We start from the raw sequence: 144,179 nt of genomic DNA on the forward strand, positions 1-144,179 counted from the left end.
CTAACAATACTGTTAATCAACCTACGAGCACCACCACGGCCACTGTTAATACACCTCCGCCGGACACTAATGTAGCCCCGGGTGTTACTACCCTGGTGAATACTGATAATGTCATAAATAATAATAACACTCTCCCAACTATGAATGTCACTGGGAACCCAGAACCTGTTGTGCACCCTGATAATATCCCGAACCCTGTATCGGTTGTTAACACAACTAACAATAATAATAACCGAGAACCCCCGCGTCAGGAGTATTCATACAAACAATTTACATCATGTAAATCGATTGAGTTTAAGGGTATTGAAGGACCTGGCGGACTGGTCGAATGGATAGAAAAGACCGAATTAGTAATTAATATCAGTAAGTGTCCACCGAACCGCGTGGTCAAATTTGTTACCAGTATGTTTCTAGACCAAGCGCTGATATGGTGGAACACGGTAGTCCAAATAAGGGGACAAGATGCCATTAATCGTATGTCATGGACTGAATTAAAAACCCTCATGTTAGAACAATTTAGCCCAAGAGATGAGATCCTGAAATTAGAACACGAACTTTGGAATTTGGAAATGAGAGGCACTGATCAACGAAGTTACACAAATCGTTTCATTGAATTGACTCGTTTGGTACCATGGTCAATTATTCCGGAATTCAAGCGCATTGAGCGTTATATTTGGGGACTGACCCCAGCTGTGAGAAGTATAGTCTATTCCGCAGCCCACCCAACTTTAGAGAGTGCCGTGTTACAAGCCAGCGTCGTTACTTTTGACCTTACAAGAAATGGTGTATTAAGAGTTCCAGGAGAATCATCCAGTTTGAAACGAACTAGTTATACCCCTAGAACACAAGTGAAATCTCAGAATAAACGAATATGCCCTACAACTCAGGACTATGCTATGACCAGTTTCGACATGAAACATGATACATACAAGGGGTCATTTCCGAAGTGTGGAAAGTGTAATTTTCATCATACTGGAAATTGTCGAACAATCATATGTCAGAGAAGCGGAAATATTGGGCATAATGCCCCAAGTGGTAGAACAATAATGAATACTTCAAACCGACAGTTTCAAACAACCCAACCTCGTCGTTCACAAACACCTAGTCACCAACCAATCCGACAACAATCTAATCAGCAAACTCCATCTACAATGAACCCTCATACATGTTATAAATGTGGCAGTACGGAACATTTTCGGAGATACTGCCCTAATTTGAACCCTAGTACAGTGAGAAGGCAGAACCAAGCACAAGCATCAACCTCCAATGCAGCTAAGGGACGCGCGTTTGTATTAGGACCGGGTGAAGAGCGTCATGATCCGAATGTGGTGACAGGTACATTCTTAGTTTCGGGTCAGTATGCTTCAGTTTTGTTTGATACGGGCACCGATAGAAGTTTCGTATCTGTTAATTTCTTACCTTTAGAAAATATGCCGGTTAGTGAACTAACAAAACCATATACTATAGAACTCGCTAACGGCAAGTCTATACTTGTTAACCGAATAGTCCGAGACTGTTCCCTTATCCTAAACGACCACCCATTTCTTATTGATTTACTCCCAGTGGAATTGGGAAGTTTCGATGTTATAGTCGGTATGGACTGGCTATCTAAGTATAAAGCTGAAATTGTCTGTAAGGATAAGACCGTTAGGATACCTCTTTCGAATGATGAAGCTATGATTGTTCAAGGTGAGAAATCTGGTACGGTACTGCCCCTCATATCTCAACTTAAGGCATTGAGATATTTACGCCAAGGTTGTACTTTATACTTGGCGAGTGTAACGGTTAAGGAACCCGAGGAAAAACGAATGGAAGACATCCCAGTGGTACACGAGTATTCAGATGTATTCCCTGATGAGTTGCCTGGTTTACCACCGACCCGACAAGTTGAATTCCATATTGACTTGATACCGGGAGCAGCACCCATTGCTAAGGCACCTTATAGACTTGCGCCTTCTGAAATGCAAGAACTGTCCAACCAGTTACAAGAATTACTGGACAGGGGTTTTATTCGCCCTAGTTACTCACCGTGGGGAGCACCAGTGTTGTTTGTAAAGAAGAAAGACGGGAGTTTTCGAATGTGTATTGATTACTGGGAATTGAATAAAGTGACTATAAAGAATAGATACCCCTTACCTCGAATTGATGACTTGTTTGATCAACTTCAAGGTGCGAAGTATTTTTCAAAAATTGATCTTAGATCTGGTTATCATCAAGTAAGAATTCAGGAAGAAGACGTACCAAAAACAGCCTTCCGAACTCGGTATGGTCACTATGAACTTTTGGTTATGCCGTTTGGGTTGACAAATGCACCCGCAGTGTTTATGGACCTCATGAACCGAATTTGCAAACCTTACCTTGAGAAGTTTGTGATAGTGTTTATCGATGACATTTTGATATATTCAAGAAGTAAGGAGGAACACGAACAACATTTGCGGGAAATCTTAAAATTTTTGAGGCAAGAGAAGTTATACGCAAAGTTGTCTAAATGTGAGTTTTGGCTACAAGAAGTACAGTTTTTGGGACACATTGTGAACCATCAAGGAATCCAAGTAGACCCAAGTAAAATTGAGGCTATTAAGAATTGGCAAGTGCTTAAGTCACCAAGAGAAATTCGTCAATTCTTAGGGCTAGCCGGGTATTATAGAAGATTCATTGAAAACTTTTCAAGTATTGCACAACCTCTAACCCTCCTAACTCAAAAAGATCGAGCATATGAATGGGGAGAAGAACAAGAAATGGCCTTCCAAACGTTAAAACAGAAGTTATGTGAGGCTCCAATATTAAGCCTTACAGATGGAACTGATGAATTGGTGGTATACTGTGACGCATCTCGTAAAGGTTTAGGATGCGTACTGATGCAAAGAAAGAAAGTAATAGCATATGCTTCCCGACAATTAAAAGTACATGAAAAGAATTATACGACCCATGATTTGGAATTGGGAGCAGTTATCTTTGCATTGAAGATTTGGAGACATTACTTGTATGGCACTAAATGTACCATCTATACTGATCACAAAAGCCTACAACACATATTCGATCAGAAAGAGCTAAACATGAGACAAAGGAGATGGGTAGAACTGTTAAATGATTATGACTGTGAGATTAAATACCATCCGGGTAAGGCTAACGTAGTAGCTGATGCTTTAAGCCGAAAAGACAGAATCAGACCATTAAGGGTACGAGCACTCGGAATGATTGTTCAAAGTAGCCTAACCGAACAAGTTCGCGTTGCACAAGATAAGGCCTTGAAGGCAGACCAGCTAGAAAAAGAAGAACTACATGGAAATGAAAGGAATTTTGAGAAGAAAATTGATGAAGTATATTATTACAAAAACCGGGTCTGGATTCCAACACTTCATAAACTCCGAAAGCTGATTCTTGATGAAGCACACAAATCCAAATATTCTATTCATCCAGGTGCTGATAAGATGTATAAGGATGTTAAAGAATTTTACTGGTGGCCTAGTATGAAAAAGGATATAGCCGTGTATGTAAGTAAATGTGCAACATGTGCAAGGGTAAAGGTGGAATATCAAAAACCTTCGGGAATGTTACAACAACCCGAAATCCCACAATGGAAATGGGAACAAATTACCATGGACTTTGTGACACACCTTCCTAAAACTTCTCGAGGACACAACGCAATTTGGGTAATTGTGGACCGATTAACCAAATCCGCACACTTTATTCCCATCCGTAACAACTACACCACCGAAAAACTCGCTCAAATTTACATTGATGAAATAGTATCTCGACACGGAGTACCTCTTTCGATTATTTCCGATCGAGACAGTCACTTTACTTCACATTTCTGGCAAGCAGTACAAGAAGCCTTGGGAACCCGAATCGACCTAAGTACAGCTTACCATCCCCAAACCGATGGTCAATCTGAACGAACCATCCAAACCTTAGAAGATTTACTTCGTGCTTGTGTACTGGACTTCAAAGAGAATTGGGATCAACACCTCCCGCTCATCGAATTCTCTTACAATAACAGTTATCACAGTAGTATACAAGCAGCACCTTATGAAACTCTATACGGGCGAAAATGTAGATCACCACTATGTTGGACAGAAGTGGGTGATACTCAAATTTCAAGATCCGATTTAATTCAGGAAACCACCGATAAGATTCACCAAGTTAAACAAAAATTGAAAGCTTCCCGTGACCGACAAAAGAGTTATGCCGATGTTCGCAGAAAACCGTTATCTTTTGAAATAGGTGATAAGGTATTTTTAAAAGTATCGCCATGGAAGGGTGTTATAAGATTTGGAAAGACCGGTAAACTAGCCCCGAGATACATCGGACCTTTTGAGATTGTCGCAAAAATTGGTCCCGTAGCTTACCGATTAAAACTACCCTTAGAACTGAGCACTATTCACGACGTGTTTCATGTATCGAATCTGAAAAAGTGTTTGACTGATGAAACGACAATAGTACCACTGGAAGATGTTCAGATCAACGAAAAGCTCAACTTCGTAGAGGAACCGGTAGAAATTGTAGACGGGAAAACCAAACAGTTATGACACAACAAAATTTCATTGGTAAAAGTTCGGTGGAATTCAAAACAAGGACCCGAATATACTTGGGAACGAAAGGACGAATTCCGAAAGAAATACCCACACCTGTTCCCTAGAAAACCGATGACACATTAAATTTCGGGGACGAAATTTCTTAACGGGGGGAGAATGTGACATTCATGATAAAACGAGGTACACTATATTTATTACGTAACAAGTAAACGATAAATCGGTTAATTCGTAGTGCTTAAACGAGTAACCGACCGATACTAATTATGACTCGTATACATACTGAGGGGTCATATACGAGTTATATATATGTTATAGAGGCTAACATATTGATATTTAGGCCCCAGTACGTTTAAAACTCTTTAAACGAAAAAGGTTTCGTTTATCGATACGCTATAAGCTTAAACGCAATCGTTAATATCAAAACAAGCATTGTAGCATCCGTTAAGCCGAAAAAGATTTATAAAACACTTATATAACATGTTCTAAGCAATCCGTGAAAATATTTTGGAATTTTACAACGAGTCAGTACGTTTTTCTTATTTTACAAAAATAAGCTGAAAAACACTCGTTTTTGCGCTATTTCTCATACCCGAATTAATTTTCTTGCGAAAAACCGAACCCGAACTAAACTTGAAGTGGGCTTTTCATGCTTGGTCTTGTGTGATTGGAGTAATGGGCCAAAACAGCCCATTAAGGGGCTTCCAAGGATTTCCGATCGGAACATTTACCAAACATCACATTATTGTTATAAACATAACTTCATCCTTAAGTTTTTTTTTCATTCATTCTAATTTACAAAACATTTGAAGTCCAGCAGCTCTAACCTCTGTTCTCTCAACTCCCTTTCAAAAACCCTAAGGTAAGATCAAAGTTTATAAAGATTTAACCAAGTTTGATTTATATAATTAACATATAAACATGTTTTAGTTAGTTTTAAACATGTTTAACCATCCAAAAACCCTAAAAATCAAGTAAAATTATGTTTTGATGTTAAACATGTTTACAAACCAGGAACATATACTTTTTTGGTCAAAAACGCGGATTAGAACATGAATACAACGTTTTTACGGTTAGAAAGTTCGGTTTGAACCCAAAACCGAAACCCTAATTATCAAGGCTGTTACATGGATGATTTATGCTTGTTTTGATGTTATATGATATGTAGATATACTGAGTTTGCAACCCGAGACCCGGAAAGTCGTTTAAGCTAGCAAAATTCATCGAAAACCGACAAGGTAAACCCGTAATACTCGTTTAGGGGCTGTTTAGTATTAGGTTGTGACGTGCTTGTTGTTAGCTTATGAAAATTTGCAGGGACATTAGGGATCATATAAATGAGTCCCTGTTCAAATTTGGTAATTTTTCGATAAACGGAGAATATTTGGTGAATTTATTCCCGTTTATGAGCGTTTATTTGGGAAAAATAGCTAAACATATTTAAAAATTATGAAACTTGGTTTTGGAGTTTAATATGTGATGGTAAGATCACTGGTAAAGTTTGGGAATCATTGGAAATGTCTAAGTATGGTTTGTGCAATCATGGCTTAACCGAATTTTAACAGCCGAAAAACGCACAAAACGGCATTTTGTCAAAAGAGTTAGGTTCTGGAAATTTTGCAGGGGCTATTTAATGACATTGAGGCCATTGGTAAAAATTATAGGATTTTTCGGAGGTCGTTTGATATAAACGGGCCATTTATTACACGATTATAACCTATTAAATGAATTTTTATAAATAAATAATTAATCATAAAATTTCTGAAAATATTTTTATAAAATTCTCCATGTCTTAATGTATTTTTACAAAAATTTTCATAATTTATATATAAGTACATATTTAGTTATGATTAATCAAAGATTTAAATTATAATTGTTTTAACGAAACCGGCAGTTTTGTGTTTAACGGACTGACTGGTATGTCAAAATGTCAAAAGTGGTCAAATATCATATTTTTGAATGATATTGATAAAAACGAACTTTTTACGAGAATTCCGGACAATTCGGGTGGATTGTACGCGTTTTGTATAATCAAACCCGTGTGAAAACGGAAACGAACCCTGCAATCAAACCAGACACCGAAACCTTAAAATTCTTTCATAAATCAAATTATTTTATTAATCAATACATTTACTTAAGTTTTATGTGATCTTACCTAATCCCGAAACGTATAAACGATCAACTGAGCTAGGCTCGGAAAACGGTGAAACTGAGCCAAATCCAGTTTTAAACATTTCATAGTATACAACGTCACAATCTAAGACTATGGTCATGTTCTGGGCCTAACAGCTATACCCAGATTATCTATACAGCCCGACTTAGCTTGAACACTGTACTAGTAATAACGATACGATACCGTTTATAGGAATCAGGCTATAAACGAGACATTTGACTTATTGATACGTGATTCTGTGCGAACTACGATAAGGTGAGTTTCACGACCCCCACTTTCTAAACTGTGTTACGAACTTTTGGGGTGAAAAGCATGTTTACATAAACTGTTATACTTGAAAACGTGTGATGATGTGGATTATCTAAGTACTAACACTTGACAAGTCCCCACAAACACAAGTGATTAACTTCGTGCCGGTGACGTGTGGATAGTACTATCGGTTTGACAAACCCAACTGTGACAGAGCCGGTGGGGTAAGCCGGAACATATGTAAAAACCAGTTGCACATTGTCATTATATATTTACATACTGCTATGTGGTGTTAGACATAGTACATACATGGGGCAAATTGGCTGTTAAATGCCAACAGGAGTGCATGGGCAGGAGAGGCCATGCAGTATAGCTCGTTTCGGTTTCACTTGTGGCTTAGTATAATGCATCATACACAGACATTTATACATACACACTGTAAACTTTACAAACTCATGAACTGATTTCATTGATACTCGTGAAACTTGAAACTCACCAACTAGACGTAGTTGACCCGTTTTAACATGCTTTTCAGGTAAAGCAAAAGTGGAATGATTTGCTTATATGCTTGGTGTTAGGAAGAAAGTTGAATAGCTGTGAATAGACGCAAATGTAATACTGTATAAGAAGCTCGTAAACCGGTTATGTGTTTTTTTTCACATCTAGTTTGTAAACTTAGTACCAACCCATGTATTATGATGTAAATTAGTTATGAATTTCCTTATAAACAATGTTATTGATACCAGTGTTATCTGTTACATTCCCGTATTACGCTTCCGCAACTACTTAGTCGGGGTGTGACATTTTGTGATTTGGATCTGATTGTGGCCGAAACAGAGTTGTGTTTTTGGTTAAATTGGATTTGGTTTTGAGTGAATTGGTGTACTATTGGTTGCGATTTGGTTTCACAATGAGTTTCCGAGTAGTTTGATAGGTTATTTGAGCGATTTGGTGTGGGATTGAAAGTGTATTAAGGATTTGGTTTTGGTTGTGTGTGTTCTTCATATTCCATATTTCTGGAAAAATGACGATGAAGATTTGAAGATCTTCATCATCTTTTGAAGATTCATCTTCTTTAAGCAAATCGTTATCGTGTTTCGTTAACTTTAATCAATTTGTTATCTAATTCGTTACTCAATTCGGCATCTTTTAATTCGTGATTATCTGATTCGTCAGACACGTGGTCTGATTCGTTAATCTCATATCAAACAAACTTTTGCCACATGGCAAAAGTTGTTAGAGTTTGTTATAACCGTTATAATAACCTGATTCGTTATAGTTGATTCGCTATCAACTGTAGCTAATTCGTTATCTTAATTAGTTACCTTGAATCAGAGTTTCGTTACCTGATTCGTTAAGTTGACTTTGTGATTCGTTACTTGATTCGTTAAGTGAACTCACAAATTCGTTATCTTGGTTTGTTATATTGAATTTGGATTCGTTAATCTGATTCGTTAACATATTTCGTCAAACTGATTCGTCAATTTGAACTAATTTGTTGACTCAGTTTGTTTGATAGTTCGTTATAATCTAATTCGTGTGACACTGTTCCTGGTTCGTTACTCAGATAACTTTCAATTCGTTATAATTGATTCGTTATTTTAGTTCATTACAAACACTGTTCACGGTTCGTTATACTTACTGTTCTAAGTTTGTTAATATATTTTCAAGTTTAGTCCTTGGAGTTTGATTGTGTGTTACTTATAAAGATGGCTGGTTTGTATGCATTAGCCTCTCAAAACGTACTCATGCAGCATATGTTACAATTGGACACTGGAATTGGATCCCATTTGAAGTGTCCTCGATTGATGAAATTTAGTGACTTTGCTAAATGGGAACCTCGTTTTCATGCTCATCTGGGTTCTGTTCACCCTGATTGTTCTTATTGTTTGGATGAAGTGTATAATGTCCCAATGATTGGAGATTAAACAATTGGATTCACACCTAAAGCAATCTCACAATACTCTTAGGAAGAAAAGAAGGCTTTGGAGATTGAAACGAAAGCATACTCAACTCTTACAATGTCATTACCTGAAATCATTTTTCATCAAGTTGGTAGCATCACTATTTGTGATTCGTTGTTTCAACACATTCGTATGAGGAGTATGGGTAATACTGCAGAAAAAAAAAAAGAAGGTGATGTTAAAGTTTCAATTTAGAAATTTTAACTTACATAAAGGTGAGACTATCGAAGAGATGACAACACGGTTTAACCATCTGACAGACGTAATGGACAAGATGAAAATGGAGCCTTCCGAAAGTGATAAGTTAGATACAATCAAAAGTGCTTTACCGAGTTCTTACTCGACTTTCTTAATGGTGTTGAAAGATAATAATTATTTCAGTAATGAAGATCTGATAGCGTCTGAGTTCATGCAAAAGATCGAAGCTCGTGAATATGAACTTAGGTGTTAAAAGTCTTCTAAGGATAACCAAGATCCAGCTTTTTATGGTGGGAGTATGCCCTTGAGTTCAACAATCTCTCCTATCACCGCATTTCATACACAAAATGCAAGTGATAATGCTACAACTATCTATAGTGATCCACATGCATGTTTCTACACAGCTTGAAGTTCGGGGTCATTTGTTGCTTCTGGTTCTTCTGGAGGGTCTGGAAATTCAACTTCGGTAAATCTTTTTTCACCACCACCGACTGTGAACATGAAAGAAGCTGAACAAAATGTTGCCTTCTTGAGTGCTTTCATGTGTTCTTATGAAAATCTGGTTGGTAGTAAAATTGCCACTAGTGATTTAACTAATGAAGATTATAACCAAATCGATCCTGATGATTTGGAACTCATGTATTTGAAATGGAATATGGCAATGATTGTCAGAAAGGTGAAAAGGTTCATGCAAAGAACTGGCAAAGATCTTCCATCATTAAACAAGAAACATGGGTTTGATAAATTGAAAGTTAAGTGTTATAATTTCCAAGAGTTTGGACACTTTGCCAAAGAGTGTTATAAACCAAAGAAGGAGTATACTGGTTCTAGAAATCATGATCAAAGTTCATATGGGAAAAATGGAAATGATGCTGTTAAGTCTTCTGGAACCAAACCATCTTCTTCTGGGTCACAAGCTATGCTTTCCAACATGGATGGAACTGATTACTCACAAATATTGCTATGCAATGAAAATCATGCAAATTTAGCCATGTTTGAATTCTGTGAAAATTTTCAAGATGCAAGTGGGAGTAAGCTATCTTCTGATAATGATACTGAGTCTGATTCTGACGACTCGTGTGAAAAGCTTCCAACTACTTTTGCTTGCATGGCCAAAATTAATGAGGTTAGTACTTCTGTTCCTATCTCTGTTAATGTGTCTGCTAATGTGTCTTGTGTTGAATGTGAGAAAAATAAGCCTAAGTTAGAATCTTTGAAAAATCACAATGACTGTTTAGTGAGAGAAATTGCTTCACTTAAAGATACTTATAGACAATCTTTAGATTCTCAAATGAGATCTAGGGAGAAAATCGAAGCATTGTCAACAAGTAATCATGATCTCAAAGCTGAGTTGTCTGTCAAAATGACAATCAACGATCAAAAATTTCAAGAAATATTGAAACATCGTTTTAAGATAACTGAGCTTGAAATGAAGTTCTTGAATTGAAAAATAAGTTGGGCAAATTTAGAAACTCATCCTTTTTGCGAAATGAAATAATCGAAGTATCTGGTAAGCAAAAAGATTCTAAAAAGGGATAGGTTTTGTTGAAATACCACCACCATTTCAAAATGATTATCGAGCAAATCCTTTTGCTAGAAAAGAAGAAGAAGTGTATGTGAAAGAACCCATTGTCTTTGAAAAACCTAAACCAATAAAATATGAAAATGTTAAAGCCCAACAACCAACTCAAAAACATCATGTTGAAAGCAATAAAGTGTTTGTAGAAAATGTTGAGAAGTTGATCATTGAGGATGTGTTTGAACCAGAAGTGATACACAAAAACCAGAACATTCCAAGTTCTAATCACATTTTATGTGAACCTCATGAATTCGAGGAGGCTGTGTATGGGTCACACACAACTGAAGTGAAAAAGGAGGAACAAGTTAAGGTTAAACCGGTGAAGACTAAGAAATCAGAAAAACCTAAAATTTCTAATGAACATTTGATGTGTTTTATCAATCCTACTGTTTCCAAGCCATCAACCGGTCGTGTGTTTAAATTAAAAGGGATAGACACAATGTTCACTGAGAAACACATTCCTGTTAGCATTATCTAACTAGAATTGATTGAAAGTGTCTTTCACAATGAAACTTCCAAGATACAACATCTTGAACGTCAGTCTGCTTGTGCCAAAACATCAAACACATCAGACTCATTGATTAAAGCTAAACAAGTATTAACAAATTCTAAGAAAGTTTAGCTTGTGAAATCTACTGGAACTGACACATTGCAAAGTTTTTCAAACTGCTCTAATCTTGATTTCTATCTGAAAAAGAAATCGGTGTCGTCTAATGATTTGGCCAAGAGCTTTACTAAGAATGTGATTCATCAATCTTCTGTGGCATCTGTTTTTGCTAAACCTCAAAATGATCATGTATACATGCGAAGTTGTTTTCTTTGTGGTCAACAAGGTCAAGTTGTGAGAAACTGTGGAAAGAAGAAATCTCAGAATCTTCATCTGTTTGTCAAGGACCAATCAAAACCGGTTCCCGTGATAAAGGAGATTCTAAAACGACCTTTGTCGTGTGATGATGATACTCACATCATGTTTTCATATGTGGATCCACGTAAGGTGATTCATGTGAATGAAGCTTATAGTCAAGTAAAACCGAAGTTTTTTCCAACTGAGCCAATATGCAAGAACGTGAACTCAAATGTCGTTCAGGAGGCCTATCTGAGACAAAATTCTAAGAGGCCTGTAACTTATTATCATGCTTCAATCGCCATTTTTCTCTTTGATTTTGAACAAACCATTCAATTTCTCTGAGATGATCTTATATCATCTCAAGGAAAATTGCCTAGTCAAGAATTGAAGAGGCAAATTCCTTATGTATCCACGATTCATACAACTGATCATTCAGGATCTTATTCCATATATGGTGATTGATCCAGCGTTGGATAATGATGTGTTGAAGAGAGCACATGACTGCTGACACGGTGAAGAGGATGAACTCGTACATGCAGGACGCGCCGAGGACCAAACGATTAATTGGTCATTTATCTAATCCGGCATATGAATGTCCTTCTAATAATCGTTGGATCCACGATAACCTGGATTCCGAATGTGAAGAAGGTCCAGGTGGGAACGAAGGTGGTTATGATGGAGATAATTGTGATGATGGTGGTCAGGGAGGTGACCAACGACGTGTTGACATTGTGGCAACAAGTTCTTATGTTGCACAACGTAAACGTAAGGGCAAGGAACTTGCATCTGATCAGCTGCCTAAACCTCTTGTGGTTCATGGATCTAAGGTTGAAATAGGTCCACGTGAGCCTAGGTCGTCTGCTCCTCAAAGCCCGGCGGTGTCGCTTACTACTTGCACCTCAAAATTAACTTTGACGACTACGCTTACATCAGATCCAAGGCTTTGCATGATTCCTCAATTGATTCTATCCTCGTTGCCAAGGCCTACTGCTGGTACTTCGGTGATTTCTCCGACACCGACGATGATGCCAACTCCATCCTATGGACGTCTCCTTTATGAGACTCAGGCTTCCTCAGGGTCCAGTGCAATTGGTGCCTCTGTCTTTTCATTCGTTATTCCCAACCAATCAGATGGACATGCTCGTGAGCTTGGTTCATCTTTATGAAAATCAAATCGCAGCTGATCGCCAAGCTCAAGAGCAATTGATGCAGAACCAGCGTCGTCCGATGGGCTATGTCTCTTATTTTTGAAAGGGGAATAAGAAACTTTGTGCGATTGTCACGGCTCAGGGGTGAATATTAAGGAACAAAAGGATCTCATTCTTCAGCTTACGTGTAAAGATCATGAATTGAGAAAGCTGAAGAACAATGATGAAGATCTTGATGCTTAGGGTGCTGGAGGTAGTGAGGCAAAACAATCTCACGGTTCATCCTCTGGTGGTGGAACGAGCGGTGGTAGTGACATGGATAAACAGTTGATTGTTTATCAAGACTCGACAAACGTCAAACCAATCGAGTAGATCAAAGGCAACATTGTGTTGTTTATGGATAACAAGCGGATGGTGAGAAGTATGGTAAATGATGATAAAATCGAAGTAGGTCAGTTTGTTGATCGTCCCTAACACGTGAGCAGATTTGGTTATTGTTGGGACTGAATGATGAAGAACTTGACACTTTGGAAGCCAAGGATGATGTGGAGGTAGTGAACGAAGAGGAAATGTTACAGGATACGACGATTTCTCATATGAATACGTCGTTTATTTATGAAGATGAGGAGATCGAGGTTGAAGATGTGACAATATAGGAATACCCCGATCTATATCAACGTTCTAATGTTGACAGGGTGTTCCTACTTTTATAGAAGAAAATGTCAAAGTTGCTGAAGATCATTTGGAAAAGATATCAAAGAATAAAGGCAAGATGTTTGAATGGAATCTTGATCCGTCAGTAGCTGATATCAGAGTTGGTTTGCGAATGGATGCAAGAAGACTCGTAAGATTATTGAGGTGTGTATGTTGATCGAGAACAAGAACTAGACGCTATCGCACGAGCCAAAGCCAATCAGAAAACCACATTTAAAGTCGTTCCGGCAGTAAAAGGTGACATTGTATCTTGGTCATATGATTCTGATTTGAAGGTTTGTATTGTAAAGTGGGAGAATGGTCTTCCATACTATGAAAATAAAACTGACGTTCTCTCATTACCGCGTTGGGATGTTCATACCCTCGCGAGTCGACCTTTTATTAATCGAGGTTTCATCAACATTTGCTCTTCAAAGTAAACCGTGGTTTCAAGTTCTTTAAGCCACAAGTTCCAATCCATAAACGTATTGAGGAGATTGATCCTCGTACGGGTTGGAGGAAACTCGTGCTTAAGGTAAAATCGTCGAAGATAATGAAACACGTACTGGTGAAGATGTTCCCACAGAATCTTCACCTATCATTTAATCGATTGTACTATGATAATCGTACCAGTGAGGCCGTCATTGTGCTGGGCAAAGGCTTGAAGACAAACTTTATTAGAGTTATCGACCCGATGTGGCTCGTTAACTTATCCGAAACATACAATGACGTGCTGTTCGTGAACAAGATTTTGATTGAGCGCCAGGAAGACTATAACCGAGTTATGCAGTTCCAACGTGTTGTACGTTTATGTCACGAGTAAGGAATTCATAGTTGTCGTGATTGGTAGACAAGCACTTCAAGTAATTAAAGACAAAGAGCTCAAGACGAGGGGGTGTTTGTTAATGCACGGTTTTATCGTCTCGAGTCTTTGTAACTTATCGGTTGTAATTTCTTATTATTATTGTTAAGGGTATTTATGGAATAATAGTTAGTTCATTATGTATCGGCTAATTCGTTAAGGATGTTTACTGAATTAGCCAGTTCGTTATATGTAAAGTCCATTCGTTAAGGATGTTTAACGAATGGACTGTAATTCGTTATATTTATTCCCATTCGTCATGGAATGTTGACGAATGGGGGCCTAACGAATCACTGATTCGTTATGCTGTCTTTCTTTGTTTTGTAAGTTTACGAACTAGGAGCCAATTCGTTATGGGATGTGTAACGAATTGGTCTCCAGCGTTTATTTAAGGGTTGTTCATGCCCTCATAATTTTTGTTTTGAGTTAATTGTTATTGAACCTCTGTCCATATTCTCTCTGGCTAAATTCTTCCTTAAAGTATTACTAATATACCTATTACAATTACTATTATATTATATCTATAATTAAGAACATATCATAAACTAGATCCTAAGTTATTAGATCTAATCTGATTATCGATATTGATTAGATTTGGACGATTAATACGTATTTACAGTTTTGATATTCAATTAGATCCATTTATGTTCGCCACGTTTTTAACTAAATAAGACATCAAAACATAGTCAAATCATATATAGTGAGTATCATTGAACTCGATTTTACCTTCTAATCACATTCTAATACTCAACTAAGTATAAAACTGATGTTTGGATATTCGAAATTTATTTACAAGGCCTTCTCGCTGTATACGTGTGTATCGAGGAGAATAATGATGTGCAAGTGAGTGTCCATTCATTCACTTAGGGTTTATATACTCCGTACATGTTGACACATAACCCAAGGTAACGAATGGACTCATTCGTTATAACAATGCAACGAATGATCTCTCATACGCTAAAATTCAAACGAATAACCAGTCATTCGTCATTATTGAACATTTAACGAATAACCCTCTATACGTTAGAGATAATGAATAACCCTCTATACGTTATTCATTCGTTAAAACAGTTAACGAATAAACACTCATTAGTTATCAGTGAGCGGAAGCGAATGTGATGTAATAAAGAATGTAACACATTCGTTATTATCTTTAACGAATGAATGCTCATTCGTTACTAATGCTCATTCGTTACACTGTAGTAACGAATGGTCTATTAATTTTTAAGAATGAAAATGTTATCATTTCAAACCCTTAAGTGAACCATCAAAACCAAACATTTTAATGTATTTACCTTAAAATTACTTTAAAAATACCCAAAGGTAAAAATTTACATTAAAGGGTCTTACTTTAACCAAATTAACTTAAAATCGTGGGAAAATTCTTTTTCTTTTAAAACTTTTATTCACTTAGCTCGGTAATCGTAAAAAATTAGAATATAAAATATTTTTGAATTTTTACGAATTGAAAAATCAAATAAAAAATAAAATCTAAAAGATTAAAAAACATTGAAATGCAAACTACGAAAGTAGTGCATATTTTTGTGAGTTGAGCAAGGAATCATAGTGACCAAGAAATCCGTCCATCACAATTTTATATTTCGGTTTTATTATGACTGGTGTTATGTCAGTCATTGGTATTGTTGTCCACTTAAATCTTATAACAAATATTTTAGAAATTTCTTTGATATGATTTAAAGTTCAATTAGGGCACAAGATATTAGAACTATCAGCCTTTAATCTCGATTGAGGCTTAATTTTATTTTTACCATGTCACCCCAACTTGACTTAAACCTTAAAATCAGTTGATCAAAGTATATTGATTTTCAGTTTTAGCAATCAAGAAAATAATCCCCACTACAAGATATACCTCATTATCAAGCAATATTTCGAGTTCCTTTCCCATGGATGAGTATGCACGTTTCCATCTGCATGGCTTACATAAATAGTGTCCCTTGGTCCATTTCTTAATGGTAATAAGACACAAACAAGGTCACAACATATGACTCACAACGTGGTTTGATCAAGTCAGTAGTGAATTTGTACAATGTATCATTGATCAAGTTTAATGACTTATAGTGGAAAATAAACTGCATAAAAACCCAATGAAGTCCAGAACTTTTTAAGCATCCTATCAATATAGTATTTAAGGTCATAAGACCATACATCGTTAAAGTGTTAACCATTAACTAGATGCTTTATCCATTTAAAATTTGTAATTTTTTTTTTGGTGATCAAAAAGATTTAAGGTTTGAGTATGACATAGCTATTACATTTCTGCATTTATCAACAAGACTTTGTAAGAGACTAACACCTCTTTCAATTTGACAATTTTTATGTTTATATCACATACTCTTTCTTACTCGTTTGTTTAAGAGCTACCAGTGCACTAATACAATTAAGCACATAGCCTTTTATGGCTGTTTTCTTTTATTGAATTTAGGATATAAATGCTCAATGTACTATCATTTTCCTTTTTTGCTTCAAAAACTCATTTTGAGGAGCAATTTTTCAATGTTTTTTTTAATATTAAAATATTTGAATGTTTTTGAATTTTATCTGTATAAACAGAAAGCAAAATATTTTGTAGTTTCCCATTTTTCTCTCCCTAAAAATAAAATATTAATGAAAGTATAAAATATATAAAAACAGACTATACATAAACAATAAAAATTTATTACTCTAGCTTAGGAATATTAACAAATGATTTTAACCATTTAAACCTAGCAAAACTTTAAATCTTTTTTAATCAAATTCTTGGGTAAAAAGGTCTGATTTTTGATGATCTGTGTGTACATTTTCAATGTCAATGAGTTTTTTTTCGTAACAATCACGGATAAAATGGTAACGAACTTCGATATCTTTTGTTTTAGAGTGGTGCACGGGGTTTTTCATGATACATATGGCAGCAGAGTTAACAATAAAACTTGGAGTAGTAAGGAATTTCAAACCGTAATCCAGCAAATATTGCTAGATCCATAGAACTTGTGAACATCAACTCGAGGTTGCCACATAATCAGCTTCAGCGGTTGAAGTGGAGACCGTTGTCTGCTTCTTAGACTACTAGGATCGAAGTCGGTTTCCTAAAAACCGGCAACCCGTCGTTGTAGACTTGAAGTTGGTCTTGCATCCTCCATAGTGGGAATTTGAGAAAGCAATAAGATCAAAACTAACATCCTTGGGATACTATAACCCAATGTCAGGATTACCCATCAGATAGTAAAAAATACGTTTCATAACCGCTAGATGAGTCATTTGGGGACTCGCTTGATACCTGGTACAAAGACAAACAACAAACATTATATCAGGAAGCGATGCAGTTAAATACATTCAAGAACCAAAAATCGCTCGTTAGAGGGTAGAATCAACAGTATCCTCCAATTCTTGCGGAGACATATTGTGACCCACTTGAAGAGGAGTAGATGGGACTTTTCCGGAAGGTATCTTGAATGGGCTTAAGACATGGTTCACATACTTCGTCTGATGGATAAAAATCCCATCGGCAGACTGATGAACCTGCAACCATAAGAAGAAAATCATCTCTATAACGAGATCATCTCGAACTTTGTTTGCATAGACTTCTCGAATTCCTTGTATAACTTGTCGTTTGTGAGCCCTAAATAATATCACCGGCATAGATCTGGACAAGGAGCAAATCTTCTTCGACCGTCTTGTAAAAGAGAGTACAATCGACAGTCCCTCGTTTGAAGCCACTATCAATCAAATGGTCAGCAAGTGTGCTATACCAAGCTCTTGGGGCTTGATGAAGACCATATTGAGCCTTGTTTAAATGGTAAACACGCTTAGGATAGTCCGGATCTTCAAAACCAGGATGCTGCTTCACATACACATCTTCATGAAACTTCATGTTAAGAAATGCCCTCGTAACATCCATCTGATATACCTTGAAGTTCTTAAAGGCATCATATGCTAAGAAAATATGTATATCCTCCGGTTTCACAACCGGAGCATATACTTCAGTCTAATCCATGCTCTCTTGTTGATTAAAACCTTGCACAACTAATCATGCTTTGTTGCAAACAATGACCCTAGGATCATCTTTCTTGCATTTAAATATCCATTTTCTCAGGATAGCCTTTTTAACCCGATCTGGTTTATCGATAAGATCCCAAACACCCAGTCTAACAAACTGCTGCAACTCATCTTGCATTGCTTCCACCCAAGATGAATCTTAAGGTGCCATAGGGACACTTGTCTGTTCAATCTAATATAAAGAGCAGATGTATATACTGATACTCATGATTCCAAAAGCATGCACAATCACATATGCACACATTGCATTATCGTCTCATACGTTAGCAACCTATCATCGCACGCGAACACTGCCATTCACATCACTAATTATAAGGATGATACAAATTAATCCGAAAGATCGGATTTTCAGGAACTACAATGTTATTTTGAAGATTGGTGACATTTTTTTAGCCAATTGATCAATCAAAGGATGTGAAGATTCTTCGACATGTAACTCTGGAAAATCTTGAGTTTCAACCAACGAAGCGGAGGAAGAATCTTCAAAGTCTGCATTGTATGAAGAATCAGAAACATCATCTGTTGTCTCAGGTTGAATATGTACAACATTGTCCTCATAATTAGATGATCTTGGTATGGAAAACAAGTGTTCTTCCAAATACGCACAAACCAAGTCTTCAATTTGTATCTCAACCATAGGAATGAATGATTTAAGTAATCCTACATAATCGAACATCTAGTCAGGTCCTTTGCCAACATGTGGTGTAGTGTATCTTTGACAATCAACATGATACCATTCCTCTACACACCTAGAAGAGAAGTTAATGACATGTTTCTTGGGTGACGCTTACCCAAGAAATTAGCCCTCAATCTCATTCTCTTCAAATTAGCTACCTCACATTTATGCATGGTGCAAGGACATCCAAATGGTTTGAGAAACTGAAGGTTCGGCTTATGATTATTAAGTAGCTCATAACTTGTTATCCTGAGCTTTTTAACTGTTAGAACACAACTCCATTTATAACAAGAAGTATTCACATCCTCGTTCCATAATTGGACACGAAGCTTAGAATCCGCCAACATTGTAACAGCCATCTCTATCAATGTTCTGTTCTTTCTTTCTGCTACACCATTCTATCCTGGCTCATATGGAGCACTGTATTTTTTATGAATTCCATTTTGAATACAGAAAATTCGAACACACTATTCTTAAACTCCGTGCCATTATCACTTCGAATACGTCTTACTTTATGTTTGTAAAGTGCATCGAGCTTGGTGTTTAAATTCTGTATGAGAACTGGTGTATGATCCTTGGTACTCATAATTAACACCCACGAGAATCTTGAGTAGTCTTCGGTAACGACTAGGAAATACAAATCTCCAGTAGTACTTGAATGATTCACTTGACCAAACAAATACACATGAAGACGTTCAAAGGAATATCAACGAAATGGATCTACTTCAACGGGTGTAACTTCTTCTGTTTTTCCCTACTTGCATGAAACAAGGTGATCGATCAATTTGAAGTTCTTCAATGAGACACCATCCACCAAATTATTCGCCATTAATTTATTCATATTGCAAATATGGATATGACCCATACGCTTGTGCCACTAGATTGTATCCCTCTCAGTTTCTCTCGATACAAAACACGTTGCAGTAGAAAAAGAAGATACTTTAGAACCCATATCGAGCACATAAATGTCATTCGATCAAGGGGATCGCATAATTACCATATCCTCGGGAATAACAAATCTCGGCTTGAGAATAAGACACTCTTTATAAGTAAACAAAGTGGTATACTGGTTATCACAAATCTGTGACACGCTTAACAGATTGTGATCCACTTTGTCACAATAATTTAACCGCTCAAATGTAATACGACCATTTGGAACTTCTCCATCTTTTGTTATCATTCCACATTGATTACCAGCAAACACTACATATCCCCCTTGAACTTCTTTAACATTTGAAATAATATTAAGGTTTTCGGTTGTTAGGGCATAGAATTTTTGCTGAGGATCCTCTATCCTTGAGTAACTTATGGATCAATTATCCTTGTGATATGTTCTAGGTTGTGAAGGATCAAGGAACACCGGTATTATTTGTTTACTAATGATTGTGTTTGAGTGGTGTTGTGTTTGATAGGTACAACGACTCTATGACTAAGTCCACCTCATAATTCGTTATTGAAGACTCCTAGCACGTGGTCAAAGGATGTTGAAGGGGTTAGTGGAAGGGTGGCGGATTTGTAGGAATAGTTATTAGTTGTAATTTTTATTTAGATCGAGATTTTGATCAACTAGGTCTTCACTTGTTATCTCACGTTCATAAACATCACTGAGAATTCTCTCTAAACAGTACACACACACTTAGCTTTATTGTAATCGTTGATCATAATCTCCACCATTTGTAACCCGATTTTTACATTAATAAAGTGGTGATAGATGATTTGTCATCACCCGGGGTATTTACGCCGGCGATCCAAACACGATCAAGGGCTTTTCCTCGTAACAAATCCTTGTGTTCGCGTTTGCAACTGATTTATTATCGTTCATATCAAATTAGCACTAATCCTCACCAAACGAATATGGTTACATTATCCTTAGTAGATTTTTAACCAAAACAATTTGGCGCCCACCGTGGGGAAATTGGTGCTATAATCCAGAAAATACCCTATCAATATTCAACCTTTCATACCCATATTACCATCAATGGCCTCCCAACAATCTTCTGCTTCATCAACCATGCCTTATTCAGTTTCACTCACGCCGAGATCGTCGCTACCATTGCCTCCTCCAATTGCGGGAGGACCAAGGGCTACTGTTGCTGGAAATAAGACGCAACTACAAGTCTTCCAAAGCTCGAAAACCATTGCTGCCACTTTGGTGGTTAATTCTAACAATGATGTTTCTGCAATGTTTTCGCAGGTTAAAGCATACATGGAGCAGCAAAACAAGACTAACCAGAGGATCCTTCGGGAGATAGAAGACCTGAAGAAGACTAAGAGGCCAACGGAGGATCAAACTCCACTAATGCCTAGGATGTTGTTGTTTACCACTCCGGGATCCTTGGCTCAACTTACTCAAGGATCATCTATCCCTCAACCGGGACCCATGAGTCAGCAGATTCAGGGTTCCTCAGTTTTCCTACAAGGATCATCCACCCTTAATCCAGGGTCTATGGATCAGCAGGTTCAAGGATCCTCGATCTTTCAGCAAGGATCATCCATCCTTAATCCAGGGTCTATGGGTCAGCAGGCTCAAGGATCCTTGATCTTTCAGCAAGGATCATCTATCCTTAATCCAGGGTCGATGGGTCAGTAGGCTCAAGGATCCTTGATCTTTCAGCGGGGATATTCATCCTTAATCCAGGGTCGATGGGTCAGCAGGCTCAAGGATCCTCGATCTTCCAGCAAGGATCATCAATCCTTCAACCAGGATCCTCTGGGTTGTATCATCAATGATCTACAACTCCCAGCCTCAAGGATCCTTCTTCCAGAATCAAGGATCCTTATAAGTTCAACATCAACGTTCCTCAGAGGTCCATGAAGGAGATATCATCCCCATGCAGACCATTGCTTTTGGTGGGCCAACTCCCATAGCAAACGCTTCCTACCTCAACTATTCTTCTGGGGTGCCAACATTCACGCAACAAAGAGGTAACACCTATAATCATATATCCTTAGATGCGAATCTTGGTTCTATACAGGGTGCAGGTATCAACCAAGCTATGGGTAGGGAACTTCAGAAGCTTAAGGATATGATATCCAGCGTACCAGGGGTGGTCCGACCAATACCAGAAATACCAGAAAGGAGCCACAAGTTGTCCAGATTTGCTCCACCTATTTGTGATGCTTAAATCCCAAAACAATTTCAGACCCCCAACATGAAGGTGTATGATGGAACAACTGATCCCGAAGAGCATGTGACTCAATACAGGGAGAGGATGGAGATTAATCCAATTCATTAAAAACTCAAAGAGGCTTGTCTATGTAAATGTTTCGGATCCACATTAACAGGATCTGCACTTAAATGGCTGCCAAGTCTTCCTCTTTATTTTGTTACTTCTTTTTCGCATTTAGTAAACTTGTTCAACAACTAGTTTTCTTGTAATAGGAAATTTGAAAAGTAACCTAGTGATTTGTATAGAGTTGTCCAGCCTTATGATGAATCCCTTGGGGATTTCGTTACAAGGTTTGGCAGGGAAGCCCTAGAAATCCCTAATCTTGATATGGCTACGGCTGTTGATGCATTCAAGATGGGACTTCAAAGGGGCTCCCCCTTTTATGATGATTTTGTCATGACTCTATGCAGGACTCTAGATGAAGTTTGAAACAGGGCGCTCAGATTCATACGGCAAGAGGATCACAAGAGGATCTAGAACGAAGCAAGAATCCCCCGACTAGAAACTAGGAACCTCTTTCAAGAACAACAACTCGAAGCCCTATTCCAAATTCAACAATCAAAATGTCCGAGCTGTTGAAGAAGGAGATGATTATAATGAAGATTACCTGAGCCTTTCCGAATATTGCTTCTCAGTGGATACTCATGGTTTAATTTCAGCCATGAAGGATCTAGGAGAGAAGGCAAGTTGGCCTAGGAGAAATGAGAAAACAACATCCTTCAAAGACAAATCTAAATGGTGTGCATTCCATGAGGATTTCGGCCATCAGACTGACGATTGTATTGGTTAAAGGAGGGAAATCGGGTGCCTCTTAAGCAAGGGCCATTTCAAGGAGCTCTTGGGAAAAAAGAAATACAGGATCCAGGATCCTGAAGAGGTCCCACAAAAAGAAACTCTGCCCCCACCAGATGCACAAGTAATCAACTTCATCTTCGGTGGCTCATATATATATGGTACTTCATTCTCCACGGCAAAAAGACACGCCAAATAACCAAGTTGGAGAACGGGGCACGACCAGTCATATCCACTACTTTGACGATTGACAAAAGAATATTCTTTGATGAAGAAGATAAGACAAGCAACCAGGATCCTCACAATGACGGTTTGATTGTAACTTTATTTATTGCTAACCACTATGTGCGCAGGATTCTAGTTGATGGTGGAAGCTCGGTCAACATCATCCAGCATAACGTACTGCAGAAAAGGAATATCCTAGAATTGGTAATCATCCCGAGAACGTCGGTGCTAGTGGGGTTCAGTGGTGAAACCAAGAAAACATTGGGGGACATCAAACTCCCAATATACATTAAAGGGTTAAATTCTTACCAAATATTTTGTGTTACTGGCAATCTTTCTTTGTTTCAATGTTATTCTTGGTAGGCCTTGGCTACATGGGATGAAGGCTGTAGCCTCTACTTACCATCAGTGCATCAAACTACTGAGTCCTTGGGGAGTAGTAAGGATAGATGGTAACCAGGTGGAAGCCAAGAATTATTGTTCTTCATCTATGAAGCCGACAGCTAAAGAGATGATAGCATAACAACCACAGCAGCATCCTAGGGACGTGCTGGAGGCTTGAGAGCGAGACATAAAAGAAGTATCCTTGGATCCCGAGGACCCAGACGTGAAAGTGTTCCTAGGATCCAATATCCCTAATGAGATCGAGGAGGATATAGTATCCTTCCAAAAGCGAAGAAAATCCACATTTGCCTTCAGACATTCAGACATGACAGGTATTTCCAAGGAGTTAATTACTCACAAGTTGGGCCTTGATTATTTTATTAAACCCGTCCATCAAAAGCGAAGAAAATTTGCTCCTGAGAGGAACGCGATCATACAAGAAGAGGTTGAAAAACTTCTTAAGGCCGGTATGATCAGAGAGGTTAAGTATCCTCGGTGGTTGGCTAATATGGTTGTTGTTTCTAAAAAGAATGGAAAGTGGAGGGTGTGTGTCAATTTTACCGATTTAAACAAGGCATGCCCCAAGGATCCTTTCCCATTGCCACATATAGACTCCATGGTGGATGCAACGGCAGGACATGAGATGCTTACCTTTATGGGTGCTTCTTCTGGATTTCAACAAATTCAGATGGAACCATCTGATCAGGAGGATACAACATTCATGACTTGTACCGACATATATTGTTATATTGTTATGCCGTTCGGACTAAGAAATGAAAAGGCAACATATTAAAGACTGGTCAACATGATGCTCAAGGATTAGTTAAGCAAGATGATGGAAGTCTACGTAGATGACATGGTAGTGAAGTCGAAGAGAGCTGAGGATCACCTCAGAGATCTTGAAGAAGCATTCAATATCCTAGATCAGTACAATATGAAACTGAACCCATCAAAATGCCATTTTTGTGTTAAGGCTGGAATATTTCTAGGATACATGGTGACCAAGAGATGATTAGAAGCGAGCCCCGAGCAGATAGAAGCCATCATCAACTTAAAGTCTCCTGTGAATGCTAATGATGATCAGAGGGGGAAGAATAGCTGCTCTCAAAAGATTCATTTCAAGATCCTTAGAGAAGTACAAAGACTTCTATGATATCTTGAGGAAAAATAAAAAGTTTGAATGGACTCAAAAGCATGAAGATGCACTAAAGGCTCTTAAGGATTATCTATCCTCAGCGCCCGCTTTGATGAAGCCAATAGATGGTAAGCCACTTTCCCTGTATTTAAATGTGTCAAGTAATGCAGTCAGTGCTGTTCTAGCCAAGGATGATGAAGGACAATAGCACCCGGTATATTATGTAAGTAAAAGCCTCTTAGATGTAGAGGTCATGTATTCTCACCTTGAAAAATTAATTCTTGCTTTGATTATGGCCTCAACCAATTTGAGACACTATTTTGAAACACATACTATTATTCTAAGATGTTTAGTCAAAGATTTGACCTAAAAGAAGTATAGGGAAGACTGGAATCTTCTCAAACCTCCTCAGAAATCGCTAAGTATGGAACCGAACACACTTGAACATCCGAGCAGGGTTTTTTACCTGGTCGGGCATGATATTTTGCCTATCGGGCAGAGTTATCTTCATGAAATCTTCTTTGTATATATCCGAGCAGGGTTCACTATGTCTAGCAAGGTTGTTATTCATGGCCGAACACAGTTTTCTTACTAGCAAACCCTTGGTCACACCAAGCTTGTGAAGCCAATTACTTGGAAGATCTAGCAAGGTATTCATTAATAAAAAGTGGTCCGAGCATTCTTGATGGAAGTTAATGAATTATCCTAAGGACTCATCGGGCAAGGTTCAACTCCGAGCAAGCAACAGTATCACCAAGGACACATTGCTTTGCTAATAAGTTATTCACTAGCAAAGAATTTAAAGGACCTCAGAAGAACAAGTTTGCTCGTAGGACCATATCGAGCAAAGTTTGCTATGGTCAAGAAGATTGAACTCCTCTAGGTGAGTATTTTCATAGAAAATTACTCTAAGTAAAGTCTACCCGGAGAACTGTTCCCGAGCAAACTTCAAGGTTACCAGGTCTACTCGTAAAGGACAACATGGCACAAAGCCTACTCGGAGAAGACAAATGTTACAAAGTCTACTCGGAAGACCTGTTTTTACACTTAGTATAGTTTTCAATATGTAATTTAAATATGTATCAATCATTAGAGTTTCTAGAAGGAATGAAAGCTGTCATGAGGTGGCAGGCCTATAAAAAGGAATAATTTAGGGCATTCCTCCATACGGAAAAAAGGACGATTCGCTGCTTTACACTTTTCAGATAAGATTGAATATTCCTGATTGAGTGTGACAGCCGTCCTAGGTTATGATTGACAATATATTCCTTACAAAATCCTAATCGATTAACATTTGTATGAATCAGTTTATATAAATGGAAATCTTTTGAGTTAATGTTTGTGTCTGTTACCTTTATTAACCAATTTATCAACAAGCTTGATTGTTTCTGGTTCCGCCTTTAACAATCAAGAATCTTTCATAATTTAGCAATCCTCCATTAACCCTTTTGTCGACACATTTAATGTGTGGGTTATAAAATTGTTGTGAGTATTGAGTGACAAATCGGGACCGAAAAGTGGTATCAGAGCTTGTTGATTGCTGATTCGGGTTAATATTTTTTTGCTGACTGAAGATCTGAAGAAGAAAAATAACGTAAGCAGAACACTGTTCCATTGAAGAGTGACGTTAGTTGCTCTGTTCTTCATTTCTGTCCAGATCTACAACTATCTGGTGTTTTCTTTTCCTTATTGTAGTTAAAGTTTACATCTTTATTACTATTTCTTGTTCCAGTCGGATCAAATTCATCAGATCTGAGGGTTTGATACTCAGATCTGATTATTTTTATTCTAAAATTTGATTTTTACTCTGAGTTTCCTGTGTTTCTGTTTTTCAAATCATCAAAATGTATGGTTTTGAAGAACAACAAGTTTCTACTAATAAGATTCCGAGATTGTATGGACAGGAAAACTTCACCAAATGGAAGGTCTTATTTGAAGCGGTTGTGTGCTACAACGATGTAGACATGTGGAGTTCAATCAAAAATGGTCCACAAGCAGCTGATGGTGCAGGTACTAACGCTACTATCCGTGATAGAATGAAGAAAGCAGATGACAAAGCCTTAGCGAGGCTTAAGCTAGGACTGTCTTGGGAAATCCTTACCAAGGTTGCACATCATCCTGCCGCAAAGGCAATGTATGATGCAATCCTTGAAATGTTCGAAGGAAACACTGAGCTCAAGAACATAAATAAATAACGTCTCAAGTAGCAGCTTGGGAGGTTCTGATACAAGGATGGTGAAATATTGAAGTCTATCCTAGACAGATTTTTGGCAATAGTGAATGACCTACGAACAACTGACTATGTTATGACTGATTTTGACCTGAATACCAAGCTGCTGAATTCAATGTCGAAGGAATGGTACACTGCCTGTAAGTTCATCCTTCAAAAGCCCAACTTTGATCAATTAAAGGCGGATAATGTAGTGTTCTTCCTTCAGGCTGCTAAGATAGAGATGATCGAGAATAAAATGATCAAAGAAGAGAAGCCATGTTTCCAGGTGACCAATGCTCTTATTGCACCTATGGGAAACTTGTCTACCAAGAACCAACAACAAATTTCCATCATAGAGGAACCAACCGAACATGGTGTGGACACACCTAAATCATTTATTGGTGGTAGCTCATGTCACCAAGGGAATCAGTCAAGGTTCAATGTCCAATTAATAGATGATAATGACTCTGCATCAATGGCAAGTGGACATATGCCTTACTCTGGTGAAAACAATGGTCAAGGGAACGAGACAGAAGCACTGTTCTCCATGTTTACTAAGTGCTATAATTAATTCGTTCCCAAAAACTTAATCCATACAAGTGTCATCCAAGATGATTTGGAACAAATAGATGCTGATAACCTTGAAGACATGGATTTAAAGTGGCAAGCTGCAATGCTAGCACTGAGAAACATGAGGCTACTCAATAGGACTGGGAGATCATTAGTCTCTGGCCCAAATGAAAGGATTGGGTTTGACAAGTCCAAGGCAATATGTTTGAACTGCCAACAGCCTGGACATTTTGCTAGAGAATGTAATCAGCATAGAAATTTTCAAGCTAATCAATTTCAAAATAAACAACCAAGAAATCAACTGCAATACCAACAGAATTACCAGCAGAATCAGAACAGAAAGAACAATTACAACAATACCAACTTCAACAACAAATTTCAACAGTCTCAAATGAATAATCAACAACACTGCCTCAAAATCAAAACTACGAAAGAAACCAATACCCTCAAATTGCTCCACACAATCCCAATAATGCCAACAGAGGAAATCAAAATCAATCAAGGAATCAAGGGAATGTGGCTCTTGCAACACAACAAGAAGGAGATTTTGATTGCAGTGATCATGCTGATGACATCCAGAATGCTAATGTAGCACTGATGGCAAAGATTGATATTGAAGCTGGTGCATCATCTTCTCAGGTACATTCAGACCTTACACCTGATTTACATGAAAAAATTAATGCTTTAAACATGAAAGTAGGCAAGCTAGAGGGTGAGTGTTTTAGAAAACAAAGTATCATTAATAGATATGAGGATAGTGGTATTCTCAATGAAGAGAAAATTAGAAGTTTGGAAGATGATTGTGTAAGTAGCTACAGAGCTCAACAAATATACATTACAGAGATAGATGGGTTAAAGAAGATGATTATTGAAGAGAAGTTGAAGAACACCAAATTGATAGCTCAAAACGAGTTTTTAAAGAACTCGGTTTCCACAGGAAACATTTGTGGCATCTTGAATCAACTGAAGGAGAAGAATAAGTACAAGACTGTTCCACCACCATTCAATAACAACTTTTTCCCCAAAGCTGATAAAGAGAAAATGGATGCATATCTTCAACAGTTTAGAGAGGTGTTTCAAGACAAAGAAGAATTAGTTGATCTCTACAAGAAAGTTGAAGTTAATGAAGAGGGAGAATTTGTGGTAAAGGAGGAAGTTAAAGATGACAAGTCAATTGGAGTACAAGTCTCTAAAGATGACGTTGATTCTGATGATCTGAATGAAGATGATTTAAGTGACTTAAGTGATCAAATTGCTGATGAAGAGATACACACTGCTGAAAGACATAGAAAACTTTAGAAACCAGAACCATTTGATGAACTTCCCCTATTGCCACCAATGACACCTAAGATGAAGAAACAAAATGAAAGAATGAGAAAGGAACATGTAAGGTTTGATATTTGTGAAAGATCCAAAGTGAACTATAATGCAGTCAGACCACCAAGCAAGGTTGTGTTAGACAACAACAAGAAGAAAGTGACTGAAACAGTTGTTGGTGACAACTTCATTCCAGTTTACCTAGTATTTTCAAGTCATGAAGTATTTGATATCGGGGAAGTTGAAACCATGAAAGAATATGAAAAGAGGCAGTAAAGGCATAAGAGAAGCCTAGGTGAAGAGCCTATGAGTATGAAGAAAATCATCTTTATAAAAGGCAAGATATCAAGATAGATGAATTTGTTCCTTTTTCAATTGACTTTGATGGTCTGAAGACTCAGAAGACACTTGGGGTTGATCCACCAAGACCAAGTAAAAGGTTTAAGAAAGAGAAAGATCATGAAATATTCAAAGGAAAAGTATGGTGCAAGAAATGTGATGAATATGGACACCACACTGATACTTGCTTTGAAAGACAAAATTTTAAGCCATTCCATGTTCTCAATAAGACAAAGTTTGGTCAGAACTTTGTGCTTTATAAACAAAAGTATGAGGAATACTTGGGAAAGTTAAAGGTGTGTGGAAAGGAGACTATGAGTGAAAATGATAAGAAAGATGCAGAAAAGATCAACAAAGAAAAGAAAGTTGATTTGAAACCTAGGAAACCTGTAGTTGAACAAGGTAGAAGAAGCAAATCTCCTAAGAAATCAGAGTCTGTTATGAAGAAGAACTTTCAACCTTTGAGAATCATCCCCAATCATGACACGGAGTCAGTTGAGTCTAAATAGGATCACCAAATAGTGAAAAGAAGAGAAACAAAGGTGTCTTTCCTAGAAAGAAACCAACTGAACTAACTAGTGATGAAAAGATTCTGTTGAAACATGGTTATGAACCTCAAGGATTTCTTTGAAAACCTAAAGTTGAAGTTAAGGAGGAGATGAATATGGATGTGAGAGACTACTCAAACAAGAAAGATTATCTTGTCCAATAGTGTAACAGTGAAGTGACAGATTGTCATAGCACAACTTCATTTGTGAAAACTCCAAGGGAGTGTAGATGTGAAACTGACAACTCAGATTACATTGAAGTTACCCATGTAGATCCTGAACCCCTAACACTCACACCCAATGCTGCTACTAAAAATGAATATGATGATTTGCAAGTTGAGATAGCTTGCACTTCATCATCTAACTAATAACTTTCTCTTTGATTGTGCAGGAACAGTCCACTCATTTAAATGAAGTATGATATATGGATAGTGGATGTTCTAGGCACATGACTTGTGACAAGAGGTCACTTGTCAACTATGAAGAGAAGTTTGAGGGTCCAGTGGCATTTGGCAGTGATGAGAATGGAGGAAAATTGTTGGTAAAGGTATCTTGACAAATGGTAAAGTCACATTTGACAATGTTTTCTATGTTGAAGGACTTTAATATAATCTTTTGAGCATATCCTAGATGTGTGATAAGGGTTATAAAGTTAGTTTTGATGATTCTCACTGTTTCATCTTAAGACCTGAATATGTTATTCCACTTGAGGTGATCATGATGATGGCCCCAAGAAATGGCAATTTGTATCTAAAGCCACTGAAAATGAGTCAAAATTGTGGCATAGAAAGTTGTGTCATGTCAATATGAAGAATATGAACAAACTAGTCAAAGGTGGGCATGTCATTGGGCTACCTACCAGAGAATTCAAATTGGATGACAATTTAATCTCATGTCAGAAATGAAAGCAGCACAATTCTTCTCATAAGACTAAACTCATCAACTCAATTGATCAAGTGCTTGAATTGCTTCACATGGATCTCTTTGGTCCTGTGAGTGTGCCAAGCATTGGAAAGAAAAGATATTGTCTTGTGATCATTGATGATTTCTCAAGATATACTTGGGTTTATTCCTAAGTACAAAGGATGAGGCTGCTGAGTTAATTATGAACAGTGTAAACAGGATTGAGAATAAACTGGATAAAAGGGTTAAAGTGATGAGAAGTGACAATGGTACTGAGTTCAAAAATGGAGTTATTGAAGAATTCTGCAACATCAAAGGAATACTTCAGCAATTTTCAGCTCCTAGAACTCCTGAGCAAAATGGTGTTGCTAAAAGGATAAACAGAACACTCATAGAAGCAGCAAGAACCATGCTAGCTGATGCTAATCTACCTGTCACTTTTTGGGCAGAAGCTATTAACACAACTTGCTATGTCCAAAACAGGATACTGACTAACAAAAGTCACAACAAGACACCTGTTTGAACACGGCTTAATCCTAACACACTCAGATCACAAATCTGATATGTATATAAATATGATTAACCTAAGGATCTAGTTCTTTGTTACTCTTGATCAACTGTTATATATGTATATATTAGTTGTATGTATGTGACTGATAATATTAATATGAAGATGAAGATTGAGAGAGAATTGGATAGAAATTCGTTAATGTAATCTCAAAACTTAAATTAAATAGTGGACAACCCACTATATATAAAAGACAGGTCTAGTTCGTTACACATTCCGTAACAAACTAGACACCTGATTCGTTAAATTACATAAAATAAAATAATCTTAACGAATCACCTCCTGATTCGTTAAACATCCTTAACGAATCAGGAAGGATATTAACTTAGATCTAGTTTTTTAAACATCCTTAACAAACTATATTAATAACTTAATTGTTTATTACATAAATAAAACAACTACATAATTGATAAATACAAAGACTCGAGACGCAAAACCGTGCACTAACAGACGTCCCTCGTCTTGAGCTCTTTGTCTTTACTTTACTTGAAGCGCTTGGACTGCCAATCTCTGCAACTATGAATTCCGTTCTCATAACATACACGCACAACGCGTTGGAATTGCATAGCCAGATCATAGTCTTCATTGCGCTCGAACAGAATCTTGTTCTTGTGTAGCACGTCATTTTCTGACCCTGTTAAATTAACCAGCCACATTGGATCAATGATCTTGATCAGCTCGGTCTTCAAACCTTTTCCCAGAACAATGACGGCCTCGCCAGTTCGGTTATCATAATACCAGCAGTTGAAAGATAAGTGCATGTGTTGATTCAAAGTCTTTACCGGCACCCGCTTCAAGGTCTTTGGCGGCTTAACCTTGAGAATCAACTTTCTCCAACCCGTTTTCGGATCAATTTCATCTATATGTTTTCGGGTTGGCCCCTGGGGCTTGAGAAACTTAAATCCATGGTTGACTTCAAATAACAGAAGTTGATGGAACCAATCAGCTATCCGATCACCCCCACGGTTGATAAATGGACGACACGCGAGGGTACGAACATCCCAACGCGGTAAAGTGAGAACATCCATTATCTTCTCATAATATTGAACCCCCTTTTCCCATTTCACAATGCATACTTTAAGATCGGAATCATATAACCAAGAAATAATGTTACCTTGAACCTTTGACACGGTTTTGAATGAAGTCATTTGGTTGGCTTTAGCACGAGCAACAGCTTCATCCTTCTGTTCTTGAGCCACATATCTATAAGCCTCAATAATCTTACGAGTTTTCTTACTTCGATACCCAAACCATCTTGCAATATCAACATCAGTCGGGTTTTCAAGTGAATCAAATCTGGTATCAACCACCTTCTTACCCTTGGATACCTTCTCCATATTATCCTTAGCTGCTTTAAACATTTGCTCATTAAATACTGGAGCACCTTGATCAACATTGGTGTGTTAAAACAAGTCAGGATACTCCTCAGCTGTGACGTCTTCAACCTCGACCTCCTCATCTTCATAAATAATATCCGTATTCATTTGAATAGACGGATCATTCAAAATCTCCTCATCATTCACTACTTCCACATCAGGCTCTGCCTCTAACACGGTCAAGTGTTTATCATTCAGACCAAGCAGTATGGAAATCTGCTCTCGTGTTAGGGACTTCTCAACAAACTGTCCTTCCTCAATCTCATTCTGATTCACCACACTCCTAATCACCCCCGATCCATCCACAAATATAACTGTATCAGCTTCAATCATCTCAATCGGCTTAGCAGCAGTCGTATCATGATAAACAATGATCTGCTTATTCGAATCACCAGCTCCACTCGTGTGTGCACCTGAGGAAGAACCGTGAGATTCTTTCGGCTCATTTCCCCCAGCACCTGAAGCATCAGGGTCCTCCTCCTCATCATTCTTAAACTTTTTCAACACATCATCTTTACACGTGAGTTGTAGAATGAGATCTTCTTGTTCTTTCAATTTCACCCCCTGAGACGTAACAATCTCACGAAGGGCTTTCGTTTCCTTCTGACAAAAGGAGACGTAGCTCATCAGTTTCTTTTGATTTTCCATGAGGAGTTCTTGATTCAAATGGTCAACAGACATTTGGTTTTCATACAAATGAAGAAGGCTTAACAACATGTTTGTCTGCTGAGTTGGAGGCATGGCATGAAATGAAGCAGGAATAGGTTGCACAGGACCCTGTGGTCTACTCAATCTCAAGAATGAGATATCCATTGGTGGTGGAGGCAACAACAACGGTGTTGGAGAAACCACCGAGCTTGCAAAAGAAGGCATTGGCAGGGTAGATAGACTCGATTGTGAAATCATGCCGAGCCTTGGATCTGATGTGAGCGTGGTCGTCAAGGTAGGCTCCAGAGTGCTAGTAGTAAGAGGCACCGCCGGGCGTAGAGGAGTGGACGACCTTGGAGGTTGAACTCCAAACGAGACACCAGCACCAGCTAACACTCGACACTTAGTTGACTCCTCAGTGGCCAACTCTTTGCCTTTCCTCTTTCGTTGAGCTGCAACGGTAGCAGCTAACGCATCTACAACTGCAGCTTGTTGTTCTAAAATAGCTGCATCTCCATCATCACCACCATCGTTCCCACCTTCTCCCCCCTCACGCTCGGAGTTCGAATCATCATGGATCCAGTGATCCTCGGGAGGACAAACATAATCAGGATTCACAATATGACCAATCAAACATTGGGTCTTTGGTCTCTCCTTCCGATAGATCTTCATTCGGCGTACGGTATCGGCCATCATGTGATCTAGTTCCAGATCAATGACCAAATTTGGAATCAGATCTTGAATAATTAGTTGAAGGAACCTTGGATACATCAGGAACTTCTTCTTCTGGACCATTTGCAGACACTGTTCTTTAAAGTGATAGAAAATCATCTCCGAGAAATTAAACGGTTTGTTAAGAACAAGTGCCACAAACGCCGACTGCAACATTATACGGCACTCATCAAATCCACCCTTACGACCTTCCAAACAATGAATCAACACATGTAGTAGATACTTGTAGGTCGGGCACAATCCATTCTTGTTGTACTGTGAATCTCCGATGTCACCACCATAAAAGACACGACGGAATAGACCCTTGATCAACTTATTGTCAAACTCACATGGATTGTCAATATTATCCGCAAAATGAAGAACACGTCTAATCACATCAGTATCTATAGTGATAAGGGTTTGATTGATTGTAGCTTCGATGTGGTCCTCAGCTTCAACATATCTCGTCGTATTCCAAAATTGACGAATAATACTGAGACGGACTTCAGGATCAGCAGTGATAGAGTAGTGAATACGCAAACGACATGGAAACTCTAATAGTCCTCCAAAGAGATTTTCATCTGCAAAATTTGTACCAACGAAGGCACAAATATTGTGTTTCTTGTTATACGGTAGTAAAGGCAAATTTTGTTGCTGTTGTTGTTGTTGTTGCTCTTGTTGCTCAGCGACTGGTGGGTCTTGGTCCATTTGATTAGCCATACTACTCTATAAATAAGGTCGAGAATAAGTGACCATCAACATGATAAAATAATGTTGTATATAATTTAAAAACTATTATAAACATATTTAAAATGTCATTCGTTAAAGAATTAGCCTGATTCGTTACAAACTTTATAACGAATCAACTAATTTGCTATCAAGTAAATTATTAACGAATTAGAATTAGCGAAGTACTATTGAAAGAGAACGAATTAACAACTAATTCGTTATAATTTAACGAATACCCATCTGATTCATTAATAAATTGGATTCGCTAATCTAGTTCGTGCGAATTACTTAACGAATTGGACACTAATGAGTTCCAATTTGCTAAGTATAACGAATGGTCAAAAATGACTTTCTTGGTCAAGGTCAAAATTGACAAGAACACTAAAAGTCAAAATTGCAAATCAGAAATCGATTACTCCATAATTATCGATGAGTAGCCGAACAAATGACCATAAAGGTCTCGGAAACTCACAGCGATCCAAATGGTATTGATTTGAGGTACCAAAACATGAAATAGATTAAGTAAGTTAAGGTTTGAACGAAGCGTCAAAACCCGATAATAAGCATTATTAAAGTATCCCATCAATCAGTAATTACAACATAATCAAAGAGCACCATTAAACTCGGAAACCCGTTCCTATGATAAAGGTAACCGATTCATGGTCCATTACTGTGTATAAATCAAGTTTCAAAGAAACCTCAAACACCCGATAACAAAACCTTATAATTAACCCATCAAACCCTTATAAGATTTGACGAAAATGATTACGTTGTGATCAGCATTACCTTACGAGCACTAATATATGATCAAAACACGGAAAATTGACAATCAAATATTCTAAAAAATTTGAGCAGAGTAACTTTGCCAATAAGGAAGATGAAGATGAATAGTGACACGAACTACCCTCACATTTCCCTATATAGTCTGAAACGACACGCTTTCCAATGTAACGAATAAGATAATTCGTTTGAAATTTGAATTAACGAATCAAGTGATTCGTTAAATTAAATAAGCCTGTGTCATAACAAATCAGATTCATTTTAATGTTTAATTCGTTAATATACGGATAACGAATTGAAGTCGTTCGTTACAGAGTGCGGAAGCGAATTGGAGCAACGAACTAAAAGATAGTTCATTAAAACAACCTAATTCGTTATTCATAATTAACGAATCACCTTTTATTTAATTTTAAAATGAATAAACAAATTAAATAAAAATTAAATTTTTATAAAAATTAAAGAATTTAAATAAGTAATGAATTAAATAAAAGAATTCATTACGTGACCCTTGTGAAATTAAGAGGATTACGTAGATCCCATACCTCGATAATCAAATACCTTAAAAAATTTTACGTTTTTGAAACTGATAACTTAAATGAATTAAATAATATGTAAAATGAAAATGAAATATATTCTTGGTATTTTGTAATATTTAAAGAATGTATTTACATGAAAATATCCGAAACATGAAATATACAATCTTTTTGTGTTTTATATGATTTTCCAAAAGCAGTACATATTTTTGTATTTTGTTGAGTTTGAGCAGAGAATCATATTGACCAAAATGCCCTTCCATCACAGTTTTATATTTCAGCGATATTATGACTGGCGTTAAGTCGGTCATTGATATTGTTGTCCACTTAAATCTTATAACAAGTCTTCTAGCCTTTTTGTGATATGATTAATGGTTCAATTAGCGCACAGAATATCCGAAATTATCAGTCTCTAATCTCGGTTCAAGCTTAATTTGATTTTTGCCAAATCACCCCAACTTGACTTAAACCATTTATAGTGTTGATCAAAATTTTGAAGAATTTAGAATATTAAGCAATGCACCAAGTTTCCTTTACTGTGAGTGAGTATGCACGAAACCATCTGTCGGCTTACATACATTGTATCCCCTGGGTCCGTTTTTTATTGGTATTGAGACGCACGCAAGGGAGGAACAATTATATGACTAATAGCGGATTTTGATCAAGTCAGTAATTTGGATTGTACGAAGTACAGTAGTGATCAAGTTTAAGGACTTTGGGTTTGCTCTAAAAGCGAGTGAAATATTCATGCATATGAATACCCAGATGATTAAGCCGCATAAAGACTCACAGTGTCCAGAAGCCTAACGCTTGTTATTTGCTTTATTATATTTTTGGTTGATCAACAACTATATGGCTTGAGTATGACTGGTTATTACAATTCTGCCATCCTCACCGAGACTTTTCTAGAGACTAACACCTCTTTCAATTTGACTTTTCTTTAAATTTATATCCCACACTTTACTCTTACAACTTGTTTAAGACCTATCAATTAAGATGGGAGTAGTAAGAAACTTCAAACCGTAGTCGTGAAGATGTTGTATCCACAAAACCTGGGAACAACAACTTGAGGCTGCAAGATACTCAGCATCGGTGGTTGAAGCGGAGACCGTCGCCTGCTTCTTACACTGCCAGGAAACAAGCCGGCTTCCTAAGAATTGACATCCCACTGTGGTATACTTGAAATTAATCTTGCATCCTCCATAGCCAGAGTCGGAATAATTAGTAAAATCAAAAGTATTGTCTTTGGGATACCATAACCCGGTGTCAGGATTACCCCTCAGATATTGAAGAATACGCTTGACCGCTGCCAGGTGAGTCACTCGGGGACTAGCTTGGTACCTAGCACATAAAAAAACAGCAAACATTATGTAGGGTTGAGAAGTAGTAAGATACATCAAAGAACCAATCATAGATCGATATAGGGTAGGATCGATTGTATCCTCCAATTCATCCGGAGATAAATTGTGACCCACAGAGAGAGGAGTAGAAGGGGTTTTTCCGGCAGTAATCTTGAATCGGCTCAAGACGTCGTTCACATATTTCGTTTGATGAATGAATATTCCTTTCGCAGATTAATGAACCTGTAACCCTAAGAAGAAATTCATCTATCCCATCGAACTCATCTCGAACTTGGTTTGCATTGATTTCTCGAACTCCTTACACAACGTGTCGGTTGTTGACACAAAGATTATGTCATCTACATAAATCTGGACGAGGAGAAGATCATCACAAATATTTTATAAAACAAAGTGCAGTTAACAGTCCCCCGTTTGAAACCATTATCCGTCAGATGGTCGGCGAGCATGCCATACCAAGCTCTCGAGGCTTCATGGAGACCATATAATGCCTTGTTTAAACGGTAAACACGGTCAGGATAATCAGGGTCTTCAAAACCCAAAGGCTGTAATACAAACACTTCCTCGTGAAGTTCACCATTGAGAAAAACACTTTTAACATCCATCTGGTATAATTTAATATTCTTATAAGCTGCATAGGCTAAAAAGATTCATATGACTCCAATCTTGCAACTGGAGCATACACTTCAGTGTAGTCAATATCCTCTTGCTGATGAAAACCTTGCACCACTAAATGTGCCTTGTTCCTCACGATCACCCCACTATCGTCTTTCTTACACTTATATACCAACTTAGTCGGAATCTCCTTCTTGACTCTAGCAGGTTTGTCGATAAGATCCCAAACACCCAGACGTGCAAATTGCTGTAATTCTTCTTGCAGGGCTTCTACCCAAGAAGGTTCTTGAAGTGCCATACGAAGAGTCGTTGGCTCAACTTGGGATAGAAAGCAAGTGAATTTAGCAAGATTTACAATTCCAGACGAATGTAAATCTGTATAAGCACATAATACATTATTTTCACTTGATGAAGCAACTTGATGACGTGTTTGAACTCCCACATCAAGTTCTCCAATAATGTTTTCTTTCGGGTGATAATTATGAATCCTAAGAGTGGGATTCTCAAGAACTTCAACATTTTCAAATAAATTAGTGTAATTTTCACCCAGCTCGTGAGATAAACATCACTATCAAGTTCAATAACTTGATCAACAACTGGAGTATCATTAGACGAAGTAGAAGCATTATCAAAAAGAACTGGAGAATCATTATCAGGATCTTCAGTTGGAGTAACCATTTGGACTTCAATATCATTAGAACTTGAAAATCGTGGAATATCCAATTGATTCTCAAAATATGCTCGAACAAGGTCTTCATCTGGTTGCTCAGTTGATGGTGTAAACGAATTAAATAAGCCATCATAATCAAACATCCAGTCGGGACCTTTCCCTTGAGGAGGAGTAGTGTACTTTTGACAGTCCACATGATACCATTTCAACACAAGCAGACGTGAACTTAAATACCCGTTTCTTAGGAGAAGCATATCCAAGAAATACCCTTCAATGGCTTTTTCATCAAACTTTCCCACGTCCTTTTTTAACATTGTACAAGGACACCCAAACGGTTCCAAGTACTTTAAATTAGGTTTACGATTATTCAACAGCTCATAACTTGTCTTCTTGAGTCTCTTAACAGTTAGAACTCGATTGAGTGTATAACAAGCCGTATTTACCGCCTTATTCCAAAAATGGATAGGAAGCTTTGAATCAGCAAGCATCATTCTAGCAGCTTCAATGAACATTCTATTCTTTCGTTCAGCAACACCGTTTTGTTGTGGTACGTATGGGGCACTGTATTCACAATGAATTCCCTTTTGTAAACAAAAGAAATCCAATACAGTATTTTTAAATTCAGTACCGTTGTCACTTCGAATTCTTCTCACTTTCTGTTTGTATAGTGATTCAATCTTAGTGATTAAATTTTGAACGAGAACCGGTGTTTGATCTTTTGAGATCATAAACAAGAACCATGAGTATCGTGAATAATCATCAATAACTACCAAGCAATACCAATCTCCAGAAATACTCGCACGATTCACTGGACCGAACAAATCCATATGAAGTCGCTCAAGAGGAGTATCAATGGAATTTAGTAATTTAGAAGGATTCACCTTTTTCTTCTGTTTGCCCTTTTTACAAGAAATACAGTGATCAGATAACTTAAAGTTCTTCAAAGACACACCTTCAACTAGGTCATTAGCCATTAGATAGTTCATCTTACGAACACGAATGTGACCCATTCTACGATGCCATAGAATAGAATCTTTCTCGGTTGCTTTCAAGAAAAACACGTTTCGATAGATGTTGATACTTTAGAATTCATATTTAAGACATAAATATCATTTGATTGAGGTGATCGCATGACAACCATGTCCTCGGGAATCACATACCCCGGTTTCAAAATCAGACACTCTTTATCTGTAACTACTGTATTGTATTGCTTGTCACAGATTTACGACACACTCAATAAATTATGGTCTACCTTGTCACAATAGTTAACCTTCTCAAAAGTAATATGCCCATTCAACATCACCTTCTTGTGTAATCATACCCCCAGAATTCCCAGCAAACGCTACATAACCCCCTTGAATATTTCTCACGTTTTGTAAGACGAGAACATCCACTATCCATAATCCAGTTTTCACCTGAAATGGTCTTGGAAGTACCCTACACACAAACGAAAATGATTAGTTCAAAAAAGCAGCCCAGGCCTCAGTCTTGGGCACCTTTTGGTTTTCTTGGGAAAGGTTAAACTTAGTTGAATTCAACTATTGCTCAGCAACTTGAGAATAAATTACAGGTTTCTTAGACTTTTGTCTTAGATAAGCAGCTTGAACAACATTTGAGTTCACATTTTTGCATAACGGTTTAGTTGGAATGAACTTTGGTTTAACAGAACCATGAGTTTCATTCATATGAACAACTTTTCGAGGATTCACATTTGAGAACATAATATGAGTATCATCATCATGCGACACAGGTCGTTTCAGAATCTCTTTTATCAAAGGAACCGGTTTGGAATGGTCTTTGACAAAAGGGTGAAGATTTTGAAATTTCTGTTGTCCACAATTTCTCACTACATGACCATGTTGACTGCAAAGAAAACAGCTTCGCATGTCAACCCGATCCTGTTGAGGTTTAGCATTAACATATGAAATGATGGTTGATGATAACTCACATTCTTAGTCAAGATCTTAGAAAATTCATCAGATAACTCATATTTCTTTGTCAAATAAAAATCTAAGTTAGAACAGTTTGAGAAACTTTTCAAAGTATCTGTTCCAGTTGACTATACAAATTGAATTTTCTTAGCCTGTTTTAAAAGTTTCCTTGCTTTAGTCAATGGATAAGATGAATCTGATGTTTTAGCTTGAACATACCGACGTTCAAGATCTTGAATCTTGGAAGTTTCATTGTGAAATACACTCTCAATAAGTTCTGGTTTAATGATACTTATTGGAAAATATTTCTCAGTGAACATCGTGTTTATCCCCTTTAATTTAAATACTCTACCAGTAGATGACTTGGAAACAATTGGATTTATGAAACACAACAAATCCTCATCGGAAATTTTGGGTTTTTCTGGTTTCTTAGCCCTCACTGGTTTGATATTAATCTGAGCATTTTGCTTCACCTTAGTTGTGTACGAACCATACACAGCCTCCTCAAATTCATGAGGTTCACACAGTATGTGATTAGAACTTGGAATGTCCTTGTTCTTGTGTATGATTTCAGGTTCGAACACATCCTCAATGATAACTTTGTCAGCATTTTCAATAAAGACTTTGTTACTTTGAACATGAGGTTTTTGAATTGAAGATTTGATGAAAGCCCAAGTGTTGACGAACATGCCATGTTATATTTGGAGGCTCATGATCGTGTGTCCAAAGGTGGCCCACGAAAACGGGCATAACTTGGCCCACGAAGCTCCGTTTCAGGCCTATTGCCAGTCAAATCGAAGCTTGAGACGAGGAGCCCATTGTGGTAAATTGCCCAAGGAGGTTTGGCCCCTGTCCAAAGCCCAAAAACGCCTCCTAAATAAAGTTTTGGGCATTTTTATCTTTTTTTAGCACATTTTATCTTTTTGTTTTTGGGTTTGTGTTTGGCCCATGGCCCATTTTAGGCTCATTTCGTATTTGGAAGTATTTTTATATGCTTGTAATGTAATTCCAAAAGTTAGACTTGAATTTTAATAATTATCAATTTTCTCTTCATTTTCCCTAGAACCTTTGGGTGGGATTTGGGAGTTTCGAAGTTCATCACGGGTATTCACCGAATCAACGTGATTCGATCTTCAAGATTGGACTTTAAAAGTTTCAGGTTTAAATGGTTTTGCTTTTTCAGAAATCACAAATTCTTTAACAATCACATCCTCTTCTTGTCTAGCAAAAGGATTTGGTTTGTAATCATTTTGAAAAGGTGGTGGAATTTCAACAAAACCTATTCCTTTCTTTGAATCTTTTTGCTTACCATATACTTCAATTATTTCATTTAGCAAAAAGGAAGAGTTTCTGAATTTGCCCAATTTGTTCTTTAAATCAAGAACCTCATTTTCAAGCTCGGTTATCTTTGATCTATGCTTCAAAATTTCTTGAAACTTTTGATCATTGATAGTCATTTTAACCGATAACTCAGCCTTAAGATCATTGTTACTTATAGTCAAGGCTTCAATCTTCTCTCTTGATTTCATTTGAGAGGTTTAAGATTGCCTATAAGTATCTTTCAAAGAAGCAATCTCCTTAACTAAATTATCATTATGGGCTTTCACTGCATCTAACATAGGTTTGATGGTTTCAAAATCAACACATGAAATGTTAATACCTACGTTAGAAGATGAATTACTAACCTCATTTTGCTTAGCCATGTACGCTGAAGTAGTTGAATCACTGATTTTAGCTATACAAGCAAAAGTAGTTGAAAGTTTTTCACTTGAATTATCAGAATCAGACTCAGTATCAGCATCCGAAGATTGTTCGCTTCCACTTGCATCTTGAATATTCTCAGGAAATCCAAACATTGCCAGATTTGCTTGATTGTTACCACATAGCAATCTTTGTGACCAGTCATCTCCATCTACGTTGGACAACATTGCTTGAGATCCCGAAGACGACGATTTAACTCCAGAAGAATTTCCTACATCACTTCCACTTTTACCCGATGAGTTCAGATCTTGCTTTCTAGGACCGGTATACTCCTTTTTAGGCTTATCACATTCTTTTGCAAAATGCCCAAATTCTTGAAAATTGTAGCACTTGACCTTTATCTTATTAAAACCGAATTTCTTGTTCAAAGATGGAAGATCTTTACCCGTTCTCTGCAAAAAATTTTTCACTTTCCTAACTATCATAGCCATATTCCACTTTAAGTCCATCAATTCTAAATCATTAGGATCAATCTGATCATAATCTTCATCAGTCAGATCGCTCGTTGCAATCTTACTACTGACCAAATTCTCATATGAAGTCATGAAGGCAGACAAAAACGCAAAGTTTTGTTCGGCCTTCCTCATGTTTACATTTGTTTGAGACGAGAATTGGTTTGTGGGTGATGAAGTTCCAGATCCTCCAGATGAACCAGAAACACCAGAGAAACTAGTATTTCCAGCTGTATAGAAACAAGCACGTGGATCGCTATACATAGTTTTTGCATTATCACTTGCATTTTGAGTGAGAAATGCAGTGATAGGAGAAATTGTTGAACTTAATGGCATACTTCCCCCATAAAATGCAGGATCTTGATTTTCCTTTGAAGACTTTTGACATTTAAGATTGTATTCTCATGCTTCGATCTTTTGCATAAATTCTGATGCAGTCAAATCTTCATTACAAAAATAATTATTCCCTTTCAAAACCATCAGGAATGTTGAATAAGAACTTGGCAAAGCACTTTTAATAGTATCAATCTTATCCACTTCAGATGTTTCCAACTTCATTTTATCCAGCTCTACTATCAGATGATTAAACCTTGTAGTCATTTCTTCAACCGTCTCACCCTTTAGCAGATTAAATTTCTGAATTGAAACTTAAGCATAACCTTCTTACTTTCAGTGGTATTGCCCATGCTTCTCATGAGAATATGATGAAATAGTGAAGCACAAAGTTTTATACTCCCTACTTGTGAAAGATGTTTTCAGGCAAAGCCATTGTAAGATTAGAATAAGCCTTTGTTTCAATTTTTATGCTTTCTTCTCTTCAACCGAATATTGTGAGATAGCTTTAGGTGTAAAACCAATAGTCTCATCCCCAATCATTGGAACAGTGTAAACTTCATCTAAGCAATAGGAAAAGTCAGGGTGAACTAACCCTAGATGAGCTTAGAAACGGGGTTCCCATTTAGCAAAATCGCTAAATTTCATCAAACGTGGACATTTCGAATGTGAATCAATCTCGGTGTCCAGTTGTAACATTTGTTGCACCAACATGTTTGGGGAAGCTAATGCATACATACCAGATATTTTTGACAAATTTCAAACTTTAATGGATTAAAATAAGAAAAATGACAAAGATTTCAAACTCTAGGGGTTAAAGTTGAAAATTTTAATTAATGAGCTGTGAACAGTAGTAACAAATTGATCACCTTAATGAATCACACCTTAACGAAGTTAAGACTGATCAGGTAACGAAGTGGTTAACGAATTGGAAACAGTAACTTTGGCGAACTAAGTCAAATAACGAATCAAGTTGTCAACGAATTAGATGATTGTCTTAAACGAATCACTAAGTGTTGCCTAAGCGAATTAAGTAACGAATCGGCTACAGTTGATAACGAATCAAACTGATAGCAATGAGGTAGTTACAACGGTTGTAACAAATCTTTGACAACAAATGCCACGTGACAAAAGTTATAATAAAACAGTTAACGAGGTGAGACACGTGTCACACGAATCAGTGGACACGAATTAGAAAGTATAACGAATTGATTAACGAATCAATCAATACCCATAACGAATGAGCTTAAAATATTAACGAAATAAGCTAAAAAATTAACGAATCAGACCTAAATGTTAACGAATTGATTTGAATCTTCAAATCTTCAAAACCTTCAAACTTAATTTTCTAGATTTCTAGAAATCTCAAGAACACAAACCCAGAAAACAAATCTGTAATACTTAACCAATACTCAACCAAATCGCACACTTAAACTATCAAATTACTCGTAACCACATCGCGAATTCACTACCATTCATCCCGTTATCAATAAACTCTTAATTCGTATCCGATTTGACCAAAACCAAAACTCTATTTTTGGCTAACCAGATCTAAACCAATACACACTCCAATTAACACTAAAACTCAATTCCTGTACATAACAACTTCCCAATACTTTACCATTCTCAAATCCAAACAAAACCATCCATAATTCATCCAATTAAACCTCATCTTGATCCAAATTCAAACTGAACCAAAACTTAAAACAAAGCTATAAATTATTAATCCAATAACATCAATTAATATCCAAATCAAGCATAAATGAGCACCGAATGCTCTAATACCACTTGTTTGAACACGGCTTAATCCTAACACACACAGATCACAGATCTGATATGTATATAAATATGATTAACCTGAGGATCTAGTTCTTTGTTACTCTTGATCAACTGTTATATATGTATATATAGTTGTATGTGTGTGACTGATAATATTAATATGAAGATGAAGATTGAGAGAGAATTGGACATCAATTCGTTAATGTATTCTCAAAACATAAATTAAACAGTAGACAACCCACTATATATCGAAGAAAGGTCTAATTCGTTACACATTCCGTAATGAACTAGAGACTTGCTTCGTTACATTACACAAAATAAAATAATCTTAACGAATCAGGAAGGATATTAACTTAGATCTAGTTCGTTAAACATCCTTAACGAACTAGACTATTACATTAGTGAACTACTTTAATAACATAATTGTTTATTACATAAATAAAACGACAACTACATAATTGATAAATACAAACACACGAGACGCAAAACCGTGCACTAACAACTCCATATGAAATTTTCTTTAATAGAAAGCCCTACATCAAGCATTGGATTTGGAAAAGTTGTGGGAAAAGGTTGCAAGTAAAGAAAGGAAATATACATTCATAAATGACTCCTCAAGGACAGATGTTGATCAAGTTCAAGATGACAATAAAGAGAACAGTGAAAGTCCAGTTCAAGATCAAGCAGATGATAATCAAGACAATCAAGAAGTGCAAGATGATCAAGTTAAAAATAAGGAGGATCCAAGCAATCAAACTGAAGAAGAAGCAACTGCTACAGGAGCAAGGTTTCAAGATTTATTTGAAAGAATGAATCTAGAAAACAATTGTGCATCTACTTCAGAACAGAACAAACAGGAAACATCTGAAGCTGATAATGAAGCTGATTTGATCATTGAAGAACCATAACTCAATGAAACAAATCTTGACACCTATGTGTCTACTGATATAATAATTCAAACCCCTTATTGTGAAAAGAATCATCCTTCTGAGCATATCATTGGGAATATATATGAAAGAGTTACAAGAAGTAATTCTGAATCTGCAAACATCTGTTTGTACTCCTAATTTCTATCTCAAATAGAACCCAAGAACATTGTTCAAGCATTAAGAGACAACAGTTGGGTTGAAGCAATGCAAGAGGAGTTGGCTCAGTTCAGAGATATATAAGTGTAGGAACTTGTAGACAGGCCAAGAAACAGGCATGCAATTGGAACCAAATGGGTGTTCAGAAACAAAAGAGATGAAAGGGGTATTGTGATTAAGAACAAAGCTAGACTTGTGGCTTTGGGTGCCTACAAGAAGAATGGATTGACTTTGAGGAAGTATTTGCACCAGTTGCAAGACTTGAAGCTATAAGAATTTTCTTGGCTTATGCTGCCTCAAAGAACATCCTGTATGGACTTCATCAGGCTCCTAGAGCTTGGTATGATGAACTCTCAAATCATCTTCTTGAAAATGGTTTCCAAAGGGGAGCTATTGACAAGACCCTCTTTTACAAGAAGAAAGGAAGAGATTTGTTATTGTTACAAGTGTATGTGGATGACATTATTTTTGGGTCAACCAATGAGCAGATGTGTATGGAGTTTGAAAAGGTAATCAAGTCCAAGTATAGCATGAGTTCAATGGGAGAAATGAACTTCTTCCTTGGTCTACAAGTTCAGCAGAAGGCTGATGGGATATTCATTTACCAGTCTAAGTATGTATAGGACATACTTGACAAATTTAAGTGTAATGATCTGAAGACAGCTTCAACTCCTATGGGTTCAAAAGAAAATATGGTAGCTAATGAAAAGGGGGAGCCAGTAGAAGAGCATGAATACAGAGAAAAAATTGGCTCACTGATGTATTTGACTGCCTCAAGGCATGATATCATGTATGCAGTTTGTGTTTGTGCAGGGTTCCAGTCAAGCCCTAGAGTTTCTCACATGAATGTAGTCAAGAGAATCTTTAGATATTTCAAGGGAAGACCTAACTTGGGAATTTGGTATCCAAAGAACCAGTCTTTTTATCTGATTGCCTACACAGACAGTGATTATGATGGCTGCAATATGAGCAGGAAGTCAACTTCGGGAGGATGTCAAGTTTTGGGTGACTACTAGTGTCATGGCAATGCAAGAAGTAGACCATAGTGTTAATATCAATTGAAGAAGCTGAATGCATTGCTGCATCTGCCTTCTATGCACAAGTCCTCTGGATCCAAAATAAAATGCTGGACTATGGTTTGAATTTTCTAAACACCCCTATTTACATTGATAATACTACTGCATATTTTATAGAGTTAAGAACCCTGTGCAACATTCCAAGACTAAGCACATTGAAATCAGACATCACTTCATAAAAGATTGTAGTGAAAAAGGTTTAACTGAAGTGAAAAGAGTTGATAGAAGTGACAATTTGACTGACCTATTCACAAAACCACTTGATAGAACCAGGTTCAACTTTCTTCTGAAAGCCCTGGGATTGATCAACTCTAATGAAGTCTGATTTATGATGTGTGCTTACTGTGCAAACTGACTATCTTTTAAAAGTCTTGATGAATGTTGTTTATGTGTATGTGTTTCAATATGATACTTCTCATGTTAACTGATATGTGATTCATTAACAATCTGTGCAAATCTGGTATGTATAATGATGATGCTTGTTTATCAGTTGATGTGTGATATCTTGATAAGTATTTTGAATTGAGTTATTTAATTATGCATGCTTATCTGACATTCTTGATTAAGTGTTTAAATATGTGTGTTATCTGATAATATGATGTTGTTAGGATATGCTAGACAATGCATTTTAGTAATGTCTTCTTGTTTTGATGATGTTATTTATGATTAAGATTTGAATATGTTACAACTGTGTGTGTCAAAATTTGTCCTTATGTCAAAATTAAATGTTCAAATGAATTTTCAAATGAATTTTGCATAATCACAAGAATTTTGATCAAAACATGAGAAATTTGTTAATGGTGTAGAGATATGATAAGACTATTCAGTTCAAGCTTTGAAGAAGCTTAAAAGGACTTTCAAAGAAAGTCTCAAAAGAAATTATTTTTGCTGAAAATTATGTCATCTGCCTAAGTCTGAGGAGCATATACTTGTATATGTTTGGTCCTATCATCTACTTGTAGATTTGAAAGGATAGCCATTAGTCCAAAAACTAAAAGCATTTGGGGCAATTGTAATTTATTCTTTCACTTAAAACTATGTCATTGACCCTAAGCTAAGGGACATATACTTATGTGTGTGTTTGGTCCTACTGTTTCCTTGTAGATAGTCAGGATAGCCATTAACCTGGAAGCTAAGAGTACTTGGGGTGATTGAATCTATTAATGGGAAATGATAGTACATTGACTACTTATCCAATCATATGGATTTAATAGGCTGAAAGGGCACTTAGTACAGTCATTAACATGTATGGGCTTTCCCATGATGTGTAAAATCTAAGGTGATATAAACATAAAGAAACTGCTAAGATTTATGTGGAGTTACATTGTTGTCTATGAATGTTCCAAGATAAATCTTTCCAAATGATAGGCAGAAAAGTGATTATCCTGCCATACACGAGCCTGTTGGTATTTGGTCATCAAAATGAAGTATCTTATTAAGAATGACAAAGAACAGATGTGAACAAAATTTCTTTAAATTTTTAATCAACCAAAAGTTGATAAATGTTCACAAGCTTTTAAGAAAAACAAACATGAGGGTTAATAATATAACTACAGGGGTGGAGGCAATAATATAAGTCCTTTAACATCCCAAATGAAAGGCTTGTTAATTTAAACTGTAAGTCCAACGTTCAACCTCAAATATGTTTGCAAATTTGAAAAGAAAAATCAAATAAATAAGTTCTGTCATTAAAATCTTTTAAACCAAATCCAGGGAGTCACAGTCAAATCGGGTGATATGGAGAAATCCAAATAAGCCTTGAGAATATATATGGAGCATCGGAAAACAATATGTGTTATACATTAAATATTATGCATCTTAATTGAACATTAATCATATCACCAAGGAAATGAAATTCATGCTAAGTCTAGACCTGCTGTTAACCTGTCTATACTGTCATAATAATACTGAGAATGAAGTATTGAGGACAGCTACTTAGTCAGTATGATCCCATTCCTGAGATCTTTTCAGTAAAAGAAGGAAACTATTTTGAAAGGAAACATAACTGAAATTTGATCTCTAAACGCACCATTTGCTCTTAACCAATGATCTTTAATGGAAAATACGTTTGATACTTGGTTTAAGTCAAAGAGTGTTGCATTTTGCCCAGCAAAAGGGTTGAATATGTATATTCGGGCAAGGTTGTAGTTTTATAACCTTTCCGAACACAGAAGGTTGAATATGTATTTTCGGAAAGGTTTGTAGTTTTATAACCTATCCGAGTATACTTAGACATTTGGGTCTAATTTCATGATTTTCGAGCATACTTTGAAATGTTTATACTTTTTGGGTAGAGTTTACTATTTTATCTAAAATTTACCTCTTCCGAGTAGGCTCGATATCTGATTGTGTATTAATAAGTTTTCCAGCAAGCTTTAACAAGTACAAGTGTTCTTCAAGCTCATTTAACTGATATAATTTTTGTTTCTAGCAAGCTTTGCATCTTAAATGCTGAATATGATGTTTCAAGCATGTTTTTATTTAGTTTGTATTGTCTAACAGGCCTAACTAATTGGTTTAGAAATACAACTGTTTACTAGCAAGCTTTTTGATATGTTACAAGAAAGCTTTTAGTTAGTTAAGACTTTCGAGCATGCTTTTTGTTTTTAAGTGTATGCTTGAATTAGTCTTTGAGTAAACTTCATGTTCTAGCACACTTAATGTTTATTGTGAATATGTTTCTTTGAAATTACAAGTGTTTTCGGGTAAACTTATTTTTCCGGACACACTTTATGTTTCGAGCACACTTTGTGTCTAGAACTCTACTCTAGCACACTTTGCTTATTGGAAAGTGTCTCGAGCACACTATGTGTTATAGTCTACATATGATTATTTTCTAACTGTTTCCATGTTCGGGCAAGGTTTGTAATAAGCTGTGTTATGAAGTGTGAGCAAGGTTAATATATAGGAATGTGTTAAATATTTCTTTGGGGTTCTTAATTGATTCCTAGCAAGGTTGCCTACTTGTTATTTTATACTTGGTTGTTAGTCTTGTGATTTATTTCTTGAGCAATCTTGTATTCCGAGTAAGCTTCTTTCATTGTACTTAACTCATTTCTAATACACCAAATCGAGCAAGCTTTATGAAAGTGGAATATACCGAGCATAATTTGCAAAAACTGACTTATCCGAGCAAGGTTTGCTAAACTTTAAAGTTAGGTGTTTTTAGATGTCAATACTTTTAAATGGATAAGCTTGTTGTATGTCAGCTACTAACTCACTAAACGACAAAAAGCATTTAAAACCCATGTTCAAAAGGTTGTATATAAGAGGGAGTGAGAGAAGTTTTTCAACATTATTTTCCCTCTCTCTCCCTCTCCTTCCACTGATTGCTCTAAGAAAACCTAAACCAACTTATCGCATTCATCATAATCCAAACCCTAACTTATCAGCCCTCTAATTTCGACTCGGTAAGCATTAATTATGTATTTTCCGACCATGATTAGATGATAATGGGCTTCGATTATGTATCTGTACTAACTCTCTGTTTTGTCTGTAGGTTATAAACTTGTCGAAGAACAGGTTCTTAATTACATTTCTTTCATTCTCTATCAAATTTATAACTTGAAATTACTTAAAATTGTGAACTTTAGGACTAATATCTACTTTGAATGTGTTTGATTATGTTTTTCAGATATGGCGGATGAAAATAAACTGACCTATCCCTTTGAGCATAGGCACAATATGTGCGCTCTGTTGCAAGTAATACCAAATAATGAAGAAGTGGCTTCGATAATAAGATGGCTGCAGCGGTCGAATATCAGTTTTGCTTTGACAGCTAATCCTGTTATATACAAAAATCACTCACTTGATTTCTAGAGATCGGCGAGATTATTTGATGATGTGAATGGAAGAAGAATTGATGCCACAGCTGAAAATCAGGAGATAAGGGTGAATGAAGCTGTGATTCGAAGGTGCATGCAATTGAATGATGATAACCCCAACCCAGTTCATCTTACAACCGAACAACTACTCAAAGTGTTTGTTAAAACCATGGGTGATGTTTCCCAATATTTACAAGTTTTTGATCCATCACATCATACATGGATTTGCTCCAAGAAAGGGATCATGGACCCTTATGATTAGGGATTTAGCCAATGCCACTGTTGCGGTGCTATTCGATCAACCATTCAATTTCTCCAGAATGATCTTTGAAAGAATGGTTCAGAATATGAAGAAGACAAACAAGCAGAAGTTTTTGCCTTATCCCAGGTTCTTACAGATCATATTTAATCAAGAGTTGGAGGGATTACCAACTATTGGAACCACCCCTGTACTGCAGAACCCTGTTGCATTCAAAAGAATTGAGAATCTGGCTAGTTCAAGCAGATTCAATCCTAATGCAGTGTATGAAGATTTGCCATGGTTGTTTGTTGATGATATCGAAATTCCTCATTTACATTAGTTATTTTCTGAGGATGAAGAGGATGAGTAGAGTGATGATGTTGAAGGAGATGATGGGGAAGATGATTCTGATGATGGTGGGGATGATAATAATGATGATGCTGGCAATGCAGAAGGGGGTGATGCAAACTTTGATGACAATATACAACCTCAAGGGGAGTTTCAGATTATACCAACACAACCGTCCACACCATTTGGCACTCAACCACAAACACCACCCTACCCACCATCACCTATTGTCCAAACATATCAAACCCCACCACAAACACCACCTTACTCTCTACAACCAAATTACCAAACCACTCAATCTCCACCCAAACCTATCAAACCCCACCACAAACACCACCTTACTCACACACCCATCATAAACCTAACTCGAACTGAACCATTACACCAAAGCCCACCTCAAACCACAACCCAAACCCCACCTCAAACCACAACCCAAAACCCACCCTAGACCCAAACCTCAAATCCAGTACCTGAACCATTTCACACATCACCACCTACCACCCCTCCCCATATTTCCAATCTTTACAGAAGGAATTTTGACTTTATTATTGAAGCAGTAAAGTTGAGGAATGAGAAAGAGGAGCTGAGAATAGAACATGTGGAATTAAAAGCTAGTTGGCTATTTCTCAATAAAGAATTCAAACCCTAGAGCTGGAGGTTGAGAAGACCTCAGCTGTCCCAAAACAAGAGGAGAATATTCATGAGCCAACTGATGCTGTTGGTGCTAGTGATGAGGCAATGGTGGATGCAGGTATGAAAACAACTTATGAGAATGTTTTTACTTGTATTCTTAATGCATATGATGAAAGTGATAATGCAAACAGTTGTCCAAGATTGATTTTGGAGGATGAGTATGAGGCTGATGAGTCTGAGGGAGATGAGCAGAACTATGATGTTAATAATGAAATGATGAATGTTGTGATAAGAGATAGAGATGATGATGAGGTGAGAGGAGAAAAGGAGACAGAGGATGGAGTTGAAAGGATAAACATTGATGAGATTATGCTACCACTGATGTGGCCACTGACATTCAAACTGATGTATTGACTGATGTCTTAACTGCAACAGAAGTACAAACTCATATGATACATGATGATAATGCTGCTACTGAGGAGCTGGTACTTACAGAACTTGAAGCTGATCAACAAAGCTGCAAGAGGGTAGAGCATGATGAAGAATTGGATCAGTTGGACAGAGACATTGATGAATTTCCCGCTGAAACTGAACGTTATTTTAAAAGAAGACTTGATAAAGGGAAATATATTATTGATGAAAAAGAGGAGGAGAATGAGCCTGAAAAGGAAGATTTTTAGGAAGAGGAGGTAGATGATGAAAGTGCTGTTGCTGCAAGGAGACTCAATCAATTTGTGAGAGAAACATGGGAAATGGAACACATTGGCCAAACCCTATCAAAGGAGGAACTGATAGAGCAGGAAACACTTATTGAGCAAGCCAACATTAGCAAGGTTCTAAAAGAAGAAGAGGCAGATGATCAAGTGGTGATAGAAACTTTGATCAATTTGAAAAGAGCTGAAGAAGTGGACAATTCCCTAGCCATAGTGGTAAGTATGTTTGCACAATCAGCAAGCCAACATCAAAAGGAACCTGAAAAGGAACCCGAGAGACAAACTGAAGAAACATTTGAGGAAATGATGGCTAAAGCTTCAAAGATTCATGAAAATGTGAGCAGATTTTAAAAGTTTTATTCAAGGAATAGAAAAGCTTATAATCAGGCTGGAGGAACTGAATCAAGGAAGAAGGGGAAATGGGATGACAAGAATCAATACTTTGTTGAGACCCTAAATGAGCAAGCAAGTCCACTAAGGCCAGTTCCTCTACAAACCTTAAGGCCAGATGAAACTGTTCAAGGAGTTCCAAATGTTCCACCACCAAATGTCCCACAGCCTGATGATGAAAAGATAGATGTTGTTAATGAATCCACAGAAAAAGAAGACTCTACTGATGATGATGATGATGATGATAATCAGAATGCAGATGAAAATGTTAATGTTGTGTCCCCTCAAGTAACAATGACTGAAGAGCAAAGGGCAAACATTCAACAAAGCTTGATTGATGGTAAAAGGAAAAATCCTCTAGTAATCAAGCTGATGGATCATGGAATTAGTTTTGAAAGTTTAGTTTCTTTGAATGATGATGAGCTGCAAAAAAAATTGGACAAAGAATGGGACATCATTAAGAAAAAGATCCAACAAAAGAACAGAGATAGTCAAAAGTATAGAGATTATCTGAGAAAGCATGGCTACTCTGAAAAAAATTTGACTCATTTCAAGTTTGAACAGCTCAGAGATGCATACAATAACACCAGAGAAGCTATTGCTCAAGATGAAAAGGAAAAATTTGCAAAAGAAGCTGATTTGGTCAAAAAGATTAATGAATTGAGAAATAAGTATACTCGCAAGTGTGGTTGTTGGTGCATAATGTCAGTAGTTCAGTATCTCGTGTTTTGTATGTGTCTGTAATCGTGTTAGATTGTTTGTTTTGGTTTGAATATTGTTTTACACAAGTTCTCCTGGAATGTAGGCGAACTTGGAGATAAGCGAAGTTATGACAACTTCGCCTAGTATGTTAGGCGAAGTTGTCGAGGTTATATAAACCTCACTTCGGCTTATCTTAAGTGTTAGTTTTTACGAGGGTATTGGTGATTATCGAGATCACGTGTTGAAGTGTTGCAATACAAACGTGTTTATTAGTATTGTGACGTGTGTTTGTGTATCGGTTCAACGCATTATATATCTTACGCTCGTATCGTATTACGTGGGGATTCCGCACCCTCATGTTACGATATACTCCTGTGTAGATCCGGCTGGGAACCTACAATTGGTATCAGAGCATTTGCTCGTGATTGTGTGGTTCGGGATTATCACACGGGTTTAAAGATCGTTCCGTTTGACTATTCGCGGAACGAGTATACGTTGAAATACCTAGCTTTTGTGTCTTGCCCATCTCCCACCATCAAATATACCCCAAAACACCTTCGCATACCTAGCAATACATCCAATTAAAACCTGCAAAAACTCGTGTTCATCAGGCGAAGTTGTCGTCACTTTACGTAGGGTTTAAGCGAACTTATAAGGTTTAAGCGAAGTTATAGTGCAAGCGAAGTTAATAACAAGCGAAGTTGAGTATAAGCGAAGTTAAGTCCAAGCGAAGATAAGCTCAAGCGAAGTTAAACACAAGCGAAGTTATAATAACTTCGCTGTCTGATCGCTGTTTAAAAAAAAAATACTTTCTTTGTATTTCGAGTCGTGTGTCTTTCAACTATGACTTCAATAAACATTACAGAACTGGTAAAAATGGAGGTTGAAGCCGGTTCAGCAACCAAAGCTCCAAAAATGCTTAAGGGTACCGATTTCGTTGCATGGAAAGATCGGTTTGAACAGTATGTGAAGTATCAAGATGCTAAGATGTGGGTTTGCATTCAAGATGGATACATTCCACCAACATCCTTGTTTGAAGGTCGTGAACAAATTAAGAAGTACAGTAAGATGGAAGAGGAGGAAAAGAAAATGTATGAGGCAGAGAGTAAAGCTCATGCAACAATAACAATGGCTCTTCCACAAGAGATTCTTCATACCTTCAAGAAGTACAAAACTGCTAGAGAGCTATGGGAAGCACTAGAAAATCGATATGAAGGTAATGTGGGGATACGTGCTTCCAAGACAAAGCTGCTAAAAACCCAATTCTCTGTATTCAAGTATTTGAAAAATGAATCACTTGACGATATCATCACAAGATATTATCATTTGATGACCGAACTTAGTAATTACTCCATTGAATACAAGGAAGAAGAGATAGTAGAGAAACTCCTTGATGCCCTTCCACCGAAATGGGAAATGTACACTGTTCTGATGAGAGAAGATAAAGACATTACCAAGATTTATTTGGAGACAGTGGTCAATAAGTTACGAAATTTTGAACTTAACATGGTTCAGAAGGAGACGGGAGAAAATCAAGCATATATGGCAGAAGTGAACGATCAGCTCTCCGAGGTAAGTTCTAAACTTCATTGTATACAATGTGAAAATCTGTCTGAACAATTGAAAACAATAACTGATCAGTTTGTTAGTTTTAACACACAATTTAAAACCTTAAAAGAAGATCATCACTATACTAAAACTAGAGAAAACAGTTACTCGGTAAAAATAAAAGCTAGTGAAAAGGATATCAAAAGTCTTAAAGCCAGTCTAGCTGAAAAAATACAAGTAATTGATCTTAGTTATGAAGTGTTAGAAGAAAAAACCAAACTAATTGCTGAAAAGGATAAACAGATAGCTGATTACCAGGTAAAAGTGGTGGAACTAAACAGAAATATTGAACAATTTAGAAATTCATCAGCAATGCTAGATCACATCATAAGTGTTCAACGTTCCCCGGTTAACAAAGGGGGAATTGGATTTTCTTAAGTTCCACCACCGTATAACAATAATATACTTATAATCCTAGTAATTAGCAATCTGCGAATGTTGAGATTAGTCAGACAGTTCCTATCAAAATTTCTACTAAAGAACCTGAAGTTAATAAGAGCGAGACGAGCAAGTCAAGTTCAAACGTTGCGATCTATGTCCCTAGCTCTGTCTCATCAAATTCGGACAAGTCATCCGAATTGGGAGAGATAAAAGAAGAGGTAGTGTTACTAAAACGTGGGGAGGAATATAAGCCCGATAAAAAGAATTCTTCCCTAAATCCGTCTGTCCCACCATATGTTAGACAAACGGGTAGTAATGCAACCTCGACATCTGCAACAACTGTTGAGACGAAAGTTGAAAACAGAAGTTGTTTCAGATGTAATCAAGTAGGACACCTTATTGCTGATTGTCCTCTAAACCAGAAAAAATTTATAGGTATGAGGCCTCTGAAAAACTGACAATACAACGAATATTAATTATGATACTGGTACGAATGCGAACACAATAAATTTCAGACATTGGACTAATCCAAGATTTCAAAGAAATCGGTCTCATTTTTTCCCAGTTAACTACCAAACCAACAATTATAATTCAGTTAATTCACTAAGGTTTGGATGGCCTCATAGCCAATCCTCTAGAAGGTTTCCTTTTAGAACTTACAGAAATCATCCTCAAACTGACTTTGGACAACCAAAGTACTGGATGCCGATCAACAGATTTAATCGACCCAAGACCAGTAGGTCTTGGGTCCCCAGATTTTAATCTATTTCTTTAATTGTGCAGGAACAGTCAAACATGGCTGTAAACAATATGTGGGTTGTTGACAGTGGCTGTTCCCGGCACATGACTGGTAACAAGAAATTGTTACGTAACTGGAAATCTGTTCAAGGAGGAAGGGTTAGTCTCGCTGGAGAGAGTGGAGGTAGAATCAGTGGTATTGGAACTGTGTCTAATGGAAGAATGAAGTTAGAGAAGGTGAATTTTGTGGAAGAGTTGAAGCATAACTTGTTGAGTGTGTCTCAAATTTGTGACAAAGAATACACGGTGCATTTTACTAAAAATAAGGCAATCGTTCTTTATCCTGGTTTCAAGATACCAGAGGCCTGGGTGGTGATGAGAGCTCCAAGAGAAAAGAACACGTATGTAATGGATATGAGGTCAACTGAGATGACAACAGAAGAGTCATGTCTTCTATCAAAGGCAATTGAGTCTGAGTCAGAGTTATGGCATCGAAGAATGGGACATATACATCTTCGCAAAATGAATTACATTGTCAAGAATGGGCTGGTGCTTGGAGTTCCCTTGAAGAATTTTAACTTTGAAGATCAATGCTTGTCGTGCAAGAAGGGAAAGCAACACAAAAAACCTCATCACTCCAAGAAGGTTAACTCAATTGTCAGTACCCTAGATCTACTTCACATGGATCTCTTTGGTCCTGTGAATGTAAAGAGTCTAGGTGGAACGTCATACTGCTTGGTTATAACCGATGATTACTCTCGATACTCTTGGGTATACTTTCTGAAGGCAAAAGATGAGACAGTTTAGTTGGTAATTAACTTGATTACCAAGGTTGAAAATATTGTTGGGAGAAAGGTTAAGTACATCAGGAGTGATAATGGTACAGAATTCAAGAACTACCAGATGGAGATGTTTTGCTTACAAAAAGGGATAGAACATCAGTACAGCGCCCCGTATACTCCGCAGCAAAATGGGGTAGCTGAGAGAAAGAATAGAACGCTAATCGAAGGAGCCAGAACCATGCTGGCAGATGCTAAACTTCTCGTGGTGTTCTGGGCTGAAGCTGTTGCCACAGCCTGTTATATCCTTAATCGTGTTTTAACTGTGAAAAGATTAAATAGAACTTGTTATGAACTCATGCATGGTAGAAAGCCAAACTTGAATGGTCTCGAACCTTTCGGGTCCCCATGTTAGATATTAAAGACAAACTCAAAATTTGGTGAGAAAGCTGACGAAGGTATTTTAGTCGGATATGTTGTTGGGACTCCCAACAGAAGAGTCTTTAATTTATCGAACAGCAAGGTTGAGGTGGTATGTAACACTGACATTACGAGTTACAAATCACCAAGGCCTAGCATGGGACCCGCTGAAGCTTTCGACTATGATAAACTATTCAAATCTTTTAATATGCCTTACTTGGATTTTGCAGAAGTTGATGAGAAAATTGCTTCACAGATTCTGTATGACGAGGAGGAGAATATTGTGCAACGTCCGCGATACGACGAAAGTCAACCTTCCTCGTCAAGTGCCGTTGATACTCCTGCTGCCTCTACTGAAGAAGAATTCTACAATCCATTTCACTCTCAACATCAATCACACACTGATGAACTCTCTTCGAATTTAGAAAACAATCTGGAAGTCGTTCCGGTTCAGACTACTGGAATTCACAAAAATCACCCTTTGGAGAACGTGATAGGTAATCTGTCTGACGGTGTTCAAACAAAAAGAAGTTTGGATGAACACACATGTGTTTACGCAAGCATTAAAGACAAGGGTATCATAAATGAATGCTTGTACACCTGCTTCATCAGCCAGATTGAACCGAAGAATTATCAAATGGCTCTAAAGGATAGCTCGTGGGTCGAAGCCATGCAAGAAGAATTAGCACAGTTTGAGAAGATGGAAGTATGGAAATTAGTTGAAAAACCACAGAATGTAATTGCTATCGGTACAAAGTGGGTTTTTAAATGTAAGAGAGATGAGAAAGGGATAATCATACGGAACAAGGCAAGGCTGGTAGTAAAAGGGTTTAATCAGCAAGAAGGAATCGACTACAACGAAGTGTTTGCTCATGTGGCAAGATTGGAGGCAATTCGACTATTTTTGGCATTTGCTGCACACAAAGAGATGAAAGTGTTCCAGTTAGATGTGAAAAGTGTCTTTCTTAATGGTAAAGTCGATGAGGTGGTGTATGTTGAACAACCTCCGGGATTCCCTGACCAGATTTTCCTGATCATGTGTACAAACTGAGTAAAGCTTTATATGGGCTACATCAGGCACCTCGTTCCTGGTACGCAACCTTGTTCGATTACTTACTTGAGAATGGATTCGAAAGAGGAAAGATCGATAGCACGCTGTTTGTCAAGAGAAAATGGGGAGATTTTCTACTAGTTCAAGTCTATGTGGACGACATCATTTTTGCTGCATCAAAAGTCGCCATGTGTCAGGAATTTGAAGCAGTCATGAAAAAGAGGTTTGAAATGAGCGTCATGGGCGAATTAACTTTCTTTATGGGATTGCATGTAGATCAGAAGAAAGATGGGATGTTTATTCATCAAACAAAATATGTCCATGATGTGCTCAAACGCTTCTAGATGGATGATAGCACCCCATTTGATACTCCAGTTTGCGTCAACCACAAACTGGGTGCTGTTTCTGACAGTGTTGAAGACGTTGATCCCACCCAATATCGAGCAATCATAGGTTCTTTAATGTATCTAACTGCATCTAGACCTGATATTATGTTTGCAGTTTTCTTTGTGCTCGTTTTCAGGCAAGCCCGAAGGAATCTCACATGAAGAGAGTGAAGAGAATATTGCGGCATCTCAAAGGCAAGCCTAAGTTGGGATTGTGGTACATGAAAGAGGGAGACCTGGATTTGGTAGCTTACAAAGATTCTGACTATGGAGGTTGCAATCAGAATAGGAAGTCAACAACCGGTGGATGTCAGTTTCTGGGAGGAAGATTGGTGTCATGGCAGTGCAAAAAGCAGACCTCAGTAGCCATTTCCACCTGCGAAGCAGAGTACATGGCAGCATCGAACTGCTGCTCCCAGGTTCTTTGGATACAACAGCAATTGCGCGATTACGGTCTGAATTTCACCAAAACTCCTATTTGCATTGATAACACTGCTGCAATCTCAGTAACTAACAATCCCGTCAAACACAGCAAAACTAAACATATTGACATTTGTCATCATTTTATACAGGATTGTGCTGAGAAGAAATTAATTGTGCTTGAAAAGGTTGATTCTTTGGATAATTTTGCCGATCTTTTTACTAAAGCGTTTAACCGATCCCGTTTTCAAAATCTTGTTGAGCTAAATGGGATGATCAATCCCGAGTAACCTTGTTTTTCGTTTTTATTTAAAAAAAAAACATCACTATCGCTTAGAATTATGTTGGTTGCTTCAGTTTGAAGGACACATCTTCGGATATGTTTGGTCCTTACTTCTACTAGTAGATTTTGAGAATAGCCATTAACCAGATGACTGAAAGTGACCTGGGCGATTTATGATGGGTTTTTATTCTTTCGCTGAAAAATAGTCGTTCATACTTAATTAGAAGGACACATACTCGTATGTGGTCGGTCCAGCTGATCCTTTGGATCTTCAGGATAGCCGGTTACCTAAAGACTTTGACGTGATCGGGGAGATAGAATTTATTTTTTTTATGGGAAATGATATAATTTTTTAAGTCTATAATTTCGTAAGAAGTTTCAATACAATGTTTTAAAGAAAATTGATCCAACCATGGAAAGTGATAGAAAAACTAATTCTGTGTGCCTAACTGGTGAAGTTATTAGGCCTAAAAGACTCAAGAACAGCCATTGTATGTTAGGGTAGCTTTCTATGGTGCATAAAAGTAGAAGTGATACAAACTAAATATCCTCGATTTAATGTGGAGAATCATTCTAAGTTGTACATGTCTCCATATACATCTTTCCGAATGATAGGCAGAAAAGTGATTACCCAGTCATACACGAGCCCGTAAGTGTTCTGATTCCCGAGAAGATAGTGTCAAGTACCAGCAGTGATCCAGCTTCGGGACTTGCATTTGTCTATATTTTGAAGTTGTATTAATATCTTTATTAAAAAAAATAAAAAAAATAATAATATATGTTGTTAAGCCTTCGGAAGCTTAGGTTGTTTCAAATATCAATAAAGTGGCAAGAAAGAGAACGGGAAGAAGACTATAAAGATCGATGTGTGCTTACTGTTTAATCAGACACTACGGGTCGAAGTCAACTCGGGGTGACTTGGGGAAAGCCAAATACGCTTTGAGAATAGATAGGAGGCATCACAAACTCTCATTTGATGTCCATCTAAAGTTTGAGCTTAATTGAACCTAATCCGTATCACATAAGCGATGAAAACCATACTAAGTTTTATACCTGCTTACAACTGTTTCTTTATGTCATAATATCGCTGAACATGGATCTATGTGACAGCCACTTAATTAGTATGATTCTTGTTCGGATCTTTTCTAAAACATGCAGGTCCTCGTCAAGACTGAAATTTGATCCCGTTTAATTAATTATCTTCACTTAATTTTACGTTTTACACCTTGGTACGTTTTAATAATCACTTTGTTACTAGTTTTGATTCCTTTCTCTTTAATCTATTTTAAGGCGATTTTGTTTATTAAGAAGTTGGATCAGGCGAAGTTATTATCACAGCGAAGTTGACCAGCGAAGTTGTTACAGTGGCGAAGTTAACCTTAACTTCGCCCATGTATTTTCAAACCTATATAAGGGGTCAACTTGGTCAAACTCTTTCCAAACTTTCAAACTCTCAGCGAACTTATAACTGCACTCCTAACCCTCGGCGAACTTAATCCTTGAATCAAACCTCATTATTATCTATTTCTTGTCCGTGATCAAGGTGTGTAGGATCGGTTTAACCTGTAACTCATGTTAATGGTGTTAATCAGAAGCCTTTGTAGTCCGATTCGTGACTTAGTTCATGCAACCCTTTAAACACCCGATAAACTATCTGTTTCTAATGTGTTTGTAACCCATTTAGTCTTCTAGATCTCAATAGAACTATCTTTTCATGTTTTGACGCTCAAATACGTCAAACAAAACCTTGATCGGATCACAGTGTTACGCCGTTTCAGTTACAAGCAAAGTTAGGATTAGGCGAAGTTGTTCTCAACTTCGCCTTAGGTTTAACTTCGCCTGTTCAAAATTTTTTTTAATCAGGTGTTCGGGTTTGTTCTCATGCGAAGTTATGGTTTAGGCGAAGTTATACTCAACTTTGCCATAGGTATAACTTCGCTTGCTCCACCTTATTTTATTTATGAGTTCTGGTTTGTTCTCAGGCGAAGTTAGAGTTTAGGGCGAAGTTGTACTCAACTTCGCCATATACTTAACTTCGCCTGCGCATTACATGTTATCATAACTTCGCTCATGGTAACAGGCGAAGTTATGATCTGCTACGAAAATGTTCTAACTTAGACCGTTTGTTGTGCAGATATGTCTGCTGTGGCAGGGGCTGGTGGTGCTGGTGGTGACGAAGGTGGTGACAAAAACCGACAGTTCTTTCCGGGTCACAACATGTATATCACTTTGGATCCGGATGCTAGTGGTATCGACGACTATCGTGAGATCATATCCTTCCTCGTACGCTCACGTATTTTTCACGCCATCACTACTACTCTACCCATTTCTCTACCAAATATTGAAGATTTTTGGCGAACGGTAGAATATGACTGTAGAGTTGATCCTCCGGTTATGCGCGCTACTGTGAACAATCAGGTGGTACAGTTCTCGGCAGATCAAATCAGAGTCGCTTTGCAGTTCGGGGCTGAAACTACAGATGATCCAACAGATTTTCCGGCTCCATTTAGAGATGGTGCGTTTCTACGTATGGGCTATTCGGGTTCGTTGGGTGACACTCAAAGGAGAAAGGGATTTTATTAGATCAGTGGTGTTTTCTGATGCACGTGATGATTGTGTGCATGTCTGGTCGTAAAGCTGGTACTGACGGTATGGGGGCAACGATGCAATCTGCAATGACAGGCCTGACTTACAACAAGCCCTACATCTTTAGTCACATGGTGTTTTATGAAATTAATCGTCAAGAGACGCGCGGTCGCCAGGGAAAGATTTTTAATGTACCCGAGATTTTTACAGATGATTTTGAATCATGTAGCACCTACGCTGCCTCAACGACGTCCTATCCGTTATGTTGAGAGTATAAGTAAGAGAATCTTTGCGCAATGTAGGTCGTCAAGTGCTCGTAGCAAACCAGAGCTTCGTCCGCGGCACACTGCATTGTTTGGTTATTTGGTGAACCCTGCTTATATTGCTCCTCTAGGAGATGAATTTCGTGACCCAGCACCGCAACAGGCTGATGTTCCTCAACCACCACCTGTGGTACAGCATGCACTGCCTGCTGATCCTGTTGCAGCTCCGAAAGAATAGGTCGATCTTGAAGCCGCCTTTGGTGGGCAAGGGTTCTTTGACATGGACAAATTGATCCAGCTGCTGAGGTTCGAGCCCCAGTAGCTGAGGCTTCTGGTGTGAATGTTTCTATGGTCGCTACGTCTGTAGCGGATTCTGAGAGAACTGACTCTGTCTCCTCCACTGATGATATCGCTGAAGCACAACAGATTTTGGTCAGACAAGAAAGAATACATGGCAAGAGAAAGAGAGACTCGGATGGCAGTGAATCTGACTATGAGGAGGAGTTAGACAAGTTGATACGAAGATCGAAAAAGGTCAGAGCTGGTGAAAGTTCAGGAGTTGGTGAAAGCTCACGGGTGGTTCGTTTCTCTCCACCCTCGTTATCTGGTATGACTATGGTTCCTGCTTCGATGACTGTGACAGTACCGATCACCTCAAGTGTTCCCGTGGTGCCAACATCATCATCATTTGGTATTCCTCTTTCCACGTTTCAGTTTACTGCTCCGGAGATAGTCTGCTTGCCACCTCGTACTGTCACTCCATCGGAGGTTGTTGCAAGATTTTTTGAGTCAACGTTGGTTGCTACTGTGGGGTTTCCTGTTTCAATACCACCCGCAATTACTTTTCAGACTACTTCTGATATTCCAGCTAGTTTGGGAATACCTCCACCTTATGCTCAAGACGTTTCTCACATGCGTTTTGATTTTGATGCTACATTGTCTGATTCTGAAAGGATAGCTGCTCTTGAACGGGTAGTTGCTGAACAGTCAAGAATCAATCTAATTTAGACTCAAGCTATCCAGCGACTTGTAGCAGAAAATCAGATCCAATCGTCCCTCCTTGTTGAACACGGTAAACTATTTGATGCTCTAAAACAGTTCTTAGCATCTCAGGGGGAGACGAGCTGCAAGGGCGACGAGTTGAGAACCAAGAAGAGACAGGATAGAGACGATGATCCCAATGCATCGGAAGGTGCAGGTGGTGAGTTGCCAAGAACTGAAGAAACTCTTGGGACTTCCACAACTCAGGGGGAGTCAACTGGAACGGCACGTGGATCAGGTGGTGAAAATGTCATAGTTGTTGATGATGAGGAAGTGTTGGGTGATGATGATGTGCTAACTATTGAGGAGATTGAAAAGATAGGAGAACAGATTGTGATTGATAGTGAGATAGAAGAAGGTGAGATTGTGGATGATAGTGTAGAACATGATATTCCAGACGTTGATAAGGTGAATGTGAGTCAAGATATGGATGTGTCAGATGAGTATGAGTGGGAAGAACAGCCGAGAAGGAAAGAAGGCTACGCTCAGTGGTTTGTTAAGATAAAGAAGCCAACGGTTCCAACAATGTTCAAAAAGAGTTACAATATCAAAGGTTATGCCGAGTCGAAGAAAGGTATTATTTGCTGGCTGTATGACGAGCAGTTAAAGTTATTTGTGATTAAACGCTTTGATGGGATTCAATATTTTAAGAGGACGTTGAGATCTCTCAATACCTTGCCTGATTGTGAGGTGAAGGATTTGGCTAGATTGAAATTGATTAATAGGAGTGATGACAATATGGCTAGAATAATTGGGAAGATTGTGTGGAAAGAAAGTGTGAAAGAGAAGAAGTTTGAGTTGCTAAAGCCTCAGAAAGGGAAGTTAGTTGAAGATAAGGAAAGGGGAATGCGAGCTGATGGCAAACCTTGGATGGTGATGAAATATAAGCCGATTCGGTGTTTGAAAGAAGTACCGATGAAGATAATGCCCAAGGATGTTATGGAAGATAATGCCCAAGAGTCTCAAGTGGTGGTACATTGATAGTCAAACATCTGAAGCTGTTATGGAAGATGAAGACGAACAGGAGATTCTGAGAGTGTATGATCCCATGCACTTGGTAAATTTATCTCAAGCTGATTTGCAGATATTCTACATTCCTGCGTGGAAAGATGAAGCCAAGAACTACCAGAGGGTGGTCTCTGTCTGTGTAAGACAAGGCGTTCATGCTTGAAGACGGGTGATTCGAGATTTTTGGTATTACTAGACACGAGAATGAAGATAGAGATATGAAGCTACTGCCAATGGGGAGTCTGTTGGTGCATAATGTCAGTAGTTCAGTATCTCGTGTTTTGTATGTGTCTGTAATCGTGTTAGATTGTTTGTTTTGGTTTGAATATTGTTTTAAACAAGTTCGCCTGGAATGTAGGCGAACTTGGAGATAAGCGAAGTTATGACAACTTCTCCTAGTATGTTAGGCGAAGTTGTCGAGGTTATATAAACCTCACTTCGGCTTATCTTAAGTTTTAGTTTTTACGAGGATCACGTGTTGAAGTGTTGCAATAAAAACATGTTTATTAGTATTGTGATGTGTGTTTGTGTATCGGTTCAACGTATTATATATCTTACGCTCGTATCGTACTACGTGGGGATTCCGCACCCTCGTGTTACGAGATACTCCTGTGTAGATCCGGCTGGGAACCTACAGTGGTTACTTGTTGGATAAAGGAATGGCACCAAAAATGGTGGAAAGCTTATCAAAGGCTGTTGTTGAGTCACACAATAACAAGCTACAAAAGAAAGATCAGTTGAAAAGAGTGCAGCCTGCGCCTTCCACTGTACCAACAATGGAAGAACAACAAGAAACCCTAGTAAAGAAAAGAAAGATCATGACTCTAAGGGAGAAATTGAAGGCACAAATTGAAAAAAGAAAAATCAAAAGGGTCAACAGCTGATGATACACGGATCCCAGTAGAAGTCAAAGATGAACCAGTGGATGAACCTATAATTCCATGGGAGAATGAAGAAATGATTCAAATTCTGAGGGGTATAATGGTGAATTAGAAAGGAATGGATGTAAATGCCTTTATTGCATTAGATAAATATCAATTGAAAGAACTATTTTACATGCAGAAGGCTGAATGGGAGAAAGTACTTTTGGAGGGTGAAAATCCCAGAAGCTTTGTTGAAGGAAGATTTGTGCCTGCAGGGTTATTGAATAATCCAAGGATAGTTAAAATGATTACAAGACTTCACAAAGATGCAAGTGAAAACATTGCAGATCTTATCAACTATCCAGTTGAGCTAATTGAATCTATGTATATGAAAGCTTTTGCTATATCAGGGACTAGCAAACCAATGAAGTCTATCCCAACTAGGCCCTCTGCCTCGAGGCAACACCCATCAGCAAGCAGGGGTGAGTCAATTAGAGCTGGATCCCAAAGAGAGACAAGACCACAATCTGATATGGATCTACCAAGAACTCTCTACTATGACTCAGTCTCTCAATCTTTGAAAGTAATTATGCAGAGCAAACAGTTGAGAGATATCATATTCAGAGATGATTTTGCTTATTACACAAGAGAACAGTTGTAGAAAATGGCTAGTCTCACTTTGTATGACTATCATGATAGCAGAAAGTTGACCGGAAGACAACCAAATGAACTATCAAAGTATCTGAAAAATGTAGCTGAAAAGGGATTTCCTCTACTGAGTCAAAGGAAGAAATGGCAACTTACCAAGCATGAAAGGACCAGAAGAGTGACACGTATGAGAAAGATAAGGGATGCAGAACATACTTATCTATCAAATCTCAGAAAAGACAATCCCTTGTCCAAATTGAATACCTGTATCAGTATGAGAAGGAGGATGGTCAGATCCAACTATGAGGTTCAAAAGAATGGCCAAATAACTATGGTTGAATACAAAGAAAATGAAGGCTATTACATTCTACGAAATTCAGATGGACTCATCTTGGGAATCATCAAAACTGATAAAGATCTGACCTATTTGCATGAAGAATACTTGAGGGACATTTTTGGACTGAGAAATCCAGAAAATCACCCTCATAATCAAATTTTGTCTGTCTTCCAGCAAAGAGTAAGAACTGTCAGAGTTGAAAGAAGACAAGCAGCCTACAATGCAAGAAGAAGATGATTCTTAGAATAGGCTTTGCTTTGTAATGTCTACGAACAACATTTTGAATATGTAATAGTTTAACGTTTGATATGTAAAAGTTTGATTTTGATTTGTTGTCAGTGCTGTTCTAGCCAAGGATCATGAAGGACAACAGCACACGGTATATTATGTAAGTAAAAGCGTCTTAGTGCAGAGGTCATGTATTCTCACCTTGAAAAATTAATTCTTGCTTTGATTATGGCCTCACCCAAGTTGAGACACTATTTTGAAACACATACTATTATTCTAAGGTGTTTAGTCAAAGATTTGACCTAAAAGAAGTATAGGAAAGACTGGAATCTTCTCAACCTCCTCAGAAATCGCTAAGTATGGAACCGAACACACTTGAACATCTGAGCAGGGTTTTTTACTTGGTCGAGCATGATATTTTGCCTATCGGGCAGAGTTATCTTCATGAAATCTTCTTTAGTGTATATCCGAGCAGGGTTCACTATGTCTAGCAAGGTTGTTCTTCATGGCTGAGCACAGTTTGCTTACTAGCAAACCCTTGGTCACACCAAGCTTTTGAAGCCAAGTACTTGGAAGATCTAGTAAGGTATTCATTAATAAACAGTGGTCCGAGTATGCTTAATGGAAGTTAATGAATTATCCTAAGGACTCATCGGGCTAGGTTCAACTCCGAGCAAGCAATAGTATCACCAAGCACACATTGCTTTGATAATAAGTTATTCACTAGCAAAGAATTGAAAGGACCTCAGAAGAACAAGTTTGCTCGTATGACCATATCGAGCAAAGTTTTCTATGGTCAAGAAGATTGAAGTCTGCTAGGTGAGTATTTTCTTAGGAAAATACTCTAAGTAAAGTCTACTCGGAGAACTGTTCCCGAGCACACTTCAAGGTTACCAGGTCTACTCGTAAAGGACAACATAGCAAAAAGCCTACTCGGAGAAGACAAATGTTACAAAGTCTACTCGGAATACCTGTTTTTACACCTAGTATAATTTTGAATATGTAATTTGAATATGTATCAATCATTAGGGTTTCTATAAGGAATGACAGCTATTAGGAGGTGGCAGGCCTATAAAAGGAATAATTTAGGGCACGCCTCCATACGGAAAAAGAGACGATTTGTGCTTTACACTTTTTAGAGAAGATCGAATATTCCTGATTGAGTGTGACAGTGGTCCTAGGTTATTATTGACAATACATTCCTTACAAAATCCTAATCTATTAACATTTGTATGAATCAGTTTATATAAATGGAAATCTTTTGAGTTATTGTTTGTGTCTATTACCTTTATTAACTTATTTATCAACAAGCTTGATTGTTTCTGATTCTGCCTTTAACAATCAAGAATCTTTCCTAATTTAGCAATCCGTCATTAACCCTCTTGTCGACACATTTAATGTGTGGGTTATGACATTGTTGTGAGTTTTGAGTGACTAATCGGGACCAACATAAGAACTAATTATCCTGCTAAGAATGTGCTTAGAAAACCAGAATTGTCTGTAAGGATGGCCAAATGGGCTGTGAAACTAAGGGCATATGATATTCAGTATGAGCCCAGAACAGCCATCAAGTCACAAGTGCTCGCAGACTTTTTGGCTGACTTCAGTAGTGACATGCAAAAGAAAGCTGACATGGAGGTTCAATAGTTTGAAGAAACCAAGGATCATTGGATCCTCTTTACTGATGGAGCTTCCAACGTGAGAGTAACAAGATTAGGTATCCTACTGAAATTGCCACAGGGGGGACATAATACCCCAGTCCATTGCATGTGCATTCCAGGCCACCAACAATGAGGCAGAATACGAAGCACTTATCGGAGATTTACTGTTAGCCAAATAGATGAGGATCAGGTATCTACAAGTTTACATAGACTCTTTACTTATAACTAACCACTTTTAACGGTTCTTATACCGTAAAAGGTGAGAATATGGTCAAATATTTAGAAATTGTGAAGGAATTAGCAAAATCCTTCGAATTGTTTAGTATCATATAGGTACCAAGAAAAGAAAATGCTAGGGCAGATGCCTTAGCAAACTTAGCATCATTATTAAAAATCCCGGATGATGTAAATATGCCTATCTTTCATATATTGTCTCTGGCAATTGAAGAACAAAAAGTTGTGGAGGTAACAGTGGATTGCACAGGAGAACTTAAGAATCCTTCATCCTCCCCAAAAGCAGGATCTTGGATCCTTCCAATCAAGAAATTCCACCAAGATGGAGAAATCCCTACGGGGGAAAACCCTAAAGCTTTCAGGTTGAAGGTATCATAATTTATTATTTTACAGGATGTTGTATGTAGAAAATCTCTTGCAGGTCCCTATTTGAGATGCGTCGAGGATCCTTAAATACAAGACGTGCTCCAAGACTTCCACGAAGGTGATTGCGGAAACCACACAGAGGGGAGAGCATTATTCTCCAGGATACTTAGGACTGGATACTTCTGGCCAACAAAGAAGAAGGATGCAATGGAGTACTCAAAGAAGTGTGATGCTTGCCAAAGATATGGAAACATCCTACACCAACCAACAGAACATATGTATCCTATATCCTCATCATGGCCTTTCATGAAGTGGGGCATGGATATCGTGGGTAAGCTACCTAAAGCGCCAGGAGGAAAAGTATTCATGCTTGCAATGACTGATTACTTTTCAAATGGATAGAAGCAGAAGCTTCTGTTCAAGTACGCGAAAAAGAGGTGATATCTTTCATTAAAAGGAATATTAATAATAGTTTTGGTATCCATTCGGAGATTATTTGTGCCAATGGTTCCCAGTTTATCGGGAAAAGAACCACTAATTTTTGTGACAGTTGGGGCATCAAGATGATTACCTCCACACCAGTTCATCCTCAAGCTAATAGCCAAGAAGAATCAAGTAACAAGATTATCATCAACAACTTGATTGAAGACCATATCAACAGCTCTTCCATCTTGCAAATAAGGCATATATTGTCTAGGTAAATATTTTGAAATGATACCCTTATTTCCATGTCTTCCAGCTACTTTATCGCCTACTTTTATTTCACGTTTCTGTAAAATATATACACGAATACTTATGGTTTTCTCTGTCTCATCTGTCTTAGAGCTCTGGACCCATCTCACATCAATAACCCGACCCATGCCGCCTATAGGTAGTTTTAGACAAGTTTCTTTTGAAGTATATACCCGCATGCCAAGTATGGTTCGTAACAATCTATCTTCCGGGGTATATGATGATTAAGAAGAAATTAGGATCCAATAAAGGCAAGTGGGCCGAAGAGCTACCATATGTTCTTTGGGCTGACAAGACAACACCCAAGAATGCAACAGGTCAAACACCTTTCTCACTGGTGTTTGGCTCAGAGGCTGTAATTCCTACAGAGATGGTGGTTCCTACAGCCAGAACAAGCATCCGTGATCCTGAAGCCAATAACGAAATCCTTCTTGAAGACTTGGATAGTGTTGAAGAGCTTAGAGACCTAGCCAAATTCAGAATGGCAGCATATCAAAAAAGGGTAGCTGGGACATACAACAAGAGTATAAGGATTATAAGATTTCAAGAAGGAGATCTAGTCTTGACGGATGGAAAGCTGTCACTTTAAGTGGGAAGGTCCCTATCTGATCGAGTCGGAGGCAGGAAATGGGGCATATCATTTGCTCACTATGGAAGGAAACAGGTTACTGAGAGCATGGAATGCAATCCAACTGAAAAATTACTTTTTCTGATCAGGATCAAGTATCCTCAAAGGATCGTGTATCCTTAAAGGATCTAGGATCCTAAAACTGGTAATATCTATCTGATCGCTTATCCCTTTCAGATTCTTATTGATTTAAGGATAATATATTTTTAATGTTTGTTTTTTCCAAGCTTCAAGTAATAATGTAGATTTCTATAAAGGGTTCAATGACTAACAGGTTAGCCACATCTTCCTCACACTTAAGGTACACTACTATTTCCTTTGGCTTAGCCCAGGATTAAGATGTGACCCCCGATGGTCATATCTAACTTTCTTATAAATTAGAGTTTCTACACTCTCGCCTGGAGCGCACGTTATCCAACATATAGTTCGGGCAGCGGGACTAGTACACTCTTAGTGGATGACAATTTCGTTGTCTTCGGCTATATGGAGGATCCTACGATTTATGGTAGACGTACCATACCATCGGTTTATAACATTTTCATGTTATCTCAAGACGAAGGTTTCTAGCATTTTCATGCTAGCTAATGTTATGGCATTTTCACATCACTTAAGTTTGGGTAATTGCCCAGTTGACATCCGAACTTTTGGGCCTGTCACCAGTTTGTTTGGGCTTGTCCCCAGTTTGTTGTGCTTTCCCCTAGTTTATTTAGGCTCGTCCCCAGTTTGTTGGGCTTGTCCCCAGTTAATTAAGGCTTGCCCCCAGTTTGATGGGTGTTAGTACACGGTTTTGCATCTCAAGTCTTTGTAATTATCGTTTTAATTTATCGTTTATTAATGTAAATGTTATTTTCATTAAGTTAAGTTAGTTCGTTAGAGGAACAGTCTAGTTCATTAAGGATGTTTAACGAACTAGACCTTAAGTTAAGTTTCCTCCTGATTCGTTAAGAATGTTTAAAGAATCAGGAGGCGGTTCGTTATTGTTTATTATTTAATGTAATGTAACGAAGCAGGAGTCTAGTTCGTTAAGGAATGTGTAACGAACTAGACCTGTCTTCTATATATAGTGGGTTCCTCCACTGTTTAATTTAAGTTTTGAGTTAACCTATTGAATTACTGGGCCAAGTTTACTCTCATTCAAAGCTTTATCTAATTAGTGATTCAATAACATATCTATACACCTACATACAACTAATACTAATATATATACATAAGATATAATCATTAAGAGTAACAATGAACTAGATCCGTTAATAGTTTATTAAGCTTTAGATCTGAGATCCTAGGCTTTCACAAGTGGTATCACAGCTTTTAGGGATTCGATTGCTCTTGATTTGTATCTTAATTCGTTATTTGAGGACTGATTAGTATAAGTTTAATATGATTTCATTTTCGGTTTGATTTTGATCAAATTCAGTGTGATTTTAATTGAATATGGATTGAATTTGGTTGAATTGTGGTTTGTTAAGGTATTGGGAAGGATTGGTGGGTTGAGATTGTGAATTGGACTGGATTTGTAGTGTTTTGGCTTGGATCTGAGTTTGGTCGAAACAGAGTGTTTGTTTTTGTTTAAATTGGTTACGAGTTAAGATGAATTGATTTACGGGATGACTTGATTTGGTTTCGCGTTAAGTTTCCGAGTAATTTAATAGGTTATTTGGGCGATTTGGTGAAAGATTGGACGAGTATTACAGATTTGGGATTTGGTTTTGTGTTCTTAGTTTTTCCATAAATCTGGAAAATGGTGATGAAGATTTGAAGATCTTCATCACACGTTGAAGACACTTCTTCGTTAACCTAATTCGTTATAGTATTTCGTTAATTTTAATCAATTCGTTACTAAGTTCGTTACTTAGTTTGTTGTCTTTCTGATTCGTGTTCTCCAATTCGTGAGGCGCGTGGTTGATTCGTTAACCTTGAATCTAACAAACTTTTACCACGTGTCAAAAGTTGTCAGAGTTTGTTATAACCATTTTAACAAACTGATTCATTATACTTTGAGTCAGAGATTCGTTATTTGATTCGTTAAGTAAACTTAGTGATTCACTACCTTGATTCGTTACTTTGAATTTGGTTTCGTGAACCTGATTTGTTAATCTAACTCGTCAAACTGATTCGTCAATTTGACCAGATTCGTTGACTCAGTTGGTGTGACACTGTTCCAGATTCGTTAACACTATTCCTAATTCGTTACTGTCAATTTGTTATCTTGATTCGTTCTAAATACTTTTCACAATTCGTTAAAGTTATTGTTCACAATTCGTTACTGTTAATTTGTTATCTTGATTAACACTTGAAGTTTGATTGTCTTGTTACTTATCAAGATGGCTGGTTTTTACGCGTTAGCTTCTTAAAACGTGCTAATGCAGTAAATGTTACAATTGGACATGAAGATTGGATCTCATTCGAAGTGTCCTCGATTGATGTAGTTTAGTGACTTTGCTAAATGGGAACCTCGTTTTCGTGCTCATTTGGGTTCTATTCACCCTGATTGTTCTTACTGTTTGGATGAAGTGTATACTGTTCCAATGATCGGAGATGAGACAATTGGATTCACACCTAAAGCTATCTCACAGTATTCTCAAGATGAAAAGAAAGCTTTGGAGATTGAAATGAAAGCATACTCAACGCTTACAATAGCATTACCTGAAAACATATTTCATCACCATGGTAGCATCAAAATTTGTGCTTCGTTGTTTCAACACATTCGTATGAGAAGTATGGGTAATACTGCAGAAAGTAAGAAAGTGATGTTAAAGTTTCAATTTAGAAATTTTAATTTACTTAAAGGTCAGCCTGTTGAAGAAATGACAACACGATTTAATCATCTGATAGCCGAAATGGACAAGATGAAGTTGGAAACTTCTGAAATTGATAAGATTGATACCATCAAGAGTGCTTTACCGAGTTCTTACTCAACATTCTTAATGGTATTGAAAGAAAATAATTATTTCAGTAATGAAGATTTACTGCGACTGAGTTTATGCAAAAGATCGAAGCTCATGAATATGATCTTAGGTGTCAAAAGTCTTCAAAAGAGAATCAAGATCCAGCTTTTTATGGTGGAAGTATGCCTTTGAGTTCAACAATTTCTCCAATCACCGCATTTCTGACACAAAATGCAAGTGACAATGCTACAACTATCTATAGTGATCCACGTGCTTGTTTCTACATTGCTGGAAGTTCTGGGTCACCTGGTGCTTCTGGTTCTTTTGGAGGGTCTGGAAATTCAACTCCTGCAAATCAATTCTCATCACAACCAAATGTGAACCTAAGGGAGGCTGAACAAAACTTTGCTTTCTTATCTGCCTTCATGACTTCTTATGAGAATTTGGTTAGTAGTAAAATTGCCACAAGTGATTTAACTGATGAAGATTATGACCAAATTGATCCTGATGATTTGGAACTCATGGACTTGAAATGGAATATGGCAATGATCGCCAGAAAGGTGAAAAAGTTCATGCAACGAACTGGCAAAGATCTTCCATCATTAAACAAGAAGTTGGTATTCGATAAACTGAAAGTTAAATGTTATAATTGCTAAGAGTTTGGACATTTTGCCAATGAATGTGATAAGCCAAAGAAGGAGTATACTGGTCCTAGAAAACAAGATCAAAGTTCATCTGAGAAAAATGGAAATGATGTTGGGAAGTCTTCTGGAACTAAATCATCTTCTTCTGGATCACAAGCTATGCTGTCCAACATGGATGGAACTGATTGGTCACAAAGATATCTATGCAATGATAATCAAGCTAATCTCGTTATGTTCGGGTTAAATGGAAATTTCCAACACGCAAGTGGGAGTGAGCTATCTTCTAATAATGATACTGAGTCTGATTCTGATGACTCGTGTGAACAGCTTCCAACAACTTTTGCTTGCATGGCCAAAATCATTGAGGTTAGTTCTGCTGTTTCTTGTATTGAATGTGAGAAAAACAAGCCTAAGTTAGAATCTTTGAAAAATCACAATGAATGTTTAGTGAAAGAAATTGCTTCACTTAAGGATACTTATCAACAATCTTTAGAATCTCAGATGAGATCTAGGGAGAAAATTGAAGCCTTGTCGATAAGTAATCAGGATCTCAAAGCTGAGTTATCTGTCAAAATGACAATTAACGATCAAAAGTTTCAAGAAATCTTGAAACATTGTTCTAAGATAACCGAGCTTGATAATGAGGTTCTTGAGTTTCAAAACAAGTTGGCAAGTTTAGAAATTCATCATATTTGCTAAATGAGATAATCGAAGTATCTAGTAAGCAAAAAGACTCTAGAAAAAGTATAGGTTTTGTTGAAATTCCACCACCGTTTTACAATGATTATACAGCAAATCCTTTTGCTACAAAAGAAGAAGATGTGATTGTGAAAGAATCTGTAATTTCAGAAAAACCAAAACCATTATAATCTGAAAATGTTAAAGTCCAAACTTCAACTCAAAAACCTCATGTTGAAAGCAACAAAGTTTTTGTTGAAATTGTTGATAAAGTCATCATTGAGGATGTGTTTTAACCCGAAGTGATACATAATAACCAGAACATTCCAAGTTTTAATCACATTCTTTGTGAACCTCATGAATTCGAGGAGGCCGTGTATGGTTCACACACAACTCAGTTGAGAAAAGAAGATCAAGTTAAAGTTAAACCGGTGAAGGCTAAGAAATCGGAAAAACCTAAAATTTCTGATGAGGATTTGATGCGTTTTATCAATCCTACTGTTTCCAAGCCATCAACTGGTCGTGTGTTCAAATTAAAAGGAATAGACACGATGTTCACTGAGAAAGACATTCCGATTAGCATTGTCAAACCGGAGCTGATTGAAAGTGTCTTTCACAATGAAACCTCTAAAATACAAAATCTTGAACATCAGTATGCTTCTGCCAAAACATCAAACACATCAGACCCATTGATTAAAGCTAAACAAGTATTAATGAATACTAAGAAAGTTTAGTTTGTGAAATCTACTAGAACTGACACTTTGCAAAGTTTTTCAAACTGCTCTAATCTTGATTTCTATTTGAAAAAGAAATCAGTGTCGTCTGATGATTTGGTCAAGAGTTTTACTACGAACGTGAGTCATCAACCTTCTGTGGCATCTGTTTTTGCTTAATCTCAAAATGATCGTGTGGACATGCGAAGTTGTTTTCTTTGTGGTCAACAAGGTTATGTTGTGAGAAACTGTGGTCAGAAAAAGACTCAGAATATCCATACATTTGTCAAGGACCAATCGAAACTGGTTCTTGTGATAAAGGAGATTTTGAACCGACCTTTGTCGTGTGATGATGATACTGACATCGTGTTTACATATGTGAATCGACGTAAGGTAATTCATGTGAATGAAACTTATGGTCATGTTAAACCGACGTTTGTTCCAACTGAGCCACTATGCTAGAACGTGAACTCAAATGTCGTTCAAGCAGCCTAATTGAGACGAAAATCTAATAGGCCTGTAAGTTATTGTCAAGTTGCTGAACAACAATTGAATTCGGCTAAATTTGTTTCTTCTCATGAAACTCAAAAGGTGCCCAAGACTGAGGCCTGGGTGGCCTTTTTGACCTAATAACTTTTACTTTGTGTGTAGGGTACATCCAAGACCGTGTCTGGTGAAAACTGGATAATGGATGGTGGATGTTCTCGTCATATTACTGGAAATCTCTACCTCCTAACAAATGTGAGAAATATTCAAGGGGGTTATGTGGCTTTTACTGGGAATTCTAGGGGTATGATTACACAAGAAGGTGAAGTTTCAAATGGTCACATTACATTTAGAAGGCCAATTACTGTGACAAGGTATACCATAACTTATTAAGTGTGTCGCAAATATGTGACAAGAAGTACACTACAATATTTACCGATAAAGAATGTCTGATTCTGAAACCAGGATACGTAATTCCCGAGGACATGGTTGTCATGCGATCACCTCGATCGAATGATATTTATGTCTTAATTATGAGTTCTAAAGTATCAACATCTATCGAAACATGTTTTGTCTCAAAAGCAACTGAGAAGGACTCTATTCTATGGCATCGTAGAATGGGTCACATTCATGTTCGGAATATTAATTATTTAATGGCGAATGACTTGGTCGAAGGTGTTTCTTTGAAGAACTTTAAATGACCACTGTGTTGCATGCAAGAAAGGCAAACAGAAGAAAAAGTCACATCCGTCTAAGTTATTTAATTCCATTGATACACCTTTAGAACGACTTCATATGGATCTTTTCAGTCTAGTGAATCGTGCTAGTATCTCTGAAGATTGTTATTGTCTTGTAGTTACCGATGATTATTCAAAATACTCATGGGTCTTATTTATGAGCTCGAAAGATCAAACACCTATTCTTTTTCAAAATTTAATCACTAAGATCGAATCACTATACAAGCAAAAAGTGAGAAGAATTCGAAGTGACAATGGTACTGAATTTAAAAATATTGTATTGGATTTCTTGTTGTGTTCAAAAGGGAATTCATCGAGAATACAGTGCCCCATATGTACCACAACAAAACGGTGTTGCTGAAAGGAAGAATAAAACTTTGACTAAAGAAACTAGAACTATGCTCGCAGATTCTAAACCACTTGTCCAATTCTGGAATGAGGCTGTGAATACTGCTTGTTATACGCTTAATCGGGTTCTAACTGTTAAGAGACTCAAGAAGACGAGTTATGAGCTTTTGAACAATTGGAAGCCTAACTTAAAGTATTTGGAACCATTCGGGTGTCCTTGTACGATGTTGGAAAAGGATGTGGGTAAGTTTGAAGAAAAAGCCATCGACGGGTATTTCTTGGGTTATGCTTCTCCAAAGAAAAGGGTACTTAATTTCACTTCCAGTTGTGTTGAGGAGTGGTACCATGTGGACTGTCAAAAGTACACCACACCTCCTCAAGGGAAAGGTCCCGACTGGATGTTTAATTATAATGGCTTATTTAATTCACTTACTCAAACAACTGAGCAACCAGATAAAGATCTGGTTCATGCATACTTTGAAGATCAATTGGGAATTCCAAGGTTTTCAAGTTCTAATGATATTGAAGCTCCAACTGTAGCTTCAACTGAAGATCCTAGTGATGATCCTCTAGCTTCTTTTGATAATGCTTCTACTTCTTCTGATGATAATCAAGTAGTTGATCAAGTTATTGAACTTGATAGTGATGATTCATATCATGAGCTTGGAGAACATTACACTAACTTATTCGAAAATGTTATTGTTCATGAGAATCCCACTCTTAGGATTCATAATCATCATCCAAAGGAAAACATCATTCGGGAACTTGATGTGGGCGTTCATACACGTCATCAAGTTTCCTCTTCGAGTGAGAATAATGTATTGTGTGCTTATGCAGATTTACATTCTTCTGGAATTGTAAACGTTGCCAAATTCACTTGCTTTCTATCCCAAGTTGATCCAACAACGACTCGTATGGCACTTCAAGATCCTTCTTGGGTAGAAGCTATGCAAGAGGAATTGCAATAATTTGCACATTTGGGTGTTTGGGATCTTATCGACTAGCCCGCTAGAGTTAAGAAGCCTATTGCAACTAAGTGAGTATTTAAATGCAAAAAAGGACGATGTGGGGTGATCGTGAAAACAAGGCACGACTAGTGGTGCAAGGTTTCCATCAGCAAGAGGGTATGGACTACACTAAGGTATACGCTCCGGTTGCAAGATTGGAAGCTTTACGTATTTTCTAGCTTATGCGGCTTATAAGAATATTAAAGTCTATCAAATGGATGTTAAAAGTGCTTTTCTCAATGGTGAACTACATGAGGAAATTTTTGTGTTACAGCCTCCTAGCTTTGAAGACCCTGACAATCCAGACCGAGTTTATCGCCTAAACAAGTTCCTGTATGGTCTACATCAAGCCCCTAAAGCTTGGTATGGCACGCTTGCCGACCATCTGACTGATAACGGCTTCAAGCGAGGGACGGTTGACTGCACTTTATTTTATAAAAACATTGGTGATGATCTTCTCCTCGTTCAGATTTATGTCGACGACATTATCTTTGGGTCAACAAATGACGCGTTATGTAAGAATGGGAGAAATGAACTTATTTTTAAGGTTGCAGGTTCACCAGTCTACGAAAGGAATCTTCATTCACTAGACTAAGTACGTGAACGATTTCTTGAGCCGATTCAAGATTACTGCCGGAAAAATCCATTCAACTCCTGTCCCCGTGGGTCACAATTTATCACCGGATGAATTGGAGTATACAAAAAAATTTTTGCATACATTCGCTAAAAATTATGTCAATTACCTACATTTGAAGGACATATACTTGTATATGTTTGGTCCTGATTATTTCTTGTAAATGTTCGGGATAGCCATTTACCTGATAATGGAAAGTTTTTGGGGCGTTTGTTATGCGTTTTTACTTTATTCTTTCGCTGAAAACTATGTCGGTTATTTAATTTTGTGAAACATGCTTGCATGTATTGTCCTGTTATCTACTTGTAGATTGATAGGATAACCATTAATCGATAGACTGAAAGTGACTGGGGCGATTGAATTTATTTTATATGCTCCTCAAAAGTTTGAGTTTTTGAAGCAAAAAACAACGAGGGAGAGAGAGAGAGAGAGAGAAAATGATAGTACATTGATTGTTTGACCCCAAATCCAACAAGAAATAAGCTTAAAAGACTGAGAGCTTAATTGCATTGGTGCATTGGTAGGTCTTAAACAAGCCATTAGAGTAAAGTATATGATATAAACATAAAGAAATGCCAAATTGAAAGAGGTATTAGTCTCTAGCAAAATTCTCGGTGAGGATGGCAGAAATGTAATAACCTGTCATACTCAAGCCTTATAGTTGTTTGATCACCCAAAAATAAAATAAAGTAAATAACAAGAGTTAGGCTTCTGGACACTGTGAGTCTTTATGTGGCTTAATCATCCAAGTATTCATATGCATGAATATTTCACTCGCTTTTAGAGCAAACCCAAGGTCATTAAACTTGGTCACTACTGTACTTCGTATAATTTAAACTACTGACTTGATCAAAATTCGCTATTAGTCATACAATTGTTCCTCCCTTACGTGCGTCTGAATACCAATAAGAAACGGACCCTAGGGGATACAATGTATGTAAGCCGACAGATGGACTCGTGCATACTCACTCACAGTAAAGGAAACTTGATGCATTGCTCAATGGTTCTAAAAACTTCAAAAATTTTGATCGACACTATAATGGTTTAAGTCAAGTTGTGGTGATATGGAAAAAAAATCAAAATAAGCTTGAACCGAGATTAGAGGTTGATAGTTTATGATATTTTATGCGCTAATTGAACCATTAAACATATCACAAAAACACTTGAAGGTTTGTTATAAGATTTAAGTGGACAACAATATCAATGACCGACTTAACACCAGCCACAATACCGCTAAATATAAAACTGTGATGGAATGACAATCTAGTCAATATGATTCTCTGCTCAAACTCAACAAAAATCCAAAAATATGTACTGCTTTTGAAAAATTATGCAAAAACACAAAATCATTTTCTGTTGTATGTTTTTATTTTCGGATATTTTTCTTGTAAATATTTTAAAAGTTCAAAATACCAAAAAGATTTTCCTTTTTCGTTTTACATATTATTTAATTATTTTTTAAGTTAAGTGTTTCAAAGAGTAAAACACGTTAAGGTATTTGATCATCGAGATATGGGTTCTCATTGATTTATTTAAGTTAATAATTGGTATTACTATTTAATTGTTCTTTTATTTAATTATTTAATTAATTTATTTAATTATTTAAGTTAAAATTACATATGTGTAAATCGTTTGGTACTTTTAACGAATCGAAGTCATTTATAACGAATTAGATTCTAATTCGTTAACTTAATTCGCTTCCGCAACTCTGTAACGAATGACTTCTAATTCGTTAAATATAACTTAACGAATCAAACACGAATTACCGCTAATTCGTTATTGTTTTGTCTTAAACTTTCACGATATGACTCAAATTCGTTATACCACGTGTGCATAAATGATAACGAATCACCCGATAATTTATTTCAAAATTCAAATGAATCAAATTATTCGTTACATTGAAAACCGTGTCGTGTCAGACTATATAGGGATTCGTGAAGGCGATTCGTTTACACTATTCATCTTCTTCATCTCATTTCTACTGTTACTCTGGCCAATTTTTCCAAAAACTATGATCATCGTTATGTCGTGTTTTGATTATATATTCTTATTCACAAGGTAACTACGATCATAACGTGATGATTTACGTCAACTATGATGACGAATGGGTTAATTGTTGGATTTTGTTATCGGGTTTTATGCTTTTTATAAACCCTTAATTTAACCAGGTTGTACCACGATTTGGTACATAAGGTCAATATACACACATTCGCGATGTGTTTTCGAGATCCTTGTGATCTTTTGTTCGGTTATACATCGATGAATTTGGTGGAATTTATTTCTGAATTGCATTGTTGACTTATGTTGTTCTTGGTGATTTTGACCTTGACCAGATTAGTCATAGATTAATCTTAAAGGGCCATTCGTTAGTGTGTAACGAATTCGAACTAATTCGTGTCCAATTCGTTATACACATTAAACGAATCAGGATAACGAATCATAATTTATAACGAATCATATTTTCATTCGTTATTTATAATGAATTAGACTATAATTCGTTAACCTTTATTCTTGATTCCGTACGACAAAAAGCATAACATTTGTGCTTCCGTACGACAAAAAAGCATAACATTTGTGCTTTTGTCTGTACGAATTTTGCAAATGAAGACGTCTTTGGAGATTTATTGAAGTTCATTAGACGCTCGGCTATTCACTATGATGTGACTGCACGACCGAAAGTCTACTTCAGCATTATACGTTAGTTTTGGAATACAGCTAGGTATGTTGAAGCTGGCAACCACATTGAGGCTACGATCAACCGAAAGCCTATTATTATTGACACTGATGTTATTCGATGGGTGCTTCGATTTGGAGACACTAATGATAATCCTTGTGAGTCTCACAAAGGATTGATCAAGGGTCTATTTCGTCGAGTATTATATGGTGGTGACCTTGAAGCTTCTATGTATAATAAGAATGGACTATGTCCCACTTACAAGTATTTATTGCACGTATTAATCCATTGCCTAGGAGGACGTAAAGGTGGCTTCGATGAATGTTGGATTATGTTACAATCGGCATTTGTTGCTTTGATTTTGAACAAGCCATTCAAATTCTCTGAGCTGATTTTCTATCACCTTAAAGAACAATGCCTTACGGTGATTCAACGTAAGAAGTGCCTGATGTATCCTCGATTCCTTCAAATGATCATTCAAGATTTGATTCCAAATTTGGTTATTGATCAAGCTTTAGTATATGATGTGTTACTGCTTGAGCATATATCTGCTGACACTGTACGAAGGATGAAGATTTATAGGAAAGATCCTCCACGGACCAAACGTTTGATTGGTCATTTGGTAAATCTAAATTATGTATGTCCTGACAATGATCGCTGGATCCACGATGACTCGGATTCTGAGCGTGAGGAAGGAGCAGGTGGGAACGAGTGTGATGATAATGATGATGATGGTGGTAATGGTAGTAATGGTGGTGATGGTGATGCTCCAGCTCAACAACAAGCTGCGGTTCAGGCTGCTTTACCTGCTGCTATAGCTGCTCAACGTAAAAGGAAAGGGAAAGAGTTGGTTGGTGAAGGGTCTTCTAAGCGACGTGTGTCGGCTGGTGTTGTCACTCATTTGGAGTTCAACCTCCAAGGTCGTCCATTCCTCAAAGACAGGCGGTGCCGCTTACTACTAGCACCCTGGAATTAACTTTGACGACCACGCTTACGTCGGATCCTAGGCTTGGCATGATTCCTTTGTCAAGACCCTCTGTGGCAACATCGGCGGTTTCTCCAAAACCGATGATGATGCCTCCACCACCAATGGATATTTCATTTATGGGGCTAAGTCGTCCTCAAGATCCAGTTCAGCCTATCCCTCCCTCGTTTAATGCTATGATTCAGGATCAGCAGACGAAAATGCTTTTGACTTTACTTCATCTTTATGAAAATCAAATGTCTGCTGATCGTCTGAATCAAAAGGGCTTAATGGAGAATCAGAAGAAGCTGCTAAGTTATGTTTCCTTCTGCCACAAAGGCCCTTCGTGAGATTGTTACGTCTCAGGGGGTGAAGATAAAAGAGCAAGAGGATCTTATCTTGCAGCTGACATGAAAGGATGACGCACTGAAAAAGATTAAAAACGATGATGAAGATCCAGATGCGTCTGGTACTGGAGGAAGTGAGCCGAAACAAACTCACGTCTCGTCCTCTGGTGCTGGTACCAGTGCTGTCGGTGATTCGGGAAAGCATATAATTGTTTATCGTGATTATACGACTGCTAAACCCATTGAGATGATCAAGGCTGATACTGCCATCTTTGTTGATGGTACGGGGGTGGTTAGAAGCATTGTTAATGCTGATGAGATTGAAGCGGGACAGTTTGTTGAAAGGTCCCTAACACGAGATCAGATTTCCACACTGCTTGGTCTAAACGATGATGAGTTAACCGTGTTAGAGGCTGAGGACGATATGGAGGTTGAGAACGATCAAGAGATCTTAAATAATCCTACTATTTAGATGAACACGTCCTTTATTTATGAGGATGAGGAGGTGGAGATTAAGAACATGACTACTGAGGAATACCCTAATTTATTTCAACACACTAATGTTGATCACTGATCAGGGTGTTCCTATATTTACTGACGAAACCGTCAAAGCAGCAGAAGATCATCTAGAGAAGGTTTCAAAGGGCAAAAGCGTAGTTGATACAAGATTTGATTCGATACGAGATCCGACTGTTACTGATATTCAGAGATGGTTTGGTTATCGGGACAAGAAATCTCATAAGATTATTGAGGCATACCGGTATGTGGATAAAGAGAAGAAAGTTGAAGCTGTCGCTCGTGCTCAAGCAAATCATATGACATCCTTCAAAGCTGTATCTAAAGTTCAAGGTGATATTATTTCGTGGCTCTTTGATTATGATTTGAATGTTTGTATTATCAAATGGAGAATGTTGTTAAGTATTATGAGAAGATTACTGACGCTCTTTCGTTACCAAGATGGGACGTACGGACTCTAGCGTACCGTCCTTTTATAAAACATGGGAGAAATCAACATGCAGAATGGTTTCATCAGCATCTGCTTTTCGAGGTCAATCATGGGTTTAAGTTCTTTAAACCTCATATTCCAACCCGTAAGCGTATCGATGAGATTGATCCAAGGACAGGTTGGAGGAAGTTGGTACTTAAGGTAAAGCCACCAAAAACAATGAAGCGTGTACCGGTGAAGACGCTGAACCAACACATGTATTTATTGTTCAACCGCTGTTACTATGACAACCGAACTGGCGAGCTTATTGTGTTGGGTAAAGGATTAAAGACCGAGCTGATAAAGATCATTGATCCGATGTGGCTCGTGAACTTGACAGATACCGACAATGACGTGCTATTCAAGAATAAGATATTAACTGAGCGTCGTGAAGACTATGACCGAGCAATGAAATTTCAACGCGTTGTTCGTGTGTGTCATGAACATGGTATTCACAGCTGCAGAGATTGGCAGACTAAGCGCTTCAAGTAATTTAAAGACAAAGAGCTCAAGACGAGGGGGTGTTTGTTAGTACACGATTTTGCGTCTCGAGTCTTTGTAATTATCGTTTTGTATTTATCGTTTATTAATGTAAATATTATTTATATTAAGTTAAGTTAGTTCGTTAGAGGAACCGTCTAGTTCGTTAAGGATCTTTAACGAACTAGACCTTAAGTTAACTTTCCTCCTGATTCGTTAAGGATGTTTAACGAATCAGGAGGCGGTTCGTTATTGTTTATTATTTAATGTAATGTAACGAAGCAAGAGTCTAGTTCATTACGGAATGTGTAACGAACTAGACCTGTCTTCTATATATAGTGGGTTCCTCCACCGTTTAATTTAAGTTTTGAGTTAACCTATTGAATTACTGTCCAAGTTTCCTCTCATTCAAAGCTTCATCTAATTATCCGATTCCATAATATATCTATACACCTATATACAACTAATACTAATATATATACATAAGATATAATCATTAAGAGTAACAATGAACTAGATCCGTTAATAGTTTATTAAGCTTTAGGTCTGAGATCCTAGGCTTTCACAATGGGTTTAATCTCGATTAATATCATAAGTTGTTTGCATCAGGTATCATAAGTTCAAATTTCTAGAATCACAGAAGGATCAATACTTATGGATTCGGGATCCTTAACTCATTTGTTGTAGAAGAATCAACACGTATGGTAACCTAGGTCCACTTAGATCTTATGGTATGACTTCTACTTATTGATTTCCATTGACTTAATTTAAATCTTCATAAGTTCTTTTTATGAAAGGATCCAAGATCCTTAATCTGTTTTTACAAGGATATTCTATCCTAAAGCTTCTTACTCAAGAATATTCCTCAAAACTTTCAACAAGACTAAAGCTATATCAAACTTACTATCAAAATAACGAATAACGAGCAAATAGTCAAAAGATTTAAGTTATTATTAATCATAAGTCACCTATACTTACCCAAAATCCTTAACCCGGATTTCACTATACGAAAGATGAACCATCCACCCGGGTTAAGCAGGTGTTACTAACTATTTATAGAGTGCACGAAAATAAAAACAGGGGAATCAAAGGCTTCATACCCACAAACAGAGGATCCATCCACCTTTGTTATTATCCTAAGGATCAGGGATCCTTCATCCTAGTTACTATTATCCATTACAAACCATTATCCAATATCCATAGAAACATCATCAAAAAAAAAAAGGGGGCTCGGGCCTTGTCTTTAATATCTTTCATCGCCCGCCTAAGTAGCTTCTTCACTATCTGCTACCCCCTTCCCTTCATCATTCTCAACTGCATCCTTCGCTCCTTTTGTCCCAGCCTTGTTTCCATCAGCCATCGTTGTATCCTCTTCACCATCAAGCTCCACCAAAGTCTGCTTCCACTTTTCCACATTCCAAGCCGATCTGTCGAAAGAAGGATCAGTAGCTTCAGCAACCATCTTAATTCTGGCCTACAACACCGATCTTGCAGCCCACATCTTCGTCACCTCAGTGGCTTGCTTCACCTCCTCTTGGTGTTGAGCTTCTATGGTGGATAGTAGATCCTCCAAGCACACTTGTCCTTGATGAGCTGGGCTATAGCCTTATCCTTCGCCACTACTTCACTCCTTATTCCAGTAAGGTTGTCACTCATCTGGCTCACGATCTTATCATAATGATCTTCGGAAGCATTCACAGCCTGTACCAAATAATTGTGCAAAAGTTGGAAGAATACTTGATTGTCAAAGTTAGGGATACCAAGATAAAATATACTTACATCAATGATCATGTCAAAATGAGTCTCATGCTCTAAAGATCTTTTCCTCTTGGAAGCTACCGATTTGGCCCTGGTGGTTGCATTTCTTGGCTCTGAAGTGGTAGCTGCCTTTAAAGCTTCTTTCTTGACGTTTGAGGGGTGATCAGACTATCAATTTCCTCCAGGGAAAACTTGCTGACGGATTGGTGAGATTTCCGAGCACCTATAGAGAACAAGAAACAGATAAGAATTCTATTCTATCTATTATACAAATACAAAACTTACTTGACATGTTGCTGTTGGAATCCGAGGAGATTTCACAAAAAGCCTCAAAAAATTTGGCCTGGAAGGTTCGGACTTCGGAATCCAGGGCAAGAAACCTTTTTGCTTTATCTTTTGTTCCAGGTAAATTCGCCAAAGAAGCAAAGTTGTCCACTGCAAAGAAGGATAAACAAAAATAAATAAAAATAGTTAAAGGAAGGATCAGTTATCCTAAACTGTTTCTCTTTCAAGGATCTAGAATCCTACCCTTTTTAACCCACTTTAAAGGTAAATAGACCCCACCAAGGATGGAGTTTTGCTTAACAAAGATGAACTTATTCCTCCAAAGAGAACCATTCTGGGTTACTTTAGAAATTGGAATGGGTTGCCTAGGTTTGGACTTCAAGATGAATCAGTTTGAGCCATGGGTGATTAAACTGTAAAGGCATGACAACTCCGGAACACTAAACTCGATGCTTTCCTCCTCTATCAATCTCTCAACGGTACGTAAAGCCCTCCAAATCATCAGCGTGGCTTGGATATAAGACATCCCGGTGGTCTCGAAGAAACTTTCGGTAAAAGAGGGAAATGGATATGTATAGCCAATTAGGAAAGGACAAGCACGGAAGCTTATCCAAGTCTTTGAATAGGTGTCGCACCGAATCAAGGAATCGAACGGCCGGAAAACGGTTTCCGGCAGGAACAGTGGACGGAGTTCATCGAGTTCAGGATCGGTAAACTTGCAGATCTCCATGGATGGGTTGGTTATAAGGTTTTGTGATTGCATCTCCGATAACTCAGGCTGGTCAGAATGATCGGAATGTTCAGAGTGGTCGGAAGGAAAAGAAGAGGCGGTAGACATTTTTTCAGAATATTAGATAAAGAAAAGAAAAAGAAAGAAGAAGGATACCTGAACGGTCTGCCAAGATGTGTGGTAATAAAAGGATTGAAGAGATCACATATATAGGCGGCCAGAAGTGATAATAGGGTTAACAATAATAATGATATATGACAACCGTTTAATCGTTCTATCTTTTGCAGGGATTCAAAAATCAAAATGATAGTTGTATTGCATAAACACCCGCCATTTTGGGGCAATTGTTAGGGCATGGAATTTATGCTGAGGATCCTCTATCCTTGAGTAACTTATTGATCAATTATCCTTGTGATATGTTCCAGGCTGTGAAAGATCAAGGATCGTCGGTATTATCTGTTTACTAATGATTGTGTTTGAGTGGTGTTGTGTTTGATAGGTACAACGGCTCTATGACTAAGTGCACCTTATAATTCGATACTGAAGACTCCTAGCACGTGGTCAAAGGAAGTTGAAGGGGTTAGTGGAAAAGTGGCGGACTTGTAGGAATAGTTGTTAGTTGTTACTTTTATTTATATAAAGATTATGATCAACTAGGTCTTCACTTGTTATCTCACGTTCATAGACATCACTGAGAATTCTCTCTAAACAGTACACATACACTTAGCTTTATTGTAATCGTTGATCATAATCTCCACCATTTGTAACCCGATTTTTACATTAATAAAGTGGTGATAGACGATTTTCCATCACCCGGGGTTTTTGTGCCGATGATCCGAACAAGATCAAGGGCTTTTCCTCGTAACAATTCCTTGTGTTCGCATTTGCAACTGATTTATTATCGTTCATATCAAATTAGCACTAATCCTCACCAAACGAATTTGGTTATATTATCCTTAGTAGATTTTTGACCAAAACATCGGTGATGTGTTGTGAGCATCCACTATCCATAATTCATTTGTCGCTTGAAATAGTCTTGGATGTACTCTACACAACAACGTAAAATTAGTTTTCTTTTTTTTTTTAAAAAAAAAAAAAAAGGCAACCCAGGCCTCTGTCTTGGGCTCCTCTTTTCTTTCCTTTTCATGAGCGATAATCATAGGTTTCATTTGTGATTGATGACTTCAATATAAGTCAAAGGTTTCTTTGACTTTCTTCAAAGCTATGCATCCTTAATCACGTTTGAATCCCTGTTATTACTAATTGGTTTTAACAGGGCCAAACGATTTGCTTTTCACATTAGACTCTTTTACATTAACATAAACAATATTTCTTGGATTAACATCATGAAACATAATGTGAGTGTCATCAAGCTTGACTTGTGGTGGTTGTCTCTTCAAAATCTACTTAACCACTGGAACTTGTTCCTTGGCTAAGGGTTCTCAGTCGTTTCAATCCCAAATACACATTTTCATACAGCGTGACCACGTTCACCACATAAGAAACACGTTCTCATATCCCCAAAAGTGTGTGGTGTTTCAACAATATCATGTGAATCCTCGAGTTGAAAAGATGCAACCTTTACATTAAATTACCCATTTGATTAGCACGTTTGTTTTTGTAAAACTCTATCTTAGAACAATTAGAAAAACTCTAAAGTGTATCTGATACAGTTGAACTTACAAATGTTCCATTTCAAATCCATTAACTCAAGATCATCTGAATCGATCTGGTTATAACCTTTATCAGTCAGTTCACTTGTAGCAATCTTGCTTCCCACCAGTTGTTCATAAGATGTCATAAATGCACTCATGAAGGCAAATTTTGTTCAGCCTCTTTCATGTTTACTTGTGGTGGTTGTGAAATCTGAGAGCTTTTCCCCAGCATATGAAATACCATAACCAGATGCCATAAAGCATACATTACGAATATATTCACCTTGTGGAATCTCTTGAATATTTTATAAATAAAAAGCAGTGATTGGAACATACCCGCTACACAAAGAAAGTGATCCACCATATAAGGTAGGGTCTTGATTGTCCTTTGAGGAATTTTGGCACTTCAAGTCATATTCCCTTTCTTCAATCTTTTGAACAAATTCCATGGCAGTAGGGTTATCATTTTTTAAGAAGCCATTCTTTTTAAGTACCAGCAGAAAGGTAGAATATGACAGCGGTAAATCATTTTTCACAATGTCAATTTGATCACATTGACTTGGTTCCATCTTTAAATTGTCATTTCAACGGTTAAATGAAAAAAACTTGTTAGCATTTCTTCAACAGTTTCCTCTTTCAATAGGCTAAGTTTCTGATTGGAAACTTAAGCATGACTTTCTTGTTTTCCTAAGTAATTCCCATACTCCTCATCCTCAGACGATGTGTAAATACGTTATTCGACGTTATATGAGCCAAGATCTAGTCGCTAACACGATATATCAATAAGATACATGATATAATACTTTAAATGAATACTTTATTGATATGTTAAGGATGAATACGTTATGGAGAGAATCTGCATGGTAACGACATGAATACATTAAGCCCGAATATCTTTATTACTGTGAATAGGAACTGCCTATTTATAACGAATGGGGTGCAATCCCTTTAACGAATGAGCTTTCATTCGCTAAAACCCTTAGCGAATGTGCTCCTAACTTAACGAATAGGCTAGTTAGTCTAATGAATGGACCCCATGTGCTATACAATCCCTAGAGAATGGGCCATATTACATTATAACCTATTGACTAAACTACCCTTAACTTATTCGTTCAGCTGTGGACAACAAATGACTTCATCGTCTATGTATAGTCCGTAATATATTGTTAATGTAAGCAGTTATTATTATTATTGTAAACACCTCGTTATGCTGCCAAAATTCTCTCTCACACACTAGCCTAATTGTATTCAAGTATACCTAATCATCTAATCATATCAAGTGACTAGATCTTGATCGTAATAGTATAATCAGTAATCATAATCATACGAATATGGTTTCTCAAGTGGTATCAGAGCCACTATATGATTATTGATTAGGTGTTGTTTAACATCAACTGAATCAGTAATTAAGTGTTAACTGTATTGATTTTCATTCCAAAGTTGTACGGAACATTTTTCATTTAATTACTCACTGATTAGTTGATAAATGATATCAAAATGAATCTCGGACTCTTCGTAATCGATTCTTGAGGGTGTACGAGTTTAATTGTATTAAGTGTTGTTCAATTCAACTGAATTGAGATTTTGTGTTTTTGGCGGGAACAGAGTTATCGGACTGGTTTTTGGTGAGATTGCTTGTGTTTGGATTGATAGTCAATGTATGGAATGGATTGTTGAGGTACAGAATGTTTAGATGAGTATTTTGAGTATTTGTTTATGGTATTTGGAGGTGTAATACAAGTTTGATGTGGTCTTGATTGATATTTGAATCAGGAATTTACATGAAGATTTGAATATACGTTTGTATAAGATGAATGCACATCCGTTACTTATAACTCTCCATTCGTATAAATAGTGATAACCGTTTTTGCCACGTTTCATTCTGTTATAACAACTTATTCATCAACAAAGCCACATTCGTCAACAGTTAAATCATATTCCTGATCATACTTCATTTGTGAGATCATTCGTTAAAGTACCATTCGTTTAAACAGTACTCACACATTCCCCATCATTCATGTATCCATTCGTTACTAAAACACAAGCCCATTCGTTACCAAAATCATATTCTCATTTGTTAAAGTATTTCCCACATTCGTATACCAAAACTTCCAACCTTTGACTTATTTCGTTTCATTCACTGTTGGTATGTTTGGACCATAAATTGCTTCTTCAAACTCAGGCGGTTCAAAATGTATGATTAAAATGAGGAATGTTCTTTTATTTTTATGTACCACATCAGGTTCAAACACATCTTCAATTACAACACCATCAACAGTTTCAAAAACACCCTATCATCGTTTCAACAATCATGGGAGGATCAACAGTCAATGGACTATCACTTTCAACTTTCTCATGTTCTCCCGTGAATGGATTGTTTGTATATTCATTTTAAAATGGTGGAGGAACTTCAACAAAACATAAACCAATTTTAGTTGCCTTTTATTTCCCACTCACTTCAATTATCTCATTTAACAAAAACGATTAATTTCTAAATATCTCTAGTTCTTTGAATATGAGGTTCAAGAGTTGACTTTTTAAGAACTGGATTTTCCTGCTTAACTCGCTTAGATTCCTCCTTTTTTAATATGTTTTTCAACTCGAGAACCTCATTTTCAAGTTCAGTGATCTTAGTTCTAGATTTCAAAATCTCCTAAAACTGTCGATCAATAATAACTAACTGAACTAAAATTTCAGCTTTGAGATCATAATTACTATTAGACAAAGCCTCAATTTTTTACTTTATATTTTTGTTCAAGATATCTTGCTTGTCTATATTTATCACGAACCGTAGCTAAATCTTTCACCAGTTTCTCATTATAATGACGAATAGATTCATGTTAGACTTGCTTTCATCACATTGAGAGCATTATGAAATTACAGTTTCACTCACCAATTCTGGTATTACTTTAACAGATTCAACTGACATAGGAATAGAAGAGTTAGAATTAACCTCTTCAATTTTGGCCATGCAAAAAAAATATTCTTGTGGCTCCTAGCTTGAAACATTTAAATTAGACTCAGTTTATGATTCATCACTCTCGTCGGTCAATCCTTCACCTCTAGCATCCTAAAATTGCTCAACCGTCTCAAACATAGCCATATTTGCTTGATTACCATTATCTGTGTTACCTAACAATCTTTGAGGCCAATCAATGTCATCATCTGCAATCAAGGCTTGTGAACCTCCATTTTTAACTGATTCGCCCCAGCTGACTTTTCTTTTAACTCAAAATTATAGTTCTTGCTTGAACTTCTTTCTTGAGTTTGGGATCCTGAATATTCCTTCTTTGGTTTGTCACATTCCTTTTCAAAGTGACCAAGCTTTTGATAGTTGTAGCATCTAACCTTTAACTTATCAAATCAAACCCTCTTGTTAAGTGTTGGCAAGTCCTTTCCAGTTCTCTACATAAAGTTTTTCACCTGAGTAAGAAGATTATTATTGATGTGGATGTTGTACGCAACGTGCTACAGTTTCCTGATACTGTAGACGACCGTTGTGAATTTGATAAGAAGATTATCAAAGGATTTTTTGGACGTTTGAAGTACAAGGGTGATCTCGAGAAGTCGTAGTACAACAAAGCTAATTCATGCGACCATTATAAGTACCTACTCCACGTACTTATACATTGTCTCAACGGGCGAAAAGGAGGTTTCGACCAGATCCTGATTATGCTACAATCTGCATTTGTAACCTTAGTACTGAACAAGTCGTTTAACTTCTCTGAGCTTGTATTTTATCATCTCAAGGAGAACTGCACCACTCATCATAGGAAGAATAAGCTCCTCATGTACCCGAGGTTCTTGCAACTGATTATTGACCACTTGGAGCAGAACTTGGTGAGAGATCCGGAGTTGATGGAAGATATCATGGTGTTAGAACACATGAGTGAAGAAACGATGAGGTGTTTGAGAACTTATAATGGTCAAACTTTGTAGAACATGCCTAAGTTTAAAATATTGATAGGTCTCATTGCTCGACCAGATTTTGTATGTCCAACTGGTGATCGTTGGATCCACAATAATTCTGATTCTGAACGTGAAGGTGAAGAAGGAGGGAACGATGGTGGTGATAGTGGAGATGGTGGAATTGGTGGTGATGTTGCAGCTTGTGAAGCTTCCTAGCGTAAACGTAATGGCAAGGCAAAAGTTTCTTATAGGTCTGCTAAACGTTGAACCCGTAGAGGTTTAGGTATGGAGATTGGTTATTTCATACCAAGATCGACTGTTAATGTATCTACACAACAAATGTAGGTGGTTACTACTCCTCCTAGTACCCCGGTGGTTACATTATCAACGACAGTCTCATCAGATCCGAGGTTTGCATCGATTACTCAAGTCGTATTATCTTAAATGATGACTCCTCAACAAGCTACTGCAACTACAAGTCCTACACCGAGACTTCTGCAACCATTGGATTACTCATTTATGTTATTTAATCGTCCAACAGGTCTGATGCAGCTAGCTCCTCCGTCCTTTCACAACATGCCAATTCAACGACAAATGTTCCAGTTGTTGAATTTGGTACATTAATAGGAGAACCAGATGGCCGATGATTTTCAATTTCAAGAGCATATACGTATGGATAAAATAAAAATGGTGAGCCACATCTCGTACGTACAACATGAAAATCGTGAGTTGCGTGGGTTGGTTACTGCTCTGGAGGAGAAGATTAAGAAGCAAGAGGTGATCGTACTTCAGTTGACGTGTAAAGACGATATGTTAAAGAAACTGAAGGGAAATTATTACGACAAAGACCCTAAGGCAGGTGCGAGTGGTGGTGAGCAGCAACCAAGTGTCAGTGCATTTGTTGGTAGTACTGGAGGTAAAGGTTCGGATATGCAATTAGTAGTGTACACTGATACTACTAATGTGCAGCCGATAGTCTCTGTGAAATCAAACATGATCTTATTTATGGGTAATGAGAAGGGTGTAGTGATGAGTATGGTAAACGCGGATGAGATTGAGGAAGGCAAGTTTGTTGATTGTTCATTATTGAAAGAATAAATCGCTTTGCTGCTGGGTTTGAATGAGGAAGAGGTTGATGATCTGGAAAAAGAAGATGATGTGGAGGTTGTGGACGACGAGGAAGTAAGGTTTGATACGAGTATTCCATCCGGGAATATTCCATTTAATTATGATGATGTTGAAGTTGAAGACGTCACAGCCAAGGAATACCCTGATTTGTATACTCGTTTTAATATAGATGAAGGAATTCCATTCTTCACTACTGAGCATTATAAAGCGGCTGAAGAACTTTTGAATAAGACAAAGAAAAAACTTAAGTGGGAACACGGCATCCATTATGATTTTGAGCTGAAGGTTTGTATTATTAAGTGGGAAGACGACATCCAATATTTTCAACATGTTGCCGATATTCTTACTTTACCAAGTTGGGATGTGTGGACACCGGCCAATAGACGGTTCGTGAATCATGGTGGAAACCAGATGGCAGATGGGTTTTATAGGCATTTATTACATGAGGTACGTCACGGTTTAAATTTTTCAAACCACAAGTTCCGACTCGGAAATACATTGATGAGATTGACCCGAGAATCGGCTGGAGAGAACTTGTACTTTAGGTAAAGTCACCACGTACGTTGAAGAGAGTTCATGTTAAGACGTTTCCCCAGAGTCTTTATAAGAAACTTAATCGGTGGTATAATGATAACCGTACTGGTGAAGCCGTGATCATGCTTGTAAGTCCCGAATCTGGATCACTACAATTATGATATCAATATAACAAGTATTGGAGCGGAATACCAATACTTGGTGATTCAAGAACACGAGTAAACACTTAAGAATAACACGGGATTGCTTTAAAACACACGTATATTAAGATACGTCGGGTGCTTAAGCACTTACAATACACGATACCACAAGAAACAAGTGAATGAACAACCTGATCCCTATACATGACATGAACTATATATAGGGAAATCAAAACACCTAAGCCCAATAAACCAAAAAGCCCACCGAGAACTCTTTTAGAGTTCTCGGCTTACATTGACAGCCCGTAGCCCAGCCCAATAATGAATACCAAGTACAAACCATACAAAATTAAGCCCAACAATCTCCCTCTTGGTTTGTAGCTTTGTCTTCAATCATGCTCCATGTAGTCAATATCAGCATCCTTTAACGCGCCTGCCCAAAACTTGCACCTGATAATTGATGCAACCGTGCTCGTTTATTCTTTGGCGGCCGTTTCAAATAGTGGATCAGCTACTATCTGGAACATACTGAGTGTCTTGATGTCCTTCTCTCCAAACTTCAACAAATCCTTAGGATCAACGAATCGGTATTGACCCTTTCCCTTTTGCAGCTTGATAATAACGGTGGCAGTCAAAGTGTCATAGAACCAAACCTCATGTTATCTAACGTGCCATCCGGAATCGCATCGGGTAAAGGAATATGAGTGGCTTTCTTTGTGGGAGGCCACATTACATTCACCATTGTTTTCCCAGTCTTTGGATCCATGACTCCTTTAGCTTTCTTTAAGAATGATTCTGCAGTTGTCATGTCTGGAAAACCTCTGTCAACTTGACTTCTCAGAAAATTCCAAAAATCTCTACCACGTTTGTCATTTTTTGGGTTGGTGAAGGGAGAATTAATCAGGTCACTAAGATCCACGTTGGTCCAGGAACCAAAGTCTTTCATCTTCTTGTAATACTCAGTTGAACCTGACCTTCTCTTTACCCACCACATATTCTTATCCGCATCAAAACCCCATGATAGAACTCCCAATCGATCACCGTATTTATTAGAGAACCCCTTTTGAAAAGTAACCACGAACCTGTCTGGATGATCCGATGATTCAACGTTCTGATTTGAGTTCTTCATCACCAGCACTTTCTTCTTTCCTTTTTCAAGTAATTTCTTATGAATTCTGTCAGATTTCTCTTTGGTGATGGGGGGGTGCATCCATGTACTGCTTTAGACTCTGACTCATCAATGTTGTCAGCTGAACGAATAGGAGAACCTTTATCTTGATCAATAATGGGAGTTTAAGATGCTACATCATCGTTGCTTTTAAACTCATCTCCAAATTTTTGAAATGACTTTTGTTGAAGGTCAAGTTACACTGCTGTTAAGCCTCCCATACCAGACTGCAACTCTTTAATGTTGGAATCCTTGTCTGAGTTTCTTGCTTCAAGTTCCTGAATACGGACATCTTTAACTACCGAATCTTGTTCGAGTTCAAATACTCGACGTTGTAGTGCATGAATGTCTACGGGGGCATTCTCAAGAACCACACCTTTACCCTTGTTCTGAAAGTAACTCTCTTGCATAGCAAGGATTTGGGCAACCTTGTTTGATGTACCTGGGCTTGACTGACCCTGAACAGCTGGGCCAGATGAACCAGAGGGAATATCTGTAGTGTTGGTGTATGGAGTGTCTGTCTCAAAGTCAAACTCACTAACAAAATCACTGGACAACAAATCTTGAAATGATAGCTCTGTAGTAGATGTATCTCGTTCAGCTTGTGTTTCTGGAGCATATGACTCAGGTTGAGCAGTTTGTTGTTGTGGGCTGGTGGTTTTTGTTTGTGTTGGTGTTGCGGTTGTTGTTTCGGCTTCACTATCCAACACGCTAGATCTCGGATCAACCCTTTTTCATTTGCGATGGATGAGATCAGCGGTTGGTTCTTCACTCACGTCTTCCTCAATGTTTTCAGTAACTGTCTGAGGAGGTTTCAGCGCAGTTGACAGAAATAAAGCTTTGGCAGCTTCAAGAGCACTTAACTTTTCAGCATTTGAAAGAGTGTCTGTCTGATGGTGTTCTTCTTCATCTTCTTCGTCATCAGAGATTTCAAACGTTGCAGCACGTGGTTGAGCTGGTGCCACGTGCTCATCAGCAACCTGAGCTATGACTGGCTCAGCTTCAGTCTCAGTAAAACGTCCAAATTTCACCAGAGCATTTAAGCCCCGATATACAACCTTGGCCCCTTTCCTGGACTGTTTCATTAACCCAAAGGTGTTGGGTCCCATTGACTTCATATCCAAAGTATCAACAGATCTTACCAGGTCAGTGTAATGAGAATTGAAAATCATCTATAAAAATCTTGGATACATAACGAACATCTCCTTATTCTTTGCTTTCAAATTGCTCATCATTTCATTGAAAACAAACTTGGAATAATTGTAATTCCAATCCATGATCAGAGCAACGATAGCATACATCTGATTGTGGCTGATTTCGTCTGATCCTCCCTTCCACCCCGAGACACACGTAAAGAACGTGTGTATTAGATATCTCCAATACGGATGAAATAGTTTCTTGATTGCCGGAGGATAGGTGCCTTCGTAACCCATTCTGGTGAGAACCTCAGTGACTTCAGCAACAGGGTATTCTGTCAGGTAATCAGACTGATCCCCAAACATAAGTACATCTCTTACAATGGCCTCTGTGATAACAACTAGCTTCATTTGTACTTTGGAGTCTATAGACACGACTCCGTCTGGCCCTCTTGGATTGATTGATGCAATGTTCCAAAAATCGATGACCATCTTCTTGCATATGACAGGGTTCTCTCATAGTGCATGAGATATCCTGCAAGTGTTGAGTCCGACTATCATTGACTTCAATTTCTTTTGGGCCATGGGTGGATCAAATAAGTGACCAACAATATTATGCGTATCAACAAACTTTAATGGAGTCTGATCAGCCATTTCCGCACCAAACGTATCAAGTTAGTGATCATATGGATTTATTTGATAATATTTAAAATTAGTCCATAATTTAGAAGAGTTGGGCCATAATAATCAACCGAAAACACTTAATTAACCCTAAGGTGTCCACCAAAACCCCTAATTACTCATGAATCCACTTTTAATTTATCAGACCATCCATGAAATCAGTTCATGGCAGCATCAAGCATGCCTCTGTCGATACATAGATCCCATATGACTTTGTTCAATACTTGTGAAGCAAATAAGTGAACACTAATAGATGATTAGTGACGATGGTTTAGATTTCGGCTAGAACACTTGAGAGAAAGAGTTAAGGTTTTTTAATCAGATGAGGGTAATAAGAGTGATATAAGAAAACTTGAGATTATTTATACTGTAACCAAGGCAGGCTGAAAACCCTTAATGGGCTCAACACAGTGGTCAGCCCAAGTAGAAACATACCCAAACAGTTAGGTGACCCAAAAACCTTCAAAGCCCAAATTAAGCCCAGTTTATACAAACGTTTCGAGGAGAGTAGTTTCAATGAAAAATAAATAAATAAAATAGATAAAACTAAACAAAAATGAACACAAAAACCTTTATTAACATACACAGGAACTCCCTTGAATTTTAAACAGTCGGGATCAAATTTCAGCCTTAGTAAAAACGCCGCCCTTTTATAAGAAGATCCGAACATGGAATCATATTGTTTGAGAGGCTGTCACTAGGATTCATGTTCAGCGTTATTATGACATAAAGAGACAGGTTGATAGCATGTATAACATACTTATCATGACTTTCATTGCATCAGCGATATGATTAAAGTTCAGTTCGGCATAAAGCTTAGATGGACATCACTCATGGATTTGTGATGCCTCCTATCTCTTCTCAAAGCGTATTTGGCTTTCCCCAGATCACCCCAATTTGACTCCAACCTCCTAGTGCTTGATCAAAAATTTTATATAGATAGCAAACATTTTTAAGCTTTAAGGTTGAACGTGGGACTTACAAGCCATCCGGACTTACAGCCTTTCATTCGAGACATGATAGGACTTATTTTTGTGCCCCCATCTCTGTAGTTCTAGTTTGACCCTTTAAGCGTTTGAAAACATAGATTTTTGATAGAAATAAATGAATAGGATAAAAGGAAACTCTTCACATAAATTTTTTAAAATTTATTTTTTTTATCGAATAATATAATACAATGTTTTTGGTGATCAAGACACTAACGGACTCGTGTATGACTGGGTAGTTGTTTTTCTGCCTATCATTTGGACATATGTATCTGGAGACATGCACATGTCTTCAAAATGACTCTCCACATTAAGTTTAGTAAATTTAGTGTATATCACTTCAACTTTTACGCATCATGGAAAGCTTCCATACAAATCAATGACTGTTCTAGAGCCTTTTAAGCTTAATAACTTCACCCGTTAGACACACAAAAACAATTTAACTATCACTTTCCAAAGGTTGAATCAATTCTCATTTGAAAATATTTTGAGCTTCTAAAAAGCTGTTATCTGAATAGTAATATCACTTCCCTGGGAGTTAAGTAAAACACACATGTTAGGAATTCAGTCACCCCGGTCACTTTAAGCTTTCAGGTGAATGGCTATCCATTATAACCACAAGTGGTTAACCGGACCCAACATGCATGAAAACACATGTCCATCCAGCTTAGAGTTACCGACATAATTTTAAGTGAAAGAATACGAAACACAAAACACATCATAGTCGCCCCGGGTGCTTTCAGTTGTTAGGTAAATGGCTATCCTGTGAAACTACACGTAGAACACCGGACCAACCATATACAAGTAAATGTCCTTCAAACTTGACCAACCGACATAATTTTAAGCGAGAATGAATCTTGAAAATCAAAATTTTAATTTTTAATAATAAAGACAACGCATACACACTATTTTTTACATTTTGTTTTTTTAATAAAAACGCACCCACACTATTTTTGTCTTTTTGATTTTTTTTAATAATAAAAACGCACACACACTATTTTTGTCTTTTTGATTTTCTCCCCCTAAATTTGTGCAAAAATAAACAACTATGTACAAATTTATACCCAAAAAGACTCAATCCTCGAAACGAAGCATTTTAAGAAAACTTACAAGCACATTAAATTTTGTTGTTCCGACCGGGTTGTAAATAAGTCCGCCACATTGTTGTCAGTGTGGACTTGTTCAAGATGAATCAATTTCCGATCGACACAGTCACGAATAAAATGAATTTTAATATCGATGTGCTTGGTTTTAGAGTGTTGAACAGGGTTTTTCACAATTGCGATGGTCGCATCATTATCACAGAAAATAGGAGTGTCAAGAAATTCCAAACCGTAATCCAACAACTGGTTTTGCATCCAGATAACCTGAGAGCAGCAAGCAGATGCGGCAACATACTCTGCTTCGGCGGTCGAGGTGGACACTGTCTGTTGTTTCTAACACTGCCATGAAATGATACGGTCTCCTAAGAACAGGCAACCAGGTGACGTGGATTTCCTGTCTATGTCATCTCCAACATAATTGCTATCAGTAAAAGAATAAAGATCAAATTCTGATTGTTTGGGATACCAAAGACCTAACTGTGGTTGTCCCTTCAGATATCTAAAAATACGTTTAACAGCAATTAAATGAGAGAGTTTAGGGTTAGCCTGGAAACGAGCACATTGGCATACTGCAAACATGATGTCAGGACGACTGGCTGTGAGATACATCAGAGACCCGATCAACGATCGATAATACATTTGATCTACGGGACTCCCTTCAGGATCAGATGACAGTAGCGGTCTTCCTGCCATGGGAGTGTTAGCACTCTTGGAATCTTGAAGTTCAAACTTTGCCAGCATATCTTCAACATACTTTCCTTGATGCAGTAAAATTCTCGTCAAGCTTTGGCGAACCTGTAGCCCCAGAAACGTTGTCATTTCACCCAACGAACTCATTTCAAATCTCTTCTTCATTACACCCTCAAATTCTGTGCACAACTCCGCACTGGTGGATCCAAAAATAATATCATCGACATAGATCTGGACGAGAATCAAATATTTTCCGACAGTTTTTCTGAACAAGGTTTGATCGATGGTTCCACTCTTGTAGCCATGATCAAGAAGATGTGCGGTCATTGTAGCATACCACGCTCGAGGAGCCTGATGTAATCCGTACAAAGCCTTGTCTAGCTCGTAGACGTGATTTGGTTTCTTAGAATCAACAAAACCCGGTGGCTGATCAACATAAATCTCCTCTTTGACTTCACCATACAGAAACGCGGTCTTAACATCCATTTGATACACCGTAAACCCCATGTATGATGCATATGACAGAAAGATTCTAATGGCCTCAAGTCTAGCCACTGGTGCATAGACTTCAGTGTAATCTAACCCCTCAACCTGGCAAAACACACGAACCACCAGTCGTGCCTTATTTCAAACAATAGCCCCGGTGTCATCTTGCTTGTTTCCGAAGACCCATCTTGTATCAAGAGCTTTCTTTCCTTCCGGCAGTTTAACCAATCTCCAAACCTTCAACTTATCAAACTGATTCAATTCTTCATGCATAGCATCAACCCAACTAGGTTCCTGAAGAGCCATTTCAACATTTTTTGGCTCAATTTGAGAGATGAAGCAGGAAAACATACAACAGTTTATGTGTCCAGTTTGACTTCTGGTGGACACACCCGCTTCAGTAGGACCTATGATATTTTCAATCGGATGATTCTTCTGGATTCTCGACGGAATTAAATGATCAGAAACATCATTGTTAGGTTGAAGTTTTGACACGTTCTCACCAGAATCAGTAAGGGGATTCTTCCAGCTAGATTTCGTCGTACTGTGGGAATACGAAGTACCGACAACGTATTCATTTGGGATGGCATCGGGAAACAGTGTGCTCCCGAATATCTGACGAATGGAACTCTCCCCCTCAACAGTAGCAGCATCTTCAGACGTATTCGACGGACAATTAGTTTTTGAAGATTCCTTGGGCTGAGTGTCAGTTGTAGGTGAATTATTACTTAACTTAGCGACATCATCATCCAGTAACGGAGAAATATGAGACACTACCTGTGATTTATCTTTCCAAGCTTCCGCTGTGGGACCACTTGGAGATTCTGTGTTAATGACTGGAAACACGTTGAACGGTTTGAAGAATTCGTTGTAATCAAATAACCAGTCAGGACCAACACGAGCGTCTGTCTCATTTTCTTCTAACCAACGAACTTCATAGGACTCAAGAATCTGTTTAGTTGATTTGTGGTAGACCTTGTAGGCTGTATTACCCACGTAACCAACAAAATAGCACTCATCGGCTGCGGCCCCGAACTATGGAGTAGACTCAAGATTCAGCAGTGTGCATGGACAACCAAACGCTCTGAAGTGTGCGACGGTGGGTTTGTGACCATACACAATCTCGTATGGAGTCTTCATTTTGGACTTGTAGATAATAACCCGATTCTGAACATAACATGCTATATTGATAGCCTCTGCCCAAAAGAAAAAGGCAGTTTAGAGTCACATAACATAGTCCTTGCTGGCTCGATAAGAGTTATGTTTCTTCTCTCAGCTACACCGTTTTATTGTGGTGTTTGAATGGCTCTATACTGACGAAGTACTCCCTTTTCTTAACAGAAATGATTCAATGATGCATTCTTGAAATCCGTTCCATTGTCACAACGAATTCCTTTCAGCTTCAAGTTCAGTTGGTTCTCCATGAGTATCACGAACTTCTTGATTAAATATGTAGTTTCACTCTTATTTGACAAGAAAAATACACATGTAAAACGTGAGTAGTCATCAGTAATAACAAGACAATAAGAGCTACGAGAAATACTCAAAACATGAACTGGTCCGAAAAGGTCCATGTGGAGTAATTGAAAAACGGATGATATAGCATTAATTAACTTTGTCTTGTGAGACTTTCGATGATGTTTTCCCAAAGCACAAGCTACACATTTCTCAATAGTCACAAATCTTTGATTGGTAAACCACGAACCAAATTATTTTTAGCAAGACGATTCAGATTTCTAGTATTAGCATGACCAAGCCGACGATGCCAAAGCATTCCATTATGTTCTGACACTTTTGAAAACAAACAAGTTATTTCGTCAGGAACATTTTTGTTCATGTCGATCATATAAGCATTATCTTTTCGTTGTGATCGAACAAGAATCCAGTCTTCTGGTATAATTATACCAGGTTTCAAAATCATACACTCTTTCTTAGTAAAATGAGTTGAAAATTCTTTGTCACAGATTTGTGACACGCTCAATAAACTATGCTTCAATTCTAGAACAAAATTAACATTTCAAATTTAAGAACAATGTTACTTACAATACCCTTTTGAGTGATCTTTCCCTTTTCTCCTCCCGCAAAGTACACATACCCACCATTAAATGTTTGAATGTCATGTAGTTAGGTAATGTCCCCTGTCATGTGCCTAGAATAGCCACATCAACATACCAAGGTCTGATGATATTCCTCCATAGATGTCCCTACACGAAACGCGAGATTAGTTAGTTTTTGGTACCCAGTCCATACTTACACTGGGTGACCCTGATTCATCTACAGTCGTCACGGATTGCCATGACATGTCCTTTTGATCATCAAACATAGATTTTGTAGGAGCTTTCGCCGGAGATTTAGGCAACCATCTGTGTCTGTATGACTTGGAGTTATAGGTACGAATGGTTGTCGTAACCTCCGGAGTTTTAGATGTGGAAGGATACGAATCAACCTTTTTCTCTTGTTTAGGCCTAGACTTAGCGTTCATGTTTGAATTTGAGCTCGAAACACCTTTTCTGACATTTCTTTTAGACATGTTAGGTTTGGTTTGATGAGGACTAAACCTGCCAGACTTGTTTCTATTCCAATCATCGTCAAAAGAACTAACCTGATAATGCCTGAATCCTTGCCTGAACACGTTATAAGGCATGTAGGGCATATTCCTTTGATAGAATCCATAATCAAGAACATATGGACAATGTGGACAATTTCTGGCAATATGACCAGGAGTGCCACAATTGAAACAAGTTTGATCATTTATAAAAAAATCAATTTGAGCAACTCCTTGTCTGGACTGATTGTGTGGACCAGTTTGCCTGAATCTGGGAGAACTCCTGTTCTCGTCTTTGAATTTATTACCTTGTTTGTCATTAGAGCATCCCTCCTTGACAAACATAGGCGCAACATATTTATTGACAGTTTTTTGTTTTTTAATTTTATTAGAAATCAAATTATTAGAATTCAAAGTGTCAACTGAATCAACCACACAAAAATCCTTGCTCTTAAAAGTTGAGCCCACACAGACAGTCGGAATAACAGAATTCAAAACAGGAAGTTTTAAAGAAACATCAAAAACAAAACATTATTAAATTCAAAATAAGGGTCGACATCCTCATCAGTCCACTCCTTCATAATTACTTTTTCTACACATGAAGTAGATACATTAGAATCGTTCATATTTGAAGTGGAGGGACCAGTGTTCACAGAACTGGTTTCGTCACCTTTATCTTGTTTACCATATTTCATGTCCTTTATCTTTTCTTCCTGTTCTTTGGTAACAGGAGTAGGGACATAATTCTGGTTGTAGGGTGGGGGAACTTGACTGTATCCTATTCCCTCACCCTCATTCTCTTTCCACCACAATTGGTTCTCAATCATTGAGTTAACTACTTTACTGGAACCATCGAATTTTTTAAAGTCAAGTTCAGCCTTTTCAAACTTACAAGTTAGATTCAGGATTTCTAACTTGGAGGCTTCCAGTTTAGCAGTTAACTCGGTAATTTCTTATTTAGCATCTAGGTGATGGCAACTTTTTACGCTAAAATCGGACTTAAGCTTAGAAATGTCCTTCTTTTGTGCTTCTGTTTTTTCTAGAAAGCCTTTTTCATGTTTCTTAAGTTTAAAATTTTCTGATTTTATAATCTCCATATCTCTAGTCAGGTTATCGTTGTGAAGCTTATACATTTCTATTTTTTCAACACAATTCAAAGAACATGGTTTGAAACTTACCTTAGATGAATCTGGAGAAGTGAACGCCATATATGCAAACTGAAGCTCCTTGATCTTCTCCTCAGTAGCGTCTTCTTCTCCAGTGCCTTCAACATTGACAAAGTTTGCAATCTAGTTTTCAATGTTGAGTGCAGCCATCTGACCTACCCAAGAGAACTGTTAAGCAACCATACCCTTTCACCATTACCAGAATTACCTCCGACCTCACCTCTGGCATTCCCAACAAGAACCAAAGCTCTTTCCATATTTCCATCCTTTGTTGGATTAGTTCATTCTCGAGCAAAATGACCCGGCTCGTGACAGTTGTAGCACCTAAGAGTATCCTTGTTAAAACTCACTTTTTGATTATTCGGCATGTTCTAGTTGTTTCTACCCGTCCTCTTAGTGAACTTCTTCGCACGAAAAACCGCCACGGCAATTTGCCACGAGATGTCCATTTCTTCGACATCATCAGGATGGATCTGATCTAATTCAGCAGCAACTACTGGTTGAACCAAGTCTCCAGCCAAAAATACATTATAGCAATTCATGAATCACACCATTATAGCGATATTCTCTGAGGTTTGTAGGTAATCCCTGCTGATCTCATGTCAGTCACAAGAGATATGAATCTTTGAAGTTGGGATTCCAACGTTTCTCTCAAAACATGATTAAATATATTGAACTTTTGTCGCAGCAGATCTTGGCGACTTCTCTTCATATCTTCACTCTCTTCATAAACTTCTATCAGTGCCTCCCACAATTCTTTATCAGATTGAAGTTCTCTAAACTGAAGGGCAATCTCTGGTGAGAGTGCCATGTTTAGAGTGGAGAGAGCCTTTTCATCTTCCCCAACCTTAGCAAAATCATCTTCATCATACTGTGCAACTGTTTCACAAGAACTTCGTCTGAGCCATCCTTTTGATAGGTGATTCTTTGAGGTTCCCTCACAATACTTTTCCAAATTTTAGAATATTTCATCTTGGCATAGTGTTCAAAACAAAATTCCCATTCACTGAACCCCTCATGAGATAGGAGACGGGGTATACGAGTGGCAGTTCCCATGATGGAATCAAGTTCTTGATGAAGTGCTGAGTTGATTGAGTTGTAACCATTTGTTAACTGAGCCATTTTAATTAGTACAGATTTATTTTGGGTCCAAGTAACACTTAAGTCCAACTTAAAGTTCAAGTTCAGATTAACAGGCCCTAACAACTAACTGGCTGACCGAGAACCACCAAAAGTTATCAAACAGTGACCGAGAACTCAATGAGTGATCGAGCTTTGACCGAGAACCCTAAAGTTGACCAGTCTTGACCGAGAACTACCAAAGTTTGACCAACAGTTGACCGAGAATGCTAGTAAGCCGAAAACAGGGTATAACCGAGATCAATGTTGACCGAGATCCTACTTTCTTGACCTATAACTCTGTTTTGACAGAGAACCCTTGATTGATAGGCCAAAAACACTGAAAAGCTGCCGAGAACACTAAAAACTTAGTTTGACCAGTTGATTTTGGTAACAATTGAATCCCTATTTTAGTGGGATGCAAATTGTTTCCAAAGATAAAGCAATCTTTGGTCAAAATTTCCACTGATCTTCTTCTCCGATCACGCACTCGCCGGAAAAGCACCAACACCACCAAAAAAATCTATTCCTGAATCCTTGATATCACAATAACGAGCCTGAATAAGGTCTAAGGCTCTGATACCAATTGTAAGTCCCGAATCTGGATCACTACAATTATGAAATCAATATAAAAAGTATTGGTGCGGAATACCAATACTTGGTGATTCAAGAACACGAGTAAACACTTAAGAATAACACGGGATTGCTTCAAAACACACGTATATTAAGATACCTCGGGTGCAAAAGTACTTACAATACACGATACCACAAGAAACAAGTGAATGAACAACCCGATCCCTATACATGACATGAACTATATATAGGGAAATCAAAACACCTAAGCCCAATAAACCAAAAAGCCCACCGAGAACTCTTTTAGAGTTCTCGGCTTACATAGACAGCCCGTAGCCCAGCCCAATAATGAATACCAAGTACAAACCATACAAAATTAAGCCCCACAATGCTTGGATCGAGACTAAAGACGGATTTTATTCGAGTAATCGACCCGATGTGGTTTGTTAATTTATCTGAATCTGATAACGACGCATTATTCAACAATAAGATCAGGTGGGCCAAGATTAAAGATTAGGATCTTGCTATGAAATTTCAACGTGTGATACGTGTTTGTCATGCGTTCGTAATTCATAGGTGTGCATATTGGAAGACCAAGTGCTTTAAGTGATCAAGACAAAGAGCACGAGACGAGGGGGTTTGTTAGTACATGTTTTTGTCGTCTCGGTCTTTGTTTATAATGTAAAGGGAATTTTGGTAAATGTACTTATGTACACTCGTTATGTATATGAGCCATTCGTTAGAGTAGATAATAACGAATGAGGACAACGAATGGTTTATTCGTTTGGTCTTAAAAGTATAGACTAGCGTATGATAATGAATGAAACTCATTAGCTCATTCTTATGATACTATGATGGGTCTGACAAATGAAGCTCATTAGATCATACTATTTTTTCATATATAGTATAAATATGCATCTGTGTAAAAGAGTAAAGCACAATCTCTGCAATAAAATTTGTTACTCTCCTATACAATTATCTTCATAGTTCCATATTCATATTATTAATCTTGCTATAACTAGTGATAAAATCTACGTATATAATAAATGAAGAACATTTTGGACACTTACCCCCCCCCCCTTTCTCATTGTGCTTAGGTGTCACTCACTGAAGCAATCAATGTGATGTTGCAAGCATTGAAAACATGTAGTGAATTCGCAAGTCTTTCCCTAAAAGCTTTAGACTAACTTTATTCACAATCCAACCTAACCTTTTAATAAAAAAAACTAATTTCTTTCTCGTCCACTAACATAACCTAACTTTTCACTTTTATTCTCAACCAACCAAAACCAATATTTTGTTATCTACATATGATTTTGATTATTTTATTTCAAAAATACGTTACAATAATTATTTCATTTCATTTCTAATAAACTATTTATAACTTTGAACCAAAAATAAAATTTTCTGAACTCGTACGAAAACACATATTTTTTAAATAACTGTGTTTTTGATTAAAATGCATATCGGAATGTTAAAAAAGAAAATCTAAACAAGATTATGTTTTTAGATTTTTTTTAAAAAGTTCGTTATTATAACTAATAAAAAATTAAATTTTATGTGAAAGAACAACTAGAAAAGAAAAATAAATAACTGACATGATAAATACGTCACTTGTCATGTAAATGGGTCGCAAGCTAGGTTGCAATGGAGACCCAGGTTGCTATGGGTTATGTGCATCGACAATAAAAATTAGTTGCTTTTTTTTGTGCCACTTGGCAACCCACCTCAAATGAGGTTGCCAATAAATGTAGTCTTATAAAAAAAAAGGTATATCCGTTTAAAATTTGAAATCAAGATCTGATTTTCATATACATCCTATAACTCAATCTTCTCCATTGGCCTCTTCCCCTAAACACCCAACATCACCATCTCCGTCACCTCATCTTCAATTGATTTTGTAAATCGTTAAAGGTACATTTGAATCTTCTGTTTGTTAAGGTTAATATTCTCCTTCACAAACCCTACACTCTTTGCCATCGTTAACGAATTTTGTGTGATTATGCTTTTTGTTTCAGATCTGTTTTGATTTGCTCCAATAGAATTCTAAATTTTATGATGTGAAATTCTTTTCCATAGTACAATTGAATAAGCAAGTATATCCCCCTCATGGTCTGTGCAATTATGGAATATTAGGTGGCAATCAAGGTATATTAGTGTATTGTACTTAGTGCTAATTTACCCTCATTTTGATGTGAACACATTATATGCATAGTCATCTTGCTGATTCTCTCGTATTATGTAGTAAGCACCACGTATAACTGTGATGCATTTCTCATAATTTAAATGAAAATTGTTTATGGTTTGACACAATTCATTTATGTGTAGATTATACAGTGTACCGTACAACCATGTGTTGAAAAAGTTGAGAAACAAAAGTGAGCTTTAAATATTATATAGGTGATGGTCTAATAGTAATTAGTTATTGATGTGTTGTAAAACACACTTACTTTCCTTATGATTTTATCATGGTTTTTATGCTTAATTGTTTATTTTATGAAAGTATTGGGGTTTAAGTGCAATAATTTACAAAGTTTAAATGTTAATTGTAGGTTTATGAAAGATGGTGAAAAAAGAGTTAAGTTGGAAGATTCTAGGGGCCTTTTTAGTCAAGTTTCAAAACTACAACTCAATGCCCGACCCAAGCCCACAAGTTAGAAGCCTTACATGATATTATATTAAGTTAATTAACTTAATTTTCTGCCATAGAACAGCCCTAAATCCTGAAATTCAGCAGCCCCAACCCCCTAGGCAGATTGCGATCGGCAGCAGCAAGGAAAAGGAAGAAAAAGCTTGTGGCGGCTAGGGTTTGGTGGTTGTGACGGCTGGAAGAGAAGAAGAACACCAAGGAGGGTTTTATACAGCAGCTAAAGGTCTTATAAATCCATAATCTCAGCCATATAACCCTAAGTAATCATCTTTAAACTTTGTTTCTTGTTCAAGAACCCTAACTTGTTTAGTTTGATCTTTTTGTTGGATTGTTTTGAAAGTTACTTAGAGATTGATTTGTGTTTGATTGTTCTTGATCATTGAATGAGTTTTCTTATGTTTATGATGAGTTATATGATGTTTAATTCGAATGTATGCTGCTGTCCAAAATCAATGAGTAGCTAATCTTGTTTGTTCTACCTAGGTTTGATGAATATTGTTAGGTTTTGACTAGTAATATGTATTGTTAATGATCATGGCTTAAATTGTTGATGTAAAGTTTGATTTAACAGTAAATTAGATTATTTTTAGTGGCTGTGTTTTGTTTGATTATACCTAATAACCTCGTGCTTTAATTAATTGAATCGGTTTTGATTAGTTGTTGCATGTTTAAGGCTTTTTACTTTGTGTTTAGGGTTTTTTTGCGGGAAGTACAACCGTAGGGATAAGTGGGTAAATTAATTAGATAAAATCAGTTGTGAAACATCTTTTTAGAGACCGAGAGGTGATAAGAAGTAAACTCGTCTCATTACTTTTACTTGTTAGAATTAAGATCGCGCGAGAGCGGGTTTTGTTCTTGTCGGGTTTGGGTGTTTGAGTGATTTCTGGTCTAGTTTAAGTTAAGTTGAATTGTTCCTCTATCCTTGGTTGCATAGTATTCGTTTCCTTTAGGCTAGTGTGTCGGTGAGACCGAGAGGTGAGTCGGCATTAGAACACGTTAATAATTTGTTTTCCCGGTTTGTTCATAAAATCAACTAAGATAAGTTAGAGTTTGTTAGTGAGACCGAGAGGTGATCTGACCTTCTTGAGCGAACCTTAGTTGTGTCATCCTTTAGAACCGGTGTCGTGAGAGTTTTCAATCCGTTGTCTTGTCATCTCCTTCAATATGATTCTTATCTAGGTAGACGTTTTTATCACTGCAGTCAAAGTTTCCTAAGTTTTGTCAAAAGTTTTCATTTATTTAAGTTAAGTAGTTAAATCAAATCTAAAAAAAATCAATTAAATATTTTGGTGAGTCTTGGTTAGAGTTTAGTGATTATAAACGTTTTCACATGTCTTCGAGTTCGATATCAGGACTTTCCTCATCTGTGCTATACGCGACCGGTACACTTGCCGTTTGTGTGAACTAGGATAGATTGTTTGGTTTTAAAAGCTTAGTTGCGACTTGTGTTTTATTTATATATATATTTTTTCACACATCAGTTATTTTCACCATTTGTTAAATTTCCTGATATTTACACTGGTACAAACAAAAAAATCAAAATTCTCAATCAAGTTATGATAGTTGACTTTATATATAGCTTCCTAACTTTATTTCCTCGATCCTTTTGTTATCAATATCAAGGTTGTTATCATAGAGCTAGAGTTGGGCCTCTTTGTATAAGCCTTAAAAAGTAGGTCATGGTTACTTGTGTTGGATATTTCTGAAACCATCTTATGAGTTATCTGCATTTTCATTTGTGATGTGTTATATGTCTTAAAGTGTTTATAAGCTTAGTTTTGAAGTGTTTATAAGATAGATGGTCGTGTATGGGCAATTCGGTCAACCCTTGATGCCACTCGTATCGGTTTTTGAAAAACGGTAAGTATTAGTTCTTTTAGACATCCATGCATTTTGACTATTAAAGTCAACCTTGATAGATGATTTGGGTTTGTTTGATCATTAAATGATTTACAAATTCATTATAAAAAAATGCATTACAGATTTATTATAACAAAAGATGTTGAATGATACAGTTATTTGTGACAAACCGAGGTTTGATTTCCACTAAATACATGTAGTACTAGCTGCATCTGCTTCATTTGTTGCACATGCTCCATCAGTTACGATATTAATGCTTTCTCATTGCCTCATTATAGACTTGTAAATGAACCGAACAGACACAAACAAGGGCATGTTTGTGTTCGTTCGTTTAACATTAAACGAACATGAACACAACACGAATAACTAATCGAACAAATATTAGTCATCATGTTCATTCAGTTAAAAGTGTAAACGAACACTAATAAACATAAGTTAACTCACTTAAGTGAACACCAATGAACAAATATGAAAGTTATGTTTCATAAAAAAACACATCCAAAGTGGTTATTTAAAATATTAAAGATAAATGAGCATAAATGAACATATTTCTAATGACCAGCCATAAACGAAGGTTTCACGGACATAAACGAACGAACAAAGCAGGAGTTCATTTTCGCTCTTTTTAGTGAAACCAACAATGTTCGTATTTGTTTGTTTATTAACTAAATAAAGAAACATAGACAATCTTCCCTCGATAAGGAGACAAACTGCTTTGGCATGCGCTTTCATTTTTTAGTCATAAAATACAGCAACAGAGATGTCAAAATAAGGGAGATAAACACTAAGGAAATCGGGTGATGATAATTCTACTTCAAGGTTGCAAAGGGCCAGTTTGAGATAAATCACAACCTCACATCAAGCATAACTTTAAATGTCATTTTTGGCTTATAAAATACATGGATAACTAGAGTTTATGCATTTTGAATCCTTTAAATTCTCTAAATAAATTCATGTAATATTTCAATGCGATGGCTACGGACGGGTGAATAGTTTGCTATTATGTAGCAATTTGTAACGAATCAACTATCTGTAGGTTCCCTGGACGGATCGCACGAGATATCTCGATCAACTCAGGTGCGGAATCCCTGCGTAGATCGTTACGAGTGTAGAACACGAATCACACGAACACACGAAACGAACACACGTTATATATTATAACTCAAACACGTGATGTAATATCACTGTTACAGACTCTCGTCCTCACGTTACAATGAACTTGAACAACTGACACGAACTTAAAAACAACGATTACAAACCAAGCCGTAACCTAGGACTATTTATACACGACAACTTCGCCTGGCATGTTCAGGCGAAGTTGTCCATAACTTCGCTTGACTAACAAGTTCGCCTGTTAAGCGAACTTGTCAGTAACTTCGCTTAAACATACAAAACATAATTAAACATTACAGACTCGATTACAGACACTAGACTATGAACTACTGACATTATGCACCAACAGACTCCCCCTTGGCAGTAGCTTCATATCTTGATCTTTAAGCACTTGTCTTGTAATCTTCAATCTTGTATCTTCACGCATGCACTCCTTCTCTAACACAAACTGACACAACTCTTTGATACTTCCTCGCTTCGTCCTTCCAAGCAGGAATATAAAAGATTTTCTTCTCATTAAGCACCTTCAGATCAGCTTGCGATAAGTTTACCAAATGCATCGGATCGTAAACTCTTAGGAGCTCTTGTTCATCCTCGTCTTCCATCACCACCTCTGCTGTCTCACAATCCACATACCACCACTTTAGGTCTTTAAGCACATCCTTGGGCATTTGCTTCATCGGTACATCTTTAAGGCACCGGATCGGTTTATACTTCATGACCATCCAAGGTTTTCCATCAGCTCTCAAACCTCTATCCTTGTCTTCAACAAGTTTTCCCTTCTGCGGTTTCAACAGCTCAAACTTCTTCTCTTTTATACTCTCTCTCCATACAATTTTCTCAATGACTCTAGCCATATTATCGTCATTTCGATTGATTAATCCCAATCTGGCTAAGTCTTTCACTTCACATTCCGGCAGTGTATTCAACGACCTTAACATTCTTTTAAAATACTGAACGCCGTCATACCGTTTAATCACAAAGAGCTTCAACTGCTCATCATAGATCCAGCAAATAATCCCTTTCTTCGCTTCAGCATAGCCTTTAATATTGTAACTCTTCTTAAACATTGTAGGGACCGCTGGTTTCTTCGTTTTGACGAACCACTGAGCATAGCCTTCCTTCCATCTAGGCTGCTCCTCCCATTCTGTCTCATCATTTGCCATCTCATTACCCATCTCGGCTTTCTCAACATCTGGGATCTCGTGTTCAACATTTTCCTCAATTATCTCACCCTCTTCAACATCTTCTTCAATCACAATCTGTGCGCCAATCTTCTCAATCTCCTCAATTGGCAGCACATCATCATCAAACAACACATCATCACTAAACATATCATCATCTAATTCTTTCAAAGCATCAACCATCACCACCTCATCACCACCAGAACTGCCAGCCGCACCTGCAGACTCCCCCTGAGCTATGGAAGTCCCAAGAGCTTGAGTAGTTCTTGGCAACTCACCACCTGCACCTTTCGATGCATTGGGATCATCGTCTCTATCATTTCTCTTCTTTGTCCTTAACTCGTCGCCTCTACAGCTTGTCTCCCCCTGAGATGCCAAGAACTCCTTCATAGCATCTATAATTCGCCCATGTACAACCAGGAGGGACGACTGTAGTTGATTCTCTGCTACAAGGCGCTGAATAGCCTGGGTCTGGACAAGATTCACCCTTGATTGTTCAGCCACGACCCGCTCAAGTGCAGCTATTCTCTCCGAGTCTGAGAGGGTTGCATCGAAATCAAATCTCATGTGAGATGTGTCTTGAGTATACTCAGCAGGGATTTCGAATGAAACCGGGACATCAGAAACAGTTGTGGACGTAACCGCAGGTGGTATCGTGACTGACAACCCTGCAGTTGCAACGACTGTCGACTCTACAAATTGTGCCACCACCTCTGAAGGAGTAAGCGTTGGAGGTGGTAAAGACACAATCTCCGGAGTCGTCATCTGTAGTGTGATGGATGGGATGCCGACAGCTGATGTAGCCACCACGGGAACTTCCGCGGCGCTTAAACTTGTAACCTGTACAGATGTAGGAACAATCGACATACCTGACAGTGCGGATGGAGCGAAACGTACAACTCTTGAAGTCTCTCCAGCTCCCATACTTGCACCTGTCCTTTCCCGTCTTGAACGTCTAATCAACTTGTGAATATCCTCTTCTTCTTCTTCTGACTCAGTATTGTCAACTGTCCTCTTTCTCTTCCCTAACGTCCTTTCTCGTGTCACCAACATCCTTCTCGCCCCATCCATAACATCATCAAGATCTGAGTCAGCCACCGTCGTAGCTGCTCTAGTAACACGCACAGTCGAGACACGTTCAACAGGGATCTGAACGTTCTCCTCCGGATCCACCCGATCCATATCGAAGAATCCTTGACCTCCGAATTCTGCATCAAGGTCTACTTCCTCCTCCGGTGACACAACAGGAGCAGCAGGTATAGCTTGAGATACTCCTGCCTGTTGTGGTGCCGGGTCTCTGAACTCATCCCCACGAGCTGGCACATACCCCGGGTTTATTAAGTACCCAAAGAGTGGAGTATGCCTTGGACGCAGTTCAGGCTTGCTCCTCGCGCTGGATGTTCGGCATTGAGTGAAGATACGTTAGCTCACACTCTCCACGTATCTTATTGGACGTCTTTGAGGCAACGTGGGAGCAACATGATTCAAGATCATCTGAATGAATCTTGGATACATGATGAACCTCTCACGAGCCATCGCTCTTCTCTGTCTATCGATCTCGTAAAAGACCATCTGACTAAAGCTATAACGTTTGTTATAAGTCAGAGCAGTCATTGCTGACTGCATGGTCGCACCCATACCATCAGTGCCCGCCTTCCTCCCTGACATGCAGACAATCATTACGTGCATGAGGAAGCGCCACTGATCGAGTAGGAAACCCTTCCTCCTCTGAGTATCACCTAATGGACCAGAATAGCCCATTCGGAGGAACGCTCCATCACGGAACGGAGCCACAAACTCTGTAGGGTCATCCCTAGTCTCCTCACCGAACCGTAAAGCCACCCATATTTGTTCAGATGAGAACTGAACCTCTTGATTGTTGACGGTTGCTCGCATAACCGGGGGCTCAACGCGGCAATCGTATTCAACAGTCTGCCAGAAATCCTCGATATTAGGTAAGGATATCGGCAGAGTCGTAGTGATAGCGTGGAATATCCTCGAGCGAATGAGGAATGTGATTATCTCGCGGTAATCCTCAACACCGCTCGCTTCCGGGTCTAAGGTGATATACATGTTATGACCCGGGAAGAATTGCCTCTGATTATCTCCATCGTCACCTCCAGCACCTCCAGCACCTGCTACTGCAGCCATATCTGCAACAAACGAACCAAGTTAGATAAACGTTAAGGCGTACCACAAGTTCGCATGTTACCATGTGCGAAGTTGTGATAAAATCTGTATAGGCGAAGTTAAAGTTGGGGCGAAGTTGGGAACAACTTCGCTTCATCTTTAAGTTCGTCTAATAATTAAAAAATTAAAAGGTCCAGGCGAAGTTAATGATAACTTCGCCTCACCACAACATCGCCTCAGGCGAAGTTGAGCCTCAGGCGAAGTTACGGATAACTTCGCCTAAATCTTAAGTTCGCCTGAATCTGAAACGGCGACAGTAAGGTTGATTCAATCATCGAAAATCTGGTGTGTCGGTCAATTTTGACGATTTAGGAGACTAAAACACATGATATTAAGGCAATCCGGACGATCAGTTTGCTCATGAACGCGTAAAAACAGGCTTTGAAATCGGGTATAAGGTTCGAACGTCCGAGGTCGCTAACCGGGTGTTGAAACAACCTAGGGTTAACAACATTGAACATCGATTATAAGATATAGAACCCAAACACACCTTGAATACTGATTGAAATCGAAAAAAAGATAATCAGATGATAATCGAATTAAGTTCGCTGTGATATTCGAGAATAAGTTCGCTGATATATAAAATAATGAATGAATGACCTTTGAAAATCCTTATATAGGGCGGAGTTATACAGGCGAAGTTACGGTTAACTTCGCCTAGGCGAAGTTATTCACAAGTTCGCCTGTTTAACAACTTCGCCTATATTTACAAAATCAACCCTTATAATTTGAACATTTTGCAATTAACTTTTAAAATTTCCCTTTAAGAGTTAAATAACACGATCAAGTCCAAGTAACCAGTTATAAAATCATAAACTACCTAAGTACGAAAAACTTTTAAAAAATTAAAGTACAAGGGATCAAATTTCAGTCTCGATAGGGACTACTACGTTTTAGAAAAGATCCAAACAGGAATCATACTAACTACGTGACTGTCACATAGATCCATGTTTAGCTGTATTATGACATAAAGAAACAGGTTGTAAGCAGGTAAATAACTTAAGATGGTTTTCATCGTTTCTGTGATACAAGTTAGGTTCAATTATGCCTCAAAATTTAAGTGGGCAACAACTCAGAGATTATGATGCCTCCTATCTATCCTCAAAGCATATTTGGCTTTCCCCAAGTCACCCCGAATTGACCTCGACCCATAGTGTCTGATTAAGTTTGTAAGTACTCTTCATCTGCTTCCCGTTCTCTTTCTTACTCCATGATTGAGAAGTCTTGACATTTTCAGCTCTAGAATGTTTTCATAACTCATAATAAATTTTTTTTTTTTTTTTTTTTTTTTATGATAAACATTTACATAGACTTCAGAGTAGTAAACAAATGCAAGTCCCGAATCTGGATCACTGCAGTTTCTTCACACACTATCTTTACGGGAATCAGAACACGTACGGGCTCGTGTATGACTGGGTAATCGCTTTTCTGCCTATCATTCGGAAAGATATATATGGAGACATGCAAAACTCGTAGGGAGTTTCCACGTAAAATCAAGTAGATTTAGTTTGTATCACATCTACTTTTACGCACCATAAAAAGCTACCATGACATACAATAACTGTCCTAAAGCCTTTTAAGCCTAATAACTTCACTAGTTAAGCACACAGAATCAGTATATTTATCATTTTTCAAGGTTGGATCAATTTTCTGTTAAACATAGCAAACGAACTTCTTACGAAGTAGCAGACTTGAAAAATAATTTCATTTCTCTTTTAAAAATTTTAACATTAATCGCCCCGACCAAAACAAAGTCTTCAGGTAAACGGCTATCCCGAAGATCCAATGGATCAGCTGGACCGACCACATACAAGTATGTGTCCTTCTAACTAAGTATGATCGACTAATTTTAAGCGAAAGAATGAAAACTCATCATAAACCGCCCCGGTCACTTTCAGTCCTTTGGTTAATGGCTATCCTCAAATTCTACAAGTAGAAAATGAGGACCAAAACATATCCGAAGACAAGTCCTTCAAACTGAGGCAACCGACATATTTTTTATACGATAGTGACGTTTTTTTTTTTTTTTTTTTAAATATAACATGAAAAGCATGGTTACTCGGGATTGATCATCCCATTCAGCTCGATAAGGTTTTGAAATCTTGTTTTGTCAAACGCTTTAGTATAAAGATCAGCGAAATTATCAAGCGTATCCACCTTTTCAAGCACAATCAGTTTCTTCTCAGCACAATCCCGTATAAAATGATGACGTATGTTAATATGTTTAGTTTTACTGTGCTTCACGGGATTGTTAGTTACTGAGATAGCAGCTGTGTTATCAATGCAAATAGGAGTAAGTAAGAAATTCAGACCATAGTCGCGCAACTGTTGTTGAATCCAAAGAACCTGGGAGCAGCAGTTGGATGCTGCCATGTATTCTGCTTCACAGGTTGAAATTGCGACTGAAGTCTGCTTCTTGCATTGCCACGACACCAATCTGCCACCAAGAAACTGACATCCTCCAGTTGTTGACTTCCGACTCTGATTGCACCCTCCATAATCAGAATCTGTGTAAGCGACTAGCTCCAAGTCTCCTCCTCTCGGGTACCACAACCCCAACTTCGGCTTGCCCTTGAGATACCTCAGTATCCTCTTCACACCCTTCAGATGAGATTCTTTTGGGTTTGCCTGAAAGCGTGCACAAAGACAAACAGCAAACATTATATCAGACCTAGAAGCAGTTAAGTACATTAAAGAACCTATAATAGCCCGATATTGAGTTGGGTCCACATCTGCATCACCGTCTGACTCAGCACCCAATTTGTGATTGACGCAGATTGGAGTGTCGAATGGAGTGCTGTCCTCCATCTTGAAGCGTTTGAGCACATCATGGACATACTTGGTCTGATGAATGAACATCCCATCCTTCTTCTGATCAACCTGCAATCCTAAAAAGAAAGTTAGTTCACCCATAGCACTCATTTCAAACCTCTTTTTCATGACGGCCTCAAAATCTTGACACATGGAGACTTTTGATGCAGCAAAGATAATGTCATCCACGTAGACTTGCACCAGCAGGAAGTCGCTTCCATCTCTCTTGAAGAACAACGTGCTATCTATCTTCCCTCTTTCAAACCCATTTTCAAGCAAGTAATCTGATAAAGTTGAATACCATGGGCACGAGGTGCCTGATGTAGTCCATACAATGCCTTGCTTAACTTGTACACGTGATCAGGAAAGTCTGGGTCAGGAAAACCCGGAGGTTGCTCTACATACACTACCTCATCAACTTTCCCATTCAGAAACGCACTCTTCACATCCAACTGAAATACCTTCATCTTCTTATAAGCAGCGAACGCCAAAAACAATCTAATGGCTTCCAACCTTGCGACAGGAGCGAACACTTCATTATAATCAATCCCCTCTTGTTGATTAAAACCTTTAACGACTAGCCTCGCCTTGTTTCTTATGATAATCCCTTTCTCATCTCTCTTGCACTTAAACACCCATTTTGTGCCTATCGCATGCACATGCTTCGGTTTTTCAACCAAAGTCCAAACTTCCATTTTCTTGAATTGAGCCAACTCTTCTTGCATAGCTTCGACCCACGAGCTGTCCTTGAGAGCCATTTGATAATTCTTCTGTTCAATCTGGCTGATAAAGCAGGTGTACAAGCATTCATTGATTATGCCTGTCTCCTTGATGCTTGTGTAAACACAGGTGTGCTCATTCAAGCTACGTCTTGTTTGTACACCGGAGGACACATCACCAATCACATTCTCCAAAGGGTGATCTTTATGAATTCTCGTGGTCGGAACAGAACCGACATGCAAATTGTCTTCCAAGTTAGAAGAGAGCTCGTCAATGGTTGTTTCATGCTGAGAGTGAAATGGATTGAAAAATTCTTCTTCAGTCGAGGCTGCAGGGGTATCGACAGCATTTGATGAGGAAGGTTGACATTTATCGATCAGCTGTCTTTGCAATAGGTTTTCTTCCTCATCAAGGATCATCTTCGTAGCAACTCTCTCTTCTTCTTCAGCAATATCCAAATACGGTATGTTAAAAGACTTAAAAAGTTTAACATAGTCGAAAAACTCAGTAGGTCCGTTGCTTGGTTTTGGCGGTTGGTAACTTGTGATATCGGTGTTACACACCACCTCAACCTTGCTGGTTGATGTATTAAAGACACGTCTGTTGGGAGTCCCAACAACATAACCGACTAAGATTTCTTCATCGGCTACTTCACCAAATTTAGAATTTGTCTTTAAAATCGAACAAGGGGACCCGAATGGTTCAAGACCACTCAAGTTGGGCTTTCTCCCATGCATAAGCTCATAACACGTTTTACCAAGTCTTTTAACAGTTAAGACTCTATTCAGAACATAACAGGCTGTAGCAACAGCTTCAGCCCAAAACACCACAGGAAGCTTCGAATCAGCCAGCATTGTTCTGGCTCCTTCAATTAATGTTCTGTTCTTCCTTTCAGCTACTCCATTCTGTTGCGGTGTATATGGAGCGCTGTATTGGTGTTCAATCCCTTTCTGAAGGCAGAAGATCTCCATCTCAAAATTCTTGAACTCCGTTCCATTGTCACTCCTGATGAACTTAACCCTTTTATCCATAACGTTCTCAACTTTGGTAATCAAATTCTTCACCATCTGAGCCGTTTCGTCTTTTGATTTCAGGAAATATACCCACGAATATCGTGAGTAGTCATCAGTGATCACCAAGAAATAAGAAGTACCTCCTAGACTTTTTGCATTCACGGGACCGAAGAGATCCATATGAAGCAACTCTAGAGTACTGACAATAGAATTGACCTTCTTGGTGTGATGGGATTTCTTGTGCTGCTTTCCCTTCTTGCACGCTATACATTTATCTTCAAAAATTGAAATTCTTCAAGGGAACGCCCAGCACAAGTCCATTTTTGACAATGTTGTTCATCTTCCGAAGATGAATGTGCCCCATTCTCCTATGCCACAATTCGGACTCCGATTCGCTCGCTTTTGTCATAAGGCATGATTCTTCCGTGGCCATTTCAGTTGACCTCATATCCATAATATATGTATTCCTTTCACGTGGAGCCTTCATCACAATCCACTCCTCTGGTATCTGAAAACCAGGTTGTAACACAATCGCCTCATTCTTTGTAAAATGAACGGTGTACTTCTTATCACAGATCTGCGACACACTCAGCAGATTGTGCTTCAATTCTTCTACAAAGTTAACTTTCTCCAATGTCATCTTTCCGTTCGACACCGTTCCCATTCCTGTAATCTTGCCTCCACTTTCACCGGCAAAGCTCACTCTCCCTCCTTGAACAGGTTTCAAATCGTGTAACAAGTATTTGCTACCCGTCATGTGCCGGGAACAGCCGCTATCCACAACCCAAAGATTGTTGGCAGCCCTGTTCAACTGTTCCTGCACAATAAAGCAAAAGATTAGAATTTAGGGACCCAAGACCAATTGGTCTTGGATCTATACATCCCAAACTTTGGCTTTCCAAAGTTAGTACTTTGATAATTCCTGTAAGTCCTACTAGGATACCTCCTTGTAGATTGATTGTGAGGCCTTTCAAACCTTAGTGAATTGAAAGAATTATAGTTTGTAGTTTGGTTATTAGTAGTGTAAAACTGAGATTTGTTTCTATGAAAACCTGAATTAGTCACATATTTGAATTTTGAATGGTTTTCACTTTTAGCAGTATGATAATTACTATTAGGCTTATTCTCAGTTTTAGTAGGTCTCACACCTCTGAATCGCTGCTTCAGAGGGCAATCTGCAACAAGGTGTCCTAATTGATTACACCTAAAACAACACCTATGCTCAACTTTTTTATCAACCGGTGTTTTAGATGTCGAGGCTTTATTAAAGCCCGTTCGTCTCACATATGGTGGGACATACGGGTTTAGTGGAGTACTCTTTTTATTCGTCTTATCTTTCTCTCCACCATTGGGTAATACCACCTCCTCTTTTGCCTTACCAGACTCGGATGACTTATCCGAATCCGATGAGACTGGACTTGGATCAGAAATTATAACACTTGAAACAGGCTAACTTGTTTCGCCTCCACTAACATTTGGTTCTTTACAAGTTACTTTAAATGGTACTGTCTGAGCAACCTCAAAGTCAACAGATTTCTGAACACTAGGGTTAATAGTGTAATTGTGATTATAAGGTGGTGGAACCTCATGATAACCGATTCCTCCTCTCTTAGCAGAGGAACCTTGATCACTAACAAGGTGATCAAGAATAGCAAAGGAATTTCTGAACTGCTCTAGTTTTCTATTCAGTTCCACCACTTTTACCTGGTGATCAGCAATCTGTTTTTCTCTATCAGCAATCAGTTTGGTTTTTTCTTCCAAAACTTCATAGCTTAAATCAATCACTTCAATTTTTTCAGCAAGTTTTGTTTTTAAACTTTTAACATCTTTTTCACAAGCTTTTATTTTGACTTTATAGCTATTTTCTCTTGCTTTTGTAAAATGATGATCTTCTTTAGGGTTTTAAATTCAGCATCCAACCTAACATACTGATCGGTTATAGTTGCTAATTGCTCAGACAAGTTTTCACATTTAGAACATGTAGGTTTAGAACATACCTCGGAGAGCTGGTCTTTAACATTTGCCATGAAAGCTTTTTCTTCTTCGGTAACCTTCTCACTTTCTTCAGTTTCAACCTTCGCCAAATTTGCCTGCTCAAAAGTTTCTTTAGTCTGCAGGTTCCAGTTGTATTCACCAGCTTCTCTGGACATCATGGCACTATAATCTTTAGAACCCCCACTTTGCTGTGTAGACCTGCCCTGACTTCGTTCTACACGCTCATTCCTGCATTCCTTTGCAAAGTGACCGTTTTGCTGACAATTGTAGCATCTTACCTTCGTCTTGTCGAACCCTGGCCTTCCACCGACAAAATTTCTTCCGGTCTTATTCATAAACCTTTTCACTCTTCTCACGATCATGGCCATCTGCCATTGTAGATCCATTTCTTCCATATCATCAGCATCAATCTGGTCATAGTCTTCATCCAACATAGCTGGATCAACAATCTTCCCCTGAATGTAGTTCTCATTGGAAGCAATAAAAGAAGCATAGAGACCAAACTGCTCTTCAGCAGATTTGACACTCATAGGCATCTTAGAGTAGTTGTTGCTGGGAATACTTGGAGAGAAACTACTCTTGCTTACCTGGGGTTGAGAACCACTCGATCCACCTGCTACATAGCAAACATCACCATTTGTGTTGACTGACACATGACCCTCATGTGATGAGTTTGCGCCCGACTCTCCCTTCGAGTAGTAGGCAGCAGATTCAGTCTTCGATCCTGAGCTAGTGTTGACTTTAGCTCCATACATACCTGGATCTTGAACCTGATCCATAGGTGTCTCCTTTCTGACCATGTTAAGCTCAAAGGTTCTGAGCTTGTTGACTGCCGTTTCTAGATCATATGTGGGAAAGTCTTTGTCTTCCCTCATCAGCACAGTGTACATCTCCCATTTTGGTGGGAGAGCATCTAGAAGCTTCTCAACTATGTCTTCTTCTCGGTAGGAAATTGAATAGTTGCTTAATTCAGTCATCAGATGGTAATATCGAGTGATAATATCATCTAAAGATTCATTCTTCAAATACTTGAAGACTAAGAACTGGGTTTTGAGCAATTTTATCTTTGAAGCACGGATTCCAACATTCCCTTCAAATCTGTTCTCAAGAGCTTCCCAAAGCTCTCTTGCTGACGTGTACTTTCTAAACGTATGAAGGATCTCTTGTGGAAGAGCCATAGTAATAGCAGCATGAGCCTTGCTCTCGGCCTCATACATCTTTTTCTCTTCTTCTTCCATTTTGCTATATTTTTTGATTTGATCACGACCTTCATACTCCATAACTGGTGGAATATAACCATCCTGGATGCATACCCACATCTTCGCATCCTGGTACTTGACATATTGTATGAACCGATCCTTCCATACAACGAAATCGGTTCCCTTCAGCAATCTTGGGGCCTTAGTAGCTGACCCTGCTTCAACTTCAATCTTTACTAACTCAGAGATGTTAATCGACGACATCTTTCCCGAAAAGTAAGAAACCCGAAAAATTAAAAATTTTCTGAAAAGTACTGTAGGCGAAGTTACCGATAACTTCGCTTAAGCCTTAACTTCGCCGCTGATTAACTTCGCTGAAGAACTTCGCAGATGATTAACTTCGCTTAAAGTAAGCGAACTTAGGAGGTAGGCGGAGTTGTAGAGAACTTCGCTGAGTTAGGCGAACTTGAGAAGGTAGGCGAAGTTGTGGATAACTTCGCTTAACCTTATATCTTCGCCGAAGCCCTACGTATCCTAACGGTAACTTCGCCTGATGAACACGGACGTTTTTGCAGATCTGAAATCTGGATTTTACGAGGTTTTTGACGGTGCAAAGGCTTGAATACGATAGTAGGAGGTAAGATTGACTCAAAAACACAGAAAACACGTCCCGCGAATAGTCGAAACGGGACGATTTCTACACCCGCGTGAATATCCCGAACCACACAATCGAGCAAATGCTCTGATACCAATTGTAGGTTCCCTGGATGGATCGCACGAGATATCTCGATCAACTCAGGTGCGGAATCCCTGCGTAGATCGTTACGAGCGTAGAACACGAATCACACGAACACACGAAACGAACACACGTTATATATTATAACTCAAACACGTGATGTAATATCACTGTTACAGACTCTCGTCCTCACGTTACAATGAACTTGAACAACTGACACGAACTTAAAAACAACGATTACAAACCAAGCCGTAACCTAGGACTATTTATACACGACAACTTCGCCTGGCATGTTCAGGCGAAGTTGTCCATAACTTCGCTTGGCTAACAAGTTCGCCTGTTAAGCGAACTTGTCAGTAACTTCGCTTAAACATACAAAACATAATTAAACATTACAGACTCGATTACAGACACTAGACTATGAACTACTGACATTATGCACCAACACTATCATTATTTTTTATTTATGAAATTCATTTTCTACTTTGGTTATTCCTTAATAGAATGAGGTGATTATCCCTTTGTGGATCTTAGATGACTGGTTTCATATCAATGCAAACATCATACATTCGACTGACAACTTTAACATTTGTTAAAATTTCAAAATCAAGAAAAGTGGCACCTAATATGACAAAAATCAAGAAATCTATTTCTTTATTCTAATGTTATTGAATATGCAAATTGGTGTGGCTTAAGATTCAAACTTGATAAACATATGTGTCAAAGTTGAGATATTACACTTATAGTGTAATCTTAAATAAATATTATGATGAAATTATAAAAATAGGCTACGAAACAAATTGTTTTAGTTGTAAGAGGTCATTTTGGGTATTTAGGTATTCACCATAACTATTGTTGGTAATAAACCAATGAAAATGCATGTATATTTCTTATAAAAAAATTTATATCGAAATAGAAGGCAAACGAGCAAAGTGCCCAATTACCCATTTTTGAATTGTATTTTTAAATTTTAATCTATTTTTTGCATTACACAATTCAAGAGCTTATTTGCATTTAAAACTATTTTGGTATCCATAAACCAAATTTTATTATTTTAAAAGTGTTTTTTGAATCCATGTATCACACGGGCATATAGACTAGTTTATTTATTATATAACAATTTTCAGATTTCATTTCCCTCACATAGTGCATATTCACTTCATTTTATGCTTCCTTAGTTGTACTCTATGCTTTGATTATTGTTACTAACAATTATTGGTTTAGTCACGTGCTATCAACATGGTTATTGTTACCTGCTTCTTATATCATATATACATTAGCACATCTACATGTTTATTATTGCTACTCAGTACTTAATACAATATTCTTTAATATTTATTTTTGCTAATAAAAATATTATTATATCAAATCATTTTTATTACTTATTTTTGGATTAAATAAATTAAGTAGAAATTTGTAAACCACTTACTCTTTTTTATTACAAAATTTATATAACTTTTTATAAAAGTTACAACTTTTACAATTTCTAAAGTTTTTACAAATGATTACAAATTATATATAAAGTATTAATATATTAGTTTCCAAATAAATTAAGTAGAAATTTATAAACTACTTACTCCTTTTTATTACAAAATTTATATATAAAAGTTAAAACTTTTACCATTTATAAAGTTTTTTACAAATGATTACAAATTATATACAAAGTATTAATATATTCGTTTTCATAACAATAAAAGATATACTTTGAAACTTGTATATATACAATTAACAACTTAAGGTTGTATAGATAGTTGTATCTTAAGTTTAAGTGATTGTACTTGATTTTAGTTTATTATTTTTAAACTCTTTTACTTTTTAACCCTTATACTTTTCTATCTTTTATTATTTAATCTCAACACCTTTTCACCTTTAACTTTGGCCCATATGCTTTTCATCTTTTACAAATTATTCGTTTTACATTTAGTTAAAATTTTGCGAGTTAAAACGTCGCAACGTGGGTGTGTGGTTCAACGTTTTTACACATAGTTTTCCCGTTTAACGGCAATATCGCAAACCGTGGGTCCTAGATAAATTTAATTATTTTTCTCTATGTTTTATATGTTTCGCGTGCTTGGTTCAACGCTTTTATATCTACTTTTTGTTCGGTTTTACTTTAACTTGGTTATTGTTTTCAATGATTAGTTTCTTTTATTTATTTATTTATTTATTATACCAGGCTTTCCGATGTTGGTGGTCAATGGAGGAGGTGTGTCGCTGGTAATTCTTGGCACGGTTTACGCCCCTGCCACAACGTGGGGGTTTTTTAATTGGTTCACGAAAGTTACTCGTTACAGAAGAGGGGATGTTGAGTGAAGGCAGTGGTGGTGATGGTGGTGATTTCATATTTTCAAGTGAAATGAATGTGTAACGATTTTACACCCGCCGCCGCAACACGCGAATGTCAAATCTAGTATATATACAATTATCAACTTTTGTGTACATAAAAGCTTGTACATTGTGTATAGAAGTTTTTTCAATCCTTTTTTTTTACTTTTAACCCTAAACTTTTCATAATGTACTTTTAACTAATATATTTTCCATCTTTTACAAGTTTGTCACAAAACATTTTTCGTTTTTAATTCCAACGCATTTCACTTTCAACGTTGGTCCCCAATACTTTTCATCATTTACCAATTTTCATTCAGCGTTATGGTCTAAATTTTACAAGTTAAAAGCACCGCAACACACATGTGTAGTTCAACGTTTCAGTCATAAATCTACTTAGTTAATCTTTTTAATATTTTACGTTTTGGTCAAAATTTTGCATGTTTGCACCTACTTTGCTTTCGGTTTAACAGTGTCTCTCGCAAAAGGTGGGTCCAACAACACCATCAACATATGACTTCAATAAAACATTTTAATGTTCCTTTTTTATGGTTTTACGTTGATGTGAGGTCGAAGACTCACTCATAAATAAACCGATTATAACTAAACAGATAGCGATAAGCGGGTGTCGAACACAAGGAGTTTGTGGAAAATGTGTTACTAAGTAGTTTTGTTATTTATCTAAATTAAACTAAATGCACAAAGTAAATTCAAAGATTTGATGGTTTGGTTTTGATTAACGAAAATAACTGAGATAAATAAACGAGTTTTAAACAATATGAGAAACAATGCTCTCTCCCGATTTCAGATTTTCAATATTGATAATGTTAATGTTTACTTTTAGGATGAATTACATAGACATAATTCATGAAAGTGTGTTTGAAAGTGATCAAAGAGGACTAAGTACTTGGATTATAAAAACGCAAGGTTATCACTCGATAATCAGTATAATATAGTTAACCCTAATTCTCTTCTACTAAATCTCGATTGCCTATGGCACCAAGAACGGATAGTCAAGAACACGAATTTATACTATACTAACAATTACAAGGCAAACTCACAATCACCATAGCAATACAATCAATTGATCAAATTACTATCCCACAAATAACATAAACAATTCACAAATAATCAATTGAAAACTTACAATTCTGGAGACAACATAAAGACTACTAGCCACTCATCATTCGATTCATCATAACATCAACTAAAGTATGTAGATGAATCTCCAATACCAATTCAACGATTACAATCACCCAAAATAAAGTACTTGCACCCCCAACCGAAAGATAATTGAAAAGACACGAAAAAACGACTAAAAATAAGAAGAAATTTGGCATTTACGACCCGAACCGTGGCCCATGGTCTCCACCGTGGGTCACGGTGGCGCCCTGGAAAAAATGGACGGACACCGTGGGCCACAGTGGGACAAAGGCCACGGTACGGTGGCCTCTATCCATTTTGATCACATTGGACCGTGGCCCACGGTCTCAACCATGGGTCACGGTGGACTTCAGCCTCGCCTTCCCATTTTCACTTCTTTTGACCTCTCTCGCGTACCCGATTCCTTAGGTTTCTTCATTATACATCATAATAGCATCGGAACCTCCTTTGTACCTACAATTCACCGAGAATACCGTAGTTATATAATTCCACAAGATAAACCAATTAAATACATGATTATTACGGTATTAACTCACTTAAGGGTTGTCCCATGTACCACCCGTCATACGTCCCAGTGCAATGTAGGTGACTTAACACTGGTTATAACCAATGTTTTGAAACTCGGACCGGTTCTACAGGTCTGACCGATACCCAATAGGAAAGCCGATTCGGTTCACATATATAACCCGTTTTCTAACAACCCAGCCGGGTCTGGCGGTTTACGGTCCGAACGGACCCGGCGAACCGCCGGTTGAACCGGCAAAACCTTGTTTTTATTAAATAAAATTTTTTTTTCACTACGGGACTCGACCCTGGGACCTATCCGAGCTTAAATGCTTAAGAAAAATTCACCAACCAACCAACCAACACTAGTTTGTGTATAATTATTTGAACTACAAATACTATATAGTGACAACAATGTAAGGCCCCGTTACCGGTAACCCTACTTTCGTGTTGGATTTACTCATAAACACAGTTCTAAATATCAGAGTTAATTAAAAACTTTACGCGGAATATAAAACTTTCATAAAACATTACATATCAATTCATAATCATGTCTTAAAACATTCCTCTTGTCTTTCAAAATCAAAACATAACTTATAAAACATATCAGATCTTCAGATGCCAGGCTTTAGTCTTCTGCCATGTGTCCTCCACTCAAGCCAGCTGTCTCAACCTACTCACCTGCGTGCATACTAAAAGTCAGCTACGCTGAGTGAGTTCTAGTTAATCATACAATACCATACAATACCTTATTACATACATACGTACTTAACCTCATAACTTTCCTTCATACACACATAAGTACTCATGCCTTCATTCTTACTTACATACTTTCTTTCTTACTTACATACTTTCTTTACATTCATAATCATACGTTTTAAAGAGCCTTTCGCCCTATAACCTCACAGATATTATAAGGGTCTGGTCCCTAACATCACAGATATTATAAGGGTCTGGTCCCTAACATCACAGATATTATGAAGGGTCTGGTCCCTATCCTCACAGATATTGTAAGGGTCTGGTCCCTAACATCACAGATATTATAAGGGTCTGGTCCCTAACATCACAGATATTCTAAGGGTCTGGTCCCTTACATCACAGATATTATAAGGGTCTGGTCCCTTGCTTTCGAATATTAGTAGGGTTCAGTTCCCTCTTCGTTACCATACAACATGCAACATACATCGAGTATTATTAGGGCTTGGTACCCTTTTCGTAACCATACAACCATACAATCGTCATTTCCTTCTTTTATTAACTTTATTACGTTCATACACATAAACATACATATCATACTTGCCATATTTATAACGTTACAACCTGACAGTACGTGCAATATCCGAAGATCGTTCACGAACCATCAAGCAATCATTCATACATATCACATATATCACATATGGCTTTATAACGTTACAACCTGACAGTACGTGCAATATCCGAAGATCGTTCACGAACCATCAAGCAATCATTCATACATATCACATATATCACATATGGCATACATTTATCACTTAGGATAAATGTATTAACAACACATCAAGTATGCACACAGCCCCGAAAACATAACAAGGAATGGGGCTAGAAACTCACCTGGATCCTGTTACGCTCGCCGTTGATCGTAATTCCTTTCTTTAACTGGGCTCGGCTAACTGTATAATATTTACACATATCAATTAACTACTACTACTAGTTTTGTATTTCTATCTATATATGACCCACAACGACGGGGGTCCGGGGGCAGCGCCCCTGGCAGCGGGGTTCTAGGGGCGGCAGCCACTAGCGGGGTCCAAGGGGCAGAGCCCCTGGCTGGGGTTAAGCTGCCAGGTCAGCTTGGAAAAATTTTATTTTCGATAACTGCCTTAACACATTTTCCATTAGGTTTTTAATTTATTTTCTAAGCGAACTTCACTTTAGGCGAAGTTAAACCTTAGGCGAACTTGGCTTCAGGCGAAGTTAAACCTTAGGCGAACTTGGCTTCAGGCGAAGTTAAACCTTAGGCGAACTTGGCTTCAGGCGAAGTTAAACCTTAGGCGAACTTGGCTTCAGGCGAAGTTAAACCTTAGGCGAACTTGGCTTTTAGGCGAAGTTAAACCTTAGGCGAACTTGGCTTTTAGGCGAAGTTAAACCTTAGGCGAACTTGGCTTTTAGGCGAAGTTAAACCTCAGGCGAACTTGGCTTTTAGGCGAAGTTACCATTTAGGCGAAGTTACCATTTCAGCGAAGTTGCCATCAGGCGAACTTGGCTTCAGGCGAACTTATCATCAGGCGAACTTGGCTTGCAGGCGAAGTTCATCAGGCGAACTTAGCTTGCAGGCGAAGTTCATCGCTTGAAGGCGAAATTGCCCAGATGAAGGCGAAGTTGTCGCGCTGCAGATCTGTTTGCCCATAACTCCTTCGTTTCTTAGCCAAATAACTCGATTTTGGTACCCACGGAATCGTATGATCGGCGCCTACAAATCCCAACCATCAAATCGGACTAAAATCGACGTTTTAGGGGTCCGATTTGGGCAGTTGTGTTTCGGGTCCGATTAACCCGTCAAATCCTAACCATTTTCAGTAATATTAGCTTTGCGGGATTAGTTCTTACCTTTCCAACTCAGATCTACCAGCAAAATCTCGGGTCTCGACTTCGGATCTCGGTTGGTTATGTGTGTGCTTTTGAGTGTGTAAAAGAGAAAGATGGAAATAAAATGATATCTTGGGCTTGGGATGGGTATTTATAAGCCCACGGACTCAAGGCCCATTCTCATTTAACCCATCTTACGTAATCTAAGCCCATGACCCGTTCCTTACTCGACATTAAATAACTAAAACGTGAAATCACTAACATAACTTTCTTTTATTTAACATTATAAAAATTTTAGGATGTTACAAACAAACATTATAAATGGACATGAAAGTTGTTCAATATTACTTTTTTAATGTATATAAATTATGATAAAGGATCCAATACAATAATCCTTAATCGTACATTACGTACGTTATAAGTCCCGAATCTGGATCACTATAATTATGATATCAACAAACAAGTATTGGTGAGGAATACCAACACTTAGTGACTCAAGAACAAAAATAAACACGGGGATTGCTTCAAAACACACGTATTATTGTTATACGTCGGGTGCTTAAGCACTACAACCTCTTCTAGTAAACACGTAGATGGCCAAACTTACAAGTGAATGAACAACCTAACCCTATATAATGCATGTTCTATATATAGGGAACCAACATAACTGGCCCAACAACTAACCAAAAGCCCACCGAGATCCCAAGGGATCTCGGTTTACATTATCGCCCGTAGCCCAAGCCCAACATACAATCCAAACCCAAACATAAGATAGACTAAGTGCAAACCACAATAATCTTGGCCCAACAATCTCCCCCTTGGTTTGTAGCTTGGTCTTCAATCATGTTCCATATAATCAACATCCGCATCTTACAACGCACCGGCGCAAAAATTGCATCAGATAATAGACGCTGCCATACTCGTGTATTCTTTAGCGGCTGTCTCAAAAAGCGGATCAGCAATTATCTGGAACGTGATGAGAGTCTTGATATCCTTCTCTCCAAACTTCAGTGGATCCCTAGGATTAACAAAATGGTATTGTCCCTTGCCCTTCTGTAATTTGATAACCACAGTGGCAGTTGTACTAACAAAAACCCAAAACCGCATGTTGTCCAACGTACCGTCTGGAATCGCATCAGGAACAGAAATATGGGTAGCCTTCTTTGTGGCAGGCCACATAACGTTTACCATTGTTTTTCCTGTCTTCGGATCTATGACCCCCTTTGCTTACTTTAGGAATGATTCGGCAGTTGGCATTGTTGGGAAACCTCGATCAACAGGATTCTCAAGAAGTTCCAGAAATTCGTAGCTTGTTTATAATTCGACCGGTTGTGGAACGGAGAGTTTATCAAGTCAATGAGATCAACTCTAGTCCAAGAACCAAATTCTTTCATCTTTTTGTAATACTCAGCGGTTCCCGACTTCCTTTTTACCCACCACATATTTTTCTCAGCGTCAAAACCCCACAATACAACTCTTGACCTATCACCTTATTTATCCGAGAAGCTCTTTGGAAAAGTTACGACGAACCTGTCTGGATGGTCTGATTATTCCACATTCTGATTTGAGTTCTTCATCACCATTAGCTTTCTCTAAACTCTGTCTGACTTTTCTTTGGTGATCGGTGGTGCAGACATCATAAATGTTGTCAGCTGGACGAATAGGAGAGCTCTTACCTTGATCAACGTTGGATGTTTGAGAGACCACATCATCGTTGCCTTTAAATTCATCTCCAAACTTTTGAAATAGTTTTTGTTGGAGGTCAAGATACATGTCCGTCAATCCACCCATGCCAGACTGTAATTTTTTATCTTGGAATCCTTTTCAGAGTTGCTTGCTTCCAGTTCTTGAATACGAACATCCTTGACTACTGAATCTTGCTCGAGTTCAAAGACTCGACGTTGTAGTGCGTGAATATCAACAGGAGCATCTTCAAGAACAACTCCCTTACCCTTGTTTTGAAATAAGTTTCTTGCAAGGCAAGAATTTGGGCAATCTTGTCTGACGCGCCAGAACTTGACTGACCCTGAACAGCTGGGCCAGATGAACCTGAGGGATATCTGTCTTGAAATCAAAGTCATCAAACATCTAATCTTGAAATAAAGGCTCTGCAGTAGATGCGTCTTGTTCAGCTAGTGTTTCTTGAGCATGTGACTCAGGTTGATGAGTTTGTTGTTGTAGGCTGGTGGTTGTTGTTTGTGTTGGTGTTTTGGTTGTTGCTTCAGCTTCACTGTCCAACCCGCTAGATCTCGGATCTTATCCTTTTTCATTTACGAGGGATGATATCAGCGGTTGGTTCTTCACTCGAATCTTCTTCAATGTTTTCAGCAACTGTATGAGGAGGTTTCAGAGCAGTTGACTATAATAAAACTTTGGCAGCTTCAAGAGCACTCAATTTCTCCGCATTCAGAGCGATGTCTGTCTCACGGTGTTCTGTCTCATTATCTTCATCATCAGAAATCACGAAAGCTGCAGCACGTGGTTGAGATGGTGCTACATGTTCATCAGCAACCTGAGCAATAATTGGCTCAGCTTCCGTTTCAACAAATCGTCCAAATTTCACCAGAGCATTGAGGCCCTGTAATTGCAAAATAACCATGTACTTTACTCGAACTAAATCACATATTTAATATAATCATCAAGTAATACAAAGCTTCTTCATTGAAATTAGATGGTAAGTGGAGTTTTAGCTCATGATGAGTATAGTTATGAACATCAAAGGAGATGAAGATAACAAACACATAATTAAACTAGAACAATCTAACCAAATATGGATACATCTTTCTTCTTTAATGGTGATGGATGATGATGATGATGATGACCTCCAAGCCTTCAAACTCTTCACAAGATCTTCAATATGAGTGTAAAATGGGTGTTTTATAAGTGAAACTCGTATAGAATTCTCTTCAAGCACATCTCTTTGAATGCAACATGCTCCTCTATTTATAGGTTGTCTGGGTGATCAGGCACGGCCCAATGCATAGTGAAGCACGCCCCCGTGTCCTGGTGTCCAGTCGCATTAAGTGCTCTGTCAAATCGTACATATTGACTCACCACGGGGGCTTGCTTTATAAGGCACGACCCCGTGTTTTTGGGTGTCTATTATATTTTCTTTTGTCTTTTCTGAAAGGTGACCACGGTCTCATGTTCCCTAAAACACGGTCTCGTGTCTAGCTGTCTAGTATTTTGTATTTTCTTGCACATGAAAGCATGGGGGCGTGTTCCATAAAGCATGGGGGTGTGTTTTGTTGTTTTCTTGGGTTTTCTTTGATTTTTCTTTGCATTTTCTTTGATTCTTCGTTTGAGACTTGGATATACCTTCAAATATATTTTAACATGATAAGTAGTTATCTGAACTATATTATATGATAGAAGTTGCAGTTTTTAGAGATTATTTGATGCCTAAAAGATGTATATCACACAACCCGAATGACATTCACCTAAATACGAATGTGCCATACGGGTAAGTAAACGTATTCTTTAGCTGATCTTCAGGATGTATGGCAATATGGTTATATCCTGAGTACCCATTTAAAATTTCAGACCTGAAAGTTTCTTATCCGATCAATAAACGACAACATGAAATGATCTTTAGAGGTAGCTGGATATAGTTTCCAATAATCAACACAAGTCCTCCACCCGGTTAATGGTCGGGTGGCAACCTCATTACCTGAGTCGTCTTTAACAAATTGAATGCCTGTCTTTTTCGGTAGAGCGTTAGTCGGATTCACCCATGTGCTGTCTGAATTGGCAAATATGATATCTGCATCCAACCAATTCAGTACCTCTTTCTTGACCACTTCTCTCATGTTCGGGTTTAACCATCGTTGTGCATCGTGTGCCTGTTTGACCTCCGAATCTGTAAGAATCTTGTGCATGACAATCAAGGGACAAATCCCTTTTAAATCCGCTAAGGTCCATTCTATTGTCGCTTTGTTAGCAACCAGCACCTCCAACAGCGCACTTTCATGTTCAAAGGATATATTAAAAGTTATAATAACAGTTAAAGTGTCATTCTTACCGAGAAAAGCATATTTTAAATATGCTTTGGTATTTCCTTGAGCTTGACTTTTGGTGGTTCTTCCAACAATTGATTTAGCCCGGTGTCAATTTTATCAGGTAGTGGTTCCACATGAACGGGCCATGGCGGTGGTTTTCTTCTCATAGCTATAACCTCCAACTTCCTTTCTTCCTCTTCATGTTGTTTATCTGTCTCTACCTATAACCTGCCAAACATAAAGCACGTCTCCTTCATGCCATCCATTTCCACAATAGAGTCAATAACGTCTACCACAAAGCACTCTTCATCGACCCGAGAATTATTTACATGTGTAAAGGCATTAATTCTCAGCATATGGTTACCAAATGTCACGTGAACTTTACCACTTCTGTTATTAATGATGGCACTTGCAATAGCCAAGAAAGGCCTACCGAGTATTACCATGGGATGTTTGGTTCTTTCGCGCAAATCATAGTTAAGAACCAAAAAGTGAACTAGAAAGTAAAAATCTTCCACCTTAACAACCGCACATGTCAATATCCCCCGGGGAATTTTTGGTGTTTAGTCAGCCAAAATAACTGTGGTGGTGGCTACCCTAAGCGGACCGAGTCACACTGATCGTAAAAGATTCTAAGGAGGATACTAATAGTAGCTCCAAGATCTAGAAGTGTTCGTTTCATTTTAAAATCCCTCATTTAAATGGGTATAATAGGCGCTCTTGGATCTTGCAACTCATCTGAAAAATCACCACAAAGAATTGCACTCACATTACTGGTTAAATCAATTTGCTTAAGAATTTTAGGGTTCCGCTTTTTTGTGTACAAATGTTACAAGTACTTAGCATGGGTGGAAATTGTTTTATTGCATATTACAGGGGAATGTTTATTTTTAGCCTGTTAAATGACTCACATTTCCTCTTGTCGTGGGCTCCGTTTAGATGTCACCAACAAAGCATCAGGATAGGGACAATTTTGAATCCCTTCCCCTTATCCCTAGGATTGGTGGTGCATTTTTCAGAACCGGTTTGTTAATTTTATTTTTGTTTTCAGTTTTCAGTTTTCTTTGATTTAGTTAAATCAGCCGGTTCTGGTTCGTTATCACTTATGACAGTCTCATCAACATCCTCCGCCACCCCGTCAACCAACGGTGGTGGAAGCTCAACTTTACTATCATAAATCTTACCGCTTCGAAAAATACTTACCTGGCTAATGTGTTTCTTCAAACTCAACTTTATTATCACCCGATACCACTGAAAGTGACGGATTTCAATGTTGGCTTCATCTGTCTTAGCTTGTGAATAATGTGCATATAATAAAACTTGTTGCATCTCGGCCCAATTCCGAATTCTATACATGGGTAACGAGTTAAACCAGTGTTTGGCTTTATCCTTAGTGTGAACTGGAATAACCACAACCAAACTTTATCCTGATCAAATGTTCCCTCACTAAGTGACCCGCAAATTGCCCCAAAGTCTGACAAATGAGAATACGGGTCTTCAGAAGCCATACCGTGAAACATAGGCAAACAACTAATATAAGTTGGACATGAATTTAAAGTTTGTTGTCCCGGTACACATACATGTGGGACTATCGGGGAGACATCATTATATATGGACGGTCTAAACCGACCGTTTACACCTTGAACGTGGGCTATGATGCTTCGCTTTTGACCGTTCCTGTTAACCCAACCACCATTATGCGGTCCTTCATCTTGTCTATTCACCCTTTATCTTCCCACAACATTCTGATTTCTACTTGCATTCCTGTTTACATTTCGTGCATCCTGGTGATTAACTGGTGGCTCTTGTACTTCCCAACCATCTTCAAACTAATTCAACTATTCAAACTCAGTGTTACCTCCGAACATTCCAATTACCCCTGTTATTACCATGTTGCCACTAGTCTTAATCATCCCATTCCCTTCACCTTCTTCATCTTCTGGGTAAACACTAACATAATCTTCATCATGGTTCAATTGTGTTCTACGACGAGGGGTATTGTGTGAAATTGATGGTCCAGGTTGACGGTTATTTCAGTTTCTATATTGTTAAGCTGAGTTGTTTGGGTTTTATTCCTGGTTGGTATTAATAGGTGCATTGGGTTGATTTCGGGCTGCATCTGCTGATTTAAGTTATTATCGTGGTTGGGGTGAAATATATTATCTTTAGGTAAGGGGTTTCTGTTACGAAACTAATCTTCCGTCTCTGATTCTCTTTTTCAAGCATTGTTTAGTTTAGCTAATCTCTCAATCTTTGATTCAAAGAAAAGTGATAACTGTCTTCCTGAACGAAGAGTGTGCACATACCTGTCACATGCACAAATAACACACCCCGTGTAAAAAGGAAAAAAATAAATCTAGACTAAAAATAAAATTAAAATAAAACATAAAAATTAAATCACACAAAAATACTAAGCGCGCGAGCTCCCCCGGCAACAACGCCATTTTGATCTAGATGTCGTGGTCTAATAAAAAATGAGTGGCAATCAGTGTTCCTAATCACCTTAAACTAGTTACGATAAGTAGGGTGTCAAACCACGAGGAGTAAGTGGCCAATGTGAAGTGTAATTGATTCTTCACATTATAAAGGTTTGGAGTGCTGATCACACTAGCAAAAGTTGAATAAACGAACACTAAACAAGTTATAAACAATTCAATTATAAGCAATTCACACCCATGGTTCAAGCATGCAACTAAAAAGCAATCTCATATAGTTTAACAAATCTGGTTAACTGAATAATCTATTCGTAGGCATCAACAAATGTAAGCACACGACACTAGTAAGCAAAGGCTCCTTGACATCGTGATTAGAGGTGCATTAAAAACCCAAACCTGGACCTAAAAGAACTGGAACCGGGTTTTTATCCTCGAGCTTTTACTACTTGAACCCGTACCTAGAACCGTTTTGTACCCGGTAATACCAGAAAACCGGAATCAGTTCCATATCTGGAACCAGGTATTTCCAATTCCCGAAATTGAGTTTTTTAAATACGCAATCTATACCCAAAATTATCCGAAAAATACCCTAAAAGAGTGCAGCCCTTAAAAAACCCAAAAAAAAACATGAAAATAAGGTTTTTTCAATATCCGGAAATAGGGTATTCAGATACTTGGTTTTAGATTGACTCTTCAACATGGACTTTTTATTTCTGCTTTACAGGGCGTACCAATCATCCCAGGTATTCATCACGTGCTCGTACAGTCCAAATTAAGCGCATTAACAACCTGTGACCTGTAACACAATAAACACGTATGAAGTACCATTGTTCGTACAAATAACCAACTAAAACTATACAATTAATGCAATAATAAATATACATAATACCCAACCATCACTAATCTTTAAATTCTTTTAAACATATTAAATAATGTTTTGTAAACCAAGTACTGGGGTATTTATATACCCAAATATATTTTCAAAATAAATTAATATTTTATTCCAAAGGAGTCTACCGCTAAAACAAACCGGCCACTCTAATATATATACAAAACATGCATCAACTATTAGTTATACTTTTAGGCCCTAAAGTGGGGGTGTCATAGATCTTTGATGCAGAATCATTTGTCAAGAGATTCTTTTGTTTGCTTAATCTTGTCAATATAATCCCTAATCATTATCACATCATCAACATATATTAAAACAACAGCGAGGTCCGATTCATGAAACATAAACAAGGAGTGATCAGGCGTGGACTGTGTAAAGCCATTTTCAAGATAAGCGTCCTGTTGATACCAATTTCTAGAGAAGCCTTAGTGAGATTTTCATATAAACTTCCTCCTTTAAATACACATGTAAAGAGGCGCTGTTGACGTCAAGTTGTTGAATTGGCCAACCACGTTTAATAGCACCCGCAGGTAACGTAACTGACATTTATGATACCCTTATGGGTTTCACGTTTAATTTTAATAGCTTTTTTTTTGAACGGCCAACTTAGTAACGCCGGGTACTCGAAATTAATCATTTCGTCCATTTATTTAATATTGAGTTTATTTACTTTAATAATTTTTTTTTCTTTTTTTATTTTATAAAAAAATACTTGCTAAAATTTTCATATTTAGTGGGTTCAGTTTTTTTACATTAGTGAGTTCGATTAACACAAAAAAAAATAGGTTCATTCGTTAATATAATACAACTAGTAATTTGACCCCTGCGTTGCGGGGGCAGGTGCGGTCGATTTGAATATGATCGTCAATATATCTGGGCATGACATAATTATTTCACTTCATGTGCGTTTGCACAACTGTCATAATCACAACACACAAAAGCAACCACAGCTACTGCCATTCTCATATTAACACTTTCATATTTAATTTTACAATTACAATACCAAAGCCTACATCCATAAATTTTTTGCTCCTGCATCGTGAGCTGTTCTACAATATTCTTATTAAGTAAATAAATAAAGAGTTGACGAAAATTACCTTATTTTAAACTCTTCTTTTCTCTTTTTTGCGTTCTCATTTGTATGAGGCTACAATGTTCAGAATAGGGCAATGCCCCAAATCAAATTATGAATATAAAAAATGAAAAGAAGTGTCTATAGTCAACCCAACCCGTAACAAAGTTACCTAGGTGACATTCATTTTCAAACTGATATTATTATAATCATGAAATGGATAGTTGAATTGAAGACTTTTACCTCGGTCGATCCAACCATATTTATTTCATGATGAATGAAGCAAGCTCCAGGTACACTCCCAAATGGTTGATGATATGATCTTTTCTACTAAGATGTTCAACAATTATTTTCAAAAAATACATTAAAGAATGATTTGAAATACTAAAAATGTAAAAGGAATAAAATAAAAACAAAATAAACATGGTATTATCATTTACCTGATAGACTGATATCCCCTTAAGGGTGAGCAAAAGTGAAACTATCTATAGGATGAGACTGGGCAAAAGGTGAGAACGGATCATGCTATGGTGTCTAACAATCTAAACGGGTCAGATATACATGAGCATTGGTTTGTATAATCTTCAATAATTTGTTTCAAAGAAGTTTGTGTACCTTTAGTTTGCTTCTTCACTTTGCTCATTCCATGTCAGAGAGAATTAAAAAAACGTTATCTTCATACATTCGTTTATACCTTAATGGGTCAATTCAGGTTAACTCTGCCTCCGATGGTCGAACTTGGGTATCTCTAATGGAGTAGCGGGTTGAATTCAGGCATGGTTTATCTAACGGGTTGCAATCAGTTATGTTTTATTCCCAATGGGTTGATCGAGGTTAGTTTGGCATCTTAACGGCCGATTTGGATTATATTTTATCTGCTAACCGATTGATCCACGCTATGTTTTATCTCTATCGGGTCCATTCGGGTTGCATTTATCTCTAATATTTCAACTCGGGTCAATTATTTCTAATGTTTTATCTCCTAATGTGTCAATCCGGGTTGCATTTATCTCACTTATGTTGCAAAACACACCTACCCCAGCTTACATGTACAAAAATAATGCACTTGAATCAACATATAAACATATGTTATAAAGACATCAAAACTTACATGATAGTTACTCCCGTGTTACCCTACAAAAGTGAAATACTTTAGCAAAACCACTCATCTTTGTCAGCATCCTCTTGAGTTAGCCAAGCAGCAACTTGACAAACTAATATTTACATGCTACATTCATCATAACTCGAGTATAAAAATTATCATCATAAATTGAAAAGATGGGATGCAAAATTACCCCGTCGTCCTATATGTTTACTAAGAGTAGAAGAAACCCTCGGTACATCTGGATGCCTTTCATCTTCTTTTTTCCTTTTTCTTTTTCTTCTGTTCACACCTCCTGCACTAATTTTGACGTTATTTTACTAATCTCGTGAAAATAACGTTAAAAGTGACGGACGGTTAATCAGGCATCATGTAGTGGCGTTGATAGCCGAAAGACAAGGGCACATGCACCGATCAGCCGGTGTCCCGATGATTGAGTGCTATGTGCCTTATGTCCAAGGCTTGATGCAAAACTACTATCGAGCCCGGGGTCTCACCGGAAGCAGCCTCTCTATCCCTATGGGATAGAGGTAAGGCTGTCTACATCTTACCCTCATCAGACCCTACCATAGCATTGCTATTGGTGGGATATACTGAGTACGATGATGATGATGACGACATGAAAGACCAACGACTAACAATCGGTAGGAATCCGAACGGCTAGATGACCATTTTTGTCGACCACAATTAGGATTAAAACCGATAACGGTTGACTTACGAAAACAAAAGAAAGGAAATAACCTGTTTGTTAGTGTGAGAGTGGGTGGTTTGCAGCAGATCGAACCCATCGATGTGTTGGAGAGGTCAGGAGGTGGATTGAAGGTGAGAAAGCAACCGGATCTAGAGACGTGCTGAATTCAGAATTTAGCGGTGGTGGGACACGTGCTTGAGGTTACAAATTCAAGAGCATAGCGTACAACCAATTATGCACACCAACCCTTGTAATTGTAGATGTATAAATACTATACTTTCAAAATAAAATGAAAACAGATTGGATTCAAAACAGATTGGGTTTGAAGGAACCCGAACCAACAGTAGCTGCGCCGCTGTTATTTATTAATAAATAAAGTTAATTTTTCTCATAATTTTTAGTTTTTTACCAGCTAAACGTAAATCATATTCATTGTTTTAGGTGAGATCCATCATTTTCACTTCCTAGACCTCAACTTTATTTCTTTCTTTCTATTTGTCCCCTCGCTGACATATACGACATGATATTTGTATATGGAATGATTATTCGCACACCTTTTTTGGATATTCACACACCCTTTTAAGATACATTTTATCTCTATATACACCCTATATAGGGTGTATGAATAATACATCCCTATTTGTATTGACAAAGTCAACATTGTTCTGACCAAACTTATCACCAAATCATAATTTAATAATTTCTGTTGCGAAATTGGTCGGTAAAATCCGAATGTTGCCAGCAGCGAGTCAATACGAATTCGTTCAGTATTGGTTATGTTCTTTGCGATATAAACAATGTAGGTAAGGCCCGAACATTCTAAAAAATATATTCTTTGACCTAACATATAAAAAGATTAGCATATAAAAAACTAAAATATTTAAAACGACATTTATTTGGCTATTAAAAACCCATGCGGAGGTAAAAACCAAGCCGCGTTGTTCTCAGGCGTTGAGAAGGTAACTCAACGTGAATTTGGTACAAAACCGGAACTAAATTAAAAACAAAACAAAATCAAAAAGAAAAAAATGAGAAATTTAGGCAGACCATTGGGGTAGGGTCGGTTAAACTAGGTTGTTGGTAAAACTCCAAGCTTTGTCGGTCTCGGGCATTGAGGAGGTCAGCCTACACAAATTCGGATTCATTACGGTATCGGAACTAAAAATAAAATCGCATTCGGTTGGTTTCTATTATATTCGTTACGGTACCGGAAGTAAAAACATTTGTTAGGATACCAGAACTAAAACACACAAAAAAATTGGCGTTTAGTCGATTTTCGTTACGTTTGTTTTGATACCAGAAGTAAAGTAAAAAAAACAACAAATTGCGTGGATCAATAACGCGCTGTCACGTGGCCCAATCAAGGTCTTGTGACACTAAAATCATGTTTTAATCTTATTAGATAATATTCATCTAGATCAAGGGTCCAGTTTTGATATTTTATATATTTATTTTCTAATCTAAAGAAAACTAAAGTGTAATTTAACATATAGAAGAGGGGTTGTGAATGTAAATATAAATAGTAAAATGAATAGTAAAATTCACTCACATTTAAAGATCCCCTTTTTAATATATATAATAATAAATTAATTAACACTGTTTTAACGAAAATAAAAACGAATAGGAGAGTTATTCATCGGAACTAAGTTACAATATCTTAATTATGTAAATGACTAATATTATAACTAGAATTTGAATGTGAGTTGAGTGTAAACACACACAAACATAGGTTTACATATTTTGGTAGATGCAATGGGTTTTTCTAAGTACACCATAGGGATGAGATTATTTTCCCAAATACTCGTATATGTACCCATACTTGTTCAATACGCGTTATCCGTATCTGTATGTATCTATTGGGTACGGGTACCCAAATTTTAATGATTTTAGGTACGGGTACTTTCGGGTAAATGTACAGGTATTACGTTACTGGTATCCGTTTAAAATATATAGTGGCTTTTCTTAAGTTTTCAACACTCATGACTTAACTTTTAAGAGGGATTTTGAAAACATAATATTATATATCAGTTGAATCAGTTTTTCTTGATCTATATGTATATACATATATTGTGTATTCATATATCTTTATTTCATATATATGTAATTGTGTATATCATTAAATACATATATTAACTTTCTCTCTTGTTTTTCTATAGAAATTAAGGAAACAATAAATAAAGAAAAGGAAAGGGGTAAATGAAAAGATAACTAACAAATAGTAAACGAATGTTAACTTTCTTTGCATAAGTTAATTGTATTTTAAACATTTTAATAAAAAAATTAGGGAGACTTTGTATGTTTTGGAATTCATTATAACTTGATTATGGATGGATTTATATTATGGTTTATTTCATTTTTAGTTTTTGTATTATGTGTTGGTTATGTTATTACATTTTGGTTTGGTATTATATATAACTGTTTGTCGGTACTATACGATACCGATACCAAGTTTAGTGGAGATTCTTTTTTAAAAAAAGTACAAAGTGGTACCAAAATGAATACCGTACCCTAAAGTACCGGTACCCGTACCCACACCATCAAATTGGGTACGGGTACCCAAATTTACTGATTTAGGATACGGGTACTTTAGGGTACATGTACGTATACGTGTACAAGTACGGTACCGATCTTATCCCTAGTACACCATATTCTATTTTGAATTAATCCTTATTCTACTATATTATTATATTTCGGAATATTGGTTTCAAATAATCCAAACTATGCACATTTGGTAAATAACAGTCCCAACTTCAAACTTGGCTGGCGACGGTTCCAACGAAAGGGGTATTTCTTTTTAACAGACCGTGACTAATAGATGTTAACTCCGTTAGTTCGATTCTTACGTGGCATGCTTAGTTGTCAAAAAAATAGAGTACGTGGCGGCTTACGTGGCATCCAAACATAATACTAATACCCACCCTTTTTTTTCTTTTCATCTCCAAGTCTCCACTTCATCTTCTTCATCTGTGTTAACCCAGGCCATTTCTTTTCTCTCAAACCTACAACTTCTTTATTAGAATCATCTTCCATGGCATTCTAATTATCCACACTAAACTCTTTCCCAAATACAAGCTCACCAGAATCATATCTAAAATGAGCCATGTGCTTCCGATCAACCCTAAACACTCCAGTAGTAAAGTTTCAGATCTAGAGCCGTAGCTGATTTTCAAATCCAGATCCATATATGATTTTCAATTCATGCCATAAATTTTTATCGGGTATTGAACAATGAGCATTATGCTCGCAATATCTCGAACTTGAAATTGAAACCTTAAGAGGAATGACGACAAAATGGTGATGAGTTGAATTGAAATTGAATATAAATTTGGTTGGTTGTAGATACATGATTCCCGTCTGTTGTTGAACCAATTTTGGTTCAATGAAGTGAGTAAATAAAAGTTAGTGTTAGAGTTTGCAAGGTTCCAACCATCACCGCCGGGTCGGATTGAGATTAGGGCTTTCAGTGGTGACTCGTTGGAGAAGGTGGTGGTGGCTCGCCAAGGAAATGAGGGGTGGTGGTGGTGGCTAGCTAGGGAAACGAAGGCTGATGGTGGTATTGGACTGAGAAGAAAGGGGACACGGGGGAATATTATTATTATTATTATTATTATTATTATTATTATTATTATTATTATTATTATTATTATTATTATTATGTCTGGTGGCGCCACGTAAGCCGCCACGTACTCTATTTTTTTGGCAACTAAGCATGCCACGTTAGCATCGAACTAACGGAGTTAACATCCGTTAGTCACGGTCTGTTAAAAACAAATACTCCTTTAATTGAGACCAATGTTTGACCGGGTCAAAGGTTGGACTGACTCGGGAGGGCGAACCGGTGTTTGACCCAGATAACGTCATAAATTATATATATATATATATATATATATAATAACAATAATTCAAACATATATAAACCAAACTAATATTTAACACTAATAATAATAAATAAATAATAAAATGAAAATGGGATGCGAGGTTAGAACCGTGATATTAAAACGGTAAGGTATTTAGTTTATAAATAAATAAATAAATAAAAGATTAAATTACACCTAAGACTAAAACTGACAAGGAAGTTTGAATTTAACCTAAATCCAAACGTC

The sequence above is a fragment of the Bidens hawaiensis genome, unplaced genomic scaffold, assembly GCF_021521415.1.
Source record: "Bidens hawaiensis isolate Kalapana, Puna unplaced genomic scaffold, B.hawaiensis_p1.1 tig00021554_1, whole genome shotgun sequence".
Lineage (NCBI taxonomy): Eukaryota > Viridiplantae > Streptophyta > Magnoliopsida > Asterales > Asteraceae > Bidens > Bidens hawaiensis.